This window comes from Anolis carolinensis, chromosome 2, assembly GCF_035594765.1.
Source record: "Anolis carolinensis isolate JA03-04 chromosome 2, rAnoCar3.1.pri, whole genome shotgun sequence".
Classification (NCBI taxonomy): domain Eukaryota; kingdom Metazoa; phylum Chordata; class Lepidosauria; order Squamata; family Dactyloidae; genus Anolis; species Anolis carolinensis.
The window spans coordinates 250,845,199-250,989,377 of record NC_085842.1 but is presented as its reverse complement, the minus strand read 5'-3'; the positions used below and the strand labels follow the sequence as shown (position 1 = coordinate 250,989,377).

The window sequence follows — 144,179 nt, the reverse complement described above, 5'->3', positions numbered from 1 at the left end:
TTCAAACTGGAGAAAAACATATAAATATGTCTACAATTTATTCTCTAAATGGTATCATTAAGACAAATAATACTCAGAATGAAAGGAAAAGTTCTTTCAGGAACATATGAACATGCAAGAAACTGCCAGATAATCCATTCAGCATGATAAAGTCCGAGTTGCAGGCAATCCTACATCTTCAAATCACCTGCTGACCTGCGGACTCCATGAATTGTAGGGTTTTTCTAGGGAAAGAATACTCAGGTTTTGTCAGGTTTTTTTCCTCTGAAATATAGCCTACAGCACCTAGTCTTTGTTTGTTTATTTATTTTATTTATTTACAACATTTCTACTCCGCCTTTCTCACCGGAGGGGACTCAAGGCTGCTTACAAAACTGGCAAAATTCAATGCCAATGATACAAACCACAGTAATAAAATAAAACATAAACATTTAAACACCTAAATATAATCAAATAAAAACAATATATAACATTTAAAACATAATATTGCTTATGTTTGTTGGAACTTAACTACATCCTGCACATGTTTATAGTCCTCAACAAAGAAATAGATAGGCAGGTGAGTTAGCTGTCAGGGAAAGGCATTCCCCCATTGCCCTTTTTGTCTGCCCCCCTCTCTCTTTGGCCCCTTTTACACTGCCATATAAAACCCAGATTATCTGCTTTGAACTGGATTATATGGCAGTGTAGATCCAGCCTCCGGCCCCAACCAAGTACTAACCAGGGATGACCCTACTTAGCTCCAAAATAAGCTGGAAACTTATCATAATTATATTTGGAACCCTTCATAATTATAGTCTTAACTAAAGTCCAAATTGCAGTCAGCTCTGTTGGTTCCTCTGGCTGGATTTAGGACTGGATCTAAACTGCCCTATAGCCAAGGAGCCCGAAGAACTGGAATTGCTGGGGATTCACCCCCGGGATTGGAAAATTAGTCCAAAAGTCAATTTCCACAGCGCCCACACCTGGAAAAATCTGCACCTTACATTCTTGTCCAGATCTTGCAATTTGCTTTATTAATCTGGAGTAAACTGGGAAATGAAGCCTCAGATAAACCTGGGACAGGTCCCATATTTTGGGCTTGCCTGGATGGGCCCTGAGAAGGATGGTGGCAGATTGTGATGATATCTCCGGTAAGCAAAACTCTTGCCACTTTGGTTCAATCGGCCATTATAGAATCATAGAATCATAGAATAGTAGAGTTGGAAGAGACCTCATGGGCCATCCAGTCCAACCCCCTGCTAAGAAGCAGGAAATCGCATTCAAAGCACCCCCGACAGATGGCCATCCAGCCTCTGCTTAAAAGCCTCCAAAGAAGGAGCCTCCACCACAGTCCGGGGGAGAGAGTTCCACTGCCGAACAGCTCTCACAGTGAGGAAGTTCTTCCTGATGTTCAGGTGAAATCTCCTTTCCTGTAGTTTGAAGCCATTGTTCCGTGTCCTAGTCTCCAGGGCAGCAGAAAACAAGCTTGCTCCCTCCTCCTTATGACTTCCCTTCACGTATTTGTACATGGCTATCATGTCTCCTCTCAGCCTTCTCTTCTGCAGGCTAAACATGCCCAGCTCTTTAAGCCGCTCCTCATAGGGCTTGTTCTCCAGACCCTTAATCATTTTAGTCGCCCTCCTCTGGACGCTTTCCAGCTTGTCAACATCTCCCTTCAACTGCGGTGCCCAAAATTGGACACAGTATTCCAGGTGTGGTCTGACCAAGGCAGAATAGAGGGGGAGCATGACTTCCCTGGATCTAGACGCTATACCCCTATTGATGCAGGCTAGAATCCCGTTGGCTTTTTTAGCTGCTGCATCACATTGTTGGCTCATGTTTAACTTGTTGTCCACGAGGACTCCAAGGTCTTTTTCGCACACACTGCTGTCAAGCCAGGCATCCCCCATTCTGTATCTTTGATTTCCATTTTTTCTGCCGAAGTGAAGTATCTTGCATTTGTCCCTGTTGAACTTCATTTTGTTAGTTTCGGCCCATCTCTCTAGTCTGTCAAGATCGTTTTGAATTCTGCTCCTGTCTTCTGGAGAGTATTCTCCTTTAAAACAAATTCTGAGACCTTGGGTAGGGTTGCCATTTGCTATCACCTCAAAATTCAGGCAGTAATTTTCAAATCACAAAGATTTATTATACTTATGCATATTATTTAACTCCAGCGTAGTTATGCAAATGTAGCATGTTGATAATTGCAGGTGGCATTCTGTTCGGTAATACTAAGATTGTTAGCAGGGCTTTCCATCTTGTAAATGGTGGAAATTCATGTTTACAGCTGCTAAGAAGTAAACACAAGCCCCCAAACCTACCCTTTTTGCCTGTCAGGGATCCCAAAAGCTGGAGTTGCAGAAGGTGTGCTTGGCGGGGCTGGAGGACTGGCGGGGCAGGCGGGACGCCTCCTGGGGCCCAGTGGTCATCATGGCTAAGCAGACTCAGTCACACAGTCAGTAAGATAGGTTTTGCCCCGCACGAGCTAATCAATTTTGGGGCTAAAGTGTGCTCAATTGTATACCAAAGAGCCCTCGACATTGCTGCACAAAATGATCTTATGATCATAGCGCAAGCTAGAGCCACTCCATACCTGGCTAAATTTAAATGCAACATGGGCATGGAAACCTACCACTTCTTGACTCTTCCATTACATATTAGAAAACTTTTTGCCCGGGCTAGATTCGAGCAGCTTGACATTAAGTCCAAGCTAGGTAGACGTCAGAATATCCCCTATACGAAGAGAACTTGTGGGTGTTGTGAGGTAGATGCAGAAGTGGAGGACTCAGAACATTTTTTCTTAAAATGCCCCTACTACACCAGGATTCGATCTCTCTATTTAGACCCTCTGCTGGAGAATCATACTCACTTAGAGAATAAGGAGAAACTGCATATCCTTCTACAGGGTTCAGATAAAAACTCTATTTTAAAACTGGCCCTTTTTACACAAAAAGCGCTGGCCATTCGTGGGAAGATGGAAGCTGAGAGCTGACACATTATTGCCATTAACAAAATCCAAACTTAAAATTTACTATGGACAAGACACTTGTTTTACTTACCCCTGTCCTCGTTCAAACCTTACCTCAGGAAATTGCTAATTTTAACCTTTTTACTCTGTATTTGTATATTTATCTAGGAGCGGGTTATTAGGCCGCAGGTCGGGATGTTTTGTATCTTTACATGGTTTTATTGTATGTAGTCGTAAGACTGCACGTATTGTATGTTTTACATGTTTACACGTTTTGATATGGTCAAAAGTGACTAATCAATAAAGAATTGTTGTTGTTGTTGTTGTTGCCTGTCAGGGCCCCAGCTAAAGGGTTACACAAAACACTGACAACCAGGGTGCTTCAAAATGACAGCTTATAGTTTGGAAAGGCACCAGCACTTTTTGGCAGAACAGACAAAAGACCCTGTAAAAATACAATTCCCATGATCCCATAGTCATGTAGGTGCATTTTTGGAAAACTTTTGGTTGGAGGGCTGCCAGGCTGAAAAGTTAAGTGCTTTTCTGGTGTGGGGATGCCTTTATGAGATGTAACTACAGTAACAGTGCAAATCCAGTAATCCCATTTAAGAGCGATCAGGAATCCTATCAACTAGCCTCAGTGGCCCCCTTTACATTGCAATACAATACCCAGATTATCTACTTTGAGCTGGATTATATGGTAGACTCATCTAATCCAGTTCATAGCAGATAATGTGTATTATCTGCTTTGATAATCTGTATTATATGGCTGTGTAGAAGAGGCCAATGTAAGTTAATGCAATCCCCTCTGAACAAATTTTACTCAAAAAACTCATATTTTCACCTTAATGTGACTGTAACTCAGAAATGACTTGAAGGTACTGAGAACAGCAGCAGTGAACAGATTCTGAGAATCCTCCTTTGGAAATATCAAGGAAATGCTATGGCTATGACAGAAAGTAAATCATTCGTCTTTTGAAGGTGGAAATTTGAGATGGTTTCTCTAATATAAAATAACACACTCAGGTTGTTTTTGAAAAGGACCAGAATGACTACTCTTAAAAAATGCCCTTTGTTTATCCAGGCTGTTATTGCTTAACACAGTAAAAACAAAACAACCAAGAAAAACTGAATTTAAATATTTTCTCTAAATCTAAAGCCAGATGCATGGTAGGGTAGGTTGAGCAAATGCATGCACACAGACACACAGACACATACTGATGTGCCTTGCAGGTAATGTCATGATTCATCCACACACAATTCATTCTTGTTTGTTACACAGTTGCCATGGAAACAGCTTTCTTTCAAGTAGCAAGTAAATTGCTGAGAAGTACATCTCATTTTGATTATACAAACAGCTCACTCTGGGATAGATAAATACCCTGTTTTCATGGATGTAAACATTTCATTTATTCTACCTATTCTCTTCAAAATTAGTTCTTTAATAAAGGCCTGCAATTTTCATTTTGCATTTGTTTTCATGTTGTTCATTGCTTTTTTTTTAAAAAAAGTATTTTACTTAACCCAAAGTTGATCTCATTTGTGTGAGATTATATTTGCAGCTAGTTTATATATGCTTGATATGAAAAGATCCCTCTTCTCACATGTTTAAACCAAAATGCAGGGAAGAGATATCTTTTAAAAAAATATATACCTTGAGAAAGTTGGCTCTACATAGAATTAATGCAGTTTGACACTATTTAACTGCTCTGGTTCAATACTATATAATCCTGGGAGTTGTAGTTTCACAAGGCACCGGCACTTTTTGGCAGTAAAAGCTAGAGACCTTGCAAAACTACAACTCCCTTGATTCCATTACATTGAAGATAGATCTACACTGCCATATAATCCAGTTCAAAGCAGATAACCATATTGCATAACCTATTGGAAAATAGCTGCACCCAGTCTCTGGGCACATATCCTTTTGACAAATGTGAATCTCCATGAATATGTGGAGACCATTTTTTGAAAACCACTAGTTAAAAAAGGATGATTTTGTTAGAAGACAACTCTTTGAACAAGTGATGTTCACAAGCATTGATGTAGTAGCACACAGGTAACTCAGCTGTTAAACTGAAGAACCATGTCTTTAAACTGCTAAGGATAAAGTCATGCCACTACAAAAATATATTTGGTTAGCAGAGGATGGTTGTTTCTTTGCCATTGAAGTTGCCCAAAAGATATACACTCCCTTGAAACCTTTTAGTTTAAAACACGCACTCAGAAATTAAAACAAAGTCTTCTTTGAAAAATAACGTATCTTGTTACTCATAATACATCTTGTATTAGTTCACCATACCAGCACGGGGAGCTCTGGTGTGGGCTGGTCCATGAGGTCACGAAGAGTCGGAAGCGACTGAATGAATAAACAAACAGGCACATGTTTTATTGAAGTTTAGTTACAGATAGGACATAGCTTCTCTCTATGTTGAGTACACAGGGTATCATCCTTAATCAATGGTCCATAGTGTTTAGTATAGTTGTGCTCACTGAAGTCCATAAATCATACTGTATCCATTAAAGTCCAAACAGCAACCTGCTTTCATTGAAGACCAAACACATACATGTATCCACCTCCACTGAGGTCTGATGCAAGACTGAATACAAAATGGAGTCCTTAGTCTGCACATGCTTAGTACAATCACATATCTATAACCCCTCCCACAACAAAGAGGTACAAATTGACAAATCAACATACATATAGAATACAGGGTACCAATAAATAGTGAGAGGCTTGGGAAGTTGCTATTTCCAACAAACCTGGATTTGATATGGCAATGTAGATCCAGTCCAAGTCACCACAGTTAAAATGGCATCAAATTACATTAATTCGGCAGTGTAGATGCACTGCTAGTTACTAACTGGACTTGCAGGTTTTGCACTAATGTTTTATTCAGGACATGGCAAAGATGATCTGCAGATTCAGGGAGTAGATATTCCCACTATCATGAACAGAGGGTTATCTGATTAGATTTTGGTTCCTGGAAAGGAGAGACTTTGAAATGCTTCACTCTCAGAAATGCTGGATACAGATGCATTCTGGTGGAGCATTCTGGGCAAATAATCTGGGCAAATAATCTGGGCAAATAATATAAATGACATTTTAAAAAACACTTTTATTTGAATGGAATGGTTTAATAAATTTCAGCAGAATAAAATAAAATTTACCAGTTTTGAATTGATTACATTATCATTAGTCTTGTCAATTAAGACAATAATTGGGTCTGCTAATGCAGCAGACCCAAAGTTGTAAGGCTTCAGTGGAGATACTTTTTCCTCGTGATAACTTTTCCGGGAGTGAATTTCCCATCCTAGGGGTTTATTTATCTCACTTCCTGTTATTTCATCCCCGTTTGTAACAATGAGTCATTTGTAAGTCGGCTGTTTGTAATTTGGGGACTGCCTGTATTCATTATGAGTTTTTCTTAAGATGAGATATAAAATGTAAAACCTGGTGAATTTGAAACCATGACTCAAAGTACCAGTTATTTTATCTGAGCCTCTGTCTTTTGTTGTTGTCCTGATGAATAATCTTGCAAACAGTATATATTTTGGTTTTCTAGTTTTTAATTCAAGAATAATTGTCTCTCTCAACAAATAGATCATTGCATATGTCAGACATTATGCCCCTTTTCCCATCTTTGAAATATAGATCTTAAAAAATACTTTTGTAATTTTTTTTAGGTTTGATATATTTAAATGGAAGCCCTCTGATCCAATCAGGACGTTGCTCCTGTGTTTTTAGTAAAAACCAAATATCTGCATGGAGATTCGCTATAAATCTCATAGTTTTACTGGAATGCTTAATAGTATAAATTCCCAATCCACCTTCCTGTATATTTTGAAATAATACTTTCTTAACACGCTAGCACATTTACATCTGTTCATAAAGTCCATAATTGTCTTTTGTCATGACAGAGACAATGTTCTAGAGTCTAGACCGTTTAGTGGTATAGATTGAAAGAAAAAAATTAACTTAATCACTGCAACTGCAACTCTGCTCAATCAAGATAAATCTGGTTTGTCCAGATTCTTAGTTTTATACATAATAGATCTAATTAAAAGTTTGTAATTAAGTAAATTGTCTCTGCTAAAGAACTTTGAATTGTGACAGCCAGGTATTTTATTCCTGGGGTGTTTGTCTGTATCTCCAGAACTAATATTAATTTTCAAACTACATATTTTAGATTTATTTTTATTTATAACCAAATCTGATACTGTTCCAAAAATGCAAATTTCATATTATTCTCAAAAGCTCTTGAGTTGGCTTACTAACAGCCACAGCTAAGTTGTGTACAAAAATATTAAGACAGACCTCTAAATGTATATCCTAAGACAATCAATATTAAATCCAGGTTGAGTATCCCCTATCTGAATGTTTGGGAGCAAAAGTGTTTTGTATTTTGAATTTTGGAATACTGTATTTGTATGTACCGACATAATAAGATTTCTTGTAGATGAGGTCTACGTTTAAACCCAAAATTAATGTATTTTTATATACACTTATACACATAGCCTAAAAGTAATTTGATACACAATATTTTAAATTATTTGTGCATAAAACATTTATAGTATATTAAAATTTCAGAAAGCAAAGGCAGCACTACGGTATATCAGCCACCAATGTTGCAAGAAGCCTTTAAAGGGCTTCTTGAGACCTTTCCACGCTTCCCTTTATCCCAGGATCTGATTCTAGATTATTTGCTTTAAACTGGAATATAGGAGTCCCCACTGCCAGATAACCTGGGATAAACAGATAATCTGAGATCAGATCCTGGGATAAAGGGGCAGTGTGGAAGGCCTTTGGAGAATTGAGATAGAACCAACTCCAGACTCCGTTGAGTGACACAATCAGCAACTGATGGGTGAAGATTCTTGTAGCCATGGAAGAAAAAATAGACCAAAGGGTCAGAGAAATGAAAGGGTATGCCAAATTGATGAAAATGTCAAGAGATAGCTGCTAATTAACATCATGCCAAGAAAAAGATAGATCCTTGACAGAGAGAGAAACAAAAAAATCTAGGACATAGTCATCAAAGTATCTCGTGGTGTAACAGCAATGTGGCATAGAAAGTCAGTGAGTTTTGTAATAGTAGAAATTCTTGGTAGATGGTCTTTGAGCTACATTCACAATGCACTTGACCAATTCTGATAATTGAATCACAGAATTATTCTCCACACAGTGGATTTGATAGTTTTCAAGTCTGGGTATCTGACACTACTGTTGCAGAGAGTCAAAATGTCTAGATGCAGAGGGAACTTGTGATATCCAGCCCATGAGTGTTGCAGAAGATTTGTGTGCCACAGTTGCCACGGCCACAAGGGAGTGATTAGGATGCATCTTTCTTTGTCATGTTGGATCTTGGCCAGTACCTTGATGATAAGCCGCCCGGAGTCCCCTCGGGTGAGAAGGGCGGGGTATAAATGTTGTAAGTAAATAAATAATAAATAAATAATTATAAGAGGGAATGGAGGGAAGGCGTACATGATGAAACCCTCACAGTTGAATTGGAATGCATCTCTAAAAGTGTCCACTCAATTGAGGTCCCTGGAGCAGAACATCTCACACTTGTTTTGTTCCAAGTCTTAAAAACAGTCTGGAGAAAATCTGAGCATAGTTTCCAAGGAGGTTCTCAGATTTGGTGGTGGGATCAATCAGGGTTGTGGATGAACAGGGGGGGGGGGCTGAGAAGAAGTTGTCTGAGCAGACCTTTTAACTGGCTCCTTGGAAGCTGTGTTGCTGTGCTCAAGATATTAGGTGCTTCCAGACAGGGGTAAAACCCACGCCAGAGCGGATTTTAAAAACCTGCTTCGGCATGGGTTTTGTCCCACGATGGTCCCCAAACCCAAGCTTTCTGGGACAGGGTGTCTAGATATCATATGGGTAACTATCGGGATAGCACCCAGACACCCAGAAAAATCCCAAAACTACACTTAAAATTTTAAAAAAAAACTTTATCTGGTCAGCATTAAATACCTCTTTGAGTCCTCCTGGCATGCCAGGAGTCCAAGGGGAAGCAATTTTCCTCTTCGTCCCCCCATCTCCTGGCGTGTCATTTCTACAAACCAGGAGGATTCAAAAACAATTGAAGGATAGTTTTGAGGTGTCAGGGGAGGGGTGAGTGCCCTCTTGGTTTTTCGGGCTCATGAAGTTCGATAAACTGAGATGGCTGTGTGGATTGGGTCCAGGAAATTGCGTGATGTGGTCCCCGGCCCCAATCTACACAGGGTCCATACCTAGTAAGACCCAGATCTTACCTAAGCTTCGGGTCTTACCAGGAGTCTAATTAATTCAGAACAAAGCTGGGAAACCCTGTTTTGTTCCAAATTAATTTGCTTTTACTGGCGGCGGCATTTGAACAGCTCTGGTAAAAGTGCGACAGGTCCCGCATTTTTGGGCCTATCTGGAAGGTCCCATGGTCATAGGGGCCTTAAGCTGTGCCTCCCTGTTGCTTTGGACCTGAGACATGAAGGCTTGGCAGTAGCAGCACCGTTGAACAATGTGTGCCTCCCCAAGACAAAGGAGGCATTTTGGACCATCCTTGGCCAGAATCTTGCCACCACACTCTGACTATCTTTTAAAGAAGATTGCAAAGGCCATAATGCGCTTAGCTGTAAGTTTGAGACAATATGACACAATGAAAATTAATCCTGATCCTGCAGACAGCATATCAGTGTAAACCTTTTGCTTTCTCATTCTACACAGAGCTAGTGGTAACTTGCATCCACAGGGGCAGGGGAATGAAAGGAATCCAACCTCCTTTTCCATGACTAGGACACTGCTTTTTGCCTTTAGGAGTTCAGTCTTTCAATTGATTTTGAGTAATCCTTTCATCGAAGACTCTCTGACTAATCTGCACTCTCTGACTGCTTTTCAATTTAAGGAAATAGTTTCTCTAATGACAGCAAAATGTCAGAGAATAGTTTTTTGTGCACATTTTTGTGTATAGTTGGAGGACTCAGGTGGTCATTAAAGTTTGTTTGCATTTCAAGGACTTGTATAAGAAAGGCAGGAAATCAGAAAGCAATTACACTAAAGATGAACCAGTGAGATCACTTCTGTGTTCCCGAATGAGTAATTTTATGGACTGATGTACATTGTATTGATTAACTATACTCTTTCTTATACTTTTGAATATGAGGAGGAAAACCTTGGGAGAAAATTGGATTGAACATTGAGATCTTCTGTGTACAGTTACTGAACTTTTAAAAACTTTTTAATGCTCCCTGCATAATAGTCATACATTTCACTGCAAAATGGATGAACTAAGCACTATGGGACTATTTCCATCATATCATATCCCCTCTATAATAGTTTATGGTCTAGTGTTGTGCAAAGTACTTGAGAAAGAAATATGAAGGGATACAAGAAAATATACTGAAGGCATTCCCCTGCCTCTCTCCCTTTGGTTTCATCTACACCAGGAATCTCCAACTAAGGGCCACAGGCCAGATGCGGCCCTCCAAGGTCATTTACCCGGCCCCTGGCCTAAACATTCGAATTCAGGACACCCTAAGTCTGAAACGCCTTGAAGGCACACAACAACAATCCTGATTAACTTGACAATTTCAACCCAAAGCAGGTCCACACTTCCCACTGAAATATAGGGAAACTTAATTTGGTTAAGTATGGCCATGTTCCAGAAGCATTCTTTCCTGACGTTTCACTGACATCTATGGCAGGCATCCTCAGAGGTTGTGAGGTATATTGGGGGGGGGGGGGGGGGAACTAAGCAAGGAAGGTTGAAATATCTGTGGAAGGTCTAGGGTGGGAGAAGAAATTCTTGTCTGTTGGAGACCAGTGTGAATGTTGTAATTGATCACTTTGATTAGCATTAGTGGCCTCACCAGATTCATGTCCTGGCTTCTTCCTGCTGGGGGAATCTTTTGTTCAGAGGTATTAGCTGCCCCTAATTGATTCAGTCATGTTATTTCTTATTTACTGTTCTGATTTAAGAGGTTTTTTAAAATACTAGTAGCCATATTTTCTTCATTTTTATGGTTTCCTCTTTTTTGTTGATATTGCCCACATGCTTGTGGATTTCAATAGCTTCTCTGTGTAGCCTGATATGATAGTTGTTAGAGTGGTCCAGCATTTCTGTATTCTCAAATAATATGCTGTGTCCAGGTTGGTTCATCAAGTTGTCATCAGAACCCTGTGATTCCGGCCACGGAAGCCTTCAACGACATATGTTGGTTAAAATTGGTCTTCATTCTAAATATTTTATTGTTCATGGGTTTTTTTTGTACTACAGATTACATATGTGCAGTGTGCATAGCCAACTTGTTCATTTAAAAAAAAAAAGCTCTAGTCCAGCCCTCCAACAGTCTGAGGTACTGTGAGCCAGCCCTCAGCTGAAAAAGTTTGAGGGCCCCTGATCTAAACTGTAGAATGAATGCAGCTTGACACCACTTTAACTGCCATGGTTTAATGCTATGGAATAATTGGACTTGGGGATTTCAAAGATCTTTAGCCTTCTCTGCCTTGGCAAACTACAAATTGCCATACAATTCTGTTAATCATTATTCCAAAATATAGCACATACAAGGCTTTAGTTCTCTCTGGTTTTGTTCATATGTATCCCAGATTTCTTCTGACTATTTTTATAAATTTGTATGTCTTCTGGTATCTCCATGGTATAAATGTATGTACTACTAACCTTATGGCACAGTAAGTTACCTGGGTTGGAATGGCCTCTGAATAGAGTATCAGTCTGGAAACCTAGCTTACTCCTTCTGTCTTTCATCTCCAGGAGGGAAGAGAAGTTCTGTGGATTGGAAATAATGATCTGTCCTCTAACTGCTGAATGTTACTGAAGAAGTCTTGCATTAGCTGTGATTAAAAGTATAGTAGGGTCTCACTTATCCAACATAAACGTTGGATAAGCGAAAATGTTGGATAATAAGGAGAGATTAAGGAAATATCTATTAAATGTCAAATTACATTATGATTTTACACATTAAGCACTAAACATGTTTTACAACAAATTGAAAGAAAAAGCAGTTCAATACACAGTAACGTTGTGTAGTAATTACTGTATTTACTAATTTAGCACCAAAACATCGCAATGTATTGAAAACAGTGACTACAAAAACATTAGCCACTAACAAATGGACTACAAATAAAGATAGAATTGCATAAAATGAATGTACAGTAACAACATTGTAGGAAGTTAAATCCGTAAAAAGTTCAGTCCTTGCTGCTTAGAGAAACTGCTGTGGATATGGGCAGGAGGCAGACTGCAGTGGATAATCCAAAACGTTGGATAAGCAAGACTCTACTGTATTTGCAAATGCACAACTACAGAATTCTAAAGCTCTGAATAACCAATTTTCCCATTAAATTATTTTCTGTGCAGCTTCAGTGCTTTGTAGGTGCATATTGAAAAAGGTTATCTTTTGTAATAGTTGACTATGCAGTGTCAACCACAGACTAAACAGCAGATGTGCATATGAGTGGGAACACAACATCAGCATACTTGTTATAAGGACATCAAGCAATACAATCGCTTTTTAATAATTATTCTCATGCTTTTGTCACCAACCAGCTATGGTTCTGCGAGTCATTCAGGGACCCAGCAGATATCTTCACACCCTTAGCAATACCTTCTAGTGTCAAGAAATCCATGAATTACTGATGTTCAAGTCACTGACCCAAGTGGCCCACAAATTAGAAATTTTGGCCCAGCAAAATGTTGACTGCATAAATTTGCAGCCCTTGGCCCAAATAGTTCCAATTTGAGGAGTTCTAGTAAATCAGTGCAGTTTACATAAAACATCAACTCGCATTTAAGTAGGTCTGCCATTCTTGGAACTGCAAATAGGATTTAGACGCTTACGACATATATGTTAGCATCACCATAAAGAAACATCAACAGATATGGATTCTGAACTACAGCTGCAGCTCAATAATAACTACAATAACAGTTGCTGTCTAAAGAAGTCTCTTGATAGATATTAATGTTAACAAACCCTGCATTAATGATTCACTAGCAAAAGAAAGTTTAATGCATCTGACTTCCTATGGTTCCAAATAAGATGAGCCATTATGGCATAGTGTGCGTCACATACTGCACCCCGACTTAATTAAGTACTGTTATACTTGAAATGTGGACTAATTATCCCAAAAGCATTAATCAATTTGTTAAGAACTCTTGAGCAATAATGTCGATCTCTTTACTCTTGCCCTTGTTAAGATTTGGGCAGCATGAATATCATCTGCTTATTGATACAAATACCTCCTCCCCTTTAGTTAATTTAGAGAAAACATTGTCAAAGTACCCTAGGATGAAAGGGCTGATAAATAATTTTGAGACTCAATGTTGAAGTGGATTGATTAGGAGCAATTTTTATGTTTTGCACAATAAAATGATGAGTATCCAGCGTTCGCAGAGCCAATTTGCAGAGCAACCTCTTTTCTCTAATTGCTGCTAGACTAATGTAGAAGCACACTCCTAGGAAGTAGAGAAATCCATTTACCCAACCATGTCATTTAAGTAGAGCGCACAAGTAGTGGATTTTTCTATTTACCCTTCCTATTAGCCCTGCTACACTCCACCTGTGACCCTCATTCTATGAGGGCAGTGCTCTTTTATACAATTTTGTAAGTATAATAAAGGGCCACTTAAAAAATTTTCAGAGCAGACCAAGAACATTTTTAAGGAAATAATAATAATTAGGGTCCTAGGCAATCTCACTAATTTCTGGTAATGCATTGTCAAGCCAAATTGTTTGATAAAAGGTCTAATAAATCAAGATCTTTGGAGCAGAAAATAGCATTTCATCTATTACAAGAGCACAGTGACCACCGACATCTGACTACAGTTTGACATTTGAGTTGTATCTCCTCTTGACCATTTGCCTACAGGATAATAGTTGTGTAAGTGAAAGCGGCGTAGGTGGTTGTAATTGAAGACAGGTGCAGTTCTATATGAACTAATTAGAAATGACGCTGGTCCTATTCTGTGTACTGGGACCAGTTTACAAGGAAACATATTTAGATTTATACTGTTACGATGAACAGAGTGAGTTTTAAAAAATTACTTCCATATAGAAACAGGACACAAGGGCAAAGGCTGCTATAAGTTTAAACAAACAAGACTAAACTGTGACAATCTGTGATAAATTCTTGGAAACCTGGAAACCAGTCCTACATAATCTAATGATTAATCACTGAGACCCCTAATTTCTAGTATAAAGGGGGATAGAAGGAAATATTGGGGAAGTAAACCTGTGCAAACAATATTTAACACAGTCTTCCAGTTTTACCCTGCCATCAAAATAGTTTCTATGACTTAAAAGAGTTACAATTGTTGAATCTGATAGTAAAAGTAAAGGTTTCCCCTTGACATTAAGTCTAGTCGTGTCCGAGTCTGGTGGTTGGTGCTCATCTCCATTTCTAAGCCAAAGAGCCGACGTTGTCCGTAGACACCTCCAAGGTCATGTGGGCGGCATGACTGCATGGAGCACCATTACCTTCCTGCCAAGTGGTACCTATTGATCTACTCACATTTGCATATTTTTAAACTGCTAGGTTGGCAGAAGCTGGGCTAACAGCAGGAGCTCACCCCACTCCCTGGATACGAACCACCGACCTTTTGGTCAGCAAGTTCAGCAGCTCAGTGGTTTAATCCACTGCGCCACCAGGGAATTTGATATAGAGCTAATTTAGATGTATACCGTATCTAATTTATATAACATGTCTCTCTGATTTTGAATAGCTCAGGTTGCAGGAGAACAAGTGTGCCTGTGAATGATGGCTTGTACTGTATAAGTAGGCAAGCAGTGGATAAGAATTTGTTGACCATAACCAAGTTTTCTTCATCATCTTGTGAACTGAGTAAGATTTTCTTTGTGATTTTGGGAGGATTTCCAAGGATACTTTAATTGGTGGTATACAAATTGTACTGTGCAGGTGCATTTAGATCAAAGGTTAAGACAATGTGATATTCAATTTAGCAAAAGAGAACAATGTTGGATTAAATTGTTTCATTGGGAGATGTGTTGATGTGTGTAATAACCTTTATTTATTTATTTATTTATTTATTTATTTATTTATTTATTTGTGTTCTGCCCTATCTCCCCAAGGGGACTCAGGGCGTATCCCAGCATACACAACACAAGGCAAACATTTAATACCTAGAAACACAGATAACGTAAAGGCTTCCCCTTCTGGCTCTTGAGGGGTGTTGCTCATCTCCGGCTCTGGGGCTGATGCTCATCTCCATTTCTAAGCTGAAGAGATGGCATTGTCCGTAGACACCTCCAAGGTCATGTGGCCAGCATGACTGCATGGAGTGCCATTACCTTCCTGCCAGAGCGGTACCTATTGATCTACTCACATTTGCATGTTTTCGAATTACAAGATTGGCAGAAGCTGGGGCTAACAGCGGGAGCTCACCCCATCCCGCAGATTTGAACTGCCAGTCAGCAAGTTCAGCAGCTCAGTGGTTTAACCTGTTGCGCTACTGTAGCCCAAAGTAATCTAACGTAGGCTGGATCTACACTGCCCTATATCCTAGGATCTGATCTCAGATTATCTTCTTTGAATTGAATTATCTACACTGTCATATAATCCATTTCAAAGCAGATAATGTGGATTTCAGATGGCAGTGTATATGGGGCTGTAGAGACAAATGAAGAAATCAAGAGTGTTCCAAGAGTATCTATACAGTGTGCCTAAAAATTATTCAGAAAAGGGATAGTGGGAAGATCATGCTGGATATTCATAGTTTCTAATGAATAATGCACTCTCTATGGAATATAGCATTTTATTCTGGGCAGGGGAAATTAAACATAGCCACATTTCATTATAGTTTTAAAAATGTACTGTGTAAGAACTGGTTTACAAATGCAAAATCCCATAAAATACACACTATATCTTATTACAACTGTACCCAATACTTTCACCTATCTCTACATTATTTAAATTGTCTATTTCTTATTACTGTCATCATCAAGCAATTGCGATCATTTCTGGCATCCAAGGGCAGAACTACTTCTACTGATTAAGTGGATGCATTCTTTTTATTCCACACTGCATAAAATCTGAAACCAATGTTCAATCAAAGTTACAGAATTCTGCTATATAGTTTACTTTTTGCTCCAATTTTCTTATAAAGTTCACGACCTAAAGCTTGTAATGCACACAAAAGTTCTATTGTGGACAAAGAGATTAGCTCTAAATCTCTTTTTCAACGGCACAAGTTTGATATGTCTTTCTTCTTATTCTTTTCAGGATTTCCCTGAGGTCCGGCTGCAGGTTCTCTACCTGAAGCAAAGGCTCTCCCAATCTGGGGCCATTTCAGAATACATGGAGAACTATCATTCCATTTTAACTGCTATTTCCTATGGAATCCTGGGCTTTGTAGTTTGTTGAGGCACTGGGACCCTCTTGCATAGACTTCTAAATCCAGTAGACCTCCCTCAACAACAAATCCCAGCATTCCATAAGACAAAACCATGGCAGTTTACATAACTGTATGGTTTGCAAAGACACTTTGACATTGCAAGCCCCAAGCACTCCAGAACTTGAGCTGATTTACTACATGTGTCTCTTTAGGACAGTGGTTCCCAACCTTTTTTTGACCAGGGCCCACTTGAACAGGGACCACTTAACCGGAGACCACCTTGACCAGGGACCACTTGACTGGGGACCGCCTTGACCAGGGACCACTCTCCAATGTTAGTACCAAAAGGGTTATGAATAATTTTTTGGTCAACTTTAGATTCGGTTTGGTTATCTGGGGTGCTGATTCAGAAAATTGCATTGGATAGACCACATCAGCTCTAGTTTCTGATACAGAGCATATGCCATCCACCAATCGCCATCTGCTCACCCACAGAAAACCATATTTTATAATCTATTGCTGATGTGGTCTATCCAATGCAATGGTCAGCTCTGTAGAAAGAAGCGGAAATAAAATTAATAAAAATAAATAAATAAATAAATAAAGAGGAAGAAGGTTTGCAGACTGGATTTTCATTCTCGCAGCCCACTGTTAGGCCATGGCCCACAGGTTGAGAACCACTGCTTTAAAAAAAAAAACAGCAAAGCCAGGTGCAGCTGATTTCTACCAGAAATTATATAAAGGCGAAAATAATTTGCAAGGCGATGACTGGGTCCGAGAAAAATTGGGAGAAGAGGACAGAAATCTTTTACAAAGGGTTATTTCATATCAGGAAATTGATGAGGTAATAGGAAACTTTAAAAAAGCAAAATCACCTGGAGCTGATGGTTACACAGCAGAGTTTTACAAACAAATGAAGGAAGCACTAATACTGGAATTGGCATCAGCTCCAGGTGATTTTGCTTTTTTTAAGTTTCCTATTACCTCATCAATTTCCCAAATGTTGGCATTGTGGGAGTGGGGAGTCATGGTACTCTGATCTATGGTGGGAATGTGAAGAGATAAAAAAAAATTGGAAACAAATTCTAACCCAGGTTAAATTACATACTAAAACCAAATTTGATATAAATATGCAAATTCTGTTAATAGGGATATATGGGGACAGAAGAATTAAGGACCAAGACCAAGACTTAATGATGATAATGTTTAGAGCCGCACACGCAGTAATAGTGTGGGGGTGGAAAGATAAAAAGAAATGGACACTTGAAAAATGGTATGAATATATATGGGATCAAATACAACTGGATATTATGGACATTATAAGAAACAAAAATCATGGTCAGACAAACAGAAGAAAATTAAAGAAATATGGACTCCGTTTAGCAGATGGCTACAGATTGTTAAACCATATGACGAAAGTTGGAAGAAAAAATTGGAAAGAATGGAAAGAAGGCTCATGTAACAAGAAAATAAGGTTTACGTTGTCAACAGGGAGGGGGGTGGGTGGGTGTGGGGGAGGTAGAAGGGAATGGAAAAGGAAAATGTATCTATGATTATGTATTATAAAATAATGATTAATAAAAATTCCCTTTGGGGAGGAAAAAAAAAGATCACAAAAAAAGAGAGAGAACCACTGCTTTAGAACAAGCCGCCTTTCTGTTGACAATACCATATTGCAGGGGTTCTCAAATTTTTTCAGATGCGGAACCCTTTTCATATATATTATATTATATTAATTATATTATATTATATTACAACAACAATAACAACACATTTTATTTATATATCGCTCTCCCATAGGGATTCAGAGCGGTTTACACATGGTAAACATTCCAATTATATTACTGTATATTATATTATATATAGTGTATATATATATATCAGACATGGGCTGGGCCAATGGCAGATGGATGGAGAGTGTTTGTGTGAACTAATTTACACGTGCAAAAAAGAGAAAAGAAAGAACAATACAATATTTAAAATGAAGAACAATTTTAACCAACAAAAACTTAACAGTATTTCAGTGGAAGACCCCAGGGGCCATCCAGTCCAACTCCCTTCTGCCATGCAGGAAAAACACAATCAAAGCACCCCCTGAGTAGTGGGAGGGAAATAGGTTTGAGAAAAACAGTCTGGGCAGCAAGGGAGGTGGGGAAAAGGGTTTGGGTGGCAAGGAAAAGAGTCAGCTTGTTGAGGGAAGAGGGCAAGAAAGGACACTGCTGCTGCTGCTGCTGTTTCGGGCAGCTCTAAACTTTAATTTTCCTGCTTCTCTCAGGAGGAAGAAAAAGGAGGAGGTGGGAAACAGCATGGCACCGCGGAGCCCCTCACTATCACCCGCAGAGCTCCAAGGGCTCTGTGGGGCACAGTTTGAGAACCCTTGCTATATTGAATGGTTTGCTTTTTGATTACCCTCCTCTACTGAGCAAGTTTTAAACATTCATCAATAATTTTAAATACAGTAATACTGCAAAAATTAAGAAGAGAAGAAAAAGAGAAAGAAAAAGGTGACATCCAATCTTCCTTAAGGAGATTATAAATACATGTGAGTTATTCATTCCTCTTTCTTTAAGAAATGTGGTTGATCCTCCACATTTACGGGTTTAACTTTTGCAAATTTGATTACTCATGGATTTGATTTAAATGAATCTCTAGGACCATTCACATGATTCTGTGGTCAGTTTTCAGTGGAAGTTGATCATAGAGTTGTGCTGTAGTACCTAGATATTTTTAGAGAGATGTTCTTTCAAATTAAAAAAAAAAAAGATCCTGTGCCCCTAATCCAAGAGAATGTGGAGGGCTGACTATGCAACTATCCTACAATATCTTAGTACTTCCAATAATCAAGACTCAAATTTCCCAAGCCATTGTTTCCTTTTAGCAAAACGTCTATACGCGATTTCCAGTCTTTAAGGAATGTCACTGATGACCATTCCCCAATCACATTTAAGTTATCAATATCTGCTAAATCAATTTCTCCATGATAGGTAATGCTGTATACAGACTGTCCCCATGTTACAAACAAGGTAGGTTGTGTAGGTTTGTTCTTAAGTTGAATGTGTATGTAAGCTGAAACAGGTACATCTCAAAAGTGTAACTCTAGCTATATATAGAGGGGGGCACTTTGGATAGCATTGGAAAGGATTAGCACCCCGTGACTTTTTATTTGCTGTCTGTGTCCGTGTTCAGAAGATTTTACCTCACTTTCTGTCCCTGTGATAATTGGATTTTGAAAAATTTTGAGTGTTGTCATTTTATCAGTGTTAAAGTAGGAACAAGTTTGGCAGCTTTTGCCTGTGTTATGGGCCAGAGGCCATTTTGGCCATCACTTTTGGTGTGATTCCAAAAAAAGCTGACTCTTCTCCCAGGAAGGCGCAGTTCTTTGGACACACCTATAATAATTCTCTGAATTGTAACTAGCAATATTAAAATGCCAGCATTCACAATATTGTGTGGAAAGTGCCCTGTAGACTCATAGAAATCTTAACTAGGCGAATAGTAGTTTCCATATAACTAATTTGCTTGGGTTGCTAATTGGAAATATGAAATTTGGTGCACATTACACTTATTTTTAAAAAGCAGTTTTGAAGTGTATACATTAATATTATTATTAGTGTTTATTTCCAGAACTCCACTAGTCACCAGGCATTGTATGTAAGTCATATAAGTACACTTTTCTAACATGAATTACAGAAATTCACATTATTTCTGTTCCTGGCACTATCGTATCATTCTAATTGTGTGTATTATATTTATTTTGTTTACAGAATCTCTGCTCACACACCCAGGAGGCATTATTTTGTGTTGACCTTGGCATTTATACATGTTGGTAATGTATTCTGAGAACTCATTAAGAACCATACTTGGCAAAATCTCATTTTAAGTGGTATAGTTATTAAACAACTTTACAATTTAATTAGAACCCTCTACTGCATTTCATTAGAAGGTTATTCAGTAATTACTCAGCAGGTCTTGGGTGTTTACAAATGGAGAAGTGACAGTACATAATACTCTTAAATTATAACTGCACAGCAGGAGAAAAAGCTTTAAAATGAGGAATGGACAAATGCATTGTTTTAAAAAACAGAATGGGAAAATATATATGTATATAATCAATTTTCTTTAGCTGTGGTTCCCCCAATTTTGTTCATTGAAATATGTAGATGGTTTTTTAATCCTGCTTCAAATGTGTCTCTATGGTTTAGATTGGGTGCCATCACACTTTTCAGCTCCTCTGCCATTGCAGTAGCATTTAGATCAGGGAACCAATATGAGTAATCCAGCTGATAATGCTAACTTCCTCAGTAACCCATAACTTGCTATCTTGCCTTTGTCTATAGTCTTACCCCTTGGAGCAACAGAGAACACACTTACTTTATCCTCTGTGAAATAAAAATTCAGATATTTACAGGGAGATAGTGTGTCTTCTCTAGACCAAATATACTCAGGTTGTTCAAATTTGCCCTGCTAGAACTTAGTTTTCAGGCCTCTCACCAACAGATTCCCACATTCCAGTTTTCAGGGCACCAGAACAATAAGAGAAGGGGGAAAGGAGGAGCTGTCCCCTTCCCCAATCCCCTGTTACTCCAGCCAATGAGCAACTGTTGGATCTGTGTTGTGCCCACTGGCTACCATGACAAGAAGAATGGGAGGGAATGCTATCCTGTGTTCCCTGGCTGCCTGAGCCTGGGGAACATGGGGAGGGGCTATGTAAACAGTTACAGCCAGTTTCATCTTGGAACCAGCCCATCTGTTTACATGGGCCTAAAGTCAGAGCAGAATTTGAAGCAGCCTTTGATGGGTTAATACAATAAAGCCCACATGGATCTGCTCCATGCGGTGTTTATCTACACTTCGTGCTAAGTGGTCAATGTAGATGTGTCCATAGTCTTCTCCTTCCTCTGAGTTTAATCCATCACACCTTCCTTTGAAGCGGATCAAGATGGAGGGTGGACAGGTGACATCTGGCAGAAGTTTATTTTAAAAAATTATCTCCAAAACGTGATGGACCTCAGTGTACACACAAGCAGATTTCTTATCTCTTTCTTCACCCAACTGTTAATTCAAGCTCTGTTTAATATTACAAGAAAGAAAGGAATGGTTGCAGAGATTTCTAATTGATTTCCAATTGTGCTTCCCTTAAGCCACCAGTGGCTCCATTTTTTGATAGCTCAATCAGCTGTTTCAAGCTTTTAAAACATGTGTTCTGTAAGGTAAAGATAAAGGTAAAGGTTTCCCCTGATGTTAAGTCCAGTCATTTCTGACTCTGGGGGTTGGTGCTCATCTCCATTTCTAAGCCGAAGAGCCGGTGTTGTCTATAGACACCTCCAAGGTCATGTGGCCGGCATGACTGCATGGAGCGTGTCATGTGCTGTAGCAGTCCACAAAAGAGGATGGGAAGGAAGTCGCATGTTTTCCATGACTTCATGAATATACAGTCATGCAAAGGTGCACAATTTTGGGGCAGAACTGGGTTTTAAGTACACCTTTTAAACACATGCTTTTCAGCTGTTAGTCCGATTCTGCCTGCACTTTCTTCAAATGTTTAGCCACCCCATCCCCTTTTATCCCAGTTACTTTCAGGTTTTGCTACATGTGTAGAAGGGCCCTAAGTAATGGCTTGGACTGTTCACATCTCTTCCATAGGACAGTAATTCAACTTTATTTCTTTGATCTTGAACATTTTGCACATATTGTGGCTTTGTGTTAACGTGTTTTCTCCTTGGCTTTGTGTTTTATTTAGTCTTGGGCAGCTGAATACAACTCTGATTGTCCTCATACAGGCTTCGGCTCATATACAGTGGGCCCTCCTTGATCCATGGGCTCTGGATCTGCAATTTCCACTTAGCAAGGATCAACACATCCTACCTATAAAATTGCAGTTCTGCACTCATGTTGCCACCAACCATTGGGATCTGGAGAGTCCACAGTATTCTGAAGCCATGCATGCTTTCTGCAAGCCTCTGACCTATAACTCTGCTCCTGTGGACGATAGTGCAACAGTCCCTTGATTTTGGCTACACCAACAGATAGCTGCCCCTCCTTTGAAACAAACTTGCAGTCTTCCTGTTCTCCAATCCAGTCTGTGTTCACATATCTCCTCGGTGTGTAGTTGTTTGCTGACAGCTGTGCTGTCTCAGGAGTGCTGTCTCTTTCAGGTTTCTTGCCAGTCTTCTGAATGCATTCCAGTTCCTTTGGATAGGTGTGCTGACAACATCAGCAGCAATGTCTGGTCTTGTCACCATATAAGAGCTTTCCAACTGCTGTCCTGTACAAGTTGTTATGCGGTAAATGCTGTTTCCATATTTCAGAAAATCAGTTTCCATTGGTTTACACATCCCAATATGTCTTTTAGTTTGTTTCTAAGCCCCAAGATAGTACATGATATCTCTCACCCATTTCACCACTATTTTTCTAGTTCAGATCTCTGATAATTTCTGATAATTTCATCATTGTCTTGCTGTTCTTCATAGCAGAGAATCAGAGCATCAATCGTAGATGCAAACCCATCTCTGAATCTGCTATACTGGCAGGGGGTCATATTTTCCTTGAGGAAACCCTTCTCAACCCAGGCTCTGGCAGCTTGCTTGAGCCCATATATGTTATTTTATATTTTGTAGTTTGTGTACAGAAATAACATCTTGGAGCTGTAAGGAGACAATAAATGTGATAGTTCTATTGGGATCTCTGCAGCTTGTTTGATTTTATCAGCTAATCTTTATTGTTCTATACTCAGTAATTTCACTGTTTTAGAGTCTTTTGGTACCACTCTGGCAGGAAGGTAACGGTGCTCCATGCAGTCATGCCAGCCACATGACCTTGAAGGCGTCTGCGGACAATACTGGCTCTTCGGCTTAGAAATGGAAATGAGCACCAACCCCCAAAGTCGAACATGACTAGACTTAATGTCAGGGGAAAACCTTTACCTTTATCGATAGTCTTTTACTAATCGTTCTATAGTTTTAACATTTTATTGGTAACTTTTAAATATGCAGAGCTATTGCTTAATAACTACTTGCTTTGCACTATGTAGGAGCAGTAAACCACTGCTTGAAAGGAGCTTTGTTGCCCATAAGTATTATACCAATGCTCTCCTTGGGAATTAGGAACTCATCATACAAACAAAGAGCCTTGTTGCTGGGTGCAAGAGAAAGGTCTGCTTTGCCCAGTCACAATCATGACAAAAAGGAGGGAAAGCACCAACTCACCTACAAAGACAATCTGTCAACCCAGCTCTGAACAAAGAAAATTAAATAACTATTTCACCGCAGTCTCCCTCTGTGTTTGAAATTTCAATCACAAACAAATTTGCATCCTTAACAGAAGAGACCAAGCCTGAAACAGGAGCTGTTAAGTGTTTTTCACAAAGTAATAGAGAATGTGTTCCTGTGGAAAATCACATGTAATGCACCTTATACCAAATTATTATGAATACAAAGTTTGCTAACTTCCAGAATCTGACAATATATTGGTTCTCAATTAGAAAAGGTGCTGAGCTTCTAGTCTCTGGTAACTCATATAATATTTTTTGCTTTCCTTGAAACATTTGCAGTGCCTTTTGCCATTAGCTACAAAGGCTTTTTCTTCTTTCTCTTTATCTCTCTAATGGTGTTTCACAGTAATGTTCTTCAAACTATGAATCAATTTTATTTGATGTGATCCCCTCTCCCACAACAGAGGTATTAACACCCGGGGTGTATATTGCTGGAAAACTATCAAAAATGCTTAATGTTATAACTCTTTCACCTCTACTTCTCTTATCAGACTAATTTTGATACATGTCCATTATACAATCAAAATGAGTTCTGATATTCTCATCTGCCTTAACTTTTCTTATTATCACCTGCTTAATTAATTTTGGAAGCTGCCTTGGGTTCAACTCTGGGAGAAAGGGAACATATACAATAAATAACAATTAGATACAGTTTACAGGCTATCTAGGATCTGCAAGTTTATTGCAATGCAAGTCATGCATCCCTAGCTGTTTTAGTTCTTCTCAAACACATGGAAAATTGAGCACTTACTGTCTCTGTGATAAGTCCCAAAGACTTTGAAGTTCCTCATCATACTTTCTTTGGGCTTTCCTCCAGTGTGTTTCGCCTTCCTGATTACATTCCACAGGCCTTATAATCTCAGCAGTCCCTTTGTTGTGGTCATTCCATCCAGCTCCATTATCTACTGGAACAAGTCCTGGAATCCACATCATTTTTTCCCCCCAAAACAGCAATCATTGCCTTACAACACATGTCTATGGGGACAGAATAGTCATGTTAGTCTGGAATATCAGTTTGAAAGGGGTCTTTATATCACTTTTGAAACTGAGAGAAACAAAATTGTAGCATATGAAGAAGTAAATTTAGGACCTTATCATAGGGATATACTCCATTTATCTCAGTATGCATCCCATTTTTTAAAGGATTGGATTCATACTGTATTCAGACAGGATGTATAGTGACCCCATGACACCAAATTCTTATAATATGAAAATACTGCACTTTGACTCATCACACCATGGAAGGCTGGCTCCTCCCTATCCGTCTGAATGCCGTGCTACATCAGATTTTTATCCCCCCTCCCAATATTGCACAGTGATATAGTCTGGAAATCTTGAACTACGATTCTCACGAGATTCTAGCTGATGGGATACACACTGATTTTATGATCACACGTAAAAGCAATATCTCAGAACCATATTACATCAAAAAACATTACTAGAATTCTGTGTGTGCAATTACTCCATTTCTGCAACAGATGGGTCAAAAGCTATGTGACAGAACCTATTTGGAATTGCATTCAAAGAATCTCAGAAATAGAGTATATCCCAATGTGATAAGGTCTGTAGTCTACAGAAGCTTATGCTACCAAATCTATTCACTGGGTAGTCTCAAAGGTGCTACAAAATCCCTTTGTATTCTCCTATCTACATTAACTTCTCTCTCATTGAACTGGCCCCACAACCCTGTTAGAGGATGGATCATAGGGGATGATTACTGGAATGAAAGATCTGCTAGTTTTACATCAATTAAGGTTTGCTTTTTGGAATTTAACAAATATTTTCAAGATGTGGCTGGATGAATCCATGGACACCAAATCTACGGATACAGAGGGCTGACTGTACACCCATGGATAGAAATAGTCTGAATTTTCTAAAACAATGATGGAAGGGAGACATAGTGTAGCATGTCCTCCCTCATCAAAGAAATGGGAAGAAAGGGACATGCTACTCCAGGCTAGTTTTTTTCTTTTACAAGAGGGCAGTCACTTAAGTAACTCTGACTGAACCAAATATTATCTACATATTCGCAACGTGATTTTTTTTTACTGGTAGCTAAAAGCAGAGGCAAAAACAAGCAGGAAATAAAGGCAAAAGATCATAACCCCTCTGTCTATGACACCTCATTCCTAGTGGACAAAAGAGTAGCAAGAACAAATGCAGAAGATGCTCCTTTGGAACTTCCAAGGAGGAGTTTCACCGTGTTTCTCCTGACCTGAGCTTTTTTGGAAGAAGAAAATAAAACAGAAGTAATTTCATAATTTAAAAGAGGTCTCTCTTGAGACTAAAGTAGCCTGTAGACATTGGAAAGTTTCATTCCATATTCTCAGACAGAGCCATAGGTTTTTTTATATTGTTAAAAAATTGGGAGTCTCAAAACATGGGATTCAAATATAGCCTGAAGTCTCCCTTCTCTGGATTAAATCCAGATTTAGGGTACATCTACACTGGAGAAATAATGCAGTTGGACACCACTTTAACTGCCATGGCTTAATATCATGGAATCATGGGAGTTTATCCTTTGCAATAATAGGATTTAAAATCAGTTCTGAATTATTGTCAGTGTTACTGTCAGGACCCAGGCTGCAGAGCACCAATAACCTTACACAGAGGCCAGAATCTATCTAATATCTTTATTAAAGAAATATATAAAGTCAATAAAAACAAGTGAAGAATAAAGTTCAGAAGCAGACCTTTCAGATGAGGTCAAATATAGTCCAGAAATGTATTGTCCAATATAAGATATTAGAGTCCAAAGTTTTAATCCACTTGACCGAAACACACACTTTGCCAAGCAAAGTGTGGGGAAATGACAGAGTCTTTAAAGTCCAATGTAGCTTGACAACAAGACTGGAAAATAAACTTGATTCTTGGCTAGATCAAAGACTTGAACGAGGCAAACATGAAGCATGAACAAAGTCCAAGGAAGTCCGTGAAACAAGGCAAGGCTGGAAACTTGATCCGGGAAACAAGGAACTGGGGTTACGAAGTCCACACACGATCTCTCTCCTCAAGCTGAACAATTGACTCCGCAAGGTTCCCCTTGCGGCAAAACCCCTATATAGGGTCTTGTTTTCCCGCCAACAGAACACTTTCCCTGGAGAACAAGAAGCGAAACCCAACTCTATCCAGATGCATGACTCCTTAGAATTTCCCAAGGGAAGCAGACCTAATCAGCTAATTGTTTGGCTGCAATTCTGAGACTCCGGCGATTTGCCTCCCTGACTCCTCTATCTCTATTATAATTGTCCTTTTGGGAAAACGGGGGAGAATTCTGCCCAAGGCTTGTTTGGTTAACTTCCTGAGGACAAACATCCTCCAGGTGGAGAGGCTCCGATTCAAGCAGAACCGGTGGAAATCCCATGTTTTCCTCCTCGTCTGCCACAATAGTACTAGGAACGGGACTACAAGGCCCATGAGACATCACAGTTACTGATCTGAACACATCTGCTTTAGTATTAGATTCAAGTAACTCATGATCGGTGAAGCCTGTCATTCCTAATATAGTTCACAACTGTGTCTTGTTTTGTCTGCATAAAGCTGTATAATGCAAATACATATGCTCTTTATCCCCTGCTTCCCAGCCCTTTATTTTGTTTAGCACTAAGCCTCTTCTAATGCTTTGGTTCAAATAGTTTTGTTCCATTTTTTAAAGAAGAATATAATTGGGTATGTTCATCCACATTTCAGTGTACACCTTTAAGGCCAACTACTCCAACTAGACGTGTTAAAGCACTTCACCAACTAATAAGCTACTCTAGCACATCATTAACTTGTCACTACAATGATTCATTATATGCATTCAAAATGCTTTCTTTTAATTGCTACAAAATATACTTGCTTTTCTTTTGGCGATATTGTATCTATTCCCCCAGGAGTCTTTTAAACTCATTATCTAAGTTTAACTTGTTCAGTTATTGCAAATATGTGGCAGCCATTATTTTCAATTAAGTATTTTTTCAAAACAAAAATCTAAGATACTCCATCTTCAGAAAGATCAAAAATCAAGATACATACATACCCACTTCATGTCAAAACTGCAGATCAAGTAGAAACTATTACTTTGTCATACTACAGTATCTGTAAAACTTCATCATCATTTTATTTCATACTCCATTATTAAATTAGTATTACAAATCAGAGAGCAATTCCATATTTCTCTCTCTTAATTTTAAAAGAACCGCTTGCTTCAGTTTACAGTATATTATTCAACTCTTAATTAGGGATGTGGTATTTCTATCTGAACGATTTCCAAAGGATTTTCAATGAGGCGTTTAGGCACTCTGAATGGTGACAGCTGCTGGATTGGATCCAGGTATCATCATCATTCCACAAAGTATGGGGGTTTGGCATCAGGACTTGCAATGTCTAGGTTGAAAGCGGATGGATTCAGAGCCGAATTCCATCATGTGATTTATGCTGAGAGAACTGGGGACTCTGCCTTTTATTGCTGTATTTCAATCAATACAATCAGATGAGGTATATATTCTTGAAATTAGAAGTCAAGTCTGTTGTTCCAACTTTATATATTTACACACATTGACTTTTAATGTTTTCTATGTGGAGATGAAATTAATGTATCTTTACTGCATTTCATTTTATAAAGGAGAAAATCCTAGTCATACCAAGTCACGGAGTTCACTCCAAGTAAGTGGTACAAGACTGCAATCTCAGCCTTTGGTCTAATATCTGCATGCACCCAATGAGTTCCACAGGACTTATTTTTAACAAATATGCATTTTTAAAATAATTGCAAACCACAGAAAAATTAAAATGTGGCAGGATTCCGCCAACATTCATTCTTGCGTTGGCTAATGCTAACTGACATAGTACTATCAGAAATTCATGAAAACATCAATTTCCCTGTGAAGAATTTTTTTTGAAACTTAACTGCCTGCTTGGTATTTTTTAAATACTTTGAAGGTATAAATAAATACATAGAATAAAATCACATAAACAACTGAGTAGGTTTGAATAGCATTTGCATTTCTGAGGTAGAGATATCAATCTACTATGTTTAAAAATAGTTTCATTTATTTTCATTATTTTCAAAATGCATAATTGCAAATACCATGACAAAAATTCTTCAAATGCAGTATGAAAACATAGTACATATACACTACCTCTAACACCCTTGTTTTAACTGTTTAGACTTCATCCTATTGTCAGTAATTCAAAGTTGTAAAATCATCAGGAATGTAAAACTTCAAGTTGTAAAACTCATGGCATGTTTCCCATTTATTTCTGAAACTTACTTTGCTGAGATTTTAAGGAAGTATTAAGAAACAGACACAAAAAACCATGTTAAATCATGCATGAATCTTGGATATAGAAAGTAGCAGAAATTATTAAAACATTGTAAGATATCACAGCCATATATTTCAATGCAAACTTTTTGTAGGATTACAATAAAAAAGTCAATGTTACGTCTGTAAGCGCCTTTTTAGATTTTCCACATCATTTGCATTAATATCTTGCAGAATCACTACTCTTGCTTTTGTCTGGGAGGGATTAAATTCAATGGTCATCAGGCAGCAGAGGTCTATTAGTTCTCTCTGGCAATTCTGCAAGCCCTCCTTAAGCTTTGAGGAATTGACAGGATCTTTTCGTAACTCTTTCATTTCGGGTACTGAAAACCCAATCAAGCTTGTTAAAATCTCATCAGCAAAATCAACGTCCAAATAAGCAGTGCCATCAGATATTTTTGCTGCAACACTCCAGAAACCACCACTGCTTGTTAGACTTCCAGAAAGAGTGACTATAAATGCTTTAATTTTCACAGCTGTAATATCCTTGGGCTTACTACTTAATAGCAATGATAAATATGTAAAAGGAGGAGAATCCAAACCAATTGCAGGGTATTTGTTGTTTATTTTGCAGATCTGTACACAGTCAGAAGAGAGTTCAAATTCTGTATTACTGCTTGTTATTCTGTTGTTAGAAATGCTGGATGACACATCATTGCCTTTACTATTTCTCTCCTGAAAAAGCTTGTTTTCAAAGCAATCATCCAAATCCTGGGTGAGTTTCACATTATGTTTTGCAGAAAAACCTCCTTCAGATACATCTTCCATCCTTCCTTCTCTGTGTTTCTTTTCTCCTGGTCGCTGGCTCTCTTTGCTAGTAGCCAGAACATGTTTCTCTTCTTGCTGGATCTCCTCTAACAAAAACAAATCGTCATCTAATGGAAAGTCATCAAAGTCTCCTTCCATGTTTTGTTCTTCAGGCCCTGTATTGTATGCCATAGGGTCTTGCTGCAAGGAGTTTGCTGTGTTAGCAGGGAGAGAATATGTGGCAGAATTTAAACTTGTACCTCTGCTGCAATATCCACTTTCAACAGGTGCCTCGCTGAACATTAATTCATCATTTTCTTCAAGACTCGCCAGAAGCTCTTCATCAGAAGGACCCAGACTTTGGCCAACTTCATCATGAGGTTGCGGAACCACAAACTCTCTAGTATTTGATGCAACAGCACTTGGGACGTTTTCATCTTCTTTCTCAAGAAGTCTAAGAAGAATTCTTTCTCTACCATTTTCTTTCATGAGACCATCCACTTCACCTCCCAATAATTTCACGTTTTCTGGTTTCAGCAGGAGGACACCTAAACGATACACAACCTTCCCTTGTATCATGACCTTTGTCCCTGGAGGGAGATCGCAATGGAGAACAGGGACAGGATGGTATTCCATAGCTTGAATGTGATGTACACCATCGGTCAGTTGCAACATCAGCATTCGAGAAGGCTTCGCCTCCCAGGGCCTCAAAGTTCCTTGTGTATTGTTAGTAATTTCCTCATTTGTAGTATTCTTCCCTCTCAACTTTTGCAATTGGGAATAGGCAGGCTGGCTGACGTCAACAAGTGAATCTATTTGTATGGAATAAAAGCCATTCAGTTCTCCTTTTGGATCGTTCAAAATGCAATCAGGAAGAATAGGATGTTCAAGATCCCTGAGATCTGTTAGAAGCCACTGCTCAAAAACCTGCTTATTAAGAGAAGCCTGGGCCAAATGTAAACCACCATTTTCTTGTTGAATCCAATCAATGCAAGCTTCTATCCAACGCTCTGGGACCTTCACATGCCATGTAGATGATAGCCAGGTTTCCACTCTTACTGCAAGAGATGATGTGGTCATTTTCTTTTGTGGTAATGGGGAAATTTGTGAATGCCCTGAAAATAAATAGAATGGCATCTGACTAAGCGTGAACATGTACTTGACATATTTAAACAAGTTATTGCTTATAGAAACTCATCAGAAAAATAAATTGCTCTACAAATTGTGACAAATGTTTATTCAAAGCTACAACCCAAGTGATAAACTAACCAAGTAATCTGGCAGTTGCCAGCTAATATAGGAAAACATTAGTAACATACAAGACAGTAACTGAGAGGCAACCTGTTTCAGCACTGTCTACTGGATTACTGTCACATCACATTACTTTTCCTATACAACACAACTCTGGTATCTGCAAGGGATATTTTTACTTCTGTGGATGCCTAAAATCCATGGATAATAGCAAACCCTATATTTTTACTATACTTGGCTGGAAACATATCATAGAACCGTACTGCACCTTGAGGAGCCTATGAACACTTTTTTAACAACATAGGTTAACTAAAATGGTGAATATTGAATCAATGGATAAGGAGGGTGTATTCTACTACGGAAATGCAACAATTCGGATGGGAATTATGCTGTTGCCTATATTTTGGGGGAAGCATCTCCCAGCGTTCTTTACAAAGGGCTGACAAAACCTGTTATGAGACAACATCTGCAGGATTGCAACATTCTTTCATCTCTTGCAGCTGAACAATCTCTCTTTCACATATTGCTTTAAGGCATGTTTATTACGAATTCCCTACTATGCATATCTCAATACAGCTTTCTCAAGCAAAAGACATATAACACAGGATATAATACAGTTTCTGATGTTAATGTCAGATAGAAGATGTGCTATTTTATTTACATCTATTTACGGTATATCCCACCATTCGCAGAAAAATATCCTAAAGTATACAGCAATATTAATATAATACACAGTTTAATAGTTTTAAAAGGGTGTACTACAACATTCAATGAAGCCACTTATAGTCACTGACCACTTGCATCTCCAGGGCTTATACTGTATCTACACTGCCATATAAGGCAATTAAACAACATTATATCGGCCTACACTGACCAAATAATGCAGTTCCAAACTGCATTATATGGCAGTGTTGATACTGCTCGTTTCTGTACCAAAAGGCCATTAAAGTTGGCATCAGGTTTACCTCTTTAAGAAGGCACCACTGTATCTCTATCTTATGTCACTGTCTGATATCTTATCATCTGATATTACAAACTCCTGAAGATAGATGTTGTCTAATGGGAAGTTCTAGCAACTCTCTTCAGTTTCCCCAATGGAAAATAACACTGAAATGTGCATTTCCCCAAATTAGAGGCGGCAGCAAAATTGCCAGCTCAATAACAAAGTTTTACATTTCTAGAATAGGAAAAGCAATGCAGTGATGTGACAGTAATACAAGTATGCCTCATGTTCCTGGGTTTTACTTCTTTAGCAGAAACTTTGGTACCAGAGGAAGAAATAACATAGGTTGTAGTTCGGCGAGGAGCTTGCACTCTGCCAGAGAAGACTAAAGACCTTGGCAAAACTACAAGTCCCATGATTCCACAGCATTGAGCTGTGGCAGTTTAAGGGTTTTCTGTTTATCCCAGATTATCTGGCAGTGCGGACTCATATAATCCAGTTTAAAACAGAAAACCTGGGATCAGGTCCTGGGATATAGCACTTGTCTGGAAGGGCCCTGGGTTATATAGAAGTGTTAACTTATCTAATTCAATTCAATCTGCATTAATGACTCGACACTAGGCATGGGTAAACTTCAACCCTCCAGGTGTTTGGGAGCTGAAGTCCAGAACTCGTGGATGGCCAAAGTTGCCCATGCCTGGTCCACACTGTCCATTATAATGCAGTTCAAACTGCACTATAAAGCAGTGTAGATGGGGCATGTGGCTAGATCTACATTGTAAGGTAAAGGTAAAGGTTTCTCGCTGACATTAAGCCTAGTCATGTCCAACTTTGGGGAGTTGATGTTCATCTCCTTTTTAAACGGAAGAGCCAGGGTTGTCCGTAGACATCTCAAAGGTCATGTGGCCGGCATGACTGCATGAAATGCCATTACCATCCCGCTGAAGCGGTACCTATTGATCTACTCACATTTGCATGTTTTCGAACTGCTAGGTTAGCTGGGGCTGACAGTGGGAGCTCACCCTGCTCCCCGGATTCAAATCGCCGAACACCTGGTCTATGCTGTCCATTATAATGCAGTTCAAACTGCACTATATAGCAGTGTAGAAGGGCCTGCCGCTGGGGGCCTTCCCACACAGCCCTATATCCCAGAATATCAAGGCAGAAAATCCCAGAATATCTGCTTTGAACTGGGTTATCTGAGTACACACTCAGATAATGTGGGATTTTCTGCCTTGATATTCTGGGATACATATAGGGCTGTGTGGAAAGGCCCTATGCTATCAAACCCTGGTCTCTTGGATGGAGGAAGGTAAAGACCTTGCAAAACTGCAACTCCCAGGATTCAGTTGAGGCAAATGGTATCAAACTGCATTAATTCCAGTGTAGCCGCACCCCAGGTCAATGGAAAAAACAAGCCCTGGGGCCCCTTCCACACATCTGTATAAAAACCACATTGTGGAAGGGCCCAGGGTCCACACTGTTGTATAATCCAGTGTCTGAATACAAATTATCTGCTTTGAACTGGATTATATAAATCCACACTGCCGTATAATCCGGTTCAGATAATGTGAATTCAGAAACTGGATATGGCAGTGTAGGTGAGGCCTGAGGGCCCTTCCACACAGCGATACAATCCAGAATATCAAGGCAGAGAATCCGACAATATCCTCTTTGAACTGAGATATTAGAGTCCACATTGCCAGTTCAAAGCAGATAATGTGGGATTTTATTCAGCTGTGTGGAAGGGGCCTGAGTCATCCCCACCCAGGCCTCATATTGTTTTCTATGTAATCATCTGCACAGCAAAAGCACTTTGTCCAATCCCGGTTTGAAACTGCGTCCAGTGGTGAGTGTGGACGGGGCCTAGGCCTCTCCCTCCCCCCATGGCGAAGCTCGGCCCCAACATACTGTCCTGGAAGAGGCTCGTTTGGCGTCCCTCCGTTTCCTCCCCTTTTGTTTTAGGCGCCAAAGTGAACTCAAGGCCCGAGCTCCGCCAGGCTAAGGCTCGCGAGAATTGGCTCTCGTCAGGGCTGAGGCGGAGTTTGCCCCGCCGCCATTTTCTCTCTCCCTTTTTCTCTCTCCTCACGCCGAGGCCCCGAGGTCAATTCCCTTCTCCTTCACCCTCTTCTCGGCCCCCTGCGAATTGAAAGACTAGACAAGTCACTTTCATTTTTAAAGTATTTATTGCTATTATCACAAGTAAGTATTTCGCGATGTGTAATTGAACTAATTGGGGCGGCGGTTTGCGTAAACGAGGGAGATGTCGTCTGCAGCGCTCTCTGAAGGGATGAGGCCTAGTCGCTGGCTGAAAGCCTCCACGGAGGGCGGGATTTCAGAGAGATAGGGGGGAAAAAATCAAAGGGACAGTCCTAACAACCAATAGGGGCGCGGCGCAGAGGAAAGGCAGCCAATAAGAGGGCGACCGTGGTTGCTGTGGGTGCGCGCGCGCGTCTTGCTGTGGGAGTCCGTTTCGCATTTGCAGAGGCGGATTCAGCGGAGTAAGAAAGAAAGAGGAGAGAACCTCGGCCTGGAGGTTTCTGAGGGGTCGTGTGTAGCGGGGGTCCTCGCCGTTTTTGTGTGCGTACAGATATGTATATAATATGTATATTCGGGGCGTGTAGTGGAGAAAGTATGGCGCCTTCTAGGAGGGCGGGGGGGGGGATCTTATTTCGTTCCGCGGCCTCCACTTTGGCACAGCAATGAAGCGCCGCTTGTTTTGCGGCGGTTGCTGCACAAATCATGGCGGATGAGACCATCGAAAGGCGTTTCCGCCTCTTTCTCGGGCGCCTCTCTCGCAGCCAGAGCCTTTCTTTCCTCCGCCGCCTTCAGGGGAGAAGAAAGGGACGGGGCTCTTTTGTGTCTCGGCGGGGCTGGATGGAGGGGGAGAGCGGCGGCCGCGTGGCGGGGCTTCTTCCGCTCGCCAGCGCCATTACAGCGCGCAGAGCCAGAGCCGCCGCCATTTTTGGTCCCACTGCACTCTACTAAAAACGGGTCCGAGATTATGCAACGCAGAGGCCCCTTCCACACAGCTGCATAAAATCCCACATTGTCAGCTTTGAACTGGGTTACCTGCGTTCACACTGCCGTATATTTCAGTTCAAAGCAGAAAAGGTGTGATTTTATTCAGCTGTGCGGACGCAAATAACCCAGTTAAAAGCAGATATTGAGGGTTTTATAGCTATGTGGAAGGGCCCCAAGTCCACGCTGGCGTATATTACAGTTCAAAGCAGATAATGTGGGATTTTATTCAGCTGTGTGGAAGGGGCTCCAGAGCCGCAAAGGAGCAGAGCTTTAAGCGCCCCAGGGCCCTTCCACACAGACCTATATCCTAGAATATCAAGGCAGAAAAATCCCACAATATCTGCTTTGAACTGGGTTATCCGAGTACACACTAAGATAATGTGGGGATTTCTGCCATGATATTCTGGGATATAGGGCTTTGTGGAAGGACCCGCAGAATAACAAGGCAGGAAATCCCACAATATCTGCTTTGAACTGGAATATATGGCAGTGTGGACTTAGATATCCCAGTTCAAAGCAGATATTGTGGGATTTTCTGCCTTGATATTCTGGGTTATATAGCTGTGTGGAAGTGCTCTAGGTCCTCATTGGCCTCTGGAGTGCCCCATCTACACACTGACCATTTAAAGCTTTTTCAAGACAGTGTTGAAGTAAGTGCCTTTTTTGTGCAGATGATTACATAGTTTGAGTCCCGCATGGCGGTTAGACAAGCCCTTGATGCATATTGAGGGCTTCCGTTCGCTTTTGTGAGCGTTTGTTGTTTAGCCACACTGTGCTTCGAATTGTATTAAATGTTAAGTGTAGATGGGACCAGAGGCGCCTTCTACACTGCATATGAAATCCAGATTATTGGCTTTGAACTGGATTATATAGCTGTGTAGACTCATAATCCTGTTCAAATGTGGATTATCTGATTTGATGACTGGAGCAGTGTAGTAGAGGGGGCCTAAAGGCCCCTCCACACAGCCATATAACCCAGAATATCAAAGCAGAAAATCCCACAATATCTGCTTTGAACTGAGTTATCTGAGTCCACACTGCCATATATTCCAGTTTAAAGCAGAAAATGGTGGATTTTATTCAGCTGTGTGGAAGGGGCCTGAGTTTTCGTGATGTAAATAGCTTGAGATCAGGAGTGTGTCTAGTTTTGGATTACAGGCAGTTCCTGAGTTACAAGCATCCAATTTACATACAACTCCTAGGGCCCTTCTACACAGCCATATATTCCAGTTTAAAGCAGATAATGTGGGATTTTATTCAGCTGTGTGGAAGGGGCCCTAGTTATAAATGAGGAGAAAACAGAAATTGAGAGGAAATCTACCCCGAGGAAAAGGAAATCCACTCCTGGAAGAGTTGTCATGGGGTAATTGTGTGTCCACTGTAACTGTATCCCCAACCCTTGATTCCACAACAAGCCACATTTTTCAAAATCCAGTTCTCACAGGGATAGAAAGTGTAGGGAAATATTTTGAACAAGGGCTCAGACAGCAAAACAAACACTGCAGGGATACTTTCCCTATGCTATCAAAAGAAAATATTTAGATGGATTTATGCTTTTAAATGTACCTGTTTCAACTTAAATACAATTTCAACTTAAGAACAAACATTCAGAGCTTATCTTTTTCGTAACTTGCGGACTGCCTGGATTTGAATCTATGTAATGGGCCCCATTTTCAATGCAATTTGAAGCTATTATTATTTTATTATATAAGCTTTGTTTATATCCTGCATTTCTCTCCGTAAGAACTCAAGGTGTCTAACAACCACACAATCTAATAACAATTTAAAGCAAAGACAGAGAATTAAAATACTAGTGGGTGGATATAAAATTAAAATACAATAAAGATTAAATTTAAAACACACAACCCCCCCCTTCCCACCCACAATCTCCTCAGCAATGTGCCCCATATCCTCCCCCAAATACTTGATGGCACAGAAATGTCTATCAGCTTTAGGAATGCAAGCAAGGATGGGACCATCTTCATCTCTTGGAAGGTATTTCCAAAGTCTGGGAGCAACCACCAAAAAGGTCCTCTTCCTTATTCGCTCCAAACATGCTTGCTTACTATATAGGAACCAGTTTGAGGCCCACATTGTTGTTAGACAAACCGGGGTGCTAACTCCAGTTTCAAACTGTGTTAAATGGTCAGTATAGATTGGGCCTGGGTTTTTCTGATTTGAAATGTCTTGGGCTAGAAGTGTGCCTGGATTTGAGTTATTTGTGCGTATATACAGTGTTCCCTCACTACTTTGCGGTTCACTTTTCGCGGATTCGCTGTTTTTCAATAAACTCTAAAATACTATTATAAACCATAAAAAATTACAATTTACAGCCTACGGAAGGGGAGGAAGGAGAAGCCAAAGGGAGAGAAAAGGAGCCCAAGTGGCAACAGGAGGAGAAGGAGGTGATTTATGAACACACGACTGGTTGATAAAGACTTAAAATAGTGTATAACTAAAATAATGTATAAATATTAGAATAAATATAGTGGTCCTACTTCGCGGATATTTATTTATTGCGGGTGGTCCTGGAACCTAACCCCCGCGATAAGTGAGGGAACACTGTAATGAGATCCCTTGGACCCCATCTACAATACAGTTTGTTACTAGAGAACAAACTCGCCATGAAAGTTACTGAAAGAAATGTGTACTAGTGTTCTGTGGTTTAAGCCCCAAAGTGGTTCCAGGATTTCTATGTAGTCTGCACAGCGAAATAACTTTAATACCGGTTTGAAAACTGCATTAAATGATCTGCGTAAATGAGGTCTTTGTCTCCCCTTGACGTACCCTAATTTGAAATGTTTGGTACCAGTAATGTTTCATGTTTTGAGGTGTGTGTGTGTATAATGGGAAGTCTCGGAGATGGGACTCGAGTTTAAACACAAAAATCATTTCTTTCATATACATCTTATGTATATAGCCTGAAGGTGATTTTGTACGCAGCATTTTTTAAAAAATGTGCATGAAGTAAAAATGTGTGTACTTTGAAGCATCAGAAAACAAAGGTACTACTCCACTATCTCAGACACCCCTGGGGACAATTTTGGAGCATTATAGATTTTCATATAAGAGATTTCCAGACTAATACGTTTTTGCTGTGAAATCGGACTAGCCATGAATTGTTGGGCTCTTTCATTGGTTGCATTATAGTCTACCCTGGCAACAGCTCACGGGGCAGGGAAGAGAGTTGGCTATCCTTTTTGTTGTAAGAAAAGTATAGCTCAAGGCTTCATGCCTGTGACAATATTCTAACCCTCCCCTCTCCCACGTTGAGCCATGATTGAAAAACTATAATTTTGCTTGAGCATTGCCTGCATGATACAGCTGTTGCCTTGCTCCTTGCATTGCAAATTAGTAGGGTTCTTTATGATGGATCCTGAACCTGGTTTCAGTTGTGATTGGGAGCTTTGAACAGTTTTAAAGAGGTTGCGCCAAGCACAAAAGATAGAATGGACATGTGTTAAGGTTAGGCTGGATCTACACTGCCATATCATGCACTTTGGAGCTGCATTATATAGACAGTGCAGATCCATATAATGCAATTTAACTGCATTATATGAGTCTACACTAACCATATAATTCAGATTCAAACTGCAGATTCCAGCCGCAGTTTTATTTCTAGCAGTATGAGGTATGTTGAAAATGGAAGCAATCCCCTTCTACCTCTCTTGTTGACTATGTACTTTCCTCTTATTGATACTATGATACCTGGATTTAAAGATGTGTTGTATTCCCTCACTTAGTGGGAGACTGAAGTGCTTCATATTTTTAAAGTTTATTTTCTGACTTAGTATTGAATTAAATGAATTCTGTTGCATGATGCAAAAATAAGCATTCATTTTAGTAACAGATACAGAAAGTGTTTTATATGGGAAAAAATAAATTTAAACATTTCAGTGTGAATGTTAAAATTGCTAAATCTACCCAGTGGCATTATTATTATATTTATTTCTAGCCCGCTTTATCTCTCCCAAAGTTGTTTTGTGGAGCCAATCAGATGTAGAAACTAGCCTAAAGTAGGAAAAATTGTGTATTTACACTTTTCTTAATCTGACCAAGTCACATGTTCAGAATGAAACAGATCTATTTAATTATGAAGTTAGCTAAATACTTTTAATGCTAGCCTTAAATAGTGTATGGCTTGGAATTGCAGGACAGAGAAAAGTTGGCCACTGGGGGGGGATAGCAACATGTGTGTTAATAAAGGTTGGCTTATCTGAACATAATCTAATTTTGTAAAAGATCAAGCCCATTACTTAATGTGTGTTGCTTTTCATAGGCTGTCTGATCTTTGATCCCGCCCAGAACATTTAAGTCTTGCTTGGCAAAGCTATATAATATTGGTAAGTGCTGTAAGCAAAACATTCTCCTGTTTCTTGTCACTTAACAAGGTGCCCAGTTTGTGGCTAAAGCTCTTTCCTTATATATTGTTTGGCAGGTTTTACCTACAAGTCTTAGAATAATGGAGACTGAACAGCAAGAGGAGACTTTTACTAATACAGAAACTAATGGTAAGTTTTATTGTAGCGAGTGCAAATTATAGTTGTAATGTAAGTGAAATTTGTAGCAAGGGTCTAACAATAGGCTTAAACATTTATTAATTGGATTAATACATGCTTGATTTATCAACTGTGAATGCTATTATTGCATATTCTGGAACTAAGTATTACTTGGTAGATATGTATATATTAAATCAAACTGCATTCATTATTGTGCAAGTGGGTTTTCTCCCTTTGCCCTAAATATGCTTCAGGTGGCTTGCAATTCTGCATAGCAGATTTGCAAGGTATGGGAGGAGAGGGAAAATGGATTCTAGCAGTGTGTTGTTTACTGGTGGAAAAAAGGGAATGCTGCCGTGTCATTTTCATTTACTAAATTGACAGCATATTGTCCTCATTTTAAAGTATTTTATTTTAAAAAGTTTAAAAGAATAATATTTGAATTGCACAGGTATGGAATTCAGAATGTTGTGTATGTGCTGTGTTACATCTTGTGACTGTAAACATTAAAATTCAAAATATTAAATAATTTGTTAATTACAAAAAACTGAAATAAAAGTGGTTCTTTGGTTTCTGTGAAATCACAGAAATACGTTTTGACACCACAGGTTGGGTAGTATTTGACATAAATGGCATAGTTAATATAAGTATAAAAGAATTAGGTTAGCTCCTAAATAGTGTTTCTGGTTTCCTGTCGAAAAATGGGGGCAATAAGGTTCCTAAGATTCACTGACTGTTCACTGAAGTTTTTTTTTGTTTTTTTTTGTTTTGTTTTTTGTTTTTGTTTTTTTTTTTTTACTAAAAGTGATGTGTAAATTTTCCTTATTAGTCTTTGCTATTAGTTAGGCTTAAAATTCAGAGTAGATTTTCAGTCTTGTTGATAATAGTTGATTTATGTATATAGTTTAATGAAAATACATGTCTTTTGCTGCTTGAAAAAGCAACACCCCTCTTTTCCTTATTTTGTTTTTCCTCTAATTCCAGGCAAACGGCCAGCTGAAGATACTGAAGAAGAACAGGCCTTCAAAAGGTCCAGGAACACTGACGAAATGGTAGAACTGCGCATTCTGCTTCAGAGCAAAGTATGTTTTCTGTTTCGTTAATATATTTTTCAAAAATTGTATACATAATATTTTGTTTAATTTGGCTGTTTATGTTGAATTTTGGATGAACAATTGAAGAGTGTCAGAGGGTATAGGCCAACATGCAGTGATTTCCGTTTGGGAGAAAAAGTAGATGTTTTTGTTCAAGGAAACTGCTTCCAAGAATACCAAGCACAGAGACGGGATATGTTTTTTTGGGGGGAAGGGGTCATAGAATCTTTTCTAGAAAATGTTTTAGGTACCTTAAATAGAATATGCTCTGATTTCAGCTATTGGTTTTCTTTGTGTGTACTCAACAATCTTCTACCATCTCAGCACTCCATCAGAACTGTGGAGTAAATTCAGACCCTCTCATGATAAGCAGTGCATTAGGTGATCTTCTTGCCTTGGAAATCTTAACATTGGGAGATTGCCCAGCATGTAGCATTTCTATGGAATTTTATTCCATAGAAAAGAATCACCAAGAAGCATCTAAAGTTGGAAAAATAACCTTCCAATGTCACTATTCAGAATAGGCATAATTCAGAGTGCTAGTATCTACGTTGTTTCCTTCCTTTCCAAACCCGAAGATCCAGTAATAGGAATCAGGTGGATTTTAAATTAAAGAATTGAGCATAAGTTTATCTTTTGATGTTTTTCAAAATAGGGGAAATTCCTATTTGAACAGCTGGTTCATGGAGTTAAAAACTGCTTTCTAAGTGATAACCTTAAGGGCTACAGATGTTTAAGGAACCAAACCATTGGATTGTGCAATAGCTCTAATATAGGCATTATAAATTATATATTTCACAAATGTTAGAGAGAAGTTGTATTTCTATAGATTGTGTTTGAGAAACTAATCTTAACTTTTTGCTTCCTTAGAACGCTGGAGCAGTTATTGGCAAAGGTGGCAAAAATATTAAGGCGCTTCGTACAGACGTAAGTATTTATGAGTTAAACACTGATTATTTACAGAACATAACATTTAAAGCAGATTATATACACTTCTAGCAACTGTGAAGACTATGCAAACCATTGTTAAAAATTAAGATCAGTTGTCAGGGTATTCCATTGATACTATAATTTTTTTAAAATGGAATAAGTCATGAGAAAAGATTCCTGCTCCCCATTTTTACAGAAACAAGGCATTCTGTTGCCTTAACTTGCACTACTGGATAATTTAAATTTCATCTTTAATGCAGTTGTTCCCAAATTGCAGGTGATTGTTCTTTACCCATCTATGGGATGATCTTGTGTAAAACAAGCTATCTCTTTAGGAGATAAATGTTCCAGTTGGCATGATAGTTGTATATGGGAGTGGAACCTGGTACATGAGTTCTAGCCTGGAAGGAATTCTCAGTGAACATGGCTTTAAATATGTTTACTTTTTATAGTGGGTTGACTCTTGTGAATAGACACGTTCAATATTAGTTGTGCCTCATAATTCAACACTATGCTTCGTAAAACAATTCTTTTACTGTGTATTTTTAAAGTCATAGTAATATTGGTATTTAATGCACTATTTGGCAATATATCATTTCACGTTGTGTTTGATATTTTCATTATATTGTAAAATAAACTCCTGCAGAATGTTGTAATTGTCAACTTTAGATCTGAGGTATAAACAAGAACCTGGGTAACAATCACTTGTGAAATAACAGACCTTTCTGAAGCTAGTGTACTTGAAACATTCACCTACCTAAATACAGATTTCATACATATAATTCCTGGATTAGTGGCTTTCCCAGTTTTCCCAGGATTTCAGTAATCTGAATCTCTGCAGATCTTGTGTCTACCCTCATGAGCCAGCCTGCTACTAAACTTTTAATGTTAAAAGTAGTTTAGGCCAAGTAACACATTTTTACAGTCCATAACAGTTAAGCCACAGTCATTGTAGCATTCCGTATTGTGTTAGTCTTCAGAACAACTTAAGCTTGTTTCATTGAGAGTAATGAGTATAGTTTGTATTAAATTAAAATTTATTGCTTTTCCCCCTCTTCCCTCTCCTTGTTTTTTTGGCCATATATCTCTCCGTTGCCCATGTACTGGATCGACTTGCCCCTGCGTTGCCCACCATGACGTTGGCCCATCCGCCCCTGAACGCCCATGTGAAAACCCTGGTTGGCTATGCCCAAAAATGTGCTCGTTGCCAAACGGGTGCCTTACTTGACAACTTCTGATTGAATGCCCATGCCCAATGCCAACATCCACGAACGCCAATGACCAATGCAGTACAATGCCAGTGTTTCAGTCCCAGACAGCAGTGGCCCCGAGCGGTATGTCCCAACAGTTTATGCCTCACTGCCTGATTAGAAAGAGAGAAATGTATATTATTACCTGCCTTTATATAATTAAATAGTATCCCCGTAGACGGTGTATTGTTTTTTTTTTAAAGTTTTCTGTCTTATTTTCCCCATTAAGTATTTTTGTCACTGAACTTTTACGTGAGTTGCCCACCCAACAATCCACTAATTTTATTTCAATGGAAGGAGCACAGCTTCAATTGTTGTATATTTGCTGCATTGTAAATCAGATTGTTTCAAAATAGTTTTTTGCTCTGCTCTGTCTTTGTGGCCCACCTTGCTCCCCAAGCATTGCCTGTTCATAATTTTTTCTGATGAAATGCTAACTCCTGGTTCACTCTCCTTCACTTCTCATTTGTATTGTCTTTTTTTTTCCGTCTTGCATTTGTATTTGTTTTCTTGCGGAGCCCATTAGTAATCTAATTTCTAACTGGTCTCATAACCCTATTCCAAATACAATGTTCACTACTTGCATATTCCCATGTCTCCTAGGAAAGGGTGTGCCAGTTTTAATAATGTAATAGTGAGGGTGTCCTCAAATAATGGTGGCGGGGAATATGAATATTCACTCCGACTTTCGGTACTTCGTCAGTTTCTTTTCCACTTAATCTGCCTCCTTCCAAGAACTTCGTTCGCTATCTCAAATCTTGTTTTAAACTTTTACCATCTATATGATTGGGCATACAAAAGAGGTGCATGTGCTATAACTTCAATAAGCAGGCTTACTTAAATGGGGAATATTAACTAAGTTCTACTCAAGAGCTGACTTACAGTCCATTTAAGTATGAATACACAACTTATTTCACCTTTTCCCCATCTTGTTCGTGACTTTGGATAATGTGACACGACAGCATACTGAGTATAAGTGCAGATATTGAAACAATTGGAGAAATTTTAAAGAAAATCATCCCTACTTTAGAGGAGGTAAGTGCGCAACATATCTGAAACAATTGAAACTAAGAGTTGTTTGGCTAACTTTCAGCAATTTTTCTTTTTTGTCTATTAGGGGAGGTTTGAGATCCACAGGGGTTGGGGGGAGCAAATGTTGCCTGTTTTAAGGCAGGTTTCGTAGATGAGAATAGTTTTAAGGGTAAAGATTGCCCCTAAATTAATTAATTTTACAATGTGGGGTTTTTTGGAGATCCTGTAGGCTATATACTTACAGTTCTCATGAACCAGGGGCAGCACTTTGCCCACAGGGAGTGTGCTTGCATGGTACCCAGGTGCAGTGCTTGATTCCAGCAGCTGATGAAAGGCCCATATCCCATTCTGACTGTCATTGCTCTGGCCTCTTAAGAGAAAGACAGCAGTCATAAACTACCGAAGTTAATCTTCCCCTGCTGCCATTTTCTTTTCTTTTGTTTGCTGTCTTCTTGGATGTAAGGCCGAGGGCACAGAAATATCAAATTAATAGTTTGTAAACTGCTGTTGGGAGACTTTTTGGATGAATAGTGGGATAAAAATGTTTTCTGCACTGAATCAAATTATGTATTCACTTTAAATTCAATGTAGGAATGTAGAAAGCTTGATAAGTCGGAATAATAGTTCTGGGTAGTGCAGTATTGCCTGGTGTAGTGTCACGATTTTAGAGTAATCTGAAATTAATTGCATTGCCTTGTCAATAAGCGACCTAAAAGGGGGGGGGGGTGAGAGAGAGAGAGAAGTGCTTACACTTCTTCACAGGATTTTCAACTTTGAACATCTAATCCTTCATCTTTCCCAACTTTGGGAAATGCGTCCCTTGGATAACCAGAGTCAGTACTTGCACAGGTTTTTGAATCATGGCATAACATATACTGAGTACATTTAATATATGTTGATTAAAGATAAGAACATATACTAATACTGCTAATATGGATTAACCAAAGAAGCAAATTTATTACAATACTAATTTAAATAAATTTTGGATCCACACTCCCTCCCGAAATTTTCCGTAGTACCAGCATTACAAGGGAAGTGACTTCGACTGCGAATTAAGGCTGTTGATTCATCAGAGTTTGGCTGGAGGAATCATTGGTGTCAAGGGTGCTAAAATCAAGGAACTCAGAGAGGTAATATATTTTTGTGTTTTAGATATAACCCTAGTTAGATGGGAAAGATATTCTCATTGTAAATTTGGTCAGGTACAGTTACATTAAGATATGGAAATGTTATACGTAGTACTTAATCATATATTGAGCTATGAGAATAGGGATGAGTTGAGATGAAATACAAATGCAAGGTATTTGCTGCTTTATTTGGAAGTGGACATCATTTTCAGAGAAAGAAAAAATGGAAAGGACTATTGAGCTTAATTTGAACTTTGTTCTGTTTCTTTTAATTCTGGTTACAAAAACAAGCAAGAGAGTCAAATGATTTTATATATGTGAAAGCTATGTTTTCTTTAAATGTCTTTATCTTCAGATTGACTTAAGATTCGGACACTTTCAGTGTACTCTGTCACATTGGAACTGATGAGTTCTTTATTTTGTTTGCTTGTATGTTTACTAAATAATTAATTTGAATACAGGCAGACAAATTGAATTCATAGTACTCAAAGTGTTCTGCAGAAATAGTCCTTAAAAATCAACCCCTTGAGTGGGTAACTGAATGGCTTATTAACAATACATATCAGCTCCCTATTCATCTGTGACTGTAGGAAGGCAACTTTTGTAGCAAATCCAACAGATTGCACCTATAGAGCCCATAGATTAATCTGTGACAGTGAGGATACCTATTACACAATTTAGTACAGCTCGTCTCTTATAGATGGGCATTTGCTACTTTCTGGGAAGTCAGGAAAGTGAACATTGCTCAAGAGAAAGGTAGGGAAGCTGTAACTATACTCTATAATTCTTGTGAGACACTGTATTCAGAACTATTAATAAAACCAGGACTATTTCAAAATGCTATTTAAAAAAAAAAACAAATGCCTCTCTTCTCTAAGGAAATTGCCATTTGGAAGCAATAATTAAAATGTTCTGTCATTTCTTGTTATCCAGAGATTAATTGTATTGAACTTTCTATTTTAGTATAATCTTCCGCTTTGAGGTATTTATTTCTTCATTTGTCAGTCACTGTTAAAAGAATTTCAAAGAAATCTTGATTTAAAAAGCACATTTTAGTATTAGTGCACATGTGATGAAATACTTATTTTTTAAAACCTGCATTTAAACTTGGGGTTTCAGTTGTGACAGAACTGATTGAAAAAGTTGCCATTAAAATAAAAAATACAATGTTGATTGATGGTAACTTTGATATGGTGGAGGCTCCTTTGGAGGCTTTTAAGCTGAGGCTGGATGGCTCCTTTGAATGTGATTTTCCTGCTTCTTGGCAGAGGGATTGGACTGGATGGACCATGAGGACTCTTCCAATTTTATGATTCTATGAAAAGATTCTTTCAATTTAGATAACCTTCATGGAAAGGTAGAAAACAATCGTGGTCCTCCATTTATTGTGAGTCTGCAAGTCCTTTTAACCTATACAGCAGAGGGAGTAAAAAAAGCAAAATTAGATTTTCCGTACTATTATACATATGTGGAAGACAAACCCTACCATTTCACAGATCCGCAGACACACTCTATTTTAGAATTCCATTGTAAATAATGGGACTTCAGCATCCATAGATTTAAGTATTCATTAGGGGCCCTGGAACCAAAGCCCAAGGGCCCAATGTAATTCATAGTATCTTTGGCGGGTGCTGCTTTGTAGTATTTCTTTGCACCTCACTGGAAAATCTTCCCCATGACAGCATATTGGATTTTGCAATGGTCTGACCTCTTTCCCATCCCTTATTATCCATATGAAACTGCTGGAGAGAGGTCATTCAGGGTTCGAGAGAAGGGTGCTAGTAGTTCTTTTGTCTTAGACTTTGCATAAAGTCTTAAGAAGCTAGATGTAGAAAGGTAAAGTAGGTAAAGGTAAAGGCTTTTGCTTGACATTAAGTCTAGTCGTGTCCAACTCTGGGGGTTGGTGCTCATTTCCATTTCTAAACCGAAGAGCTGGCGTTGTCCGTAGATATCTCCAAGGTCATGTGGCTGGCATGACTGCATGGAGCGCCATTACCTTCCGCTGAAGCAGTACCTATTGAGCTACTTACATTTGCATGTTTTTAACTGATAGGTTGGCAGAAAGTGGGGCTAACAGTGGGAGCTTATCCCACTCCGTGGATTGAAACCATTGACTATATGAGGGCAGGATTGTGCTACTTCGAGATGTGATTTTCATCTTGTGATACCTTTGGTATTTAATTACTTGCAGCTGTGCATGTTAACACTAATTATATCACTTCCTGAGTTGGAATAGGTGATTCCTGAAACTTCTCACAAAAAAGCTACTGGGGTGTGTGTGTATATTTGTGTGTATGTATTTCCTTAACTTAACCTCTTGCTCAACATAAAATATTTTAAAAGATAGTGATTTAAGTAGCTTTGAGATTATGTACTAGTTAATGCTCATTCTAAAACATCTTTTCATGTAACTTTACTTGGCAGAACACTCAAACCACCATTAAGCTCTTCCAAGAGTGCTGTCCTCATTCTTCTGACAGAGTGGTGCTAATTGGTGGAAAGCCTGATAGAGTTGTGGAATGCATCAAAATAATACTGGATCTTATATCAGAGGTAATTTAATCCAGAAAATAGTTAACTCCTTAACTTTTCCAGGTTACTCTTTTGTATGTAAACAGTCTTAGCAGCGTGTTTGTGGTGTACTAACTCAATTTGTGTGGAGACACACTACTTTGAGAAATAAGTTATGCATATTGCCTGTAGATTTGCCACTGCATAGATTGGCAGGTGTATGTATGTTAACCTGGTCAACATGGCTTAATTTTATTTTAATTGTAGGGTTCACTTAAATTTTTGTGTTTTATCTAATACTGGAGTTTGACTACGTATTATCCATTTTAAAGGAAATGTTGGAATATAAATTTAACAAATCAGAAGTTTTGTATGTTGAGTGGCATGACAGTGTTGACCATTCTAACCTTGGTTTCCTTTTTCATACTAGTCACCAATCAAAGGACGTGCACAGCCCTATGATCCTAATTTTTATGATGAAACATATGACTATGGCGGATTTACAATGATGTTTGATGACAGAAGGGGGCGGCCTGTGGGCTTTCCAATGCGTGGCAGAGGGGGCTTTGACCGAATGCCTCCTGGCCGTGGTCGCCCCATGCCTCCGCGAAGGGATTATGATGACATGAGCCCTCGAAGAGGACCTCCTCCCCCTCCTCCAGGCCGCGGTGGCAGAGGTGGCAGCCGGGCTCGCAATCTTCCTCTTCCACCCCCTCCTCCTCCTCGAGGCGGGTGAGTGAAATTTATTAGTTTTTTCCTTACTACTATGTTGCTAGAGCAGTGTCAAATTATATAGTTGTCAGGAGCGAATGTATTTTGCTGGAGGAGGGAGTGCAAAAGTTCTGAATTAGTAGCATTCTGTCAAATGGGATTGAAGTATGGCGGAAGAGATGAATTTTTTTAAAATACGCATTTTGTTGCCAGGATATTTTTCCATTAATACAAATTACTGGTTTACCGAATCAGTTTGCTTTTTGTATCTCAAAGTTTGGGGCTGGTTGAGTTTACCTTGAAATGTGGGTGGGATAAATAAAAAATTCAGTGTAATGTAAGTGCATACTCTGATTATATTCTTTGCCTTCTTAAGGGACCTTATGTCTTATGATCGAAGGGGCAGACCTGGCGATCGTTATGATGGAATGGTAAGTTTTGTTGAGAAATTTGATCACACTAAGACACTTTCTGTTAAGGAGACAAGCATAAAAGTATATTTCTCCATTGGATATGAATGTCCTTGTCCTAAATTTTTGGAAACAATCCTACATATGTGAAAGAGTAGGTAGTGAAATATGCATTTCCTTTTTTAATCTTGTTACTAGGAGATCATGTAAATTTTTGCTTTTGTGGAGAAAGTCTACTACTTGTAATGGGTAAAATAAGTAAAGTTGCAAGTGGTTAGACCTAGATTAGTTTGAGTACTATGAAGACACATGTAATCCCCATCAAGAGTATTAGCTTTCAGTGAGCATTCTTCTGATGGCTAAGTGCTGGTGTAATAATTCTGGTCACAGATACTTCGGTAAACAGCAGCTGCTATCAAACCTATTAAGAGGTTTTGGATGGAGTATCTAGGTGCACTGCTATTGTCGGTTAGAAGCATTAGCTTTAGTATGATATTCTGTGCCCAAGCCTCAAAATCTGCTTGAGTGTAGGGAGAACCTGATGAGATTATGCGAAGGTAGTGATACTTGAAAATGGTGTTCATTTTATGCCACTTGGTTGATGAAAAAAATGTGTTGTGTCAAGAGTTTTGTTCCTCTAATTTTCTGAGCATTAGTTAGAATATGCACTATGATGGGATGGGGGAGCAGTTATTTTCTCCAGTTTTCTTCCATCCTAGTGTCATTTCACTGACTTGGACAGAATTGGTTATGTATAGAATGACAACAAGTACAGCCTAAATATCCTAAAGACACCAGTGTCTGTCTGATCCTGAAAGCTAAGCAGGATCAACCCTGGTTAGTGCTTGGATGGGAGGCTGCCAGTACAAATAGGTTCTGTAGGCAAAATTTCAGAGGAAGGGACTAGCAAAACTACATCTACAAGAGTATTTGCCTAAGAAAACCCTTTGAAATAAATGGGGCTGCCCGTGAGTGAACAGGTAGCTTGAAGGCACACTAAAAGTTCTCTTTGATGATGAAAAATGTGAATGCAATAATGAACTTCCATAACTTGGTAAATAATAATTCAGTTATTTTAAGCAAAGAATAATTATCAGTCTTGGAAAATATAAACGTCGACTTTTATTTTTCGGCAAAAGAGTCCAAACAATTTCATGTAGTTTTCTCTCTCTGGTTAGTGAGGGGGTGCCTCTAGCAAATGTGCTTTTCACAGTGAACTGTCAAAAGCACATTGGTGTGAAGAAATGTTGGAGATAAAATGACTCAATATTATATATATTCTAAACAGAATTTGTGTAGGCAGTAAGAATGTGGTTTACATTAAGACTTTTTAAGATAACTGCAGAACAGAGGGGGCATTGCTCCTGCAAGAAGTATCTGCTTCTTCCAAATTTCCTAAATTGCAGTTCTGTATCCAATCTGTGACTACTGCCTATATGTATTGTGTTTTAGAATATTATTGAAATATAAAACTAAAATACATTCTACGTGTGGTTGTGTAATTAGCAATTATTGACTTTCAAAACAGGCATCCTTGTGTTCTTATTTTAAAATTAGGACTTTTGCAGTTGGTATTAGATGTGAAATTCACTTTAGTGAATTTAGCCACAACAGGCTTCAATCAAAGGCGCAGCTGTACAAGCCATAGACTTTCAACATGTGTTTAGTTTATTATAGAAAGTGCATCATTTGGACTTCAGAGTAATAGCAGCAATTTGTTTAGCTCCTTCTGCTTCCAGAACAGTTTGCATTCTTAGACTGCATTTTGGCTTTTTGTGGAATGTGATCCATAACTAATCTGCTATTTTTATTTCACATGGTTATATTTGGGATGTGTGGGTGCATGTGTATTTCTGAGTTACTTATGAATCTGCTTCAATATACTGACATGTTTCAAATGTTCTCCACTCCTTTCTCTTCTTTCTGATGTGCCTTGTTTGGCAAGATGATGCAGTGTCATGTTAATGCTTGTGATGACATAGAAACACCAGAAATGGTGAGTACATTTCCCTTTTTTACAGTCATGTTTGATTTGTTACTGATTTGAAAAGAGTTGACATGTTATGTTTGGTTTTTGATTGATTCTGGAAATAAGTAAATGAATAGTAAAGAACTATTTTTAGTAAAATGCTGCATATAACCCATTGGTATGGAAGACTTCAATCCTACATTTGTCAATTCAGTGATACTTGCTTCTAGATAGAAAAATAGAGGCAAACTAAATAATCATTAGCAGTTTCCCTTGTATCTCTTCCTACAACAGAGTTGCTCAACTGTGCCTTTTAGGTGTTGGACTACAACTCCCATTAGTCCAAGGCAGCATAGTTAATTCCAAACGCTTCAACTTGCAATTCAGCACTGTTGCCCTCAAAATAGTCTTGTCTTGCAGTCCGGCTGAGAGTTGTAGTTAATATGTAAACGTGCAAATTGTGTTACATGATACACTAACAATGTATTTTGTTCAGACAAAGGGAAAGAGCTCATTAAATAGTGGCTTTACAGAATTGCCCACCAAATGGTTGATTTGTGTGGAATCATTCCTTGTTTTGCCTGTTGTAAAAATGCCAGTGCAATATATTTTTATGTGGTCAGGTTCTATGAAAGGAATGAAACATGTAAATGGAAAACATATCCCTTGAATTCACTGTTGTGTTGTCTCTTGGATCTACATCCACATTGAGAAGAATAAAAACATTCATTTCTCTATTTCCTGATTAAAATACATTTTGCATAGGCTTGTTTCAGTGGTCAACTTTGTGCATAAATAAATGTATACACATGTGGTGTGCATGTGTTCATAACTACTTTCTAGGGATTTGCCAGTATTTCTGCTCAGCTTAATGAAGCTGCATTATAAGAGTTGTGTAAGAGTTTATAGTATGCAATTAACCCTTTGGTGAGATAGTCATAATATTAGAACAAGTTCAACAGTAGTAGCAGGTCAGCTGATATTGCAGGCTGTATAACTGGGTGATAATCATTGATGTTGGAGTTCTGACCTTTATTGTTATGAGTGCTAGCCTTGACTTCATTTAAGTGTGTGAAGTGCACCTAGTTAATTGCTTATTTGCCATTTAACTATTTAATTCTGTAAAGTGGTGAGTCTTCCAAGCTTTCAGAGCCTGCAATATTTTTACAATGTTTGGGGGAGTTTGGTAAAAGGTCTTACCTGCAATCTTCCCTGTCTCAGGTTTGTTAGGCAGATAACATCTGAAACAAGCCCTCTATTTTGAGATTCTAAAGGTTAGGTGTACATAATATAGTTTAAAAGCAGAACTCAGGTATTTTTCCAACTGTCCAGAATACACCCAAGTTAGAGTAGTTCATATTCACAGTACTGACATAGAAAATAAGCTTTTTATTTTTTCTCTTTTCTTCATAGTTCGAGGGTGGATCAGGCTATGGTAAGTTTTCATATCTATTTATTGTACAAGAGTTACAGTTTATTCATTAAAAGAGCTAGATGCATCCCTTTAAAATCAGACTATTCTTACGCAGGGGGCCGTGGCTCTTATGGTGATCTCGGTGGGCCCATCATTACCACACAAGTAACAATACCCAAAGATGTAAGTGTATGTATTAGCTTTGTTCTTTCTTCATTCCATTTTAATAAATATTTAGACAATACAGTTTTTAGTATTCATGTGGGGTGGATTCTCCCTTGTCCCAGATATTAAGGGTGCATTCTGTTTATTATAAAAGTTAAAATATGTTCATCTTCCTTTCCAGTCCCTTCATAAATAACTATGATTATTTGCCCCGGGGTATAACGTGTTAGGGAATTAGAGTAGTGAATTCACGAGCTGCGGCTAAAACCTACTATTCTTTATAGCTGGCAGGTTCTATTATTGGAAAAGGAGGCCAGAGGATTAAACAGATACGCCATGAATCAGGAGCTTCAATCAAAATTGATGAGCCCTTAGAGGGTTCGGAAGATCGGATAATAACTATTACAGGCACACAGGACCAGATTCAAAATGCACAGTATTTACTGCAAAACAGGCAAGTTATCACTCTACTGTGTATGTTAACTACATGAAGACTTAATGTTTCTTTGTGTGACTTATCTCTCTAATGAGAATGTTTCCTTTTTTATACTAACTTCCTTACTTGGTAGCATGCTTTTCTCTTCTATTCTTCGTTCTTATTCAATGAAGGCACCATCAAAACTAATCATGCTGGAAGTGGGCTTAACCAAGCACTCCTTTCTCTGGTGAAAACTGCTGCAAAAAATTCTACTCATAACCTATTACATAGATCCTGTAGAAAATGTAGAAGATTTCAGTGGATGTTGGCCTAGTTCTGTGTGGAAGACTAGTGATTTTGTTGTTTTTAGATAACTAAATTGACAACAAATCGCAGTCTACCATATGGCACAGGCCATAACCTCTACAGGACAAGTTGAAAACGATTGTTGCTGTTAATGCAGCATTTCACACCTTACTAGCATTACTTCCTCTTCTGCCATGTATATAACAGCTTTCAATTTTGACTTGCTTTTTCTTGTTTAACAAACACTGTCTAGAAAGCATATTGCAATGTATAACTTTAATTCTGGTCTGTAGCTAGCTACTAATTATTAAATGTTGTATTTCACCAATAATATGTATTGTCTAATTCTTATTAAACTTGTAATGCATTTTAAAAATTGATTGATTCAAGATGTTTTGTTCAACCATTCTAATATCTGCCTTTTTTTTTCTTTTTCCTTATAGTGTGAAGCAGTATGCAGATGTTGAAGGATTCTAATGCAAGATATTTTTTCTTTTTTATAGTGTGAAGCAGTATTCTGGAAAGTTTTTCTAAGACTAGTGAAGAACTGAAGGAGTCCTGCATCTTTTTTTTTTCTTAAATCTGCTTCTGTTTAAAAAGCCAACATTCCTCTGCTTCATAGGTGTTCTGCATTTGAGGTGTAGTGAAATTTTTTGCTGTCACCAGATGTAATGTTTTAGTTCTTTACATTATAGGTGGGTGGGAATGGGGTGGCTTGCGAAACTAACATTGGTATTTTGAAACAGCAGCAGAGAAGGTGGATTTTATTTTTTGTTCTATGTTGATTGTAAACCGTAATGTTTTTCTGTCACTTGTGAGCCATCTGCTTTTATACCTTTTTGTTGTTGTTTTGGAGAGGAGAGAAAGTACCGATAGGCCACTTGTCCCAGCATCCATTCAAAGCAATGTACGGAATGTAATGCCCTTTTGTAAGATGTTTTATGATTTTAAAAATAAATTTAGTGAACCAGTTACTGCAGTCATTTCTTTATGCACATTTCATTAGCTGTAAAATTAACACCCGCTACATCATTTCCTGAGTTTGGCTTTTTTTTTTCTTCCTATACCAGAGAAGCAGAACACCCCATTTCAGTGTTTAGGAAAGTTTTAGGAGTATTGATAGTAACAGGCTGACTCCAAACTTTGATATCTCTGAAGAAAGTATATTGAATGGTTTTCCCCCCTTTGTTTACTCCAAATGTATACCCCTGATACTGTATTGCAATGTGTTGGTTTGAATAAAATCTTGCAAAACTTTGTCAATGAATAGCAAGTAACTGTAGAAAAATACCAGAAGTTTAGTAATTTCTATCCTTGGCAATTCTGCCCATATCCAACTGTAACCTGTTAAAAATGTTTCCATTGTATAAAGACTTGAATGAAATTGTTGTATCTCCTTCCTATTTTATTTGCATAGCAACTTGTGTGCGCGCAAAATCAAAAAATCTCTTATGTAAAATTTCAGCATTTGTATCGATAGTTTTCAAGTTTTATTTCTCTTGAATAAACACTGTAATGTCTGACTGGACACAAGATGTCCAGATTTCAACATCAACTCATGTACTAGTTCTCTGCAGTTTTTCAGAACTTCGATTCACAAAAATGCATGAAAACACATTCTAAGTGAAGCACACACCAATGAAGCCTCTCAGAAAATGTATGCTTTCCAATTAATTTCTGACCCAAAAAGGAACCTATTATGGGCGGGGGTGTTTTGTTTTGTTTTTTTAGATTTGTTTAGAGGAGAATAGCCATTGCCTTCATCTGAAGTCAACCAGTGGGTTTTCCAATTCGAACCATGGTCTAGTGGGCTTGTCCAACTTCCAAAACCACTGCAATATGGGTGTATCTCGGAAAATCTTACATTATCTTAACATTTTATTTATATACATCTCAGAATCTTAAAATATGTGGATGTATAGAAGTTTGTAGGTTTAAGTGGTTGCAGCTAGAATAATGTTGAAGTACATTCAATGTAATTCATTTTACATTTCCCACCATCTGCATTGTGAAAGTTTATTCTGAACATTTTTTAAAATCCCTTTGGTTTAACCTAAGTACATACAATGTGAAGAGGCACGTCGATATGTTGTCTCCAGTGTGGAAACAGATTTGCTGTAGGGAATCCTGACATTCAACTTCACTCTTGAGTAGTTTGGAGTTAAGACTATTGAGAAACACCTTGGTTTTATTTGATGAGCCAAAAGAATGGTGTTATGTTCAAATCGGCCAACATTTCTTTTAACCATCAAAACGCCTTTAGGTGCATCTACAACTAGAAGTAATGCAGTTTGGCACCAGCACTGGCAGAGAAAAATCTTGCAATACCCTAGGTAGTTAAAACGTGTGAATGTAGATGTGTCCTTTGATTCCCTTTACAAAAAATGATAAATGCATTAGGTTGCTGTGAGTTTTCCAGGCTGTATGGTCATATTCCAAAAGTATTCCCTCCTGATGTTTCACCCACATCTGGCAGGCATCCTCAGAGGTTGTGAGGTCTGCTGGAAACTAGGCAAGGGAGTTTTATGTATTTGGAAGAATGTCCAGCGTGGGAGAAAGAACTCTTGTTGGAGGCAAGTGTGAATATTGCAATTATTCACCTTGATTAGCATTGAAAAGCCTTGCAGCTTCAAAGCTTGGCTGATTCCTTCCTGAGAGATCCTTTGTTGGGAGGTGTTAGTTGGCCCTGATTGTTTCCTGTCAGAATTTCCCGTCTTCTGAATGTTCTTTATTTTCTGTCTTGATTTGAGTTAATACTGGTAATCAGATTTTGTACATTTTCACAGGTTCCTCCTTTTGAAATTGCCCACATGCTTGTGGATTTCAGTGGCTACTCTGTGTAGTCTGTTGTTAGGCATTTCAATGCTAATCAAGGTGATTAATGGCAACATTCACACTTGCCTCCAGCAGACGAGTTTTCTTCTGGAACATGGCCATGCCGCCCGGAAAACTCAGCAACCCAGTGATTCCCTTCGACAAAACTTTAGCAGGAGTTGGGCCTAGAAGAAAACAGAAGTTGGGTCGGGGAAATAGCAAAAGCGGAGGGACGTCTTCGTTTCCAATCAATTCCCTGACTTGTCATTGTGCTGGGAAATGAAAGCAGGGAGGGGCCCGCCCTGAAAGGCCTGTAACGAGTGACGTTCGCCTCCCGAGCCATTGGCTTATGCAAATCAGGCCGTTCTGATTGGGCAGCGGTAGGAAGGAAGGAAGGGAGCGCCGCGACGTGGGTGGCCTCTCTTGGAAACAGCGCGGAGCCCCTCAAGAGTCCTGCGCAGGTAAGGGGGGAACCTGCGGAAGTTATGGTGCAGCCTGGACTCGTTGGGAGTCGTTCGCCCAGGAGTCTGCAGGGGTTTCCCCACCGGCGCCTGGGAGAGCCGGGAAGCAGGCCCAAGAGTGGGGCCCACATGTGAGGGGGAGAGGAGGTGCTCTCTCTGTGTCACCCCCACATCCTTCCCGCCAAAATAGGTCCCGGGAAAAGAGAGAGAGAGGGAGGGAGGGAAAACACCCTGGGCTTGGCACATCCCTCCCAGAGGCCGGTTTGTAATATGTACAAGTATGTAACAGCGCTCCATGCAGTCATGCCGGCCACATGACCTTGGAGGTGTCTGCGGACCACGCCGGCTCTTCGGCTTAGAAATGGAGATGAGCACCAACTCCCAGAGTCAGACACTACTAGACTTAATGTCAGGAGAAAACCTTTACCTTTTACACCATAGATTGAACACTAACATTTAGGAAACACTGCATGAACACCAAGCACAAAGTAGCTGCACGCAGCAACATCCTGCGGAAACTTACTGGCAGCACGTGGGGTGCAGGCCCAAAATGGCCTTGTCATACTCAACTGCTGAGTGCGCCTGTCCTATCTGGCAGAAGTATGTCCACGTGAAGCAAGTGAACAGACTGAACGAAACATTCAGATTGTGAAGGATTTTAAAAGAGATTCCATGTTAGAGGTGAGTTAACTGGAAAAGGAATTGTTGTTGGCGATAGCTGATTGGCTGAGCCAGCCAGGATTCTGATTGGCTGCTGCACTGAGACCAACGGTTTTCAACTGACATTTTTATTCTGATGTGGAAGAAAGTACTGTAGCTGACAGGATTTTGGCCAGGAATAAAATGGCTGTCATGCTCTCCTAAGTTTGATTATTTAAGGAAGAAATGAGGCATGTTTAAAAGGACTGTTATATACTGATGCCCTGTGTGTGTTTTGAACTTTTGAACCTGAATAAAGATACAGTTACTGTTACATTCAAGCCTAAGCGACAATCTTATTACACAGCAGAGTTTATCTTGATTTAAAGACTGGGATAAAGCTTCTATTTACCTATTTGATTTATTTCTACACAGCTAATCACAGGATGTCTCAAACCTACACCTGTTGATAAGCTCCACAAGCTAGCTGGCATTGCCTCCCCCCCCCCCCCCAATGTGTGACGGGAAGCTGCTGCTAACAGTGACAGAAAGTGACTGTGAAAGCAATCTTCTGCATGGCTATCAGCCTCCTCCCAGTAGACTCAAATCAAGGTAAAGCTTCATGAGAACCACCACTCTTCTTAAATGTTCCCCCAGCAACAGCAAGTGTATCCCTCTGGGCAGCTAAATTAGGAAATCCCAACTGGATGCTGTCAGAGTAATTTGCAGCGCAGCAGTAATTGGATGGAATCAGTGGAATGCAGAATGAAGAGACATCAGAGACGTTGGTAAAACTATATACAAGGTTTTACTGGGTTCAGTAATAATCAAGACAAACAGACTTGCAGACAATGGACAGGACTTAACACCTAGGCAGACAGCACTCAAAACAACTCAGAACAGAACTGAACTGATGCAATCAGTAATGCACACACACTTGTGTCTGGATACTCCCCAGTTCCAGCCACACATCAAGGTCAACAAAGCTTCTTAGTAATTAACTCTTTCCAGACTATAGTACACTCTGGATGATGCAATCAGTATGCAATACAGGCAAGACACAAATTTCATTTATACACTAGCAATACACAAATCGCACATTAACAGATCCCCCCCCCCCCCACACACACACACACACGTGGATCTTCCTCCAGGAACAAACCACAAATGGGCAAATTGGAAATCCCTGAACAGACTCAGAAGTGGAATGGGCAGATCAAAAGATATCCTGGCCAAATGACACTACCTAGAAGGATCCTCCACCTTGTGTGACTGTGGAACAGAACAAACAACTCTATACTTGTATGCTTGCCCACAATGCCCTGCCTCATGCACAGAGGAAGAACTGTTGCGAGCTACAGGCAATGCAGTCACCGTTGCCCGTTTTTGGTCAAAAATTATTTAGCTGCCTGTGTTCCCTCTATTTTTATTAGTTTTATATTTATTTATGCAGTGCTTTTGACACAAAATAGATAAATAAATCACAAGGACTTTAGCTTTCTCTGCCAGAGAGGTCCAACTACAAATCCCAGGGTGCCATAATATTGAGCTATGGCTGCCCTCGCTGGCGCAGTGGGTTAAACTGCTGGGCTGCTGAACTTGCTGACCAAAAAGGTTGGCGGTTCAAATCCAGGGAGCGGAGTGAACTCCCACTGTTAGCCCTTCTGCCAACCTAGCAGTTCAAAAACATGCAAATGTGAGTAGATTAATAGGTACTTCTCTGGTGGGAAGGTAACAGCCCTCCATGCAGTCATGCTGGCCACATGACCTTAGAGGTGTCTACGGACAACGCTGGCTCTTTGGCTTAGAAATGGAGATGAGCAGCAACCCCCAGAGCGAGACACAACTAGACTTACTGTCAGTACCTTTTTATGGGAGTTAAGGTGATATCAACAGTACCTGTATTTGGGTATACCTATAGAGTGATATCTCTTGAAGATGGGACACAATCTAAACACAAAATTCATTTCTGATGCAAGTCTAAACATAAAATTCATTGATGCTTCATATACACTTTGTACTCATGCAATGTTTTTAATAATTTTGTGCATGAACTATCAGCAAGCCAAAGTATCACTACTATCTGAGACACCCACATGGACAATTTTGCTCAACATGTAATGGGCATAGAAAGGGACACTCCAGGCAGGATTATTGCTTGCTGCTTGCATTCTATTTTGTCAAAACGGTCTGAGATCAGTGCTTCAGAGGAAACGGGCAAACATCCATTGCAGAGCAGTGGTTTCTTCTAGCAGTAAACAGGGATTTCTGTGCTTTGGTGGGATTACCTTACCTTGAAGCAGCCAGCCAGGGTTACCTGGGAGACCACAGCTCTTTGCTTATCTTCTCTCCAAGCATGTGTTCAGATGGATTAGGAAGCAGGATGGAGTCGGAAAATTGTGGACCTCAAACAACACCTTAGGTGGCTTTGATTATTTTAAAAGAACAAGTGCTCTGTTAGCCATGATACCCATGCAATAAAAAGTTGATTCTCTTCCTATTAGCTCTCTTCAGCTTTTACAACCATACATAGAAATCTAAATATAGCATGGATGATCCTGACTTTGGTGTTCAATGATATACAGTATCTTTACATTCGAGGATACTGGACTTGATATCAGTGGGAAACTTTTACCTACTCTTACTTAAATGCCGGGAATCAGTTTGACTTTTAAAAAGCTTTTTAAACTTCTTCTTTGCCCCACTGTAAACCATCCCCTTCCCCCATTGAGAACTGAGAGCTGGATAATATGGAAGATGAAACTTTGTTTCTTGTGTCTTAAGCAGTTGCTTGTTTGACTATGGGAAGTTGTTATGACCAAATTGTGAGAATATCCATTTCAATTGCAAGCTTCCATTCACACTCATTTGCTGAATAAATGAAAACGGATGAACACATATGAGTATATCACGTGGTAGTTTACTACCCAAAAACCCAATGTACAAATAATCCACACTGAAAAGCAGTGTCAGAAATGGTTTCTTTGTAGGATAGGATCTGTACTGCCTGTTTAATTTTTAAGAGCATCCCATAGTGCTGCAAATCTGCCATTTGCATGAGGGCCAAAGGAGTGGATTGACAACAAATCGGATAGGATAGGATAGTGCTGCAGTCATGGGACCTAGTCCATGTCTATATTGCTAATGCCTACTGTGGGTATCATTCACATGCAATATTTGACAAAAGCACCCATTGCTTGCAGTTTTATTCATTATATTCTTGTGTGTACACCACTGTACTTATTAGAGTTGAATAACATGCATATGGATTGGATTGTAAACTTTAGAATAAACCGGAAAGTGAACCTGATTGCCAGCAGAGTAAATTACCATAGCTTTATCCTGTGACAAACATATTCTGTTTTGTATACCGTGTCAAATTATGATGAAATAGACTCGTAGAGTAACAGACTATAAAACTTTTATTTGTGTCAACTTTAAATCTGGTTTTAAACAGTTTATTAGTTAAAATGTAACTTTTAGTTGTGTGATGTTCAATTTGTTGCAATGTTTTATTGCTCGATGTCGATTTTAATGTTATTAGGTGCAGGTAATTATATGGTAATTTATTTATTTGTTGTTTACATTTTACAGCATTGAATGTTTGCCGCTTTTAACCACCCTGAGTCCCAATTGAGGAGATAGGGCGGTATAGAAATATAGATGATGATGATGATGATGATGATTATTATTATTATTATTAACAGCAGTTATCTTTATTCAGAAATACAACATGGAAGCATTCTTGAACCCAAAAGAATCTGCCAAGTTCATTGCTGAAAATAGCAAAGATGTGTACATTGAAGATGATGGTGTGCAGAAAGTTGCTGAGATGTTATTTGATAAAGTCATGGAGAAAGAGTTTAGTGTGGCTGGATGGAAGTCTCATGAGCTGAATCCTCAAGCAACAAATGAAGATGCAGTCAATTGGGTATTCCTTGCTGATGCCCTCAATTTTTCCTTTTGGTCTGAACATGAAGACCACAAATGCCTGGTTAAGTACAAGGGCAAAGCATACAGTGGCTACTGGTCTCTTTGCGCTGCCATCAACAGAGCACTCGACGAAGGTTAGTTCCTACTTACTTTCCAAATAAGAACTTCTGGATCAGTGACCCTGATTTAAGACAGTAAAGGGCACATTTATGAACTTCCAGATGTTATTGTTATTTCATATTGTATCATATTCTCTGCATGAGGACTCGAGACATCTCCCAGTGCTGTTGAACTGCAAGTTGCATGTTCCTCACCATTGGCTATGCTGGTTTGCAGCTCAACATCTGACCGATTACACAGTTGTTACCTCTGATTTTGAGGGATATTCAAAACTCAGTTCAAGGCAAAATTTTCATGGGTTGCTCAATTATGTAGTTGAATTTAGATTCAGGTTCTATGGTGTTATTTCTGAACAGGCTTGTCTCGTTATTCATAATATAGGGTGCTGAATCATAAGGTCCAAGGATCAAGTTGTAATATGTTTATGTAATATGAAATTCTGTAGTTTTTTTAATTCAAAAGTAACCATAGGAGAAAACCCCAGAGTACGACTACAACATATATTTTAGGTGCAGGTAATTTTTCTTCTATCTAGCTGAGACCTCTTCACCAGAATTCCTCATGTGACCATTCCATAGTATTAATTAATTAAGCCTTCCTATTGGTGACCATGTGAGTTTTTTGGTATTGATTTTTTTATTACTATATCTGATACTTGGGGGGGGGGGTATACCGGAATTCTGGTTGTAGCTAAGGAGGGAAGGATTAAACCTTGATAAATTTGTTTTATTATCATCTATTTTTAATTTTGTTTGCTAAGAAGTTTATCTTGAACACAGAAGCAATAAATAAGTAATAATATAGTTGAACCAAATAGAAATAAAATCAGTTGGTTTTATTCTGAGGTGAGCTGACAAAGAAGTAGACTTTTACTTTAGTAATTGTGACTGTAAACGTAGTTACTTGGTTGTTGAGATATAAATAAATAACACTCCATGCTTTAGAGATGAGGCTACATTTCAGGTAAGATTCCTGTGCTTGGGAATATTCCTTGTTGCATCCTAGAATACATCGTTACATGTGACAATGTTGCTTAATTTTTCCTGGCCATGGTTGTAGCTATTGCCTATTTGAGATGAAATATCCCTATTCACCCTGATTTTTGGTGTAGCACATTTTTTCTATCTTTTAATTTCTACCAAATTTCAGCCCCAGCCAGCATTGCTGATGGCAGTGAATGCTGGTATTTGCAGTTCAACAATATCTTTACTGTGCTTCTGTACAGTACCATCTGTAGTGAAAAGAAAGTAATATTTTATTACAAAGGCATTGCAGTATAGTCATACTGTGTTGCATGCTTTATTCTGTTTATCATGGTTAGTGTGATCTTTATCATATTCCTTTTGTTGTGTGCCTCCAACTTAAAGCAGCACTATCACAGCACTTTCTTAACAGGATTTGTTCAGAAGGGCTTTTGCAAATCTAATATTTGCACTTGCATTTAATTTGCATCAGTTATTATAGTTGCAAAGTAGGAGGTTTAGAGTTGTAATAAAACCTTGGTGGCTGCATCAGTTCCCAGTAGTAACGAGAGTGTGTTCATATTGACAACGTAGATTCCAGCATACTTGGCTATAACTGCTTCAGATTGTTTCTTTCTGTGAAGATGTTTCATAGATCAACCTGACTTGTATCATTGGTTTCCATCGTATTCCACATAGGTAGGCAAGGATCGCTAGCAAAAAGAGGGGAGTTAAAACAGTTCTTAGAAGACCATATTAGATTTTGTTAGGACACTGAAAACCCTCTATAGCAGAGATGCCCAAACTAAGTTTAGGCTGGATGAGGCCTCCAAGGTCATTTACCCAGCCCCACCCTAAACTTTAGACTCAGGGTCTCCCTATCTCTGAAACAGCTCAAAGGCACACAAAAACAATCCTAATTAACTTGACAATCTCAGCCCAAAGCAGGCCCACACTTCCCATTGGAATACTGGTAAGCTTATATTGGTTAAAGTTGGTCTTCTTTCTAAATATTGTATTGTTTTTTCCATGTTTTTTGCACTACAAATAAGATATATGCAGTGTGGATAGGAATTTGTTCATTTTTTCCCCAAACTATAGTCCGGTCTCCCAACAGTCTGGGGGACCATGAAACAGCCCTTGACTTAAAAAGTTTGAGGACCACTACTGTATAGAGCTAAAATGGTATATGTCTATGCGCTCATGTACATTTATATAAGTATATAGATTAAAACTAAACATATCTGTGCATCTAGACAGATTGATATAGATACGTATAAAAATCCAGAAATCAAATTGAGGGTATTTATTAGAAAAACAGTTTTTAACAGCAGCCATCAAATGTTATTTGAAACAACATTTTAAATTCTATAATGTGAGTTGATCAGTCAGTACAAAACCCATCAAAACACTTGTTAATGCTTAATAAATAGAAAAAAGCTTAATGTTTGCAGGGTTTTAAAATGCATTGGCATAGCTCGTTTTTTTTATAAGAAGTAACGAGCAAGAACTTGGACCTAGATTCTTCCTGACAAAGAGAAATGCTGTTTTCATCTGCAGCGTGCTTTAATGGTTGAACAGAGGAGGCTTTGATTTCTCATTCCCTTCTCCCCCTACATTCCTTTTTGTTTCCCCAAACCTGCTTCAGAGGTTGTTGGAACCCTTCAGAACAGAGGGCTTGAAATTGCTTTTAGACTCTTTCTTTCTTTCCTTCCTCTATTTCCCTCATACACCTTCTCCATTTTATTCTTTCTTCTCCCCTTGTTTTCCCCCATACACCTTCCCCCCTCTTCTTTCTTTCCTTTCTCTGCTTTTCTTCCCTCCTTTTTCTTTCTCCTCCCGTATCTCTTTCCCCTTCCTTTCTTTCTCATTTTTCCTTCCCTCGCCTATCGTTTCTTCTTTCCTTTTTCTCAATTCCTTCTTTCTCTTCTTTTTCGTTCTTCCCTGCTCCATCTCTTCCTCCCCCCCCTTTCTTCCTCTCACAAAGGGGCCGCTTGAACTAGCAACAGCCTACCCAGTAACATCTCAAGGTGGATTTATACTGCCCTATATCCCAGAATCTGATCCCAGGTCATCTGCTTTGAACTGTATTGTATAAATTTACACTGCCAGATATTTTGGGATAAACAGATAATGTGGGATCAGATCCTGGGATATAGAGCAGTATAGAAGGGGCCACAGAGGGCTATTTCATCTAGTAGCAGCTTTTGTGATGCAGATAGACAAACATACATACTTGATATATGTAGATTACCAAAAACACAGCTGCTGTTTTTGTGTAAAAATTGTATTTATTTATTTATTTATTTATGCCCAGATAAATAAAAAAGCATTACAGTGGTGGTTTGTATATTTTTCTCTTTCAGGGAAGAAAGGTGGCTTTTTACAAACGAACCCAAATCCTTGTAGCCGACATATGGAGTGTGTTGGAGGGAAAAGGAGACGGCTGCTTCAGTGACATTTCCAGTGTGACCATATTTGCTGACTATAGGCTACCACAGGTGCTGGTTCATTTGGGAGCAATGAAATACTCTGATGAACTGATGAAAACACTCTAAGAAGGTACGGCACTATTCAGCATCACGATAAATTCCTATGCTGTACAAGTGTACATAAATATCTCTTGTGACGATAATAGAAAAATCTTGACTTTGCAGGATTGGTAGTCCTTTGACAGGCAACATTTTTGAGCCTGTGGATGTTTACAGTTCTGTGTAGCAGGGTTGGACAGCCACACGTGGTCTGGAGGCTGTATCCACCCAATTTTCCATCCTAGCCAGGCACATTGGCACACTTAAAATTAATTGGGCACCCATTTCACATTTTGAGAAAGGCTTATTTTGGAGCCAGTAAAGGTATGATACTTTCCCCCAAATCATGTGAGATGGAGAATCACTTTCCCTGAAGGCTTCTATGGGTGCAGTTCTCCATTTGAGAGCTGGATTTTTTTCTGGTGGTAGGAAGGTTGGGCCATGCTGGAGTGCTAAAGGGCCACATTCTGTCTCAATAGATCACATAATTCCACATCTGATACACAACATTGATGGTCTCCAATTCACCTCATCTATAGTTAGACCATGCCCCATACTGAGGGTGAGGAATATATAGTTTTATATAACATCTAGAAAGCAACATATTCCCCATGTCTGCTATACCCCTTGAGAGTAAACTCAGTAGGGTTTATCATACTTTATTGCCCCTCTACAGTTCCAAGGGATGAGAGCTTTTTTAAAAAAAATAGAGATAAACTGCCGGTGTAAATGTTCAGTGTTACCATGCAGTTAGCTTCTCTTCAGATCCAGATTTCAGCATAACAATTTATCTCTGATTTTGGAAACCAAGCAAAGTAAGGCTTGATTAGTATTTGGAAGGGAGGCTATCAAGGAATACCAGAAGCTGTGTAAGGCAATAGCAAGTATGACTTGAGCATTCCTTACTTAAGAAAACCCTATGAAATCCATGAAGTCACCATAAATTAGCAGGCAGCTTGAAGGCACTATTATCTAATAAATAAATCCTGAAGCCAAATTGAAGTTTTAGTATCTTGCCAATCCCTCTTCTCACTGATACCTTCCTTGTATCTTGTAGGGCACATGTTCCAGTCTGGAGACAAGCTGGAGGTGGAAATCCGAGGCTGTTCTATTTGGTGCTGTGAACTCATTTGCAAGCGTTTGCTGGACCTTTATAAAAAGAAAGGCAAGGATATCCGTGACAAAATTAACCCTGTTCTCCTGGATTATTATCTATGGGACTATGCTCGGGATCATCGGGAAGATATGGCAGGAATTCCTTTTCATCGCGTCCGATGCATATACTATTGATACAAATTTCATGAATGATACAATAGTATCAACATTTTTCTATCTACACATTTGAAATTTGCAAACAATACAAAAGAGAATCTGTTTTTATTATTCTGTATTCTATCTTTATTGTAATAAACTGGACAAAATTTCTGTCCATTTTATTACAGTAAAGGCATTTTTCTGTCACGCCTACAGTTTTATATACTGCTCCTTATTCTGATTACTTTGTATCAAGCTTGTCTGGTCTATTAACATACTGAAATTGCTGTTTGATTTCCAGCAAATATTTTTTTATTCAATAAAATATGGTAATATTTAAGGTATCTGGAGTCCTATATCATATAATGAGAATGTGGAGCATGCATCTTTATGATAGATTTCCCCAAAATTCTGCACATCAGCTGAAGTAGAATAATGTTGCTATAAAATGGTAATAAAAGATACTGAAATGTAGATATATCATTGAATAACACAGCTGCAACCGTCCATCTTATAATATTTCCTATTTCTATGAATGTCTGTGGAAACCGTACGGTGAAGAAAGGTAACAAGAAGGAAAACAACTCATTTGAATGAATGTCCCCTCGGGGAGATGGGGCAGGGTATAAATAAAGTTTTATTAAAGTATTAATATGTCCCCATCAAATCTCCCGTTAAACAAAAAAAATTGTGCCACTTAGTATGTAGTGATGGATGAAATGTTTATATATGCTGGAAGTGAATAAAAATATAAATGAATTGATTGGCTTAAACGTATCCAAAGCTTGCCCACTATAGCGAAGCCAAGATGACCACCCTGAGACTGTAGCACTAAAATGATTTCATGAGAATACATGCCTCACTAGAAAACACAAGAATGCTTGTTAAGGTGGAAGGCATCAGAAAAAGAGGAAGCTTTTTAGACCACCCACACTTCAGAATTATAGCACTTTGATGCCACTTTAACTGCCATGGCTCTGTCTTCTGGAATTCTGGGATTTGTGGCTCCAGAGTTCTCTCACAGAGAAAGGTAAATATCTCACAAGACAACATAGCATTGATCCAGGGCAGTTAGGCCCCTTCTACACTGCCATATAAAGTCCAGATTATCTGTTTTGATAATATGGCAGTGTAGACTCATATATACTGCAAAAGGTCATCTGAAGTTTTGGAGTTTGGTGCCACCTATATGCAAATGACTGTTGGGGTTAAGTTCCAGGACCACCCACAAAGTAGGGACGCTATATTTATTTTAATATTTATACATTATTTTAGTAGTTATACACTATTTTAAGTCTTTATCGACCAATCGTGTGTTCATAAATCGCCTTCTTCTCCTCCTGTTGCTGCTTGGGCTCCTTTTCTCTCCCTTTGGCTTCTTCCTTCCTTCCTCCCTTAGGCTGTAAATTGTAATTTTTTATGATTTATAATAGTCTTTTAGAGTTTATTGAAAAACCGCAAAACAGGGAATCATCGAAAAGTGAACCACAAAGTAGTGTGGGAGTACTGTACTCCTTTCCACCTAAAGCCAAGGAAGCTGTCCTAACCCTAAACTAGGTGCCTGTCATCAGTAATGGACTGGATGACAACAAACAAATTGAAACTTAATCCAGACAAGACAGAGGTACTCCTGGTCAATCAGAAGGCAGATCTGCGAATAGGGATCCAGCCCGTGCTGGATGGGGTCACACTCCCACTGAAGACAGAGCGCCAAACCTGGAGGTCCAGGTGTTGGTGGTGGTCAAGAGGGCCTTTGCACAACTAAAACTTGTGCGCCAACTGTGCTTGTTCCTTCAGAAGCCAGACCTGGCCACGGTGATCCATGCCTTAGTTACATCTCATCTGGATTACTGTAACATGCTTTTCGTGGGGCTGCCTCTGAAGAGTGCTCGGAAACTTCAGCTGGCCCAAGAGCTGCAGCCAGGTCGATTCCGTATCCAGGGGCTGGCTACAGGGAACGGACATCCCCCCCCCCCCCCCCCCCGTTTCAGCAGCTCCACTGGCTGCAAGTTTGTTTCTGGGCAAAATTCAAAGTGCTGGTTATGACCTTTAAAGTCCTAGACCAGTGGTTCTCAACCTGTGGGTCCCCAGGTGTTCTGGCCTACAACTCCCAGAAATCCCACTAACTATACGTGCAGAAGTCTGTAATCCACAGTAGAACGTAAAAAAGGAAAAGTATGGTATATAATATGGTTTAAAGTAAATGATATATATGTTCTATATTTCTATAGTCATATAGTCTTATATATATACAAAATGTAACAACAAATATTTTCCAAACTGTATAGTAAAGGAATTGTGGTGTCTCACCTACTTCGGTCTGAACTGGATTTAAACAAAGTTGATGTTAGATCATAGCCCCGTCCCTGTCGTATAACCAACAAATAATAGTAATCTATTTGCAGTATTTGTTCAAAAAAGCAACGTATATTCTAGTATTGGTATCATATAGATATATTGTTATCCAAATTGATTTATATAGTTCCTAACATAAAGATGTATAATTTGGCAACACTTGAGAACCACTGCCCTAAACAGTTCAGGTCCATGCTGACTGCATCCCCTTATACAAACCTGCCCAGGTCCTGAGATCCTCAGGAGAGGCCCTTCTCTCAGTCCCACCTCCATCTCAAGCTCGGTTGGTGGGAACGAGAGAGCGGGCCTTCTGACTCTGGAACTCCCTTCTTCCCGGGGAAGCCAGAATGGCCCCCTCCCTGTTGCCCTTTCAGTGGCAGGCTAAAAACGTTTTATTGAGGGCCTTTCCACACTGCCATATAACCCAGGATATCAAGGTAGATAATCCACAATACTGTATCTGCTTTGAACTAGGTGCTCTGAGTCCACACTGCCAAATAATCCTGTTCAATGTGGGTTTTATACAGCTGTGTGGAAGGGGCTTCAGACAGGCTTTCAAAGAAGATGGTTTTTAAGGTCAATTTGTGGATTTAATCTGAATTGTTTTAATACTAATAATGTTTAGTACTGGTTTAATATTTGTATATTTTAAATTGTAATGCTTTTAATGGTAGCCGCTTTGAGTCTCCTTTTGGAGAAAAAATTGGGATATAAATAAGCATAAACTTGACAATAGTAATCCGGTTCAAAGCAGATAATGTAGATTTTCTGTTTTGATAATCTGGATTATATAGCAGTGCAGAAGGGGCCTTGGAGGGGGCCAAGGCTGATAGTCAACTTGACCCCAGTTCGTAATAGAATATCATAATACTTTTTTTAAATACAGGGCTTGAAAACAAAACAAGACTGAAAAGTGTTTTGTGGAAAAAAATGACTGAAAAGGCTGATAATTCACATCTGATTTGCACTGGATTATTTTAGTCTACACTGCCATATAATCTATTTCAAAGCAGATAATGTGGGTTGCTGTGAGTTTTCCAGGCTGTATGGTCATGTTCTAGAAGTATTCTCTCCTGATGTTTCACCCACATCTGGCAGGCATCCTCAGAGGTTGTGAGGTCTGTTGGAAACTAGACAAGTGAGGTTTCTGTATCTGGAAGAATGTCCAGGGTGGGAGAAAGAACTCTTGTTGTTGGAGGCAAGTGTGAATATTGCCATTATTCACATTGATTAGCATTGAAAAGCCTTGCAGCTTCAAAGCTTGGCTGATTCCTTCCTGAGGGATACTTGGTTGGGAAACGTTAGCTGGCCCTGATTGTTTCCTGTCTGGAATTCCGGTCTTCTGAATGTTGTTCTTTATTTTCTGTCTTGATTTTTGAGGGGTTTTTTAATGTTCATTTTCATGGTTTCCTCCTTTTTGTTGAACTTGTCCAGAGGCTTGTGGATTTCAGTGGCTTCTCTGTGTAGTCTGTTGTTAGGCATTTCAATGCTAATCAAGGTGATTAATGGCAACATTCACACTTGCCTCTAGCAGACAAGAGTTCTTTCTCTCACCCTGGACCTTACACAGATATATAAATCCCCTTGCCTAGTTTCCAACAGACCTCAACAACCTCAGGATGCCTGCCATAGATGTGGGCAAAACGTCAGGAGAGAATGCTTCTGAAACCATGCCGCCCAGAAAACTCACAACAACCCAGTGATTCCCTTCTCAAAAAACTTTAGCAGGAGTTGGGCCTAGAAGAAAATAGAAGTTGGGTCGGGGAAATAGCAAAAGCGGAGGGACGTCTTCGTTTCCAGTCAATTCTCTGACTTGTCATTGTGCTGGGAAATGAAAGCAGCGAGGGAGGCAGGGAGGAGCCCGCCCTGAAAGGCGCCTGTAACGAGCGACGTTCGCCTCCCGAGCCATTGGCTTATGCAAATCAAGCCGTTCTGATTGGGCGGCGGTAGGAAGGAAGGGAGTGCCGCGACGTGGGTGGCCTCTTTGGAAACAGCGCGAAGCCCCTCTGGAGTCCTGCGCAGGTAAGGGGGGAACCTGCGGAAGTGATGAGGTTGTCTGGACTCGGTGGGAGTCGTTTGCCCAGGAGTCTGCAGGGCAGGGGTCCCCAAACTAAGGCCCGGGGGCCGGATGCGGCCCTCCAAGGTCACTGACCTGGCCCCCGCCTTCAGTTTTAGACTTAGGCTTGCCCAAAGTCCGAAATGACTTGATGGCACAACAACAACAATCCTACTTAGCTTGGCTATCTCTTTGGCCAGAAGCAGGCCCACACTTCACATTGAAATCCTGATAGGTTTACACAGTATGTTGGTTAAAATTGTTTTTATTTTGAAATATTGCATTGTTCTTTAATTTACTAATACTGTGCAATCCTAATAATATAATATATTGTGTATACATATAATATTGGTAATATATTATAATGTAATACAATATAATATTTATTTATTTATTACAGTATTTCTACCCCACCCTTCTCACCCAATAGGGGACTCAGGACAGCTAATAATAATAATACAATATAATAATAATGTATAATATAATAATATTAATTATATATTAGCTCGGGGCTGTGGCGCAGACGGGAGAGCAATGAGTCACTGACCAGGAGGTAATAAGTTTGAGGCCCGCTCGGAGCTATGTTGTTCGTCTTTGTCCTGTGTTAAAAAGGCATTGAATGTTTGCCTAATATGTGTAATGTGAGTCCCCTTCGGGGTGAGAAGAACGGAATATAAATGATGTAAATAAATAAATAAATTATATATCAAATGTAATACTAATAATAGTGACACAGTACAATATAGTAATATATAATGCTAATATTGTGATACGCTAATAATATAATATATTGTATTTACATAGTAAGCTGCTCTGAGTCCCCTTCGGGGTGAGAGAGGGTGGGGTATAAATGTAGTAAACAAACAAACAAACAAATACATAATTGTTCTTGGGGTTCTTGTTTTTTTTGCACTACAAATAAGACATGTGCAGTGTGCATAGGAATTTGTTTGTATATTTTTAATGATAATTTGGCCCCTCAACAATCTGAGGGGCCATGAACCGGCCCTCCACTTAAAAAGTTTGAGGACCCCTGCTGCAGGGGTTTCCCCACCGGCGCCAAGGAGAGCCGGGAAGCAGGCCCAAGAGTGGGGCCCACATGGAAGGGGGAGAGGAGGCGCTCTCTGTGTGTCACCCCCACATCCTTCCCGCCAAAATAGGTCCCGGGAAAAGAGAGAGAGAGAGAGGGAGGGAAAACACCCTGGGCTTGGCACATCCCTCCCAGAGGCCGGTTTGTAATGTAACAGTGCTCCATGCAGTCATGCCGGTCACATGACCTTGGAGGTGTCTACGGACCACGCCGGCTCTTCGGCTTAGAAATGGAGATGAGCACCAACCCCCAGAGTCAGACACAAGTGTACTTAATGTCATGGGAAAACGAGCACCAACCCCCAGAGTCAGACACTACTAGACTTAATGTCAGGAGAAAACCTTTACCTTGACTCTCTCTCTCCCCCCTCCTCTCTCTATATAGCCTACCTTTAGGGGCCTCCGATGGTGCAGCGTGTTAAAGCGTTGAGCTGCTGAACTTGTGGACCGAAAGATCGGCCGTTCGAATTCGGAGAGTGGGGTGAGTTTCCACGGTTAGCCCCAGCTTCTGCCAACCTAGCAGTTCAAAAACACAAAAATGTGAGTTGATCAATAGGTCCTGCTCTGGCGGGAAGGTAATGGCACCCCATGAAATCATGCCAGTGCCATGACCTTGGAGGTGTCTACGGACAACGCCGGCTCTTCAGCTTAGAAATGGAGATGAGCACCAACCCCCAGAGTCGGACACTACTAGACTTAATGTCAGGGAAAAACTTTAACCTCTTTTACACCTTAGATCTAATACTAACATTTAGGAAACACTGTATGAATACCAAGCAGAAATCAGCTATAACATCCTGTGGAAATGTGCTTGCAGCGTATGGGGTGTAGACCCAAAATTAATAAGAACATAAGCCCTGGCCTTGTCTTACTCAACTTCTGAGTATGCCTGCCCTGTTTGGCACAAGTCTGCCCATGTGAAGCAGGTGAACATAGCATTGAACAAAACATGCAGAATAATCACAGAATGTCTCAAACCTACACCTGTTGATAAACTCTACTATCTAGCTGGCATTACCCCCCCCCCCCCCCCCGACATGCGACGGGAAGTTGCTGCTGAGAGAAATAAGGTTGAACACTGTGAAAGCCATCCTCTGCATGGCTATCAGCCTTCTCCCAGTAGACTCAAATCAAGGAAAAGCTTCATGAGAACCACCACTCCACTAAATGTTCCCCAAGCAACTGCAAGAGTATCTCTCTTGGCAGGAAATCCCAACTGGATGGCCCCCCACAAGGGTCTTCCTCCAGGGGCAAAGCAAGAATGGGCAACTTGGAAGTCCCTGAACGGACTCAGAAGCGGAGTGGGCAGATCAAATGATATCCTGGCCAAATGGCACTACCTAGAAGGATTCTCCACCTTGTGTGACTGTGGAGCAGAACAAACAACTCTACACCTGTATGGAACTCACTGCCCATCGAAATTAGGCAAGCCCCCACTCTTTTAACCTTCAGGAAAGATTTAAAAACCTGGCTTTTCTGATGTGCTTTCGGAGAGTAACTATTATACACTTCTTTTGTTACTCCCCCAACATCTACCCTCTAGATTGTTTTTATCTTATGTCCCTAGTCTCCGTGATTGTATTCTTATCCTTTTCTCACCCCAAGTTTTAATTAAGTGTCTCATGCGGCCCGCCCTGATATATATATATATATATATATATATATATATATATATATATAGTGTTGCATTGTATATGATTATTTATTGTATTGTTTAATTGTATTATGATATGTTGTTTTATATTTTGCTATATTGTACTGTTCTGGGCATGGCCCCATGTAAGCCGCCCCGAGTCCCTGTTGGGGAGATGGTGGCGGGGTATAAATAAAGTTTTATTATTATTATTATTATTATTATTATTATTATTATTATTATTATCAACACAACGACGTTGTATGGCACAGCAAACAAGATAGATATGCTGGATTTCGTTTCGCAAAACCACAAGTCGAACACTTCCCAAGTGTCTAGGACTGTGTGATGTATTTTCTGATGATGTGTGCAGATCCCAGTAGGGTGGCCTTTTGCAGTTGGCAGATGGTGATTTTGTCAATGTCTATTGTTTCCAAATGCCGGCTGAGATCTTTTGGCACAGCACCCAGTGTGCCCATCACCACCGGGACCACCTGTACTGGTTTCTGCCAGAGTCTTTGAAGTTCAATCTTGAGGTCCTGATAGCGGCTGAGTTTTTCCTGTTGTTTTTCTTCAATGCGACTGTCACCTGGGATGGCAACATCAATGATCCAAACCTTGTTCTTTTCCACAACTGTGATGTCTGGTGTGTTGTGTTCCAGAACTTTGTCAGTCTGGATTCGGAAGTCCCACAGTATCTTTGCATGTTCATTTTCCAATACTTTTGCAGGTTTGTGATCCCACCAGTTCCTTGCTGCTGGGAGGTGGTACTTGAGGCATAAGTTCCAATGAATCATTTGGGCCACATTATTATTATTATTATTATTATTATTATTATTATTATTATTATTATTATTATTATTATGCTTGCCCACAATGCCCTGCCTCATGCACAGAGGAAGAACTGTTGCAAGCTACAGAAAATGCAGTCACTGTTGCCCGTTTTTGGTCAAAAATTATTTAGCCGCTTTTGTTCCCTCTATTTTTATCAGTTTTATACTTATTTATGGAATGCTTTTGAAACAAAATAAATAAATAAATCACAAGGACTTTAGCTTTCTCTGCCAGAAAGGTCCAACTACAATCTCAGGGTGCCATAATATTGAGCTATGGCAGTTAAAGTGATGTCAACAATACCTGTATTTGGGTATACCTATATAGTGATATCTCGTGAGATGGGGCCTAAGTCTAAACACAAAATTCATTTCGGATGCACATCTAAACATGAAATTCATTGATGCTTCATATACGCCTTGTACCAATGCAGTAGGAGCCCCCGGTGGCACAGTGAACTGCTGAACTTGCTGACTGAAAGGTTGGTGGTTTGAATCCAGGGGGCAGAGTAAGCTCCCGCTGTTAGCTCCAGCTTCTGCCAACCTTGGAGTTCGAAAACATGCAAATATGTGTAGATCAATAGGTACTTCTCCAGCGGGAAGGTAACCGCTCCATGCAGTCATGCCAGCCACATGACCTTGGAGGTGTCTATGGACAACGCCGGCTCTTTGGCTTAAAAATGGAGATGAGCACTAACCCCCAGAGTCGGACACGGCTAGACTTAATGTCAGGGGACAACCTTTACCTTTACTACCCATGCAGTATTTTTCATAATTTTGTGTATGAATCAGGGTTTGTGTACCCTGAACTATCAGAAAGCCAAAGTATCTAAGGAAACGGGCAAACATCCATTGCAGAGCAGTGGTTTCTTCTAGCAGTAAACAGGGATTTCTGTGCTTCGGTGGGATTACCTTACCTTGAAGCAGCCAGCCACGGTTACCTGGGAGACCACAGCTCTTTGCTTATCTTCTCTCCAAGCATCTGTTTAGATGGATTAGGAAGCAGGATGGAGTCGGAAAATTGTGGACCTCAAACAACACCTTTGGTGACTTCGATTATTTTAAAAGAACAAGTGCTCTGTTAGCCATGATACCCATGCAACTCTTTAAATGAGTTGATTCTCTTCCTATCAGCTCTCTTCAGCTTTCCCAACCATACATAGAAATCTAAATATTATGGCATGGATGATCCTGACTTTGGTGTTCAATGATATACATTATCTCTACAATCGAGGATCTTACATAGTTCCTTCATGGCTGTTTTCCCAAGTTTTAGTCTTTTGATCCCTTGACTACAGTCTCCATTTATAACATAGCCATATATAATTGTATTGATGTTTTCATCATCAATTTTTAAATTCTGTAAATCGTTTGTGGTTATTATTTTTTGTGTTTTAATGTTCAACTGCAACCTTGCTTTTGAAGTGTCTTCCTCGACTTTTCCCAGTAATTGATTCCCAGTAATTTCTATACTATGGTATCATCTGAATATCCTGGAGCCCCCGGTGGCGCAATGAGTTAACCCTTGTGCCGGAAGGACTGCTGACTAAAAGGACAGAGGTTTGAATCCAGGGAGCGGGGTGAGCTCCCATCTGTCAGCACTAGCTCTCCATGCTGGGACATGAGAGAAGCCTCCCACAGGATGAGAAAACATCAAACATCTGGGCGTCTCCTGGGCAACGCCCTTGCAGACGGCCAATTCTTTCACACCAGAAGCAACTTGCAGTTTCTCAAGTCACTCCTGACATGAAAAAAAATCTGCATTATCTTATATTTTTTGTGTTTGTTTAGCTAAGTTTCACATAACCTTCCTCCAAGTATTCCATGATTAAGGCGAATCGATAATATGATAAAATGCATTCTTGACTGACCCTGTTGCCAATGGGAAACCATTCTGTTTCTCCATATTGTTTCCTAACAGTGGCCTCTTGTCTTGATTACAGGTTACACAGGGCAATTAAATATTTGGCACACCCATTTCTATTAGAGTGATCCATAGTTTATATTCAGAGTCAACACACACAGGATTGTTGTGTTTTACCCATTGGTAAACTGTAGACTATCTTATCCAGTTCACACTCCTATGTTCAGCCCCTTCTCTGCCACTGTAATTGCACGCATTCCCTTACTTGACATTTGCTTTGATATTTTCTTGATCCATTTCTCAGGCTATGGGACCTTATTACCATATACAGGCTGTCCTCAAGTTACGAACAAGATAGGTTCTGTAGATTTGTTCTTAAGTTGAATTTGCATGTAAGTCAGAACAGGTACATTTTATAACTGTATCTCCAGTCAAATATATATATAAAGAGAAAGGGGTGGGAGCCCCCAGTGGCGCGGCAGGTTAAACCACTGAGCTGCTGAACTTGCTGACCGAAAAGTCGGCGGTTTGAATCCAGGGAGCGGAATGAACTCCCGCTGTTAGCTCCACCTTCTGCCAACCTAGCAGTTTGAAAACATGCAAATATGAGTAGAAGGAAGATAACGACGCACCATGCAGCCATGCCGGCCACATGTCCTTAGAGGCATCTACGGACAACGCCGGCTCTTCAGCTTAGAAATGGAGATGAGAACCAACCCCCAGAGTTGGACAAGATTGGACTTAATGTCGGGGAGAACCTTTACCTTGACTCTCTATATATAGGGGGGGGGGGGAGGGAGGAAGTCATCTGGTGTGTTGTGGAAACAAAGATTGGTGAGGAAGCTTCAATGGAGGCACCTTTTCCCATGATAAATCTTCTAGGAGTGAATTTCTGTTCTGGGCGATAGATTTTTCTCAGCCCTGTTCTTAACTAAGAGTCATTTGTAAGTTGGGTGTTTGCAACTCAGAGACTGCCTGTACCTGCTTACCCCCATTTCTTATTGTAGCTATAAATAGTTTTTTTGTTCTCCTTCCCTTCCCTGATTTTAGTGCATCAAACTTCATTCTTTCTGTGGGACTCTATGCCATGCCACACCCAGCAAAGTTGTTATAAAGATAAAGAAATCAGAAACTATAAAATAATCTTAAAACATTTATTTCCAGCACTCAAATGCCCATAATGTACTGTATATACACATATATCAGTTGACATTATTTATAAATTGAGGCAGGGTTTGAGGCCAAAATTATGAATTTTGATATGACCCAGTCAAAGTTTATTCCACACAGTGGGTAAAGCACTAATGCTGCCTTAGGAGACCAGCTGCCCCTGTCCACCATTTTTTCCCTTTCAGGCATTCAGTAAGGCCACAAGCAGTATCATGGCTGAGAACAGAGGAGGTCAGTGCTTATTTTAATTTCTCATTTGGGAATCTGAGATCTGGCCTTTTGCTACTCAGGGAAAGAGGTGGCACTCTTTTTTTGATAAGTGCTAAGGTACAGTATTCACATTGAACTGTGGATAAGTCAACCCTGGTTTTTATGGCAGTTTTGGAGCCCCAGTTGTAAACTGGGTCTTGCAGAAATGTATGAGGCATTTCAAAGACCAAAGGTTTTGTAATTCCACTTGTCATGGAGAGGCCCAAGGAACTTTATTATTAGTGACTCAGTTTGGCATTGGAATAACAAATATTACTCAAATTGAACCTATACGTGTTCTGAAAAAAGTGGCACAATCTATATATATAAAAGAGTGATGGCATCATGGCGACTCACAAAACAACAAAAGTACAGGCCCCCCAACCTCAAAATTTGACAACACAACCCATCATCCACGCCTCAAGGTTGATACAACAAAAAGAAAAGAAAAATAAAGTCCTAATTAGAGGGAGAGCAATAATTTTTTTTATCCAATTGCTGCCAGTTTAGAGGGCTAATCTCTGCCCACTTGGTTGCCTAGCAACCAAGGGACAGCCAGGTTTCAATTAGGGGAAAGGCAGATTTAGGCCTCACTTAGGCTTCTTCCACAGATTATCTAATTTGCACTGGATTATATGGCAGTGTAGACTCAAGGCCCTTCAACACAGCTATATAACCCATTTATAATCTTATATTATCTGCTTTGCACTGGATTATCTTGACTCCACACTACCATATAATCCACTTCAGTGTGCATTTTATACAGCTGTGAAGAAGGAGCCTCATATAATCCAGTTCTGAGCAAATATAAGATTAGAAATATACAGTAGAGTCTCACTTATCCAACGTAAACAGGCCGGCAGGATAAGTGAATATGTTGGATAATAAGAAGGGATTCAGGAAAGGCCAATTAAACATCAAATTAGGTAATCGTTATACAAATTAAGCACCAAAACATCATATTATACAACAAATTTGACAGAAAAAGTAGTTCCATGCGCAGTAATGCTATGTAGTATTTACAGTAGAGTCTCACTTATCCAACACTCGCTTATCCAACGTTCTGGATTATCCAACGCATTTTTGTAGTCAATGCTTTCAATATATCGTGATATTTTGGTGCTAAATTCATAAATACAGTAATTACTATATAGCATTACTGTGTACTGAACTACTTTTTCCGACAAATTTGTTGTCTAACATGATGTTTTGGTGCTTAATTTGTAAAATCATAATATATTTGATGTTTAATAGGGTTATCCTTAATTCCTCATTATCCAACATATTCACTTATCCAACGTTCTGCCGGCCCGTTTATGTTGGATATGTGAGACTCTACTGTACCGTATTTACAAATTTACCACTAGAATATCACAATGAATTTAAAACACTGACTACAAAAGCATTGATTATGAAAAGGCAGACTGCGTTGGATAATCCAGAACATTGTATAAGCGAATGTTGGATAAGAGATTCTTCTTTAATATGATGTTTTGATGTTTTACCATTCTTGTGGGAGGTTCTCTCATGTCCCTGCTGAAGCTGACAGAGGGATCTCATTGGGGAGATAGAGCAGGATAGATATATAGTTATTATATGATTATTAACAGCAGTGTTATCTTTATTCAGAAATATAACAACATGGAAGCATTCTTGAACCCAAAAGAATCTGCCAAGTTCATTGCTGAAAATAGCAAAGATGTGTACATTGGAGATGATGGTGTGCAGAAAGTTGCTGAGATGTTATTTGATAAAGTTATAGAGAAAGAGTTTAGTGTGGCTGGATGGAAGTCTCATGAGCTGAATCCTCAAGCAACAAATGAAGATGCAGTCAATTGGGTATTCCTTGCTGATGCCCTCAATTTTTCCTTTTGGTCTGAACATGAAGACCACAAATGCCTGGTGAAGTACAAGGGCAAAGCATACAGTGGCTACTGGTCTCTTTGCGCTGCCATCAACAGAGCACTCGACGAAGGTTAGTTCCTACTTACTTTCCAAATAAGAACTTCTGGATCAGTGACCCTGATTTAAGACAGTAAAGGGAACATTTATGAACTTCCAGATGTTATTGTTATTTCATATTGTATCATATTCTCTGCATGAGGGCTCGAGACATCTCCCAGTGCTGTTGAACTGCAAGTTGCATGTTCCTCACCATTGGCTATGCTGGTTTGCAGCTCAACATCTGACCGATTACACAGTTGTTACCTCTGATTTTGAGGGATATTCAAAACTCAGTTCAAGACAAAATTTTGATGGGTTGCTCAATTATGTAGTTTGAATTTAGATTCAGCTTCTATGGTGTTATTTCTGAACAGGCTTGTCTCGTTATTCATAATATAGGGTGCTGAATCATAAGGTCCAAGGATCAAGTTGTAATATGTTTATGTAATATGAAATTCTGTCGTTTTTTAATTCAAAAGTAACCATAGGAGACAACCCCAGAGTACAACTACAACATATATTTTAGGTGCAGGTAATTTTTCTTCTATCCAGCTGATACCTCCCCACCAGAATTCCTCATGTGACCATTCCATAGTATTAATTAATTAAACCCTTCTATTGGTGACCATGTGAGTTTTTTGGTATTGATTTTTTTATTACTATATCAGATACTTCGGGGGGGGGGGGGGATGCCGGAATTCTGGTTGTAGCTAAGGAGGGAAGGATTAAAACTTGATACATTTGTTTTATTATTATCTATTTTTAATTTTGTTTGCTAAGAAGTTTATCTTGAACACAGAAACAATAAATAAGAAATAATATTGTTGAACCAAATAGAAATAAAATCAGTTGGTTTTATTCTGAGGTGAGCTGACAAAGAAGTAGACTTTTACTCTAGTAATTGTGACTGTAAACATAGTCACTTGGTAGTTGAGATATAAATAAATAATGCTTCATTGTTGTATGTTTATTTGTTATTTTATTTTACTGTTTTCAAGGGTTGCCCATTACAAGTGCTTCCTATTATGCAACTATAACACTGGAACAGGTGAAGCATGTTTTTCGCTCGGATACAGATGTCCCCATGCCGTTACTTGAAGAAAGGCATCGTGTATTGAATGAGACCGGGACCATTCTCTTGGAGAAATTTGGGGGCTCTTTCCTCACATGTGTTAAGAAAAGCGAAAAAAGTGCCCAGAAATTGTTACAGCTAACAGTAGAAAATTTCCCATGCTTTAGAGATGAGGCTACATTTCAGGTAAGATTCCTGAGCTTGGGAATATTCCTTGTTGCCTCCTAGAATACATTGTTACATGTGACAACGTTGCTTAATTTTTCTTGGCCATGGTTGTAGCTATTACCTGTTTGAGATGAAATATCCCTATTCACCCTGATTTTTAGTGTAGCACATTTTTTCTATCTTTTAATGTCTGCCAAATTTCAGCCCCAGACAGCATTGCTGATGGCAGTGAATGCTAGTATTTGCAGTTCAACAATATCTTTACTGTGCATCTGTACCATACCATCTGTAGTGAAAAGAAAATAATATTTTATTACAAAAGCATTACAATATAGTCACACTGTGTTGCATGCTTTATTCTGTTTATCAAGGCTAGTGTGATCTTTATCATATTCCTTTTGTTGTGTGCCTCCAACTTAAAGCAGCACTATCACAGCACTTTCTTAACAGGATTTGTTCAGAGGGGCTTTTGCAAATCTAACATTTGCACTTGCATTTAATTTGCATCAGTTACAGTTGCATTTAATTTGCATCAATTTAGAGTTGTAACAAAAGCATGGTGGCTGCATCAGTTCTCAGTAGTAACGAGAGTGTGTTCATATCGACAACGTAGATTCTTGCATGCTTAGCTGTAACTGCTTCAGATTGTTTCTTTTTGTGAAGCTGTTTCATAGATCAGCCTGACTTGTATCATTGGTTTCCATCATATTTGCACTACAAATATGATATATGCAGTGTGGATAGGAATTTGTTCATTTTTTTTTCAAACTATAGTCCGGCCTCCCAACAGTCTGGGGGACCATGAACCTGCCCTTGACTTAAAAAGTTTGAGGACCACTACTCTATAGAGATAAAAAGGCATATATGTGTTCGTGTACATTTATATAAGCATATAGATTAAAACAAAGCATATCTTTGCATCTAGATTGATTTAGATATGTATAAATTACAGAGATCAAGTTGAGGGTTATTTATTAGAAAAACAGTTGTTTAACAGCAGCCAGCAAATGTTATTTGAAACATATAATATGAGTTGATCAGTCAATTATGTAATAGATATGCCCAGAATTGGGGAAGGGTGGTGGTTCCATCGCTGTTGTTTTTGGACTGGTTACGTATCAGCCTCCGTAATTTGAGGGGCTTCCAAAGCCATGACTTGTGCATTATAGCAGATCGAAAGGGTTTCTACTTTCATTTTGCGATTGAAACATCTAGGTGGTCTCCTTAGCTGTCACCCCATAGAAATACAAAACCCACGAAAACACTTGTTAATGCTTAATGCATAGAAAAAAAGCTTAATGTTTTAAGGGCTTTAAAATGCATTAGCATAGCTTGGTTTTTTATAAGAAGTACAGAGTGTTTTCAAAGTCCAGGCTTCTCTGAAAGCTTCAGTAATCAATAGCAAAGTGCAGGATAGGAATAAAGCTATGTCCTTTTATGCAATTGGGCTGTAATTTTAAGAGAGGGCACTTGACTACTTTCTTGTACCAAGTGGCGTATTCCAAAGGCAGACCAAATTTTCACCATCGTTCTAACATAATAGATGCTAGTATTGGTCCGCATTGTCAACCCAGTTTCCCTAGCAACAGATTGAGATCTTACAAGGCAAGCTTTGCTCTATAAAAAAGAAATAAGAGATGGGATTAAAGTGCTGCAAATTAATTTAATATAACAATTTCAATAATAATGCATTTATAAAAATAATTTCATGCATAATAATCTAGTGTCCTGATCTTGACTATATTGTGTAGAAATAAGCCATGTTGATTTCAGTGCAATTTCCACGTAACTGTTTGAAATGCAGCCTTAGGATTTTCTTCGCATTTTACAAAATATAATGCAGGTATATGAGAGTTTGTTCAACCTGTTTCAGTTGCGCATTTTGTCACTGGAGCACAAGCAAGAAAAGCTAATATTCATATGAGTACTAAGTATTGATTCAATTTGCACATCTTGGCTGTATGTAATGAGCAAGAACTTGGATCTAGATTCTTCCTGACAAAGAGAAATGCTGTTTTCATCTGCTGTGGTGCTTTAATGGTTGAACAGAGGAGGCTTTGATTTCTCATTCCCTTCTCCTCCCTGTATTCCCTTTTGTTTCCCCAAACCTGCTTCAGAGGCTGTGGGACCCTTCAGAACAGAGGGCTTGAAATTGCTTTTAGACTCTTCCTTCCTTTCTTTCCTTCTATTTCCCTCATACACCTTCTCCATTTTATTCTTTCTTCTTTCCTTGTTTCCCCCCATACACCTCTCCCCCTCTTTTTTCTTTTCTTTCTCATTTTTCCTTCCCTCATATCTTTTCTTCTTTCCTTTTTCTCCAGTCCTTCTTTCCCTCCTTCTTTCTTCCCTGCTCCATCTCTCCCTTCCTTCCTTCCTCCCTCCCTTCCTCTCAAAAACATCACCTTTCTTTCCACTAGCAACAGCCTACGAGGGGTGGATCTACACTGCTCTATAGCCTAGGATCTGATCCCAGATCATTTGCTTTGAGCTGGATTGTATAAATCTACACTGCCAGATATTTTGGGATAAACAGATAATCTGGGATCAGATCCTGGGATATAGTCCCAACCTTTTTGGGCTTCAGAAGAGCCCTTAAAAACATGGCTATGTGCCCAGGCTTTTACGGAATAAATGACAAAGATGACACGGACTGGCTTATGGATATAGCATGAGGTTTTTTGGATGAATGGATCTCATCATATGTTTTTAAATTTAGACATTGTAATTTTATATTTCATAATTTTAATTGATTTTATGTATTGTTTGATATTGATTTTGTATAGGCATCAAATTGTTGCCATTGTTGTAAGCCGCCCTGAGTCCCTTTGAGTGAGAAGGGCGGGATATAAATGCTGGGAATAAATAAATAAATAAATAAATAAATAATACAGAGAGGGCTACTTTAGTTAGCAGCTGCAGCCTTTGTGATATAAATAGACAAACACACTTTGACTTTGGTATATGTAAATTACCAAAAATACAGCTGCTGTTTTTTAAAAACAATGTATTTATTTATTTATTAACTTACTTACTTCATATTTACCCTGCTTTTCTCATCCCACAGGGGATGCAAGGCGGCTTACAAACTCTGGCAAAATTCAATGCCGCATGGACATAACGATAAAATACCCCATCAAATTATAAAAACAGTTAGACATATGAGCAATTAAAACACATAACAATATAACAGATTAAAACTATATATACCATATAAAGTGCCAAGTCTTGATCTCAAACTTATCCATAGTCATTTTCCAAAATCCAAACTCACTATTCAGGCTGTTGAAGTCTAATTCCATAATATCTTATTCACCAAACACCTTCAGTTGTTTCAGTTGGCTTTATCTGTATAAAATGTGTATATAGGCTATGATCTATACTTATAGTCAGAACTTTTGTGGTTTCTTGACAACAACAATTTTTACTATTGGGGGAAAGACCTGGTGCCTCCTTACTAAAACATGCCCAAATAAATAAAAAAGCATTACAATGTTGGTTTGTATATTTTCTCTTTCAGGGAAGAAAAGTGGCTTTTTACAAACGGGCCCAAATCCTTGTAGCCGACACATGGAGTGTGTTGGAGGGAAAAGGAGATGGCTGCTTCAGTGACATTTCCAGTGTGACCATATTTGCCGACTATAGGTTACCACAGGTGCTGGTTCATTTGGGAGCGATGAAATACTCTGATGAACTGATGAAAAAACTCAAGGAAGGTATGGCACTATTCAGGATCACAATAAATTCTTATGCTGTACAAGTGTGCATAAATATCCCTTGTCAAGATAATAGAAAAATCTTGAGTTTACAGGATTGATAGTCCTGTGACAGGCAACATTTTTGAGCCCGTGGAAGTTTACAGTTCTATGTAGCAGGGTTGGACAGCCACACGTGGTCTGGAGGCTGTATCCACCCCATTTTCCATCCTAACCAGGCACATTGAAACACTTAAAATTAATTGGGTGCTCATTGCACATTTTGAAAAAGGCTTATTTTGGAGCCAGTAAAGGTATGATACTTTCCCCCAAATCATGTGAGATGGAGAATCACTTTCCCTGAAGGCTTCTATGGGTGCAGTTCTCCATTTGAGAGCTGGATTTTTTTCTGGTGGTAGGAAGGTTGGGCCATGCTGGAGTGCTAAAGGGCCACATTCTGTCTCAATAGATCACATAATTCCACATCTGATACACACCATTGTTGGTCTCCAATTCACGTCACCTATAGCTAGACCATGCCCAATACTGAGGGGCGATCATTCAACATCTAGAAAGCAACATATTCCCCATGTCTGCTATACCCCTTGGGAGTAAACTCAGTAGGGTTTATCATCCTGAAGCCAAGTTAAAGTTTTAATATCTTGCCAATCCCTCTTCTCACTGATGCCTTCCTTGTATCTTGTAGGGCACATGTTCCAATCTGGAGACAAGCTGGAGGTTGAAATCCGAGGCTGTTCTATTTGGTGCTGTGAACTCATTTGCAAGCGTTTGCTGGACCTTTATAAAAAGAAAGGCGAGGATATCCGTGACAAAATCAACCCTGTTCTCCTGGATTATTATCTGTGGGACTATGCTCGGGATCATCGGGAAGATATGGCAGGAATTCCTTTTCATCGCGTACGGTGCATATACTATTGATACAATTTTCATGAATGATACAATAGTATCAAAATATCTAATTTTTCTATCTACACATTTGAAATTTGCAAACAATACAAGAGGGAATCTGTTTTTATTATTCTGTATTCTATCTTTGTTGTAATAAGCTGGACAAAAACTTATGCCCATTTTATTACAATAAAGATATTTTTCTGCCACTCCTACAGTTTTATATACTGCTCCTTATTCTGATTACTTTGTATCAAGCTTGCCTGTCCTCTTATTGATGTACTGAAATTGCTGTTTGATTTCCAGCAATACTTTTTTTAATTCAATAAAAATGAGTAATATAATTAAGGTTTCTGGAGTCCTATATCATATAATAGAAACGTGGAGCGTGTATCTTTGTAATATATTTTCCCAAAGTTCTGCAGAATGTTGTCACATCAGCTGAAGTGGAATAATATTGCTATAAAATGGTAATACAAGATACTGATAGCTATATCCTGGAATAACATAGCTACAACCGTCCATCTTAAAATATTTCCTATATCTATGAATAACTGTGGAAACTGTACCGGGAAGAAAGCTAACAAGGAAAAACAACTCATTCGAATGCATGTTTCCCTTGGGGAAATGATGCAGGGTATAAATAAAGTTTTATTATGTCCACATCAAATCTCCCATTTGTATATATGGACAAACAAGTTATACAGCAAATAAAACTTGAACAAAAATAATTGTGCCACTTAGCATGTAGTGATGGATGAAATGTTTACACATGTTGGAAGTGAATAAAACACAAATGAATTGATTGGCTTAGAAATATCCAAAGCTTGCCCTCTATAGCGAAGCCAAGATGACCACCCTGAGACTATGGCACTAAAGTGATTTCACGAGAATACATGCTTCACTAGAAAACATAATGCTTATTAAGGTAGAAGGCAGCAGGAAAAGAGGAAGTTTTTCAGAACGCTTACACTTCAGAATTTGATGCCACTTTAGCTGTTATTGAAATGACAGACAAAGGTTTGAGGTAATGAGACAAAGAGAGTTCCGGTGGCTGTAGAAAAAGAGACGTTTATTTTCAGCAGCCAGAGAGAATATAGACCCTCCTGTCTCCAGGAAAAAAGGGTACAGAACAAAGAAACACAGGTTCTTATATACTATTTTTGCCTTCCTCTATCTACGTCATATAGGCATTATCCATCACCAATTAGTGTCAAAAAAAGTCTTACTTTGCACTTTACTAAAAGCTACTTTTGCATTTTCCTAAAATATAGTCTACTTTCAAGACCTTTGACCCTCCTTAGGCCTTATTTAAGGAATTCCTATCTCAGCTATCAGGGATCCATTAATTAAGGAATTCCCCCCTATCTTAGCTTGTCAGAGAGTCATTAGCACTCCTACATGGTGCCAGGTCTTATCTTGACATCCCAAAAGCCTTAATTTGTCTTTTGTCCATTAGCTTATCTATTCTTGTTGACACTTGACATATGTCTCTGGCACTTAGGGTGAACTTTGGTCTCTGCTTATGGAGAGACGTTATTTGCCAGGCAAGAGTGTATTTTGGGGCTATATGCATACAATCTGCTGGTGATTACATTTTTCCTATTCTTATTTCTAATATGATTACATTCAATATATAGTTTCCAATACAAGTATTATATTTTCTCAATACACCTTCATCATCATGGCTCTGTCCTCTGGAATCCTGGGGTTTGTCACTTATTGTGTCCCCAGAGCTCTCTCGCAGAGAAAGGTAAATATCTCACAAAACAACATAACATTGAGCTAGGGCAGTTAGCCCCTTCTACACTGCCATATAAAGTCCAGATTATCTGTTTTGATAATATGGCAGTGTAGACTCATATATACTGAGGGAGGTCATGCGGAGTTTTGGAGTTCGGTACCACCTATATGCGGATGACACTGAACTTTACTACTCCTTTCCACCTAAAGCCAAAGGAGCTGTCCTGTCCCTAAACCAGTGCCTGTCATCAGTAATGGACTGGATGAGGGCAAACAAATTGAAACTTAATCCAGTCAAGACAGAGGTACTTCTGGTCACTCAGAAGGCACTGGCAGATCTGGGAATAGGGTCACACTCCCACTGAAGACAGAAGGCCACAGCTTGGAGGTCATCCTGGACTCAGCGCTGTACCTGGAGGCCCAGGTGTTGGTGGTGGTCAAGAGGCCATTGCACAATTCAAACTTGTTCGCCAACTGTGCTTGTTCCTTCAGAAGCCAGATCTGGCCACGGTGGTCCATGGCTTAGTTACATCCCGTCTGGATTACTGTAACGTTCTCTTAGTGGGGCTGCCTCTGAAGAGTGCTTGGAAACTTCAGCTGGTCCAAAGAGCTGCAGCCAGGTCGGGTCCATATCCAGGGGCTGGCTACAGGAAGCAGACCCCCCCCCCCTTGTTTCGGCAGCTCCACTGGCTGCAAGTTTGTTTCCTGATACAATTCACAGTGCTGGTTATGACCTTTAAAGTCCTATACCAATGGTTCTCAACCTGTGGGTCCCCAGATGTTCTGGCCTACAACTCCCAGGAATCTCAGCCAGTTTACCAGCTGTTAGGATTTCTGGAAGTTGAAGCCCAAAACATCTGGAGAACCACAGGCTGAGAACCACTGCCCTAAACAGTTCAGATCCAGACTACTTGGCTGACCACAACGAACCTGCCCGGGCCCTGAGCTCCTCAGGAGAAGCCCTTCTCTCGGTCCCACCTCCATCTCAAGCTCGGTTGGTGGGAACGAGAGAGCAGGCCTTCTGACTCAGGAACTCCCTTCTTCCCGGGGAAGCCAGGATGGCCCCTCCCTGTTGCCCTTCCAGCGGCAGGCTAAAACCTTTTTATTGAGGGCCCTTCCACACTGCCATATAACCCAGAATATCAAGGCAAATAATCCACAATATCTTCTTTGAAGTGAGTTATCTGAGTCCTCATTCCCATATAATCCTGTTCAATGTGGGTTTTATACAGCTGTGTTGAAGGGGCCTCAGACAGGCTTTCAAAGGTGGTTTTTAAGATCAATTCAAGGGGTGTTGTGGTTTTAAAAAACATTTTTATGGATTTAATCTGAATTGTTTTTAATAATGATGTTTAATACTGTTTTAATATTTGTATATTTTAAATTGTAATTCTTTTAATGGTAGCTGCTTTGAGTCTCCTTATGGAGAGAAAAAGCAGGATACAAATATGCATAAACTCGACAATAATAATCCGGTTCAAAGCAGATAATGTGGATTTTCTACTTTGATAATCTGGATTATAATCTGGGTTATATAGCAGTGTAGAAGGGCCTCGGAGGGGGCCAAAGCTGATAGACAACTTGACTCCAGTTCATAATAGAATAATGTAATAGATTTTTTTAAAAAATACAGGGCTTGAAAACAAAACAAGACTGCAAAGAGTTTTTGTGGGGGGAAATTAAAAGGCTGATAATTCACACTTTCTGATTTGAACTGGATTAATTTAGTCTAGACTGTCTATAATCAATTTCAAAGCAGATCATGTGGGTTGCTGTGAGTTTTCCATGCTGTATGGCCATGTTCCAGAGGCATTCTCTCCTGACGTTTAGCCCACATCTATGGTAGGCATCCTCAGAAGTTGTTGAAGTCTGTTGGAAGTGAAGTTTATATATCTGTAAAATGTCCAGGGTGGAAGAAAGAACTCTTGTCTGTTTGCGGCAGGTGTGAATGTTGCATTTGGCCACTTTGATTAGCATTGAATAGCCTTTCGGCTTCAAGGTCTGGCTGCTTCCTGCCTGGGGGAGGTGTTGGGAGGTGTTAGATGGACCTGATTGTTTCCTGTCTGGAATTCCTCTGTTTTCTGAGTGGTGTTCTTTATTTCTAATAATGTGGGGGGGGGGGGGGGTTTGCAATGTAGAAGGGGCCTCAATCCGGCTCTCTCTCTCCCCTTCCCCATGTAACGCAAGTTTTTCCCGCTTCTTTCGGGTAAAAGAGATTTGTTGGGAGAGCAAAAGCGCGCACATTGGCCGCCAAGCCTGCAGGGGGCGGTGTGGCTCGTGGGAGGCGGCGGCAGCGCTCTTGCGAGCGGCTCTAATTGGGTGCCCGAGGCGCAAATGGGGAGTTCGTGGTTGCCTGGAGACCGGGTGTAAACAAGACTAGGCCGAGGCGGGCGAGTTTCAAGAGCGGCGGCCTCGTTGCCTTGGTCCCGAGGCCCTGACAAGGGGAGCTCCAATAGCGCAGGCTACGCAGAGGCCTCCCGGGGAGGGCTGAAGGTGAGCTGCTCCAAAAGGAGTCTGTATGTGGGGGCAAAGTGTCCCAAAGTATTATAAGACGTTAAGGCAGGCATGGGCAAACTTGGGTCCTCCCTCCAGGTGTTTTGGACTTCAACTCCCACAATTCCTAACGGCTTAGCGGCTGTTAGGAATTGTGGGAGTTAGTCCAAATCACCTGGAGGGAGGGCCCAAGTTTGCCCATGCCTGCCTTAACGTCTTATAATTCTGGATACGCACTCGACTAGACTTCTGTGTGTGTGTCTGTATTCCTGGTTTGAAACTATTTAATTCCTGAGTTGCTGTGAGTTTTCCGAGCTGTATGGCCATGTTCTAGTAGCATTCTCTCCTGACGTTTAGCCTGCATCTATGGCAAACATCCTCAGAAGTTTGTTCAGAGGTCTGTTGGAAATTAGGCGAGTGGGTTGTATATATATATATCTGAGGAATGTCCAGGGTGTGAGAAAGAACTCTTGTCTGTTTGAAGATAAGTGTGAATGTTGCAATAGCAAGCTTGATTAGCATTGAGTATCCTTGCAGCTGCAAAGTCAATGAGTGAGGGTATTTGCATAGAGGTAGGCTGGCTGTTGTTACTCAGGGGCATCCTTTGTTTGGGAGGTGTCAACTGGCACTTGATTGTGTTGTTGAAGCCTTTCATGGCTGGAATCACTGGATTGCTGTTAGGTTTTCAGGCTGCATGGCCATTTTCCAGAAGCATTATCTCCTGACGTTTTGCCCACATGTATGGCAAGCATCCTCAGAGGTTCTGAGGTCTGTTGGAAATTAAGCAAGTGGGGTTTATATATCTGTGGAAGGTCTAAGGTGGGAGAAATAACTCTTGTCTGTTGGAAGCCAGTGTGAATGTTGCAATTAATCACCTTGATTAGCACTGAAAAACCTTGCAGCTTCAAGGCCAGGCTGATTCCTACCTGTAGTCTGACGTGATGGTTGTCAGAGTAGTCCAACATTTCTGTGTTCCCAAATAATAATCTGTGTCTGGGTTGGTTCACGAAGTGCTCTGCTATGGCCGACTTCTCTGGTTGAATTAGTCTGCCATGCCTTTCATGTTCCTTGATTTGTTTCTGGGCAATGCTGCTGCGTTTGGTGGTCCCTATGTAGACTTGTCCACAACTTCATGGTATATGGTAGACTCCTGCAGAGGTGAGAGGATCCCTCTTGTCCTTTGCTGAATGTAGCATTTTTTGGATTTTCTTGATGGGTCTGTAGATAGTTTATAAGTTGTGTTTCTTATCAGCTTCCTTATGCGGCCAGTGGTTCCCTTGATGTATGAAAAGAACACATTTCATCTTTTGACGTCTGTGGTGGAGTATCCATTGACCTATAGAGACGAGTTTAGGTGGTTCAGTTCACTTTGGAGGAGGTGGGGTTCACAGATTCTTTTTGCATGGTCTTCCAGGGCTTTAATTGTGCTGCTTTTTTGACTTGGGTGATGGTTAGAGTTTTTATGTAGGTATCTAACCCTGTGTGTGGGTTTCTGTAAACTGTGTGACCCAATTGTTTGTTGGGTTTGCAGATGACATGGGCATCTAGAAATGGCAGTTTTCGTTCCTTTTCCATGGTGAATTGGATGTTTGGGTGGATGCTGTTGCTGTGGTCCAGGAACTTGTTTAGTTCTTCCTCTTCATGGCTCCAAATGGTGGAGGTGTCATCCACATATCTGAACCATATAGTGGGCTTTTTTAGCTGCTGTTTCCAGGGCTTGTTTCTCATAGTGTTCCATGTAGAAAGTTGCTATTACCAGGTTAAGAGGGCTCCCCATAGCTACTCCACATTGAGATATTATGATATATTGAGATATTATGAGGTATTCATAGGAAAACTATAGCCAAATGTGCTGCAGGATATCCTGCCAAAACAAAGTTTTTGCAGTTTAATAAAACATTTTCCATTTTTTAGAACCAATTAGAAAATGACATTTATAACCCAGGAACAAAAATTGCATCGTGTAATATTAATGCAAACCTTGATTTTGCCATTTTATATAAGGAATACTATTTTACTTTGTCAATGTATATTAACGGGCTTTGAGTATCTGTGGATTTTAGGGTACTGCAGCTCAACCCCAGGAGATACCAAGAGGCCATGGTATTATCTGCCTCACTGAACACATCTGCACCTAAATTTAGTCCTAGGAGGGATGCTCAGAACAAGATGCTTCAATTAACTTTTGTATCCACAGCCAGAGTCCTCCCATTTTCAAAACATCCCTGCCTGGAGGCAAAGTAGGAATCCTAATTGATGAGTGCAGGACCAGGTGTGCTGTATTGCCATTAATTAGCACAGCCAACTGCAAATGCTGTGGAGTGTCTCTTCTTCGGTCTGACTGAAAGCAGTGGGATTTGTTTTTAAACAGGCTTAGATTATAAACTGATGTATGGATATGCAGCTCAGTTTTAGCCAATTAGTACTATAACTGACTATTTTCATTAGTCTTCTTGGTTGCTCCAACCCACTGTTATTTTATTTATATCCCATCCTTTTCCACTAAGATGTTCAAGATGATACACATGGTTTCCCCATCTTCCACTTTATCACTACAACAATCAGTCCGATGTAGGTTAGATGGTGCCGAGCCAGTATGACTGAATAATCTCAGTAATCATTTCAAATTGGGTCTCCTGCGACACGTTAGTAAACTATAAAATATAGCATTCTTATCCTGTAATCCCCTGCCTATTGAAGGAAAATGATAGGCTCAAGAAATGTAGTTTGTATCAGAACTGAACAGTGAAAAATGTGAAACTAATCCTATTCCCATGTGATCAACTTAGAAGAGTAGAATTATCCAAGTATGAGAGGTGGGTGTGTTGTCATCGTCCCTCACCTCTGTGGATAAGTGTTTAGCCTTATAAGGGTGTGGGGCATACAACTTCCAAAGGATTTTTTTTTATTAGAAGTTCATTACAATCGATTAATTAACACAAGAGAAGAAGGGTCGAAAACAATAACTGAATGGGTTTTTCAGAATTGTTCTTTGCAGCAGTCAGGCGTACTGCACTTACAGGTGATTAAATATCCAGTAAGTCTACAAAAAGGCACTGGGGCAAAGTTACATCATCTGATAATAGTAATGTTACAATGCCTAGCAGATGTCCCTGACTCCCATGCAACATCTGCCACACAATACAGTACTGCTGTTATGACTACTTTCTATGGCACATATACTGCACATAATTATGGTGCAGTCTGTACACAATTGAGGAACAACTAGCTTTGCACTCCAAAGGATCAGATCTTTATATTAATAGTACTTAATGAGAACGTGCCTTGGGAGTGCTTTCAGGAATGAAACAATGTTTTGAGATTTGCCCCTTCATTTATTGTTGCAGTGTGTGTGTACCAGAAAGTAGTGTAAGATGAAAAGTGAGTTGAATACCTTTTTAGTTGGAGTAAAATACTCTCCTGAATAGAAATTCTCAAATCATTTGTGTGCCAGAATTAAAAGCATTGCACGTAGACTTGGGTTGGAATTAAGTAAGTAAGCACGTAACTTTATTTTTCTATCCCGCCACCATCTCCCGGCAGGGACTCGAGGCGGCTAACACGGGACAAAGGCCCGAAACACTAGACAAAGCAGAACAATTAAAACATATTGCAATAAAAACACAGTAAAATCGACATTATACAAAATAATTACATTAAGCAAGACAGTACCTTGAACCATAAAAACTCATTTAACATATATGATGAGTTAAAAATCAGATAAAATAAGATGGGCCACCAGGTTAGTGTGTGTGTGGGGGGGGGGATAGTGTGGAGGGGCCATTTGAACTAAAGTGCAATAGTATAGTTCTAAAGTGCTTTGGGGCCAAAGGACAAAGTGCAAACATTTCTCGACTGAAGGGGTGGGAGACGGACATCCAGTTTATTATAGGAAAAAGGGACATGTGTGAAAGAAGGTGTATTAATCTAAATTTTAGTCTTGGGGACTGAATTATTCAAGGCCAGGTTTTTAGCTGCTTTTGAAAAGAAGCAAGGGTGGGTGCCTGCCTGATCTCCCTAGAGAGGGAGTTCCAGATCCGGGGGGCCACTACTGAGAAGGCTGAAAGTTTCTTCAAAATAAAATGAGAGAATGTGTCAGGCCAACGTATTGTAATTTTAAAAAATAACCTTTATTCAGCAATGCTCTGTAGTTAAATGAAAAATCATTTCTAAAATGATGATTTTTGCGTACTATAGATCAGTACTGAAGACAAAATATTATGAAGAAAGAAATGCAAGGACATCTCCCAAAGCGAAGTGGAACACATTAAACAGCAAATCACGCACAAACTGTCATGGAAGAAGTTCCGGTTAAAGTAGCAGTGAGAATACGACCTTTGCTTTCTAAAGAAGCACTTCACAACCATCAAGTGTGTGTGAGATTAATCCCAAACACTCAGCAAATAGTCGTTGGAAAGGACCGTGTTTTCACTTTTGATTTTGTTTTTGGCAAACATTCCACCCAAGATGAAGTTTATACAACATGTATTAAGCCATTAGTGGCATCTCTGATAGAAGGATATAATGCTACTGTTTTTGCCTATGGACAGACAGGCTCTGGGAAGACTTACACCATTGGAGGAGGTCATGTTGGTATGTTCTAAAAAGCTTATGCTTTATTGCTGTACTAGTTTAGTTTTTAAAAAAATAAAAACATTATCATATCTTATAAGTAATGCACTACAATCAGCATCACATCACTAGATAAAAACACAAGAAATATCTTTTCATAAGCTTTATTAAGGCAACTGTGGTTCCTGACTTCTATTCCCCTTAAAATAGAATAAGACAAAGGTTTTCCAATCAAAAATTGTGTTGTTTCCATCTTTAAAAATTCAGGTTTATGCAGTGCAAAGATTGCAATCTGGCTAACATCATTTCTATAATAATTTGTATCACACTGAAACATTATTTATGTAAATTTTAAGTTTGAATCAGTAGGTCTGGGTAGTTTTATACATTGTTAGAATGTAGATTCTGTCAGTCTTAGCATCTGATGAAATGTGATAGGAATAGGTCGCTGGTTCTCAACCTGTGGGTCCCCAGGTGTTTTGGCCTACAACTTCCAGAAATCCCAGCCATTTTACCAGCTGTTAGGGTTTCTGGGAGTTGAAGGCCAAAAATCTGGGGATCCACAGGCTGAGAACCACTGCTTTAACAGGAGGCTATATTACTTTGAGTGTATTTGTGGCATTATGCTAAAATTGTAATCCTGCTATTCAGATATTAATGATGTGTTTTGGTTGTTTTGGGAGATAGTAAATGGGGCTCCCTTATGTGTCCAGTGACCTGGGTATTAAAATTAATTATGTTAATCTCTTTCACTAATGAAGTCATTGAATACTGAATTTATTCTCTTAAATTGTGCTCCCAGCCATTCTAACAAAGAAGTGTGCTTTTAATGTTGAGTCTTGCAGTCAGAAAATAAAATATTTATTTTAAAATGCACTACATTTTCAAGAGAATTAGGATTTTGGCTTTTAAAATATACTTAAAATTATTAAATGATTTTGTTTAGGCTAAAAGCTATATGCAAGATTTAAGGTTACAATATGCTTCAAAAATTTCCAGGGGCTTATGGAGCCCTCCAGAGTTTAAAGGTAAAGCTTTCCCCTGACGTTAAGTCCAGTCATGTCTGACTCTGAGGGTTGGTGCTCATCTCCATTTCTAAGCCGAAGAGCTGGCGTTGTCCATAGACACCTCCAACGTCATGTGGCCAGCATGACTGTATGGAGCGCCGTTATTTTCCCGCTGGAGCTGTACCTATTAATCTACTCACATTGGCATGTTTTCGAACTGCTAGGTTGGCAGAAGCTGGAGCTAACAGCGGGCGCTCACTCCACTCCCGGGATTTGAACCTGGGACCTTTCGGTCTGAGTTTATTTGACTTCAATTCCCAGTTTTTCTCATGATGGGTTATACTGGCTAGAACTGCTGGGAGTTGCAGTTTAGCATTTTGAGGGTAATCCCCTTCCTACCCTTGTATTAAAGCAATTTTTTCTTTTGTTTTAAATAATGTTTTTTCTGTCCAATTGTTATAGGCTGCTGATCTGAAACTACTTAATTTGATGTAGTAACTGGGTAATAATAATACTAATGCTGTAATACTAATATGTTGGAAGACTTTAGATTATTTGGTTTTAGGAGTGCAAATTGGTGACTTAATTTAATTTGGCATTTTGCAAAAATCTAATTACTGCCATTGAGTAGCAATGATACTGATACTAATGTTTACCTTCTGTCAAAGGAGGAGTTTGCAGATGCTCTCTTGTATATCTATTTCACATCTGTTGCATGGAATAGTGCATGCATGAAATCAGATGAAGGATTAACTAGAAAATGGTACTCAAAGGCACCTAGGTAATACAACATATGTTTTTCTTATGTCACCTACTCACTGTCTGTAACATCCACTGGCAAAACGTTAGAAATGAGTTTGCAGAAACAATCCCAGGAACTCCCCAAAAGCATGACTTGAGGATTGATTGATCCTTTGGAACAGGAGCTTAAGGAGAATCAGAGGATCAAAAAAACCCAGACAAAGGCAACTTCTGCAGATGAAGGTCCTATTTGCAGAATGTCTGATCTTCATATTACTACTTGCCCCCATGTAGAAGTCTTCTAACTTTTATGAAAGAAGTTCTTTCTTATGGAGAAGTTCTTAGGATTGTTAGTGGAAGAAAAGAGAAGTGGAAGAAAAGGGAAGGAATCAATTTCTGCAGAATTCCTTTAACCTGCATGAAGTTGGATACCACCCTGTATCATGTTTAAAGGTGTGGTATCAAGTGTTATTCCCAGATGTAACCAAACTCTTTGTTTTCTAGTAATATATTTTACTTCTGTAACCTTCCTAACCCACCATTTCATGTCCCCTAATCTCTTGTACTAAGGGCCTTCATACTCCTTCATAACGTTTTGATATGTCCAAGTGCATTTGAATCTGCAGATTTGACCTGTGTGCTTGGTTCACATTTTTGCTTACATTTTAGCTTCTGTTGCAGAGGAAGAGAGAGGTATAATTCCACGCGCAATCCAGGAAATATTTCAAATTATTTTTGAAAACCATAATGTTGACTTCACTGTGAAAGTTTCTTACATAGAGGTATACAAAGAAGAAGTCAGAGATCTTCTGGAACTAGAGACCTCTATGAAAGATTTACACATTAGAGAAGATGAGAAAGGCAATACAGGTACAGATTTGAACACAAAATATGGGTTTGCTACTTGCCCGTTTTAGAAATGTGTATTAAAAATTTTTTTTAACCAATGCATATTCTTTATGGTTTGAATGATTTACTGCCATATAATTGTGCTTTAACATTACATTATTGCTTTGGAAATATTACACAAGAAATGGTTACTTTTGTTTTGGTGCAAATTTAATTTCTAGTCTAGCTCAGAAAAAAGGATATGTGTATAATCATGGAGAATGTTGTGTATCATTATCCTAACAGTTTGGCAGTTAGCAATTTTACCTTGTTATGATTTAAACAAATGTTTAAATTAGGAAACTCTTTAAAATTAATGTTTCTTTTAAAATCAGTATTTCTTTCATAATTTGCATAATAGCTTCCAAGTACTTATAATAATCCTGTATTTGTAGTTTTAGTAATCTTTTTCAACCTAGAGACTTTCAGTTATCGTATTTCATAGAGACATAGTGGATTATTTTAAGATCCTTGAATCTGCTGGGCTAAATGTAATAAATCAAGAATGGTCATCTTCTTAATATGTTGATTCTGGCACAAATGTTTATACCTATAAAGAATAACAATATTCAAAATAGGATGCTATCTTTTCCTAACTCATGTCACTGGTCTATCCAGCTCAGCATTATTTATACTGTTTGGCAACTAAGGTCCTTGAGTTTCAGACCAGAGTCTTTCCCAAACCTCTCTTAAGATGCCAGAGATTGAACTTGGAATCTTTCAATTTAAACTATATCATTATTAATTGAATTACTTTGTGTGTACATGTATTACCTTGAAAATATAATCTCCAAAGACATTTAGAGTAGTATAGTTTTTAATTAAATAACTATACTATCTGATGTACTATTTCATTTTCTGAATCTGGTCATGTTTGAGTAATAACAATATTTTTAAACAGTCCACTGCATTTTGCTGACAACTTTATGTTTGCCATTTTCTTCTGGCTTGTTTTTGCCCCCTAAGTAATTGTCGGTACCAAGGATTGCCAAGTTGAAAGTGTAGATGAAGTGATGAGCCTGTTGGAAACAGGGAATGCTGCTCGACATACAGGCACAACACAAATGAATGAGCACTCCAGCCGATCTCATGCTGTTTTTACTATCACCATTTGTCAACAACGGCAACCAGTGCAGGCTCAGAAAAACACGAACTCTGGACCGGATTCATCTCGAAGTTCAGGCCAGCTGATTGTGTCCAAGTTCCACTTTGTGGATCTAGCTGGATCAGAAAGAGTAACAAAAACTGGAAATACTGGTGAAAGATTCAAGGAATCAATTCAGATAAACAGTGGCTTATTGGCTCTGGGAAATGTGATAAGTGCTCTTGGAGATCCTAGGAGAAAAAGTGCACATATTCCATACCGGGATGCTAAAATTACACGCATTCTGAAGGACTCCTTAGGAGGCAATGCCAAGACAGTCATGATAACTTGCATTAGTCCATCATCTTCTGAATTTGATGAGTCACTCAATTCTATTAAATATGCCAACAGAGCCAAAAATATTAGAAACAAACCTATTGTCAACTACAACCCAGATTTGGACCGCATTGATGAAATGGAGTTTACAATCAAATTGCTTCGGGAAGCTTTGCAAAATCATCAGGTTAGTGAACAAAACTCTGGCAGCCGTGTGTCACAAGACTTGTCTCAGGAGAGAAGCAAAATCCGTTCTCTTGAAGAACAGCTTGCCCGGCTTCAGGTAGAAAGTTTCAGCTACAGAAATTGCATAGAAGAAGCCTATACATTTCTTGCCGACCTAAAAAATATTGCCAGTCTGTCAAAAAGTCAACATGATAAACTTCAGGATTGGCTCTCTGTGGCTCAGGAACTCAGAAGGGAGACCCCAGCTATTCCTCAAATAAATGGTGGAAGTGGAGGTAACCAAGAAGAACCATACCATATCACAATTCTTCAGTTGAAGAGAGAGCTGAAAAAGTATCAGGTATTTACAGTCAATGAAATAAAAGTGATGAGAGTACAAAAAGTATCAAAATCCTTATTAAACCTTAATCCTATCATGAATCCTTCACAGGTTACATGTCTACACTGCCTATTTCATCAGAATAACAAATTAAATATGCTAATGACAAAAGCAAGATTTTGTTTATTAGTGAAGAGCTACTAAATTGTCTACTGTAGTTTAGTGAAAGCTGAGTTGCAGAAGTGCATTCTTAGTTTCTTTTGATCTATACTTGGCTGATTGGTGCTTATATTGAGTAGACCTAGAAATTATACAAGATGCAGTGGAGATATATTTTGGAATTGTCCAAAGTTTCTGATTTTTCACACACACACACACACACCCCTGTATAGCCTTATGAGACATTCCAAATACTTGGTGAACCTTCCCTTGATCTTTTTGAGAGGCAGCAGGAGGGAAAATCCATTGTGCATGCATTCACTTTACCCTCACATCATTGGATTTCTCTTCTTGTATAAACTTCTGCTTGTGGACCAATGTAATAGTATCTATTTGTATAAAATAGAAAATATTTTTCTTTACCATCCAATAGGGTCTACTTCAAAATATTAAATCTTTTGCTGAAAACATGCTGCTGCTTAGCTTAGCAATACCAGTTTAGTGCTTGCAAAACCTCAGATTAACCAAATGGACTGCAATATTTACTAATAAGTAATTACAGTTTCTTATATCTGCAGGATTTTTAAAAGTGTCCTATTTTGTCTGTTACTACATGGCAAGCTTACAATTCAGTGTTATATATTGTAATGACTGAAGAGAGTGATTATTTTTTTCCATAGTCCTGCTGAAAAATGAAAAATTATCGGCAGAAATGTTATACAAAAGCAAGCGACAAGGAATCCTCATATTGATAGGTTGCAATCAGCTGGTTCTGCTCATAGAATCATAGAATCATAGAATCATAGAATAGTAGAGTTGGAAGAGACCACATGGGCCATCTAGTCCAACCCCCTGCTAAGAAGCAGGAAATCGCATTCAAAGCACCCCCGACAGATGGCCATCCAGCCTCTGCTTAAAAGCCTCCAAAGAAGGAGCCTCCACCACAGCCCCGGGGAGAGAGTTCCACTGTCGAACAGCTCTCACAGTGAGGAAGTTCTTCCTGATGTTCAGGTGGAATCTCCTTTCCTGTAGTTTGAAGCCATTGTTCCGTGTCCTAGTCTGCAGGGCAGCAGAAAACAAGCTTGCTCCCTCTTCCCTATGACTTCCCTTCACATATTTGTACATGGCTATCATGTCTCCTCTCAGCCTTCTCTTCTGCAGGCTAAACATGCCCAGCTCTTTAAGCCACTCCTCATAGGGCTTGTTCTCCAGACCCTTAATCATTTTAGTCGCCCTCCTCTGGACGCTTTCCAGCTTGTCAACATCTCCCTTCAACTGTGGTGCCCAAAATTGGACACAGTATTCCAGGTGTGGTCTGACCAAGGCAGAATAGAGGGGGAGCATAACTTCCCTGGATCTAGACGCTATTCCCCTATTGATGCAGGCCAGAATCCCATTGGCTTTTTTAGCAGCCGCATCACATTGTTGGCTCATGTTTAACTTGTTGTCCACGAGGACTCCAAGGTCTTTTTCGCACACACTGCTGTCAAGCCAGGCGTCCCCCATTCTGTATCTTTGATTTCCATTTTTTCTGCCGAAGTGAAGTATCTTGCATTTGTCCCTGTTGAACTTCATTTTGTTAGTTTTGGCCCATCTCTCTAGTCTGTCAAGATCGTTTTGAATTCTGCTCCTGTCTTCTGGAGTGTTAGCTATCCCTCCCAGTTTTGTGTCGTCTGCAAACTTGATGATCGTGCCTTCTAACCCTTCGTCTAAGTCGTTAATAAAGATGTTGAACAGAACCGGGCCCAGGACGGAGCCCTGCGGCACTCCACTTGTCACTTCTTTCCATGATGAAGACGACGCATTGGTGAGCACCCTTTGGGTTCGTTCGCTTAGCCAATTACAGATCCACCTAACCGTAGTTTTGTCTAGCCCACATTTTACTAGTTTGTTTGCCAGAAGGTCGTGGGGGACTTTGTCGAAGGCCTTACTGAAATCCAGGTACGCTACATCCACAGCATTCCCTGTATCGACCCAACTCGTAACTCTATCGAAAAAAGAGATCAGATTAGTCTGGCATGACTTGTTTTTGGTAAATCCGTGTTGACTATTAGCAATGACCACATTTGTTTCTAAGTGTTCGCAGACCACTTCCTTAATGATCTTTTCCAGAATTTTGCCTGGTATTGATGTGAGGCTGACCGGACGGTAATTGTTTGGGTCGTTCTTTTTTCCCTTCTTGAAGATAGGGACCACATTCGCCCTCCTCCAATCTGCTGGGACTTCTCCCGTTCTCCAAGAACTCTCGAAGATAATTGCCAGTGGTTCTGAAATAACTTCCGCTAGTTCCTTCAGTACTCTTGGGTGTAGCTGATCTGGCCCTGGGGACTTGAATTCGTTTAGAGAGGCCAAGTGTTCCTGGACAACTTGTTTCCCTATTTGGGGTTGGATTTCCCCCAATCCTTCGTCCATTCCGTGTTGCTGAGGTTGAAGATGGCTTTCTTTTTCTGAGAAGACTGAGGCAAAGAAGGCATTAAGTAGTTCTGCTTTTTCCCTGTCCCCTGTCGCCATCACCCCATCTTCTCCTTGCAATGGCCCTATCGCCTCCTTTTTCTTCCTTTTTCTACCAACGTAAGCAAAAAAGCCTTTTTTGTTGTTTTTTATGTCCCTGGCAAGCCTGAGCTCATTTTGCGCTTTAGCCTTGCGAACCTTTTCCCTACAGGTGTTGGCTATACGTTTGAATTCTTCTTTGGTGATTTCTCCCCTTTTCCACTTCTTGTGCATGTCACTTTTGAGCTTTAGCTCAGTTAGAAGTTCTTTGGACATCCATTCTGGCTTCTTTGCACTTGTCTTATTTTTCTTCTTTGTTGGCACTGTTTGCATTTGCGCCTTGAGTATTTCACTTTTGAAAAACTCCCATCCATCCTTAACTCCCTTGTTTTTTAATATCGGCGTCCATGGAATGCCGCTCAGTAATTCCTTCATTTTTTGGAAGTCAGCTCTCTTAAAGTCCAGAATGCGTGTTTGACTTGTCTTAGTTTCAGCATTCCTTTGTATTGCAAACTGCAGGAGCACATGGTCACTTGCCCCTAAGGATCCAACCACTTCAACTGTATTGATTAGGTCTTCCACATTTGTTAAGATTAGATCAAGAGTTGCTGATCCCCTTGTTGCCTCTTCTACCTTCTGGACCATAAAATTATCTGTAAGGCAAGTGAGGAATTTGTTGGACTTTGTACTCTTGGCTGAGTTTGTTTTCCAGCAGATATCGGGATAATTGAAATCGCCCATGACTACTATATCTCTTCTTTGTGCCTGTTTGGTCAGCTGTTGACAGAAGGCTTCATCAAGTCCTTCATCCTGACTCGGAGGTCTGTAGTAGACACCCACGACAAGATCTTTTTGAGTCCCGGTTCCCTTGATTCTTATCCAGATGCTTTCAAGCTGGTTTCCTGGATTACAGTCTTGCATTTCTTCTGCAACATAACTGTTTTTGACATATAAAGCTACTCCCCCTCCTCTCCCCTTTGTTCTATTTCTGTGAAAGAGGTTATAGCCCTCAATGGTTAAATTCCAGTGATGGGAGTCATCCCACCAGGTTTCAGAGATGCCTATGACATCGTATGTGTGGTGCTGTGCTAGGAGTTGGAGTTCGTCTTGCTTATTTCCCATGCTCTGAGCATTAGTGTAAAGACATGTAAGCCCCTGTGACCTCCCCTCGAACTGTTTATTTGGGATTATTGTGCTCTCTGTACTTGGTCCTTGCTGTGTTTGTGCAGCCCTCCGTTTAGCCTTTCGGCGGTTCCCTGTGGTCGTGGGTAATATAGTGTTCGCCAGGCTGTTGTTCCCCTCCCCCAGTGGATCTAGTTTAAAGTGCGCCTGATGAGGTTTGTGAGTCTGTGTGCAAAAAGATGTTTTCCTACTTAGCTAGGTCACACATGTCAGTCTTCACTTCCTAATATCACTTGCACTGCACTTTATTATCTAGCAGGCTCTTGCTGCAGATGAAGAAGTTTTTAGTGAAAAAGAACTTGAGATAAAAGTACTGCAAGATCAAATAGAGAAGTTGATAAAGGAGAATCAGGAATGTCTGCAGTCACTACAGGAGGCACAGGATATAAATAGGCTACAGGTAACTACTTTGTGCAGGTTTCTTCATCAATCTGTGTAAAACAACATTTAAGCAGTTGTTCTTATATTTTAAACATAGAATCCAATGTCTCATTGTTTGAAATTAAGTCCCATTGGCATTTGCTCCCTTGTAAATGCATGTAGGATTGGAAATGAAGGTTTAATTAATTTGTGTCAGATTTGTATTTTAGTGATCCATTTTATTTTTAGCTTAAATTATAGTCACTAGACTCAGGTATTATACAATATTAAAGACTACGTGTTTAGCACTCAATAAGAAGTATATGAACCTCCATAAAATTTTACCGTGGGACGATTTTAAAGGTTTACTAGAAATTCTTACAGCAACTTTTTTAGTGTTGATAAGGATACAGACCTCTTTTTTTCTTACAAGAAAGCTTAAATAAAATTCGTAACAGTTCTTTTCTCTTCCTATTCATTGTGCTAAAGATGTTTGTTAAATTAATTCCAGGGATTTCCATTGAATTGAAATGAGTACAAGGAAAAACCCATGTGTCTGAGGGCCAGTAGCAAAAGTGCAGAGCTAATGAGGGCAGCTGCTATTCAATGTGGCAATTTTCCAGCAATTAATAATTACAAGTTTTTTTCTTTCTTTCTTTTCAAGAATGAGAAAATGGTGGAACAACAGCTTATAATTGACCAGCTAAATGACAGATTAGAGGACATGGCAAAAATGTCTGCTTCCAGTGGTGCTTGTGGGGATGGACCAACCACTATAGTATCTGCTAGGAGGCCATTCAGTGTTCCTCTGACTAAACGTTTGGTGAGGTCCATTAATCCACCAGTGGAGCCGAACTCTCGAAAGGTAGATGTGAATGTTAATTCTTTTTCCTTATTTATTGTAAGCACTGTACAAAAATGATACTCTTCTGCCATAGCACATAAGTCATTGCACTTATTAAACGTGACTGACCAGCCTTATTTTTGAGGTTTGTAGTAGGATGGAAATTTGCACTTTCATTTTCAGTTTAGAAAAGCTTCCTAGACTATATGACTTCTCTCATTGCATTCAAAAGGCAGAGCAAGGATGTCCTATTTTCTATCTTATTTGGTAACTTACTGGGTTGATCCTTTTCTAGTTCTAGTCTCATCATTTCCAGGTGTGTTGATTTTTTTTTTATTATGATACTAAAGATCAGTGTCTTCTTTGTTTCACCTTTCTCCTCAAAGGAACTAATTGGGAGGAGAAAGAACCCCCACAAGAACACTTTGATATATTTAGAACATAACACAATGGCAGTGCAGACAAGGATTAAGGAGCTGCAGTAAACAGTTTGCTTTCAACTCTAAAGACTTTCCATACAGGAAGACTTGTATCCCTAGACAGATGGCTCCTGTCTCTATAGGAGAACCAGACACCAGTTCAAGAACTCAGCAGCTTCCCAAGTCCATTGCAAGCACAAAGACTTGGTGGGTGAATTGACTTGGGCCTTCTGTAGCATTTCATTTTGGAATGCTGATGGAATAAGTTATCTGTAGACCTCAAAACTGCAGCAGCCAGTTCAGTTGTAATCAAGATGGGAGCAAGCAGTGCTCCTTGATTTTCCTCTCACTAGATAATTTTGAGGACCTACCCCCTATGGTGTATGGAGTATGTATGCAAATGAGATGTAGTGAGTAAGGAAACCAAGATTCAGTTCTTTGGTTAAACATGAAGCAATCACACTCTTTCAATATTCTTTTAGTATTACGTACCTAACACTCAAGGTCATTGTGAAAGTAAAACACATAAGCAAAGTGAACTCTATTCCTGGGTCTGAACTCCTCTGAGATGGAATTAAAAGGTAATAAAATGTAATAAAAATGGTGTATAAATGTAATGTACCTTCCAGTTAATATTTCTTTTTAATTTCTTTAAAGGTACACACAAGTCCTCCTACATACTCCTTAAGTAGAGTCATGGCTGGATTTCATACCCGCAGCCAAATAATGTTAGATCACATAGAAGAACAGGATGAGGTTCTTCATTGCTCCTTCTCTGATCACAGTGATGAAGATGAAAAACATGCTAAAAATAAAAAAAGACTCCAATTCAGGTACATCTTTGGCCATATTTATGTCCTTAAGAAACTTGAAGTCTCAAAACCACAATGTATTTGTTGGGCTTAAAAACACCAGTGTGTTGGTTTTTTTTCTAGACGTTCTCTAAACCGTACATGGACACGAAAGCAGGCTCCTCAGTTTTCTGTGCTTGAACAAACAGAACTGCAACATGATTGGCATTTACAAAGCAAAAGTATCTCACAAATGGAATCTGCTCCTGGTAAGGAAAATCAATTCTTGCTACAATATAAAATATTTCTGTTTTACATGATCATCTGATAACAGAGTAGCTCTGATCTAAATAGTATAGGACTTCTATTGTGGAATAAGAACTATTGATTTGTTTATTTTATACAACATGAACAAACCTGGAGCATATGAACATTGTTTGTACAGTGATTGATCAATCTGATTGGCATTATCAACACTGTGAAATCTTGCTTGCTTACCATATTGATTGGGCTATATATGAACTTTTGTGCATATTAATTATTTTAATGTTGGGCCTTGTTTTGTTTTTTTTTAGCTTAGGATGGTTCTGCATAGTCTTAAAAATATTCCACTTTTTTCAAGGTGCTGCTGATATTGAATGTATCAAGAAAAGTCAGATATTAAATATGCAGAAATTAAAGAATACAGAGTTGAAACTTACTGCTGCTAAGCAAAAGATGAGTGAACTTACACTTAATATCAAAATGAAGGAGGAACTTATTAAAGAACTGGTGAAAACAGGTAACTAGATTTTATGAATTGATGCTGTCTACAGTTACATATTGGAATAGGACCCCAAACCAATTAAGTTACTTTTAATCCACTTCTATATTACTTGTGAAGAAATTGGAATGAAGCCAAAGGGACCCAGTCAATAAGAAAAACAGGTTTTTAGGTTTTTAAAAATGGCTTCACATTCCCATTCAACAATGAAACTTTACTGGGTGACTTTGTGCTATTTGTTATCTTTCAGTCTGAATTACTTCACAAGATGTAATAATAAAATTAGGAATGAGGAGATACCACCTAGAGCATCTTAGAAAATAGTGTGTATTTGTGCTTGCTTTGAATACAAATTAAAACAATTAGTAGTCCATTGTCCTTAGTAATTATAGCTAGTTTTAAGAGTACAGTGTCTTAAAGGCACAAATAATGTCTCTCTTTTTAAAATCTTTTTTCCCAAGGTAAAGATGCTCAATCTGTAAGCAAGCAGTACTCTCTGAAAATAGCAGAACTGGAACATGAAGCAGACCAGGCCAAAATTGATTTAGCTGAAACGCAAAAGCAATTGCAAGAGCTAGAGAACAAAGAACTAAGAGACATTGCTGAAAAAGCTAGGTTACAGAAAGAATTTAGGAAAAAGATGGATGCAGCAAAGATAAAAGTGCAGGTACTTGTATCTGGAAAAAGTATGTATTGTTGTAAGAAGCTAGATGAAAATAAGTGCACTTCACCTGTTGTAATAATGGTAGTGTCCTCTTATAATGAAACATGGAGGCTTTTAAGAATAATATTTTTATTTACTTGTGTGTATCTGATTGGGGGGGGGGGGGGGGAAACGACAGTTTTGACAAACAGCTGGTGGTGGAGTCTGAAAGCTCCTTTACCTCAGCATAGGTGTCTTGTTCCAGATCAGGACCCAGCATGTTTTCTAATGTAATCTACACAGTAATAACTTATTGCCAGAATATTTATTTGGTTCTTTACATGTTGTCTGCATGTTTATAGCAACATACATAGGTGAATAACAGTATGACAATGTCACTCACAAATGCAATGTTTTCATAAACAAAAATCACAATGAAACAAAATAAAATGGCAAAATTATCCAACGCATGCAATAAAATAATAGTACAAAAATGGGCTAAATGTGCTGTTTAACTATCTAGGCCTTGCAGAAAAAACAGCAGGACACTAAGAAACTGGCATCGTTGTCCACACAGAATGAAAAGCGTGTTTTTGAAGTAGAACAGAATGTCAGTCATATGAAAAATCAGCAAGCCCAAATACAGAAAAGATTGCAAGAGGAGAGTGAAAAAAAGAAAAGCTTGGAGGCAGAAATTCAGAAGGGACAACTGCAAATCAAGGTAAGAAACTTCTTTTCTGCTTGTCTTCTCAATGAGGTTGTAAGAGCACTTAATTCTTTATTATTCGCAGTATTGCATAGCTATGAGGGCTATCCTTCAGTGCATATTATATCATATTGAAAACCAGGAATAGTGATGAGTTGATGCTGTTCTACTGCCTAAGAACATCAGTGAAATCAAGAGGTCCCTCCTTTACATTTTATCTTAAAGAATTGCCCATCATGTTGCAGAGGCTCATTTAGGTATCCTGCCTTCCAAACTTGCAACTATTTCTTGACACTAACATTTAGTTTTCACTCTTAAAATTTTAAATCTTAGAACATATGATATTTCTAATCATGCATATCGAAATGTTTTTAATACTTACAGGAGCTTCAACAAAAGACAGAAGAACAAGCGAAGATTTTAAAACTAAAAGATCAAGAAATTGCTGCAATTAAAAGGAAAAACTCATCTGAAACCCCACAGCAACTAGAGGTAGCTTATATTTTATAAGCCTGACAGAACCTGATTAAATGGTTTGTTCAAGATTTGCAAGCATACAAATCAAGAAAAATGTTTTATATAGGGACATCATTTCATTATGCCATTGTATACTATAAGAATTGTACATCCATGAATTTTGATATGCACAGGGAGTCCTGAAACCAATCACCAGAGGACACCAAGGGATCACTGTTATTCTCTTTGTCCCTATGCATAAATTGCTGGACTGTTCCTGTCAAGGACAGAACGCCACAAGATCGAAGATAACAGAGTTTATTGGATTACAGAACTCAAAATGCCCGTAAAATACAAGGGCCAGGCAGTATTAGCCTTTAAAAGCAAAAAGGGGCAAGGAAAAACGTTCAAAAGATAAACCGGATTAAACCGGAGTTTAATCCGGGTAAAAACAAAACAGCTTGCTTCAGCCTGGGGATAAACAAAACAGAAGCCGGGGAACAAAGTGTTCAAAAGAATGCAATTAATTGGCAGCAGATTCCTCTCTGCTGCCAGCACTGTGCTTTGAGTAACTTGAGTCACTCCTCCACACAGCAGGCAAGATTTCCAATACACACAGATCAGCCGAGGATTGAAGCAGTAGAGTAGACCCAGTTCCTTTCCGTAGTTCAAGCCAGAAGCAGACGTTTGAAGTTTCACCAAGTCCGAGTAGGGGGAAGTCAAGCCGTGGTCAGTTCAGTCCGAAATCCAAAGCAGGAGATGGCGTCCGTCAAGAAGACGACGGAAGGTCAAAGCTAATGAGATTAAGCACAAGTTTGCACAAACAAAAGCCCACACAATTCCTCCCGCCGTCTGACCCCAAATTCCAAAACAACTTACGTATCAGCACATGAAAACACACCAGTCTTCAGGAAAGCGTCCCACACAGATCCCAAGCGTTCGTCCAGATTACCTTGCCCAACGCAATTTGCAATTGCTCCCAAGCCTCATTTTATGCCAGTTACAAATCCTCATCACTATCAGCTGCCCTCCTTAACCCGGGCGTTTCCTCATCACTTTCCTCATCAGAGCTGGAACACCTCTGACTACGCCCCACAGCATCCCCAGCTGTGGATCCCGTCCCATCCCTCCAGCTTGTCCATGGGTCTAATCCTGAAGGTCCCCATTCATCTTCCATCCCATCATTGCCAGTGGCACCCAATTCCTCCCTCACCCGAGTCCAATCCATCTCATCCTCCTCCGAGCTAACCAGCCCCTCCTCCATTCTCTCCGTAAACCCCTCAAAAGACTCTTCGTCAGATGGTGCTGCAAAGATATCTCGCAGTCTCTTTCTTTCTCGCTCCTCGAGAGTATCTGACTCTCGAGGAGTCTTACGCCCACGTCTGCCAGTAACAGAGCCATGAGGCTCAATCATAACAGTTCCATTCAGTGTTCTGGCCCTATTTCAGTCCTTTTTCTCTTTTGCTTCTCATCTGTCCTTAACTACTGTAAATATTTCATCTGTCAGCCACTGAGGCTTCTCTTTCATCTTTTTTTTTTTTTTGCATTCTTTCCTGACAATACCCATGTATTCATTCCAGAGTTCTTCTGCCTTACAGTCAATTAGTTTTAATAGTGCAAATCTATTTGTTATATTTAAATTCTATGGGGATATTATTCAGATTGTACTTTGGCACAATTGCTAGTTTAGTAAAAAAAAATAGCATTAGTCTAATTTTTGATGTTGGCAGTTCATGGTCTGTGCTACAATCTGCTCCTCGTTTTCTAAGATAATTTAGTTCCTCCATCTTAGCTTTATGGTCTATTAGATTTCTGTATTGACCATCAGCTGATATCCATATATGTAAGTGTCTCTTTGATTGCTTGAAGAATGTGTGATGAACAAACGGTTGGCCTCACAGAATTCAGTCCTTCTTCTGCTTCATTTCTTCATCCTAGACCAAATTTCCCTACAATCTTTGAATCCTTTCTGTTTCCTACCTTTGTATTCTAATTACCTATGATCAATTTCTTCCTGGATTTCCACATGTAATGTTTCAGTTTCTCCTTAATTCTGTAGATGGAGCATAAATTTGGATCTATACGGATCTATATGGATAAGTTTCCTCCAAAGTCTTATTGATATTATTCCATCAGATTTTGCAATATATCTTTTGGATGCTTTTGCTACATATCACCTTCCTGTTAATGCCTCCAAAACACACTGTAATTATCTGATTGAAAATGTCCTGTTCACTTTAGTTCACTCACTCAAAATACTGCAATATTTTCACATTCCATTTCTTCATTCACCACAGGTAACTTCCCCTGATTCATTCTTCTCACATTTTATGTTCCTATTGTATGTGTTGCAGCTTTGAACTTCCCTCTCATCTCTGAGCATGTCAACAGCAGAACATCCTTTTAGTTTTTGTCCATTTGCATCATTAGCCACAGCATTACTTGTACTTGTCATCCTCTCTTCCCCAGAAGTCATCTTTTGGCGTTATCTCTGGATTTGTTTTTGATTGTCTCATCATAGGGTTTTCATGACATTCATGCTCAATACTAATACGTATTAGTTATGATGCAAGTTATGTTATTTTTTAGATATCCTCAACCAGAGTCTCCCCTCCCTCTCCCACTACTGCTGCAGTCAAGTTGCTGTTTGGCTCATTTAGCCTGGATTCACTGCAAAGACCTGTCTGACATGCGATATCCTACCAGCAATAGTACTTCCACCTACATAGCTTTCACAGCCTCTTGCTTCACAGAAGCATCTAATCTCACCACCATGAAATGGTAGTGCATTGTGGAAGCTCTGGATGGAGTTGTGTAATTATCCTCACCATATATATCTTTTTGTTCTTGGCACAGAAATTAGAAGAGAAAAAGAAATGGCTAGATGAAGAGCTAGAGAAGGTTTTACATCAACGTCAGGAGTTAGTTCATCTGGAAGAAGATTTAAAAAGAAGAGAAGCTATCATTTCCAAGAAGGAAACTTTGATGCAAGAGAAGAGCCATTTAGAAATTAAAAAACTGAGATCCAGCCAGGTACTTTTGTTATTCCTGTATTCCAGGCTAACAGCTAACAGCTGATGTTAGCATCTTAGAAAGTAATTGCCAATCTGCTGCTATGACCAAGAGCTTGAGATTCAGACTGCTTGCCTTCTGTAACATTTCTTTCATTGCTTCCAGTATTCAGTATTTGTAAAATGCTTCAATTTCTGTTATTGAATGCTCTGTATGAGTGCCTCATTTGTGATTTTGTTCACAGCTGTCAGAATAAATATAAGTGAAAATAAAACAGATAATGGATGTCCTACATTGTTTCTTGTATGCAGTTGGATGACATTAAGCTTAATTGTCCTTAAGTCCCAAAATTTGCTGAGGATTGGATTTATACATAACTGGTCAGGGACTTATTTCAATAGTACAATCATATGACTAATTTTGTTCAGAACAACCCTTGATGCACTTTCATAATGTTTACAAATGTGTGTGTATGTTGAGATGCAAAATGTTAGCATTTTTCTGAAAGGGGTTGTTTTTTCGCTTGTGACTATGTAGGCTCTCAGTCAAGATATTTTGAAATTATCAAGTCGCTTGAGCTTGCTGGATCAGGAATTATGTGACAAAAATATGCAGCTTCAGAGCAGCACCACTATTGAGCATGCAAAGATTTTTGAAGAAGTTCAGGCTCTGGAGAAGGAGAGGGACCAGCTTCTGAAAAGAAGGAGCAGTGTGGATGAGAAATTGCAGAATGGCAGGGTATTGTCTCCAGAAGTAAGTAAATTACATATTATATGCACAACTAGAGTATTAAGTAACTAATACTGAGAGTCGTTAAAATAGAAATTAAAAAGCATATTATTTTAGAGAGCATCAATTCATGCAAGCTGGATTAGTAATAATTTAAGTTGCAGTTATAACTTGTTTAGGATCAGTTATCACTTGAAACATGGGGGCAGCTGGAAGTTACTGTAGGGAAGTGGATCCTGTTTTCTATGTGAAATGAATAACATGCTTCATTGCCAGCTGAGAACACATGCTTTTCTCTTTATTTGAAGACAGCAGCATCTGCATTCTTATTCAAGCCATCTCATTACAGCTATAAGGTTCTGATCGCAATATTTGTTAACAGTTATCTGCTAGTAATGAGATATTTCTTCTTTTTAAACTTTATATTATTAAGCTTTGTAATCTTGTGTTACCTGCACCTGCTACCCCATAGTTCAAGTGAAGGGAAACCAGTCAGGTTCAGATCTGTATTCTCCTTTCTGTTTTTGCACTGTCACAAAAAAAGATGCCTGACATCCAGACTACTGTTCCAGTATGAGGCAAAACATATACTAGGACACTGATGGTGAGCACTTACAGATTTTGATTGCCCTGACCCATTTCTTACAATTAGTGGTATGCATGGACATGAAACAAGGATCCCAAAGAGACATCCCTGCATTCCTTGTAGCCTATCAATCACACCCAGGCTATAAAAATGAGGACACATTTCACTTTGTTACATTTGATTCCATGTCTGACCGAAGAGTCTTCTCTTGGCTCTGATATTGGCAAACCAAATTAGTTTTCTTTTTTCTTCATATTGCTATAAGATGGGAAACCTTAGAGTTCCATAAGGATGAGTAATAAGGAGATGATGTTATTCATCTTTATTTTTAGAGTTCAGATTCAACAGTGGTTTTAAATCTTTGTACTTATGGGTAGCTCATTCCACATTGACTATGCTTTCATATTACACAAGACAGTGTGCTAGACAAAGTGCCAATGTGATGTAGTGGCTTGAATGTTGGATTACAACTCTAGAGACCAATGTTTGAATCCCTGCTTGCTGATGAGAACCCACTTGGGTAGCTTTGAACTATCACATTTTTTTAGTCTGAAAGGAAGGCAAAGGCAACCCCCCTCTGAAAAAATCTTGTCCTCTCTCCCCCCAAAACCCCATGGTGAGTTCACTTTAGGGTCAACAGAAGGCAGAAATGTTGTGAAGGTTCTCAACAACAGTGAAGTATTCCAGGCTACACAGTCAACTCAGGCAGTGTGCCAAGTATTTGTATAACAACGTATTACAGAATATGCTCAGTATTTCCTTGCAAGATAGTGGTAGTCAGGTTATCTTGAATGAAATTTTATGCACTTAGTTTGACCTATTCAAAGGATGCTTGATTTTGAATGAACCCAGTTCCTTGAAACAGAATCCTATTGCTGATATGCTAGCTTCTGTTGGCAGAATAAGGAGGAGGGCCATGTCTTTGCAACTCCCATTATATACATTGCTCTGGAAGGTTCTCTTGACCAAATTTATGGAATTATGGCAGGCTGAAGAAGAGAGGGAATTAAAATGGCCTCTTGTGCTAGCTGAAGTTTATGTTGTGTGATAGTAAGTACTCAATTAAGTTGACTTTCATGGATACTTTCTTGATTGTATGGGTTTATTCAGCTCAGTGAGACTTCTAAGTAAAACTAATTTGCCTCATTAAAACTATTCTTTTAGAATGGTTACCAGTACCGCCTACATTATAGCCTAAGTTAAAAATTATTTATATCAGAACATTACACACATGATGCTGTTTATTATATTATGATTGCAATATATGTTGATATATTTTAATAATACAGTGATGTTGACACATTCTGATAAATTAGTGACAATTTGCAATGCATCACCTTTGGTAGCTTTCTCATGAATTACTGATTTCTTTATCGTTACTCTTTTCAGGAGGAACATTTTCTCTTCCAACTTGAAGAAGGAATAGAAACTTTGGAAGCTGCCATTGCTTATAAGAACGAAAGTATTCAAAATCATCAGAATTCAGTCAGAGCTTCATCTCAAATAATTTTGCACAGTGAGGCCAATGTGATGGAAAAGTTGGTTTCCTTGACTGCTAATGAACTGCAAGCAATTCTTATAAAGTATTTTAATAAGGTATGTTGCAGAGTAATGCTCAGCTGAGAAAAAACTGCCAGTTCTTTTTTGTTGTTCTTGTCAGTAGCCCAAAACAGCTGCCAAATGCATTTTATTATAGCAAGGATACCAGAATAGCTTTAATAATATTTTTAAGAATTTTAAAAATATTATTTTAATGTGTTTTTAAAATGTTGTAATCTTTTAAAGACGGTGCTTAAGATCTGGTCAGGGAGTGCTGTGGTTTTTAACTTCGAATATGTTTTTGATGGATTATAACTGTTAACTTTTAGTGTTGTTTGTGTTTAATTCTGTTTTAAGGTTTATATATTTGTATATTTTAAATTGTATACTAATGCTTTTATGTCAAGCCGCTTTGAGTCCCCTTTGAGGAGATAAAGCGGTGTATAAATAAATATAACAATAACAATTGTTATTATTATAGTATTTACATTGGTTTTTTTTTAATTAATTGAGTTTCCTGTAGCCTGGGGGAGATTATACAAAATAAAATAAATAAGAATAAATTGTATAGAAATGTAGTTCTGAACAGGGTGTTTGTTTTTATAAAAGCACTAATAGAAATGTATTGTCTTCAGTATTAATTTATATTATAAAGTATTATTTTCCTATATGATAATGACACAAGGCATAGTTAAAGTCAAACATCTTCCATTTCTGGTTATATATGTGTTTCTTATTGTGTTTGAAATTGATTAAATAAATCCTTAGACATACAATGTGACACAGGATGTATTGCCAATGAGGTTTTTTTAAATAAACGTAAGAATGTATTGAATTAGCTTTTTTATGCCACTATGTCACTACTGGATTTTTTTTAAAAAATTTGACATGTCATATGTGTACGTTTCTTAGGAATGCTTTGATTTTCCCAAAAGAAAATACTATTGCTTCTTTAGGTTGTCAGCCTTCGTGAGAGCGAACGTAAATTACAACTTCAGGCTGAAGAACTTGGAATAAAGGTAACAGAGCAAGAAAACATAGCAAGAGAACTAGAACGGGCACATGAACATCTTGTGCTGCAATGTGACAGGCGTCTCACCCTCCAACAAAAAGAACATGAGCAAAAGATGCAATTAATACTACTTCATTGCAAAGGTATTTGATTTTGGTCACATTTGATTAGCTACTGTAGGAAACAGGATATTGTTCTGATTCAGAAAGACCTTTTTAATATTCTTAGTATATTGTAGCTTTCAAAATATCACTCCATCTGAAATATTAATCTAACACCTAAGTGTAAATAAATACAGTATAGACAAAAGGCTCATTTCCATTACTGCTCAGACTCACATGTGCAAATGAAGGCCAATCATATTTTAATTGGTATTTTAAGATGTGAAGCAGAGTTGTAATGGGCAAAAAGATGAGAATAAACACGTTGATTACTATGATTACTCTCAGTGGATTGGACGGTTTGAATCTAGATTATCTATGCCATCACCATGGCACACTCTCACTGAGGAAGTGCAGGAAGCAAATTTTTCCTTTCTCCTTCAAGAAATCCCGTTTACCTACATGCCCTGACATATTAGGCCCATCTACACTGCCATTGTAATGTAGATTGAACTGAATTATATGGCAGTGTAGTCAGTTCAGTGCAGTCAATCTGCATTATAATGGCAGTGTAGATGGAACCTTAGGCCTTCTGCAAGAGGATTTAGGGAAAAGATGTTAATGATAACCCTCCTTTCCTCTTAGCAACTGTTGCTGACTTCTTCTGCATTTTGTAGAACAAACATTAATTCCATCAAGTATATTCTCTGAGACTGTACTTTTTCAGCTATTATTTGATATTTTCCTCCTTAAGGCATATGCAGGATCCATTTTTAAAATTTGGTGCCTTGATTATCTTCTCTTTGTGTTCAACTATTATGAAGTACATAGTGCAGGACATTTCCCTGATATTGTACTAATTACATTACACACATTCTTGCAAATTTAATAGACTCATCCTGCCTTATGGTTCCTGCTTTAAATCTTTCCTTTGATTTGGTCATGGGTCTCCAAATGACTGATGTTGACACATTTATTATATAATTGGTTCCTATAATGCTGCACATAATACTCTATGGTCCAGACGTAAGGAAGCCTGTCATAGTCAGGTTGAACAGAGTAACAACTTTGTTTTCATAAGATACTGAATGGTTGTTGCTTTATCAGGTTCCAGTGCTTGGATCCAACTGTATAATATTCAAAGTGAGCTATGTCAGACCTTTTTCTTCAATCAGTTTGGTTACCCATATACATTCACTCCCCTCTGACTCTCTTACGTATCTATCCTCAAGTGTTACTAATGAATTCCCTTCTTTTTTTAAAAAAATAATAATAATCTTCTCCCCTCATGAGTTCTCTGTGCTGGGACTGACTGCCCTTTATTAATTTACATATGTACTTCACCTCCCTAAATCCAGGAGTCGTTTAGTAACATTTTGCCAGTTCTTTTCCTTTTTGCTTTTCCTGTTACAGTATCACATCCTGTCACTACATAGATTTCCATCTGTTTAATCTGTAAGGGTAAATTTACTTCTGTTTTTACCTGTAAGAATGGTGTCCATTTTTTCTGGAAAATTTCCACCAAAGTGTCATCATTACATATGAACATTTGAATATATCATTTAACTCTCAGAATTTCGGAGAAACCACAACTGAAATGCAGCCTACAGTACTGTTGTTTTCATGCTATAGAATGAAACTGAAACAAAAGCAACGATGAACCTGAAATTAGATTTCCCTTTCTAGAGCAAGACGGCGAAAGTATTTCAGAAGCTCTTAAAACTTATGAGGCAAAAGTCCAACAACTGGAAAAAGACTTGTTCTTCTACAAGAAAACTAGCAGAGAATTGAAGAAGAAATTAAAGGAACTGGTTGGAGAATCGATACACCCTCCTCAGTCACAGAGTAAATGTATGGGTATTACATTAATAAGCCATACCTAGCAGAAAGTGCAATGGAATTTATTGTTTTTTTTTTTAAATATGGTCAATACGGAAGGTATATTAGCCATCCTTTAAAAAAAATATTGTGATGATGATCTGGATTGTTGTGTGCCTTCAGGTTGTTCCTGACTGGCAACCCTAAGGCAAATCTGTTACAGGATTTTCTTGGCAGAATTTGTTCAGAAGTTTGCCTTTGCCTTCCTCTGAGGCTGAGAGAAGGTCACATGCCTGAGGTCACTAGATGGGAGTCCATGGCTGAGTGGGAGTCCAGTGCTCAAATCACTACACTATACTGGGGTTTTTTTGTATTGTTTCTTAAATAAGATCTAATTAACTCACTTTAGCTTTTAGATGTTTAAAGTAACATTTTCAGATTTATCTTTTCCAGTACAGCCTTTAGCTTAAATCTAAAATTCCCACCAAAGGAAATAAGGTGTGGATTTTTTTTTTACTGTACTCCCTGGTCCTTCCAGTTTGGGTACCTTTCAGAACATCATGGGAGATGACTTTGGTATTTTTCAGGGAAATTGATCAAAATAATATCCATATCAACTGCACCGCCCATCTGCAGAGCATCTGCTATCATGGAGCCCTTCCCATTTGCCAAAGAGTATATACATATAACTCAGGATATAGGCCATTACATAGTATTGCTCCCTTTCCATTTATCAATTTCTGCCAATATACTTTGGTTATTTTAAAAATAATTTTAACATTTGAAATAACAGACCAAACAATGTATAACCATTATCCCAAAGCATCTAATCAGCAGTTTGACTTTATTTTCAGGTTTTCCTTCTACTGATGGTACACCAAACCGAGAAGAACCAATTGCTTTGTCAGAAGAACTTGGGTGGACAGACAAATCAGTAGGAAGATTCAAAGAAGCAAACTACCCAACAGATAATTTAGAAGTACAGCAAAAGTCTAATGCATTTCAAGAGGATGTTCTAGAATTTTTACCCAGGACATCTCATAGTCAGGAAAAGCAAGCAGGAAAAGTGCAAAATCTTGCAAAATCTCATCCACAAGGAGTCTTTCATTCTCATACAAAAGACTCTATGACCCAGCTTCAAGGAACAACCCCAGTAAAACTTTCTCGCAAAGAATTGCGTTGCATCCCTGCATCTGAACTTTCTTCACGGCGCTCAGGCCTTGCAGTTGGTATGAACTATGTTCCTGCAGATTCCACTGAAATGCTTCAAAAACCTAATGAACTTAATACATAATTAACACTAACCTTTTGAAAGGAGTCACTAATTTTGATACTTCTTAATGCATTTTTTCAGCTATGATAACAACTAACTCCTGTACCTCAGGCTGCAGAACTCACAGTATGCTCATGTATAAATGTATGATGCTACTGGCACAGTGATGTTATAGGACAGGAACAAAATGGATGTTTGCCTTTTACAGAATTACTTTTTGAATTGCATTTTTTTTTAAAACAAAAAAACAATTGGCATAGATTTGTATTCTTAAATTTATAAAGAATTTCCTCATCTTATCTCCCATATTGCAAAGAATATAGTGGCTGGATGTGGTAATACTTTGTCTGCATGAGCAATCTATACTATAATAGTAGTCATATTTATTAGAGCAAATACTGAGGATGATTAAAATAAGGAAAAGGCACCAGATAACAGAATCTTACATCTGATGGGTCATTTTCTCATATTGTGACTAAATATGAAAATATAAGTGGAGGCGTATAGAGCACTATCACCAGAAGAGAGCAACTTTGTCAGGTACAGGAATAATTTTTGCCTTGTCCCCCAAATTTTGGCAAATCCAAATCACTCTGATTCATTTGGATCTCGGAGGTTCTCTGAAAATTTAAGGAGTTGAAGGTATTAGATTGTAAATAAGTCAGGAGTGGAAACCTTGTGTTTTCAGTCTTACGGGGGTTTTTTTGTTTTTGTTTTTCAAAATCCATGTTTTTTAAAAAAAGGGAGGGAAAATGGCACAAGTTTTGGAACTATAAGCCACTTTCCCCACCCCTTGTTCAGCCCAAAATACTTTATGAAGTGGTGAATGGAATCACTATCAATAATTGTTTTTAACTACTCCTTTTCAATGTACGCATTTTTTTTACTTTAGTCCTGTTGAAGTGCATCAGGTATAAATCTCCATCAAAAGGGTAAACAAGAAGAGGAGTTACAGAAAAAAAATACTTTTCCCTAAAGCTCATACTAAATACAAGTCAGTTACACAAAAATGTATTCATAACTTTGTGGCTTGCACTATAGTGTGACTTTGTGCCTGTGATCAGTGTGTCTGGCTTTTCTTGGAAAGCATTTTCTCTAGATTTATTTCAAGATAATTGTCAGAACAGGCAGACCTATTTCTCTGAGAAATCATTTCCTGAGAGAGCAAAATGAATTGCATGACGTAGTCCACCTGACCTCAATTTGGACAACAGCAACTTAATTCTGGTATATAAGAGAATGTCTATATACTAAAAGTGAGCCACATAAAATCAGAACACGATGTTGTAAGGTAATTCTGGTATAAAATAAATATTCACTGCTATGCCAGGAGCAGCCTGGCAGGATCATGTATTCTCTCTCATACTCACTCAAACCTACACATACTTTGTTCGCTCACTTCTCCCATGTTGGCTTTGTTTACCCAAAGTTATGATTAAGTAATTTTAGTTAAAATGAGCTGAAACACTTCTAAACTTGTTGATAGTGTTTGGTCCATATTTGCCTTTTGTTCACAGAAGCAGACACAATGTAGTCAAAGTGCCTATTCGCAGAGCGACATGATTATTGGTTGCCCACTTTCTCCTGTTGCTATTCCTGCCACTTCTCCTACCGATCTGGAACATTCTTCTGCTATCCAAAGCAGATATTTTGGAAGCTGCTGGGGAAAGTGTCAGAAATCCCCTCTCTCTGTTGACTAGTAGACATATAGTCTGAGTAGTTTTTTTGCAATATAGCTCTACAAGTATGAAATACTACTTTAAAACCCAAATAGTATGTACAAGGGGATGTTTTCTTACCTGCTATGTTTATATTGCGGGGTTCAAAGTGATAGTGGCTGAGTCTAATTGTTTTTTTTATTTAACAGTTGTTTCTTGACTAATGCTGTGTTGAACTGAGCTGTGAATTTTGCTACTTGTTCGAAGTTTACATATTTCACTTTTGTTACATTTTGCATTTACAAATTGGTAAAACCAAATACAATACCTTATAGCATCAAACAAACTGCGGTACACCATCATTCTACCCCCTGGCTATTAGAAATGTGTGTCTGAAAATAACTGCAAATATACAATCTTTATAAGGAGCTTTATTGTCTTTATTCACTCTGTTACACCACACAATGAGCTGGTGCTGCTTACAGCTTTCCCATCATTACCAGCCTTGTACTGTATCACATTTTAGGTACCGCTTAAAACAGTATTTATTACAGCAGTCATACACCACTCTTCAGCCACAAATGCTGTTAATTTGACCATTCCCTGCCCCCAGTCTTATAATCCTAATAGGACAGGACACACAATGGAAAGGGAATGGCAGTAGGGGAAATTAAGTCCCTCAGGCACTGCATCTTCTTCGCTCCCTCTGTCACCCCAATCTCTTAAAAAGTGCAACTTTTGGGGGAAAAAATTTCTATTCCCATACAAAAAAGGACAATACTAAAGAATGCTCAAACTTTCGTACAGTGGTATTTATTTCAAATGCTAGTAAGGTAATGCTCAACATCCTACAAGGTAGACTCCAGCAATACATGGAGCGAGAGTTGCCAGATGTATAAACTGGATTTAGAAAAGGCAGAGGAACGAGAGACCAAATTGCCAATATCTGCTGGATAATGGAGGAAGGTAGGGAGTTTCAGAAAAACATTTCTGTTTATTGACTATTCTGAAGCCTTTGTGTACATCATAATAAAGTGTGGCAAGTTCTTGGTGGTATGGGGATACCAAGTCACCTTGTCTGTCTCCTGAGGAATCTGTATAACAACCAAGTAGCCACAGTAAGAACAGACCACGGAACAACAGACTGGTTCAAGATTGGGAAAGGAGTGCGGCAGGGCTGCATACTCTCACCCTCCCTATTCAATTTGTATGCAGAACATGTCATGCAACGTGTTCAATGCGAGGTCGAGCTTCTCTTATGCTGCTGCAAAGGTGGCTCGTAGATCTTCTGAATGCACATGGACTACGTTATCATCGGCATATTGGAGTCAATATTACATGTAATATATAATATACAATTATTATATATTAAATATTATATTGTACTATATTATTCCACTATATATATATATGGAGCCCCGGTGGAGAAGTGCGTTAAAGCACTGAGCTGGAGACCGAAAGGTCCCAGGTTCAAATCCCGTGAGCGGCCGCTGTTAGCTCCAGCTCCTGCCAACCTAGCAGTTCGAAAACATGCCAATGTGAGTAGATCAATAGGTACCGCTCCAGCGGGAAGGTAATGGCACTCCATGCAGTCATGCCGGCCACATGACCTTGGAGGTGTCTACGGACATCGCCGGCTCTTCGGCTTAGAAATGGAGATGAGCACCAACCCCCAGAGTCAGACATGACTGGACTTAACGTCAGGGGAAACCTTTACCTATATATATATATATATATATATATATATATATATATATATAAATATAAAAAATACTCTACTAGTATATTATGCTATTAGTATTTAATATATTGTACTATATCATATTATATTACATTGTTAATATTATATTAGTATTATATTACAATGTTATTTATTTATTTAATACATTTATATCCCGCCCTTCTCACTCCGAAGGGGACTCAGAGCGGCTTACAAATTAAATTCACATACAATAATATATTTCTATAGATTATCATATTGTGCATAATATATTTCCTTCCTCTCCTTTTCTTCTTCCCCCTCCTTCGCCTCCTGTTGATTTATTTCATTTTATTAATTTAATTTAATTAATTTAATCATGGCGACTTCGCCTGCGCCTCCCTCACCGTCTCCTTTTGCCTAATGGCGGCCTCACTAACCCCGCGGGCTACGTCACAAGCCTTCCCCGCGCATGCGCCTTCGCCAAGTGCCCTCCCTCTCGCTCCTTCCCGTAAGGCGGCGCGGAGACCTGAGACATAAACAACAAACTCGGCAGGGGGAGGGGGGTTGGCCGTGCCAGCTTGTGTTTGCTCGCTCGCTCACGCACGCACGCGCACTCCGGGTTCCGTCGCTGTCCCATCTTTTTCGCACCCCTCCCTCCGTGCTCCCCCCAATCCATCCACCCACTGCGCCTGCGCGAGCTTCTCAACGGCGGCAGCAGCGTCTGGACCCCGCGGGTCGCCAGTTCCAGAGGCCTCAACCGTCTCTTTGAGGTTTCCTGAGTCAGGATTCCTGTTCATGGTGAGCGAGATAGGCAGGTGTATATATCCACCCAGATGCTCTTGGACTGCCGTTAAATGTCAGGTTGATAAAGGAGTTGTCGTCCAACAGCAACAGGAGAGCGACTCTTTTCTATTCTAGGCTAAGACCACACTCACAGTCGGATCCACGAGCTCTAGGCTACTGCGTTGCATTTGGGTCCATGAGTCCTTCAGGGGCTTTAGACTTCGACTCCCAGAAGCCCTAGCAACCGTTGCCAAAGGTCAGGGATTCTGGGGGCTGAAATACCCAAACTTGGAGGACCAAAGGTTGGGGAACTATTGCTGTAAGGAATCATTTGAAGCAGGCATGGGCCAGTTTGGGCCTTCCAGGTGTTTTGGACTTCAACTCCCAACATTCCTAACAGCCTCAGGCCCCTTCCTTTTCCCCCTCAGCCGCTTAAGCGGCTGAGGGGGAAAAGGAAAGGGCCTGAGGCTGTTAGGAATGCTGGGAGTTGAGGTCCAAAACACCTGGAAGGCCCAAGTTGGCCCATACCTGTTTTAAACAATCACTAAATTTGACACTTAAATTCTCCCAGTAATCTCTTTCCAATGGTCAGGGATTCTGGGAGTTGAAGTCCAGAACACCTAGAGGGGACATAGGTTGGGAAGCTCTACTCCAGACCAGTGATTCCCAACCTTGGTTCTCAACTTCTAGTTTGAGACCATAATAAATGCATTTATTTATTCAACCTTAGTTCTCTGTTTGTTTTTTTGGATTTCAGCTCCCAGACAGTTTGTCCAATAGTCAGGGATTTTGGGAGCTAAAGTTATATGTAAAGCTGCCTTGAGTCCCCTTTGGGGTAGAGAAAGGCGGGATAGAAATATCACAAATAAATAAATAAATAAATAAAATACCCGGAGCAGCAAAGGTTGGGAACAGCTATTCTAAAACAGTAATTTCCAAACCTTGGACCTCCAAGTTTTTCTTTTGGACTTCTTAACCCCGAGTCGGCTTGCCCAAGAGTTGCCCAATTCTGGAAGTTGAAGCCCGAAATACCTAAAGGTTAGGAACCTATAACCTTTCTTCAAGGCCACATCTCCTTCTATGAACCCCCGCAAGCATTGAGATCTGCTGGGGAGGCCCTTCTTTTGGTCCCACCACCATCTCAAGTGCGGTTGGTGGGGATGAGAGAGAGGGCCTTCTCGGTGGTGGCTTCCCGGTTCTAGGATAACCTTCTCTAAAGAAATTAGATTAGTCCCTACTCTTCAAACCTTTCAGGTGAGTTTTAAAACATGGGTCTTCAGGCAGGCCTTTGACCCCGTGTAATCTATGGTCAGTTCGATGACCCACCGTTTGTGCCACTCCGCACTTTGATTTGGAAGTTTTATACGTAGGTTCTACTGCATTTTAGAAATTTTTTTATAATTCTTACAATTTTATTAGTGGGATTTTATGTGCATTGTTGTTTTTACACTTATATCATTGTGTATATATTTACATATTGTTGTTTATATGCAGCGAGTGCTTCTGTGAGTCGCCCAGAGTCCCCTCAGGAAGATGGTGGCAGGGTATAAATAAAGATTTATTATTAGTTTTATTATTATTATTGACACAACAACATAGTCAGACACAGCAAACAAGATAGATATGCTGGATTTCGCATAACAAAATCACAAGTCAAACACTTGCCAAGCGTTTAGGACTGTGTGATGTATTTTCGGATGATGCACACAGATCCCAGTAGGGTGGCCTTTTGCAGTTGGCAGATCGTAATTTTGTCAATGTTATTATAAACACTGTCCTGGAACATTTTCTTTGCCTATTAGGCCTCATCTACACTGCTATATAATCCAGATATCAAAATAGATAATTCACATTATTTGCTTTGAATTGATTATATGAGTCTGTACTGTCATGTAATCCTGTTCAAAGCAGATAATCTGGATTTTATACAGTAGCAAAGGAGGGGCCTTAGATCCTGCAATTGAACAGGGCAGCTGTGGGGTGCAACTAGTAAGTCTCCTCTGTCACATAGATTGTGTTTCTCTTATCCAAAACGCTTGGGTTACCAGATGTGTTTTGGAATATTGGCATATTTTGTTGCTGTCTTATGCCTTCAAGTCGTTTCTGCCTTTTGGCAACTTTAAAGCTAATTTATCACAGGGTTTTGATCAAGATTTGTTCATTGAGACCTTTGTCATTGCCTTCTGAAGCTGAGAGAGTATGATCCCTCAGAAGCTCTTAGCCTTCCGCTGAATATGTAACTGGAGTTGTAGTTGAGCAGCACCAGGAGAGCAACTTTTTTCTACTTTGGGCAAATGCCTCTTTTGGGAAACACACTCCCATGTGATCTTTGGGCTATAGACTTGTTCATTGTATCCTTTTAGATGTAGTAACATTTGAGTATTTTTGTATCTAAATGGAGAGATACTTTCCTCCTGTAGAGTGAGGAAATGCAGTATATCATCCTTTTCATACCACTTCCCAGTGTTAGGAAAATGTCCATGAGGGCTGATACCAGTCATTGAATTCTTCAGAACAGCTCAATAGGATGAAAAATCTCTCAACACGTATTACCTGCACCTCTGGTAGAATGTGATAACTTTACTCAGTCTTCTGACCAAATTATTCAAAATCTCTGTATGGAATTAAACTAGGCATAATTTTAATGCACCAGTGTTCTTATAGCAAAACAGTTTTCATCTTCCTCACTTCTTCCTTTATTTTTCAGGAAACACCTTGATTTGTAGATTTGTTTCATTACATCCTTTAGGAAAATGGCCTCTGCAGTAATTAGTTCAGTGCCTACTACGGCATCTAGGTTTGCTCTTTTACAAGTCGATAGTGGCAGTGGATCTGATTCTGAATCTGGGAAAGGTAGAAGTGTTCGGAGTGGTGGAAAGTCCCAAGCATCAGGCAGCAAGTCAACCACAAATGAGAAGAAAAAAGAAAAGAGAAGGAAAAAGAAGGAACAGCAGCAGAGTGAAGCAAATGAGGTAATAATGTAATTTAACAATAAATTGTGCCAGGTTTTTATGGACATAAAAAGGAAATGCCAAGCAATGATCAGGCAAGAAATATACAACTATACAAGATATAATAAAGATTCTTACAAGGTTTGGATAGAACTTTAGATGTGTTTAGCATCTTACTATCAAACTGCTTGGTAGTAAGATGCTAATTTTGAATTGCCTCAAAGATTCTGTTTTTTCTTCTTCTCGTGTCAGGAGTGACTTGAGAAACTGCAAGTCGCTTCTGGAGTGAGAGAATTGGCCGTCTGCAAGGACGTTGCCCAGGGGACGCCCGGACGTTTTGATGTTTTACCATCCTTGTGGGAGGCTTCTCTCATGTCCCCGCATGGAGTTGGAGCTGATAGAGGGAGCTCATCCGCGCTCTCCCTGGGTGGGATTCGAACCTGGCAGCTTGCAGATAAGCAGCCCAACCTTCAAGTCATAAGGCTTTAACCCACTACTCCACCGGGGGCTTCTCAAAGATTCTGGTGGCAGACATGGTAGTTCACTTCCTACAAAGAGAAGGGACATGGAAATTGCCAAGCTAATGAACTGAACTAATAAAGTAAATGAATACTTCTGTTGTTGTTTGTAGTTTGATCCTCCCTTATTAGTGTTTTTACTTGCATAGAAATGATGCAGATGACTTGTAATCCTCCCCTTTTTTTGGTCTGTGGTGCAGACCAGAATGTTGTCCACTTTGCTTCAGCAATCTAAAGTGTGTTCGTTTGTTGAGCTAAATGCAGTTTGTGATTGGTGGTTTTGTTAGTCTTTTCCCCCAATGGTGTTTAGTGATTTCTTTGGCTCAACACTGATTTTTGACCGTGAATACTGAAAATCATCATGGTAAGAATAGATCCTAAAAGATGGCCTATTAAATTTTTAAATAAATAATTTCCTAACTGTTACTGTTTCTTCACTAAAGTCACCATAATACAGAAGTGACATCATCATTCAAGTATATATATTTAGCATATCACAAATTGAAAATTGTCTATTTGTTGTTTTGTAGCTCAGAAATCTTGCATTTAAAAAAATTCCTCAGAAAGCTTCACATGGAGCTGGTTTGTCTCAGCCTGAGCAAGCATTAACCAATTCATCGAGAAAAGACTCTCAGGAAGAAAACTGGCAAGAGTGGAGACAGAGAGATGAACAGGTAGTATTTTTGGTTGAGTTAAAGATCTTACATTACTGTAGTTTTATGTATGTTATAGAATAGACAGCTTAATAGTGCACTCCTACATATCAGAGATGAACCCATAATTGTTATTTGGGCTTAGATCTATATATATGGATATATGATTTTAACCTGAAGTGATAGATCTTTGTCCCTTTGGCTGAAAAAACCCCCCAATAAAACATTTGAAGTAATTTCTACACAAATATACATAGGATTAGGTTATAGCCGATATAGCTGAGCATATTTACCTTGAAAGGCATTATGCTTAGTTCAGCAAAATGTATTCCCTTGGGATTACAGTGTTTAGTATAGAAAGAAACAAACTCAACAAATGCAGGTCTTGTTTCTGTACCTAAAATTATGTTGGCGTATTAAACTTATTCCTATTACTGATTCTGAATGTTAGACAAGATACATTATGTAGCAGTGTGTCTTATTTTTATGAAGTAATTAATAAAGATAATTTAAAACAGTGCATTATTTAATAACTATGCCGAAATATTACTTATAAAGCCAAAGAATAACAAGTGAAATGTATAGTGAATATAGGTAAGCATTTCCACACTCTAGATCAGGACTGCACAATTTGTGGCCCTCCAGCTGTTTGGGACTTCAACTCCCAGTAGCCCTAGCCAGCTTCTCCAGTGGTCAGGAATTGTGATAGCTGAAGTTCAAAACACCTGGAGAGTCACAACTGTGCAGGCCTACTCTAGATATATCTGAAAGCTGCTTCTACAATGCTTGGCTAACTGTCTTTTATTATTCTATAAGTAGAAATACTGAACTGAAAAGTAAGTTTGAGGTCAAGTAGTAGGCAAGTGTTATGACCTCCTGAATCCCTCAGAGGAGATTTGCAATTCAAGCTGGGGAAGACTTTCCAACAAAACTGTCCTTTTAAAACATCATCTCCTCCCAAACTAGGATAAAAAACAAATATCTCCCAAAAAGACGACTGTATTATTTTAATTCTGGATTTGGTCCAATACTACCAAGGTTGACTTTTTTGAAACAGCCTTTAGACAGGACACTTGGATTTACAGGAGAATACACATTTTTGGAATATGAAATTGGCTTAGAAAGCTTCCTGAGTTCTATCTTTTTTTTGTAGATCTGAATAACAACTGAGTTGAGAGCTTACAAATGTCTAGTACTAAAACAAAATCTGTCCATTGCTAGTCTCTGTGCAGGCTGGCTGTTGAATTGTATGTGCCATTAGTAGCAGGAAAGGTTTTTACATGCCAGATGTATGCCATGTGCACAAGGTGACTGCTGTGTTCACAGAAGCCTAGGTCTTCTTAATTCTTACCTCCATAACAGTTGGTACAGTCTCAATTTCTTTTACTCCATAGATTTGCAGTGCAGAGCAAAGGAGGTAGAAAACCACCTAATTAAAGCACAGCTGAAAAATAAACTTCTGCTGTTATATTAAGGATGTTTCTATAAAAATCTATATTGAGGTATAACTTTTCCTTCTGTTTCTTCAGCTGACTTCTGAAATGTTTGAAGCAGATCTTGAGAAAGCTTTACTTCTAAGCAAACTAGAATATGAAGAACATAAAAAGGTATTTCCTACTTTTATTATGATTAAAACACAGTCAATGTTTTTATCAGACCCTGAATCAGCAAGAAGATCAGGTATCATATTAATCTACAGGAAATGTTTTGAACTTGTGTATTTTCTTTTCAGTTTTTCTCAATGTTAAGCAAAGAATGGCAGCCCTGGTTTGGGAGGGGAGCAATGATTTCCATTTGTTTTTTGTTGGAAATATTACTTACATTCTTGGTTTGTGTTTCTGCACCAAACTTTGGGTAATGTAGCTACTTTGGTAGCTTGCGAATGTCCTTTTGGAATTTGTGAAATCATTTAAAATTTGATGAAAAGTACAATACTGTATAAACAGGAATTTCAACTTGATCTGGTGATGAAAAGGAGTAATGATGTATTTACATTTGCTCATGACATCAAATTGTTTCAAAAAGATTCCTCTACCTTGGAGAACGGCAGTGCAAGCAAATGTAAAGAAATCCACATTGAGATAAAAATTCAAGGGTTTTGTGTACTGATGTCAGGGATAATTTATTGGCCACTGACTGTATAGAATCCTGGACCAGATAGGCCAGGATCCAACATTACACCCCTTACATTGTTAAACATTTTGCTTTCATTCAGTTGATTTACTGATGTGTTTGTATACTACCAGTCTCAAAAAAAATTTGGAAGACAGGTAAATAAGTGTGTGTTCCTTTACAGGATTATGAACATGTTGAAAATGCTTCTCCTCCACCAAAGGCTATGCATAAGAAAGAAAAAAGAAAAAATCAACAGGGAAAAGACAAACCTCTGACAGTGTCATTAAAAGATTTTCAATCGGATAGCAGCGTAGGTATGGGATTTTGATGTTATTCTACATTAAATGTTTATATGAAACATTGGATTCTGCTTAAAGGAGTCGCAGGACATAAATATGTGTAATTTAGAACAAATGCAGGTGAAGGGCCCATCTACATAGTCACCTAAATCTGGGGCCAGTTTAGAGCATTGCTGCTTCATTTTCATGCAGAACTAAATTAACTAAAGAATTTTAAAAATATAATCAGTTACTCCATTTTTGTTTCAGATCACCTTCCCAAAAAGCATGAGGTAAGTACTTGATTAATCATCAAAGAGGACATGAAAAGTTATTTAGATTACATGGTTGCTCATTATCAAAAATGATTACTTCATCTGCCTCTGAGCAAATACATATTTTGACACATGTATGATAAGTATTACTGTATATTCTGTTTTGAGGACTTACACAGGCAGGCATAAAGCTATATTGTAGAATACTAAAGTTAATAACTGTGTTAGAATTTATTGGTGCTATTAAAATAAAAGCAGCACTTTTTTCCTAAAAATGAATAATCTCTATGATACAGCACCTGCAGCAAACACTATGCTAGAGAGAAAAATGTGTCCCCGAGGTGTAAAACCCCTTCCGTAGCAATGTTCTTTGTTTGTACTTATTCATTCCTAATTTTGGTGCCCTTCTTTTTCCTTTGTTATGCACCTTAGTTTTGAATGATTTTGTGCTCACTGCTAGTTAGGACATACCACAGGGAATGTTACCAGATGTCTATAATCTTAATCTGAATACGGGAAGAGCTTTCTTCCTTCTGCTGTTGTGAGATAGGTGCTCTTTTCTGTTTGAATCATGTGTTACCACAGTTGAAACTGATAGTTTTATAGACCTATATAGATCATCAGGTTGGTTGCATAGTGACACCCTAAAAGAAAATTAAGTATTCTTAATCCCAATGGTTCAAAGAACAGTATCAACACAACTGGCTGTCTGTCTGGCTTTCTTTCTTTCTTTTGCTTAACTGCTGAGAGAGTTGTGGTGCAAGCATTTCAGCCTCTGCAGCTTTCAGACTATGAAACCGTTAATTGTATCTAATTCTTGAATGAGCCTAGCCTCCCTTTACACTTAAGCATTCCCATCACTTTCTTCTGCTGCAGCTGTTCAGAAACAGTTGCCTCTGTTTTACATTAACTGTTCTTGGGTGTGTTGTCCAAACATGAGATTTGTTTCAGTCAAGACAACTTCATTCAATTGTTATAAATCTGGCTACTTTTTAAAAGGAAGCAACCAAAGTCCATAAATCAGTGGTTCTCAACCTGTGGGTTGCCAGGTGTTTTGGCCTACAACTCCCAGAAATCCCAGCCAGTTTACCAGCTGTTAGGATTTCTGGGAGTTGAAGGCCAACCCACTGGTTGAGAATCACTGCCATAGATGATTTTAACAACCATTTTGAAATAGGAGAACAAGTTGAATTGGGGGAAGGTAAATGTTATTGCAATATCTGTTGGTCAAATGACACCTCTTGCTGTGAGCCCACTCCAGGTTAAGTGATATCATGGAACATGGCCAATGGGTGAAGTTGTGGGCCATGGAGCACCATGCTTGTAAACTGCCTGAAAATAAGTATTTATTGTTCAGTTGCTGTACTGAAAATTAAGAACAGGTTTCTTGACAGGAACTGGGTTCACATACCACCTTGCATGATGGTGAATTCTTCAATAGACTAGAAGACGATGTACATAAAATACTTGTTAGAGAAAAAAGAAGAGAACACATCACAGATAATGGAATGGATAACAATGCATCTCGTGAGCACACACAGGTATGTTAAACAGACATTTTAAAATTAATATTCATGTAATTATCTTGAAAAATGCAGTAGAAATAGACAAAATTGGCTAGCTGAGGGGAAAGAAAGTAAACTTCAAAAAGACCCCAACGCATTCCTTAATCTGCAAAGTGTTTTGAAAAAAAACTATGCTTCCTGGATGTACATAAAATACTTGTTAGAGAAAAAAGAAGAGAACACATCACAGATAATGGAATGGATAACAATGCATCTCGTGAGCACACACAGGTATGTTAAACAGACATTTTAAAATTAATATTCATGTAATTATCTTGAAAAATGCAGTAGAAATAGACAAAATTGGCTAGCTGAGGGGAAAGAAAGTAAACTTCAAAAAGACCCCAACGCATTCCTTAATCTGCAAAGTGTTTTGAAAAAAAACTATGCTTCCTGGATTTGCTTTTTTTCTGTTCCCATTCAAATTTATTTTGTATCACATCTGTTTTTCTTAACATGACACAATCTATTCTAGGGTTCTTTTAGCTCAGTGGGGGGTAGGTTACTTTAAATTTCTACTAAAGCAAAGTACAGGTTGAGTCCAAAAATCTGAAATACCCTAAAATCTGAATTATTTTATCACTAGCTTCCAAATTCTGCCTTTGGGGAAAGGGGGCTACATCACATGTTCAGTGCCCTGCAGGTCACAAGGGCAAGTGCAGAGTCACCTGATTACTTACCATCTGTATTCAGCTCAGAGAGAATAAAAAAGACTAATGGGGTGGATGGGATGGGTTTTCCTCTTCCTTTCCAGCTACATTGCTCAAAGGGCAAAAGTGTGCTGACAACTCTGCTTATCATTATCATACATTACAGCAAGCTGAGGATTCATTAAATAGTTTGAGGTACCAATGGTTTCAAAGGTCATTTTGTACATTTTTATATTTGAAAATATTTTGAGCTATGGTTTACATTTCTTTCAACTCTGAGAGAATCAGCCTTATATACATGCTCTTTCTTTTGAAGGATTTTTTCTTGAAAGATGGAAGAATAGAAAGATTGAAACTGGAACTTGAAAAGAAAGATGCAGAAATCCACCAGTTAAAGAGTGTAATCACCCAGTGGGAGGTATGTATCTATTTCACTGAATAACAGGTAACTTACTAATTCTAACCAAAATAGAAGCTGTTTTATTATGTCCTTTTTCATGGACATCAGCTCAAATTATTATAGGTATTGCCTATATTTGTAAGAGGATGGTGCTTAAACATAAGTTTAATAAAATAATTGTGAGTATTTGTACATGCTTCCAAACAGGTTCCATGCAAATTAAATGCTATTTTTTTTAAAAAAAAATTCTAGTCATCACACTATTTACCTTCAGTTTGCAAAAATCCAAAGGACATATTTGCCGTGCTTTGTTGACGATATCTTTTTTTTAAAAAAACAACAACTTGGATTTAAAATATTTAATGGCATTGAATTCCATTTTGTATCCAATTGATATTGCAAAATACCTGATAGATTATGTTTATTCTTCAATGCATTAATTAGAATCTAACACTAACAGTAATTTCAGTTGCATGGTCAAGTACTGACAATGTTTGCATTTTTGTATATTCTACTAACTTGCCTAGGAAAGTCCTATTTCTAGCATGTGCGAAGGTGAGGTGAAGCCATGTATTTTCTGTGTGCTTAAATATCGGAAAATATTTGTTTCTGTTTATAAACATTGTTGAGATGAATTCTGTATTGAACTCCTTGTTTGTTGCATTGTGAGCCAGAAGTAGACTTGAATATGCCTTTTTCTCTCTTTTTATTCTGCCATGCCCACCCACAGTTCAAAAAGCCCTTCACATTCACCCCCACCAAAATGGGAGTTTGGGCATAATTTTTGACAGTGTATCACACTGTTATTATATTAATTTGTTCTATTATGTTAACACCTACATTCTTAGATACTTTTTCTGGGGATTATGCTCCATTGATCATATTGGGATTTACTACATAGAAAGTTGGCATAGCTTTTTGCTGTACAAAAAGATGGGTTGAAATAAGATGGGTTAAGTACACCACTTTAATTGGATTTCTTAAAATCTTTAGGCAAAATATAAAGAAGTAAAAGCAAGAAATGCACAGCTGTTAAAAATGCTACAAGAAGGTGAAAGTGAGTACTATCTTGTGCTTTAAAATTCATTTATTTTCAAAAATCTATTACATTAAATCTGTTTAAGTGGTGTGGGAAATAGGAAAACAAATGTGTTTGTTGTGATTGTATCTGATAGGCCCGTGGAACCTATAAATCATCTAGCCAATATATTTGAGATCACCCCATACCAATTGAGTCAGCATACCTGGTGTATGAATGTAGGATGGTGTGCTTTTGTTCTTTTTTTTTTACTAGTCAGGATGAAGGTGGTCTATGTGTAGGGGGCTTTGCAAGCTCTCTGTCATGAACATATTACTAAATAACAGGGTTTGCATTTGCTGGGAATCATAACTGCTACAGAATCCACTAAAATGTCTTAAGGCATATTCCAACTGCTTATGCTAATGACAGACTTGCTGTTTTGAATAATCTGTGGAATCGCAATATATCTGAGTTGTTTGAGACAATTGCTGCTAAGCGTCATTTATTTGGAGAACGTAGGTTCCTTGTTTCTTTCAGATGCTTAAAGCAATGAAACACCTGGTAGATGACTAGAGTAAAAGTGGGGAGACTTGGGATAATTCCACTTGAACGCTTGTTATGGCCCATTTTGGAATCTATTCTACACTTGTGAGGCTCTTGTATTAGCACACATTCATCCAATTTGGTTTTCAGAGGCCTATATCCTGTAACTTGGAAAATTTGAAAATCCACCATTGTGGTGAATTTGAAGAAAAAAACAATTGTTTAGATCCACTCCAACTTAGGGTGCGTCTTCTACCTACACTGTAGAATCAATGCAGTTTGACACTGCTATGGCTCAGTGCTATGGAATCATGGGAATTGTGGTATATTGAGGCACCAGCAGTCATTGACAGAGACACAAAACTATAACTCCTATGATTCCATAGCAGTAAACCATGGCAGTTAAAGTGGTGTCAATCTGCATTAATTCTACAGTGGATGAATGTTAGTTTCTTTAGTCAGAGGATGTGTACAAGTTCCTTGGAGATATGCTCAACCATTTGTTAGGCCCATTCCTCTGTTGGCTGCTTGCATCTGCCAGGAAAAAGTTCTTAATTAGATAGTGAATACTGAAAATGCATTTTGAAACATTTTTGAAATATTATATTAAAAGAAGTAGTTTATAAAGCCTGTTCTGTGCTCAGTATCCTTGGAGGAGAGATTGCACATTGGTTGTGGCAGCTTGGTTATGGACGTCATTCTAGTTCCATCTTTTGTTTAGTGGGCCATCAAGATTGTACTGTTTTGTAAGACATCTGGTCTCTAAAAGCAGTGCTTTCAGGACTGTTTTAATTCTGCGTGTGTTCTAAAACTTTGTTCTTAGTTTTGATTGTTTATTTTAAAATATTTTATTTGTTGCAAGTGCCATTGTAGCAGGCCAAGCGGCAATATTTAAATACAATATGATTCTCATAACCATGATACCAGTATCCACAGTTTCATTTATCCATATCTGATAAAATATATATTTTCTAGATTCTGTGGTATTCTTGGGATAGAAGTCCTTCTATTATATCTACAGTTTTGTATATCCATGCAAAGTTGAATACAGCAAGCTATATATAGAGAAAGGGGGGTGGGGCGTTGTCTGCTGACACCTACCTCGTTTTTGAAGATACTGAAAGTAGTTTAATCATTTTTAATGTTTCAGTGAAAGATAAAGCTGAAATATTACTTCAAGTTGATGAATCTCAGAGTATTAAGAATGAGCTGACTTTACAGGTAAAGATTTTATAATTTTTGAAATACCTCTTTAGATAAAAAAAGACATTTAAGTTGAAAGATAAGAAAGAATTCTATTTCTGGAACAGGACTTTCCTCCTTCTACCACTGACATCTACAAGCTGTGCCCGAGGACCAATAAATACACAAAGTTTGACATATATGGGAAAACAATAGAAATGGGGAAATCTATAGTAATTGGAAATTTACACTTTCCGTTTGAGGAGAATGATTGTGGGCTCATAGCAATCATTGTTTAGAGTCTATCATGTTATATACTATATTTCATCACATAATAGTCACATCCCCCCCCACCCATTTCTGGGAGAGGAGAAGGGTTATACGGTGAAAAAAGCCTCGGGTTTCTTTCATTGCGTAATCATAGTCCCTGTCAGGGTGCAGCTGCAGGAGTTGGTTAAGCTTCACCCACCTGCATGGCTACCTCTTGCCAGAGGGAAAGAGGCCAGGTAAAGGGGCTGGTGATGAATTCAGTGTCAAAACAGTAGTTGCCCCATTAGTTTTTGCCTTCCCTCAAAGGGGGGTATGATTATTATGCAATGGCGACTATTATGCGATGAAAGACAGTATAAAATGAAGCTACTTTATGCCATTTTGTAATTCATGTGAACGTTCGAGGCAGCTAATATCAATCAGAAAAACTAGATTAATCAAATTTACAGTTAATATTCCAGTTAGCAAAACTGAAAGAGATAGCAAGGCCAGAAACAAATTTTAGTATCATACAGATGTTAAGTGGCATCTAGTATCCTACAGATGTTAAAGAACAATATAGATCTTTGGACATTCAAGTAGTTTAAGGGGAAGGATTTGAGTGAGGATCCCAATAACAGCCTGTAGGTTCTTCCTGCAAGAAAGAACTACAGTCATTTTATAAAATGTCTTTTAAATCCAAATGGAGCAAGAATTACACCACAGCCAGTTGATTTTGAAATAGACATTTATAATTGTGAATGAGCTGAGTGTATGTGTGAATAGTAAAGCAAAACTTGTGGGTATGGTAATGAAGTGACAAGTTGAATTTTAAGTATGGCCATTCAGGAACAAAGGCATGACATTCAAGATGGGTTGATAAGATTTCTTTGCATATCGATCCAGACCTACATGAATATGTCTTTGAATTCACTCTACCCGGTAAAAAACGAAATCCAGGAAAGCTATGGCCAGTTACTGTTTTAAAACCAGGCCTAATATCAGGTTGAATCCACATACCAGTGTAATGTAGAAACATTTTCCTCATGTTTTACTGCCTTCTTTTGTATACATTTGGATAATACAATGGATAATGAATACTATTATTGTTTCATTCTGCCATATTTTATAAAACTGGAATGTTGCAAAGGATCTAGAAAAGCAATGGTATATATTTAGTTTTTGTTAAAATGTAAATGAATTGATAGGTTGTAGTGCAGTTTGCAGAGTGAACTTAGAACGATCTACCTCATAAAGCCATGTATGTGTACATCGTTTTTCTATTCATAGATTCTGATTAACCCTAAAGTCATTGACTTCTTAGTAATCAAACTCAGCCTCAAAGCATCCTTACAAAACAAATGGGTGCAACAATATTTTATTAGCTTCATATAGTTTTAAAGCTCTCCATGTAATTTTGTCTACTTAGAAATTGCATCTCTTCCCTTACACACAGCATATGAACGCCTTTAATTTTCTTGAGCTAGAAGCATATTGAGGTTGATTTTTATTTGAAAGGAAGGTCCGTGACCAGACACATGGTAAAATAATTTTGTGTGTGTGTGTGGTGGATGGAGGGGGTCCAAAACCAAAAATGATCCAAACTTATATCTGTTTTTCTAAATCTCATTTCTAGATTTTTAAAAAAATTACTTCTAGTTTTTTTTTTTAAAAAAAAGCTTTATAAAGATAACATTCACAGAAATGTTGAGTCCATGTGGCCCGGGGGGGGGGGGGGGCAGGGGGTAGCCTGACCTTTTTCATAGCCTTTTTCATAGCCTTTTTCCTGGATATAAATTTTTAGAACTCAAAAATTGCAATAATTGAATTTTGAATGTCATTCAGTGTAACTTCATTATACTGAAAAGTATCATGTTTGATATATTTAAAGGAAGTTTTTTTTTCAGAATTATTGCAAAATGTTTTAAACTTTTACTTGTTCTTATAAGTGGAGTTACTGCACAAGGTCCCAAACTATATGGAATGTTTTCCCGAACAAGTAAAATTCCCAATAAAACAGAGGAAACCAACATGATTAAAATATTTGGGGGGGGGGGGGTGTTCACTACTTCTCCGTAGGGAAAAGCACACATTATATATTCCCATAAATAAAATTGAGAAAATGGCTAGAGATTGATAGAATCATAAAGTTGAAAGAGACCACCAGGGCCATCAAGTTCAACCCCTGCCATACAGAAACATACAATCAAAGCACCAGTAACAGTTGGCCATGCAGGCTCTGCTTAAAACCTTCAGCGAAGGAGACACTCTAAGGCAGCATATTACACTGTCAAACAGCTTTTACCGCCAGGAAGTTCTTCCTAATCTTTAGGTGGAATCTTTTTTCCTGCAATTCGAATCCATTGCTTCCTGTCCTAGTCTCCAGGGCAGGAGAAAACAAACTTGCCCTCTCCTCAATTGTAATTATTATAATGATCTGATACTGGACATAGCCTTACATAGAATTCTTCCTCTTTAACAGTTTTTAGAAATAATTTTGAGGTACTGAATAAGTGAACATTTTGTCTTAAATATTCATGATTCTAAAAGAAAACATTAGATTGTTTTTTATTGAGTTTTTAACCCAAGGGTCATCCCGTCCCCCCATTTTTCTGGGAGAATAAGACCAAGGATGAGATCTCAATTTTCTTGCTTTTTTTCCTGGGCGTCCACATTTGTATTCCATTTATGTACAACTGGAAGAGATGGAAGGAGGTGAAAACAGTGAACCTATTTGTCATGCTTCCTAAAAGGGCAAAAGCACCCTTAGGTTTTTAAAAGGTGGATGTTTGGCAGCTATTTGCACAGCTTTGATTTAAACAGTTATTTATTTTCATCTTGCAATATAGTCTTCATGACTATATCCGGCATTTTCTGAAAAATTATTTGAGACTGTTGTTATTCCTATGTGTAAAAATTAGAGTAAAATCTATCTAAAATTAATTCAAAATACATAAAACAGGAAAAAATACCTCGGCACATATTTTCAGCATTTTATTTGGGAGTTTGCTTTTTTGCAGTACTATTTTTTCTATTACTTTAGTGTCAGCTTGCAGAGACTGCTGCAGTTTTCTGAACATTTGTCATGAACAGCAGTTCAATCCTTTAGGAGTAAAGACAGCTGACATCTTCATTTTTCTCTTTAGAGAGGTTATTTTATATGACTTTCAATCATTGTCAAAATATTATGATAACTTGTACTATGTGTGACAAGTATATTACTTCACTTTTATGAGCAATTAGCTCATTAAACTCAGATTTTGAGGCAAAAATATAATATTCAAAGTGACATTGGTTTTTTCCATTAATGATTAATAGGACATGTGACTTCATTCTCTTTAAAATATTACTTGTATGTTTTAAAACCTTTGTCAGACCAAGGCAACTGTTGACCACTTTCTTTTTAAGGTTACCACTCTTCATGCTGCTTTGGAGCAAGAAAGATCTAAAGTGAAACTACTTCAAGCAGAGTTAACAAAATATCAGGTAACTAAAAAGATAATTCATATATTAAATCCTAAGATGAGGGGATAAGGTAAAGGGAAGTGGGGGGTTCTTCGGCTATTTCACATCTCTGTAACCATCTATATATCTTTGAGAAGTTGTAGAAGTCCTCCTCAGTCTGGATTATGAGAATTGCTGGGATGAGAGAAAATTGTCCCAAACTGAGTTAGAGATGATAAGTTTTCTTCAGTGAGTATCCTTAGGGTCTAGGTCTTTGTTGTTCTTAATAGTATTAAAGTGTGCTTTAAAAGCATATTTTCAAAATATGGAAATGATCAAAAAGTTTCTTGCATCTTTTCTGTACTTTGAAAGTATGCTTTTAAAGCACACTTTAATAGTTTCCTCTTTATGTTAAGTGTACTGAATGCCACTCATTGCATCATGGATGCTTTTTATCCCAGAGCTGTATAGATTTTTTCTTTATGAGTGATCTTTATCTGCATCCACTCAGTCCTGTGTCTGTGTCTACATTAATCTGCAATAAAAGGTGCCTGGAGCTTCTTTTGCTGATGAAAGACACCCATAGTCAGAATGCAGAGGTGGCAGTTCCCTCTCCTCACTGCAGTCTTCTCTCAACACTCACACACAATGGGTGCATTTACACTGTAGAATTTAGTCATTTTGACATCACTTTAACTTTCATGGTTCAATGCTATATTTATAAGATCTTTAGCCTTCTCTGCCAGAGTGCTGCTGCTTCACCAAAGTACAAATCCCAGGATTTCATAGGATAGAGCTATGGCAATGGTGTCAAACTGTGTAGACAGACCCAGTTAGAGGACCCCTCTGATTATCCATTGCAAATTTGAGAAAAGATGTGTTGGGAATGGGGAATTAGTGCAAACTACCCCTTCCTCGTTCTGCTGATGAATGGATAGTAGTTGAATTACTACCCAAGTATTTGGGGATAATATAATCTCATCTGAAACTTCCATGCATTGACTCATCCACCCGACAGTACTCCTCCCTGATCCGGTCAATGTTCCTTTACTTTCCTATGCAAATCTTACTTTGCTTACTTCCTATGTAAATCTGAGGAGAGTATGGTTGATTCCTTTCTTTTTCCACTCCTTCAAAGACCCATATTCTTCTTTCTAGAGAAAACCTGTAGAGAGAATACACTCATTTTTGGAAGGAGCGGCTTCCTTCCTCATCAACTTTGTGAGAAGCAATAGCGATGAAGAAAAACTGCCAGCACTTTTTTGCAAGCATCCTGTTCATGTGGGGAATGCTTTATATTCTATTGATACTCAACTTTTGATAACATTTGTCACCCCCCCCCTTTTTTTTTGTGTGTGTGTGTACAGGGTGGAAGAAAAGGAAAGAGAAATTCAGAGTCTGACCAGTGCAGGTGATCACATTTGCATTGTGGAGCAAAAGAAAGAAATCTTCAGGGTTTTGCAGAAATGTATATTTGTACTTACTGCTTAACTATGCAGTTTTGGGAGGGGATTGGGAGTAAAATTTAATTGACTAATCTGAATATTGAGTCTATTGTACTTCTAGTGTAAAGAAGAGAAGCTGGAAACTAATATTACAGTGCTGCTCAAAACTTAGTTTGTTCTAATGCTACATCTAGTTTTTCATCAGTCAATAAAATTTTTTGTCATTTTTATGGTTCTGGTGTGCATACATCCATAGTCTGTAATAAGATGGCGAACTTCAAATCAGTTTGGGCTTAATAACTGATTGGATTCTTTGGTTTTAAACACATCACCAACTGATAGAGATACTTGTATTGCCAATCATAGTATGGAAGAAACACAAAGCCAACAAAGCCTCATAGCATGGGGTCTGGAACAAGAACTGACACTGAGTTTGGAAGACTATTATGTAATGATGTAACTGTTTTTCACATCATCTTTCAGTTCCTAGGTACAATATGACTGTCTAAGGTTATATTCAAAACAAATGGAAACTCCCTTGGCATTTTGAAACAAAGTTTGAAAAAGTATTAGATAATATTCCATTCTAGAAATTGGGGAAACACCAGCTATTGAAATGGTTTCATTAGCTGAGTTATCATTAGTTTAAGTCACTATTTAAAATGTTACTTTGGGGACACATCATGAGAGTATGGCATGGTAGTTTTCATTGTTGAATCTAGAGGTGTATGTTGTTTTCTTCAAGAGGGCCATTTTTGGGTTTTCAGCACAGGAACCTAGAACTTTTTCAGATGTATTACAAAACCCATAATGATTGTTTCCTGGGAATGGCTAATTCTAAAATATTTAAAACCTTTTAAGATCACTTGTGTACATCTCTTCTTTCCTAACATATATATTATACTATTTCTTTAAAAGCCTTGTTTCTTAAAAGTTATAAAGGAATTGTGTATTTCATTTAGAAGAGACTGATCCATTGTTAGTATAGCAATACATGTATAATTACAACAACCAGTGAGTGAATGAAGCCTTTGGAGAGTTCTTAAGAAGAAATGTTTGAAGATCCTTTGAGCATATGCAGAACATTTTGCAACTGAATCATTACTGCTTCCACACTCACAATAAAGACAGCACATGTTTTGCATGCAGGAAGCACTAATCCCAATTTAAATCTATAGTGTCTTCAATTTAAATCATGTTAGTTAACAAGGCCACTGTTGTCTGCTCCTATCTTGCCTTAAGTAGATGAAACAGAGTGGATAAAAAGTAGGTTAGGAGGAGTCTAGAGAAAGAAAATAGCCAAGAGAAAAGGAAAGTGGGAAGGAATGAGGAAAACTTTCCACTTAATTACCAAATTATATACCACTATGAAAACCAATACAATTATAAGATGAGTCACTGTAGCTCGCCCCAAATAATACTATACTAATTTGTGTATTATACAACAATCCAAACCAGAAACAAGTCCAGAATATAATCAGCAGAGACTCACAATGCACCTGTGCCTCTCAGAAAGACTCATTTTCATACAAACCCAATGTGGAAGAGAACCAAGGGGGGGGGGGGACCTAAAGGAAATTATTCTGAAAGAGAATAGCTGTCTTAATAGCTTTGGCCTCCAAGTGATTTCTCCCTATTTCATTATTGTGCCACTCTCCCCTTTGTTTCTACTCTTGGTGCCTTTTTTTTTGCTCTGTGTTCTCTGTTTCTATCCTCAAAATTGCCTACAAGCACCAGAAAGGGAGAGGCAACCAGTGAAATTAATCATAACCTTATATATATACAAACACACTGTATATACAGTATATACTAAAAATGATTATTGCTTGGGGACATTAGTGAATTAGGAAAAACAGTTAAAAGGATCATCACAATTGATTATCTAGTTATTTTGTAGTCCTGTTTTGAAATCCTATAATATTTTTCTCTGTATGGTACTTTTCTAGTCTTCACTCCTTTTGGTAAAGTCCCCAGATTCTAGTCATATTAACCTGGACATTCATTCCACTTATTCAGTTGAGCCTATTTCAAAGTATATATTGCATAGAATTACAGCTAACAAAGACCAGGTTGACACTGACCAATACTCCGGGGCCAATCCAGTATGTCCGGTGCCTTTACGGAGACAGGAGAGAGTCCCCACAATCCAGTTGTGCCAAGTCTGGTTCAGTGCCGCTGTGCAGCCCCCCTTCTTAAACCCCTGCCCTCTGTCATGGTGATCTCCAGCAACAACACACATCCTACCTGCCCACTGTTGCATGTGGTGACATTGGATAGGGAGATGGGGGAAAGGATGACACTTCCCCTCCCTTCTCAGAGCATCCCGTCACACTGGCTGCCATCGCTGCATACGACAACAGACAGGTCAGTTTATTTATTTGAGAAATTTATATCCCACCTTTCTCTGAGCACAGATCTAAGCTGGGTATAACAGAACAAAAAAACATACAGTACAAAAGTTAAAACAACCCATAAAATCATAAATGTTTGAAACAGGAAACAGTTAAAATCATATAAACATTAAAACCATTCTGAGGATGAAGGGCGGGCCGAACTCCGTACCCGATAGTTTCCATCAGTGCCTTGAGGCCGTTACTGGATGGTTGCGTGCCAGCAGGTTGAGGGTGAATCCAGCAAAGACTGAGATCCTCTGGCTGGGCCGTCCGGGTGGGAGGGAGATCCAGCTGCCTACCCTGGATGGCGAGACACTACGTCCGTCACCTTCTGTAAAAAGTCTTGGTGTCTTATTGGACCCTCTGCTCACAATGGAGGCCCAGGTCTCTGCTTTGAGCAGATCTGCATTTTTCCATCTACGTCAGGCTAGGTGACTGGCTCCCTACCTATCTAGGAACGACCTGGCTACGGTGATCCAGGAGACGGTCATCTCGAGGCTCGACTACTGTAACGCCCTCTACATTGGCCTTCCTCTGTCAGTGATCCGGAAACTGAAGCTGGTGCAAAATGCGGCGGCTTATCTTCTCGCCGGGGTGCAGGCGAGGTGGCATATCACCCCAATTCTACAACAGCTGCACTGGCTACCTTGATTACTTTCAAGGTACTGGTTCTAACCTTTAAGGCCTTACATGGTTTGGGGCTGGCGTACCTGAGGGCCCGCTTATCCCCCTACCAACCCCAGAGATTACTTCGGTCTGAAGACCAAAATTTGCTTGAAGTCCCTAACATATGGACTTATCATTTGTCTTCTACTAGGCAGAGAGCCTTCTCGATTGTAGCCCCTCATTTATGGAATGCCTTGCCAGTTGAAACTCGAACTATCCGAGACCTAGCAAAACCTTTCTCTTCCGACAAGCTTTCGATGGGTGAAAAACTCGGGGCTACATCTGTTTTTATTGTTGTTTTTATTATTTTAAAGCTAAGTGTATTGTTTTAATCTATTTCTGTAAATGGCTCCGAGCCAAACTGGGAGTAACCCAACTTTTTTAGCTTAATTAAATCGAAAAGGAATGTCTTCATCCTCTTCCAGAATGCCATTTAAGAAGAGGCCGATCTTAACTCTTCAGGTTTCTTCTATGTTGCAGACGGACACAGCCATGAAATGAAGGGGAGGGGGAGGGGACTGCCATCCTGTGTCCCTTAACCCAGGAAAAATGGGATGGCAGCAGGGCCGGCCGGAGATATTTTTTTATGTAAAGCGGGGGTGCTGAAAAGCGCCCCCGCCACCGGCGCCCTGGCCCCGCCCAGCGTGCCCTGGCCCCGCCTCCCACGCTGCGTGGGAGGCGGGGCCAGGGCGAATAGTGAGGGGGCGGGGCCAGAGTTGGCCCCGCCCCCCGTGCCCTGGCCCCGCCTCCCACGCAGCGTGGGAGGCGGGGCCAGGGCACGCTGGGCGGGGGGGCAGGGCCAGAGTTGGCCCCGCCTCCCACGCTACCCCCGCTCGCCCGTCTGGCCTTTTGTAGCAGGCCAGACTCAGTCTGGCCTGCTACACAAGGCCAGACGGGCGAGCGGGGGTAACGTGGGAGGCGGGGCCAGCTCTGACGCCGCTCCCCCCCCCCCGCCCAGCGTGCCTTGGCCCCGCCTCCCACGCTGCGTGGGAGGCAGGGCCAAGGCACGCTGGGCGGGGGGGGGAGCGGCGTCAGAGCTGGCCCCGCCTCCCACGCTACTCCCGCTCGCCCGTCTGGCCTTTTCTAGCAGGCCAGACGGGCCAGGGCGCACTGGGCGGGAGGCGGGGCACCGTCAGGGCGGTGCCCCGCCTCCCGCCCAGCCTGACGGCGCCCCCCCGGCCTGCGCCCGAGGCGGCGGCGTCAGCTGCCGCATGAGTGGGGCCGGCCCTGGATGGCAGTGAAACAGTTGCAGCTGATTCTGTTTCGGAATTAGCCCAAACTGTTCCCAGAGGTCCAAAGTTGGGACCAAATTCTTGACTTTGGGTAATGCAGAGCAACACATGTTAAGGTGGCCTTGCCCGCATTATCCCAAATCAGCTGGAATACTGTTTGCCGCAGGGTTGGTCTGATTCTACATCAACCCAAGATGGTTGTCATTGGTACCTAAATTATTGTAAATTGTGAAGGGGCTCCTAAGACCCTTCCTTCTGAGCCATGTTAAAGGCACAATTATAGTTGCAGGTAGAAAGCTATGTCATACTGGCAATTATGGAATCTAGAGGGATTTAAATCATGTAAGCTGTTTCACCCAGAGCTCTCATCAAGGCTATTCAGCGATTATGGGAACTGGAGCAAAATTCACCACTCATACTTAACATGGATGTAAAACTGGATGTGAAACTGTAGGAGCATGGTGAGTCACAAGTGCTCTAGGATGAAAGTAAAGCCATGCATTTATTTTCTTTCCTGTAATGGCTTCCTGGGCGGAGACAAAGGGAAATGGAAGATGCTGCTGCTGTTGCTTTTCTATCTGTACAGATTTCAAGGGTGAGCCACACATGCAGTAATTTTATTGGCATCACTCAAGTAATTGAAAGTTGAGATGTAATGCAGGCTAAGAAAGTATATTCCTGACCCATGATTCTTTTTTTGTATTTCTTTTCTTTTATTATGGATACATTTCTTGATACATTTTAATCACATTATTTACACTTGTTTCAGTTAGGTGCAGATACAGTATTCATAAACCTTTTGTACAAACATTTGTAAATCCTATTATTAGCATTTACACTTATTTTCATTTGGTGCTACCGTAGTATATCTAGGACATTTTGTATCCAGCATTCCTAGGTATTATTATTTTGTTTATATCTTAATTGTTTACATAGCCTTTATCTTATCAATAATTACTACTAGATTTTAAGCAAACAATAATAAAAAATCCTTAATCCTTTTTAATTTTTATTTATAAGATAATACATGTATAACAATAGAGTATGAAATTATATATTTAAAGGAATATTAAAGAATATTTTAAAAGAATAGAATAAAAATAGACATTGACCTCTAGATCTTCTAACAGTGATTATACAAAACTACACAGGATTTCTTGTATTGCTTAAAGTCTGGGGATATTACTAGTAATTATCAAAACCTGAGGATCGCAACCAGACACAGTGAAGACATCTACCCTTGCACTTTGCTACTCTGCTGCTGAATACGCATGTCTAGTGTAGAATACCTCTCCTCACGTTAAAACAATGGATGTGGTTCTTAATGAGACATGTCACATTATGAAAGGATGTTTACGCCAGTGGTTCTCAACCTGTGGGTTGCCAGATGTTTTGGCCTTCAACTCCCAGAAATCCTAACAGCTGGTAAAACTGGTTGATATTTCTGGTAGTTGTAGACCAAAACATCTTGGGACCCACAGGTTGGGAACCACTGGTCTACATCCTACACTGTTGCATCACCTGATATCTGTCGGGAAGTAGCTGCCAATAAAGAAAGAACCAAGGCATTAACAGCTCCGGCCCATCCTCTGTTCGGATATCAGCCAGCATGCCAACGTCTTAAATCAAGAAATAGTTTTCTAAGATCCACAGAGATACTCGTGGGAACACCACACCAAACGAGAGTCCAAAAGTGCCAGGATAAAACTTGGAACCTCAGTCAGTGGTTGATACTAAATGAGAAACTCCCTCCTGGGCACACAGAAGACTGAGCAACTTT

The 144,179-nt window shown here is 39.0% G+C and overlaps 5 protein-coding genes, 1 non-coding gene and 1 pseudogene across 16 annotated transcripts; 6 read left to right on the top strand and 1 right to left on the bottom strand.

Moving 5' to 3' along the window:
- Positions 1-26,188: 26,188 nt before the first annotated feature.
- Positions 26,189-33,851, bottom strand: rmi1 (RecQ mediated genome instability 1). Its single transcript, XM_003216520.4, has 2 exons — positions 33,728-33,851; positions 26,189-30,737 (listed from the first exon to the last, which is right to left on the bottom strand). Exon 2 carries the CDS (start codon positions 30,700-30,702, stop codon positions 28,993-28,995), a length of 1,710 nt encoding a protein of 569 aa, XP_003216568.2. The 5' UTR covers positions 30,703-30,737; positions 33,728-33,851; the 3' UTR covers positions 26,189-28,992.
- Positions 33,852-33,879: 28 nt separating this feature from the next.
- Positions 33,880-54,231, top strand: hnrnpk (heterogeneous nuclear ribonucleoprotein K). Of its 6 annotated transcripts, none has more exons than XM_008103247.3 (16): positions 33,880-34,018; positions 39,120-39,183; positions 39,279-39,351; positions 40,324-40,421; positions 41,304-41,360; positions 42,654-42,697; positions 43,576-43,648; positions 44,662-44,775; positions 47,197-47,325; positions 47,714-48,015; positions 48,371-48,425; positions 50,350-50,400; positions 51,787-51,808; positions 51,888-51,976; positions 52,237-52,406; positions 53,120-54,231. In XM_008103247.3, the coding sequence occupies exons 3-16, from the start codon at positions 39,303-39,305 to the stop codon at positions 53,151-53,153; spliced, it is 1,287 nt and encodes a 428-aa protein (XP_008101454.1). In that variant the 5' UTR covers positions 33,880-34,018; positions 39,120-39,183; positions 39,279-39,302; the 3' UTR covers positions 53,154-54,231. The 6 variants fall into 6 exon arrangements, with proteins under 6 accessions (XP_008101454.1, XP_008101458.1, XP_003216510.1 ...); XM_008103251.3 differs by lacking the exon at positions 33,880-34,018 and adding an exon at positions 34,258-34,396 and having other exon boundaries at positions 44,668-44,775; XM_003216462.4 differs by lacking the exon at positions 33,880-34,018 and adding an exon at positions 34,258-34,396 and having other exon boundaries at positions 51,888-51,970; positions 53,180-54,231.
- On the top strand, positions 52,694-52,795 carry mir7-2 (microRNA mir-7-2). The gene has a single exon (NR_129983.1). It is a non-coding gene; the product is annotated as a microRNA mir-7-2 (primary transcript).
- A 146-nt stretch (positions 54,232-54,377) lies between the features above and the next one.
- On the top strand, positions 54,378-65,734 carry LOC100558656 (queuosine 5'-phosphate N-glycosylase/hydrolase-like; annotated as a pseudogene).
- Positions 65,735-69,619: 3,885 nt separating this feature from the next.
- LOC100563651 (queuosine 5'-phosphate N-glycosylase/hydrolase) lies at positions 69,620-84,768 on the top strand. Of its 2 annotated transcripts, XM_008103252.2 has the most exons (6): positions 69,620-69,767; positions 71,276-71,371; positions 78,269-78,614; positions 79,582-79,841; positions 83,341-83,536; positions 84,222-84,768. In XM_008103252.2, exons 3-6 carry the CDS (start codon positions 78,281-78,283, stop codon positions 84,452-84,454), a joined length of 1,023 nt encoding a protein of 340 aa, XP_008101459.1. In that variant the 5' UTR covers positions 69,620-69,767; positions 71,276-71,371; positions 78,269-78,280; the 3' UTR covers positions 84,455-84,768. The 2 variants fall into 2 exon arrangements, with proteins under 2 accessions (XP_008101459.1, XP_062828094.1); XM_062972024.1 differs by lacking the exon at positions 71,276-71,371 and having other exon boundaries at positions 69,692-69,767.
- A 3,732-nt stretch (positions 84,769-88,500) lies between these two features.
- On the top strand, positions 88,501-118,762 carry kif27 (kinesin family member 27). 5 transcript variants are annotated; one of them, XM_062972028.1, is made up of 18 exons: positions 88,501-88,660; positions 92,858-93,253; positions 95,650-95,850; positions 96,835-97,814; positions 101,881-102,024; positions 102,649-102,849; positions 103,905-104,080; positions 104,183-104,307; positions 104,661-104,819; positions 105,263-105,468; positions 105,968-106,165; positions 106,535-106,642; positions 109,463-109,639; positions 110,156-110,371; positions 112,323-112,529; positions 113,429-113,627; positions 115,272-115,430; positions 116,258-118,762. In XM_062972028.1, exons 2-18 carry the CDS (start codon positions 92,956-92,958, stop codon positions 116,695-116,697), a joined length of 4,194 nt encoding a protein of 1,397 aa, XP_062828098.1. In that variant the 5' UTR covers positions 88,501-88,660; positions 92,858-92,955; the 3' UTR covers positions 116,698-118,762. The 5 variants fall into 5 exon arrangements, with proteins under 5 accessions (XP_062828098.1, XP_062828099.1, XP_062828097.1 ...); XM_062972029.1 differs by having other exon boundaries at positions 88,503-88,660; positions 95,662-95,850; positions 115,272-115,436; XM_062972027.1 differs by having other exon boundaries at positions 88,503-88,660; positions 101,884-102,024; positions 115,272-115,436.
- A 1,784-nt stretch (positions 118,763-120,546) lies between these two features.
- gkap1 (G kinase anchoring protein 1) lies at positions 120,547-138,336 on the top strand. Its single transcript, XM_003216465.3, has 12 exons — positions 120,547-120,834; positions 123,527-123,791; positions 124,819-124,962; positions 126,471-126,548; positions 127,238-127,370; positions 127,605-127,627; positions 129,004-129,150; positions 130,141-130,242; positions 131,218-131,281; positions 132,939-133,009; positions 136,628-136,705; positions 138,031-138,336. The coding sequence occupies exons 2-12, from the start codon at positions 123,573-123,575 to the stop codon at positions 138,076-138,078; spliced, it is 1,107 nt and encodes a 368-aa protein (XP_003216513.1). The 5' UTR covers positions 120,547-120,834; positions 123,527-123,572; the 3' UTR covers positions 138,079-138,336.
- Positions 138,337-144,179: the final 5,843 nt, after the last annotated feature.

What these genes read in the sequence shown, in the direction of transcription:
- rmi1 (XM_003216520.4), bottom strand. Translation starts at nt 30,702, where the DNA reads ATGACCACATCATCTCTTGCAGTAAGAGTGGAAACCTGGCTATCATCT.
- hnrnpk (XM_008103247.3), top strand. Translation starts at nt 39,303, where the DNA reads ATGGAGACTGAACAGCAAGAGGAGACTTTTACTAATACAGAAACTAAT. An exon ending in AAATCAAGGAACTCAGAGAG is followed by an intron (nt 44,776 to 47,196) that starts GTAATATATTTT and finishes TTTACTTGGCAG; the next exon opens with AACACTCAAACCACCATTAA. An exon ending in CAATACCCAAAGATGTAAGT is followed by an intron (nt 51,977 to 52,236) that starts GTATGTATTAGC and finishes TATTCTTTATAG; the next exon opens with CTGGCAGGTTCTATTATTGG.
- LOC100563651 (XM_008103252.2), top strand. Translation starts at nt 78,281, where the DNA reads ATGGAAGCATTCTTGAACCCAAAAGAATCTGCCAAGTTCATTGCTGAA. An exon ending in GAGATGAGGCTACATTTCAG is followed by an intron (nt 79,842 to 83,340) that starts GTAAGATTCCTG and finishes TTTCTCTTTCAG; the next exon opens with GGAAGAAAAGTGGCTTTTTA. An exon ending in GATGAAAAAACTCAAGGAAG is followed by an intron (nt 83,537 to 84,221) that starts GTATGGCACTAT and finishes TGTATCTTGTAG; the next exon opens with GGCACATGTTCCAATCTGGA.
- kif27 (XM_062972026.1), top strand. Translation starts at nt 92,956, where the DNA reads ATGGAAGAAGTTCCGGTTAAAGTAGCAGTGAGAATACGACCTTTGCTT. An exon ending in AAAAAAAGACTCCAATTCAG is followed by an intron (nt 104,081 to 104,182) that starts GTACATCTTTGG and finishes TTTTTTTTCTAG; the next exon opens with ACGTTCTCTAAACCGTACAT. An exon ending in GCAGGGTATTGTCTCCAGAA is followed by an intron (nt 110,372 to 112,322) that starts GTAAGTAAATTA and finishes TACTCTTTTCAG; the next exon opens with GAGGAACATTTTCTCTTCCA.
- gkap1 (XM_003216465.3), top strand. Translation starts at nt 123,573, where the DNA reads ATGGCCTCTGCAGTAATTAGTTCAGTGCCTACTACGGCATCTAGGTTT. An exon ending in ACCTTCCCAAAAAGCATGAG is followed by an intron (nt 127,628 to 129,003) that starts GTAAGTACTTGA and finishes GTTTCTTGACAG; the next exon opens with GAACTGGGTTCACATACCAC. An exon ending in AGAATGAGCTGACTTTACAG is followed by an intron (nt 133,010 to 136,627) that starts GTAAAGATTTTA and finishes TTTCTTTTTAAG; the next exon opens with GTTACCACTCTTCATGCTGC.